Here is a 128687-nt window from a genome sequence, read left to right as displayed (position 1 = left end):
TACTGTCATGCCTGGCCAGGGTGAACGGGCAGTCAGTGGCTGCCTAGAACATATCCTCTCCCCACCGTGCACCCACTCCATCATGACCAACTTCTGGTCCCTGTCCCTGCCCCCAGGGAGAGCAGTGGCCCCTCACGGCTTCCAGCTTCCACTCTTGCCCCTAAGTCTGCTCCCAACACAGCACCAGAGGGACCTTTAAAACCTGAGTCCTATCCCTCCTCCGCTCCCAGCCCCCCAGGCTCCTGACACGAGTCTTCAGGGAGGACCGGGACCCCCCCACTCCTCCAGACCTCAACCTCGTACACCTCTTATGACAGGGGGCGACTCTGGCCTAGGGCCATTGCACTGGCCGTGTCCCATCCGCAGCGCCCTGCCCGGCTCTCCCCAAGACCCTGGCATCTGCTCAAAGGCCAGCTTCTCAGGGGGGCCTTCCCTGATGCCCCCACCACTCACAGGCCCACGGCCTCTGCCCCATGTGCTCCTCGCTGGCGTCTAGGCAGCCACTTCTCTTGTCCCTGCCACCCTCTCTTTGCCTCCAGGCATCCAACTGGCTTCCCAGTGGACGGTGCCATGGCCCTGACTGGGCCACAGGACAGTCCTGGTGCTGCTGGAACAGGAGTCCTGGAGCTCTCCCTGTACACGCCGGCCCGTACGGCCGCAGTGAGGCTGGACCTCCCCAGGGCAGCCTCCTGCCCACTGACCCAGCCTGACCCTTGGCCTGTCCCCAGGGATCATTGGGGTGGGCACCTGGGTGGGGACCCCTGGGGGGCACCAAGGCTCCTGGGAGGTTTCCTGCAGCCCATGCAAGAGCACCTTGGGGTTATCCCTACCTTCCACCTCCTGGGAAGGGGCTGAGCCAGGCACCGGGCCCCCTCTGGAGCAGTCAGAGCCGGCCAGCCGGCCCCCCGAGGCCCTTATCCCCAGCCCCCACTCTCGCTCCACACTTCGCTCCTTCTGTGACCCTGAGGCTTTAGCTGTACCTCGTCTCCCCAAACTGACACCTGCCACTGGCCTCACGCAGCCACCGGCTGGGTTTGCGTTAGAGCGTCCATGTAGTGATACAGCACCTGTGGGTTTTCCAGGCTCCAGAGGCCCCCTTCCTGAGCCACACCAGCACCCTAAGGTCATGGGGTCGGTGGAGGGGGGCGTCAGCCATCACTCCTCACCATCTTCACAGCCACCCCCTTGCTCCTGGCCTCCTGCGGGGCACACTCTCGGTCCAGGCCTGGCACTGCCGGCCTTCCAGCGAGAGTTCGGACCCGCAGAGCAGCCCGAGCCCAACATACGTGGGAATCGAGGCTCTCAGTGCCCCTGGGATGCATCCGGTGACTGGCAGTGTTGGTAGTGATTTGGGGGTTTTAATGGCAAAGCCGGTAATCATGGAGGATGAGGGAAGCTGTGGATGGTGTTTCAGGTTTGCACACAGATGCATCCCACCTTCTCTGATTCAGTGCATGGTAAACACCAGCCAGGGTGCAGTTCCCTGGACATCACAGCCCTCCACATTAGTGTCAATGAAAAAATTAATCAATAGTCAATCTAAGAATGACATAGAAAAAGAAACTGTTTGAGCCAATCTGAGGATTATAACCCAGGACACAGTCTTTCAGAAAGCTCTGAGGACTGTTCCGCCCATTAAAGGTCAAAGCACAGTTAGACCTCTTGAAACTTGAAACTTGAAACTTGAAACTTTGGCTCAAGTTTTTGAAAAAAGGGTTACATGATGTGTTGACAGTTTACACAACCCAGATCTGCAAGGATAAAGCGTACGGAGCAAGTAATGGGTCATGGGTGACCCTTTACAGGGTTAAGAAGGAATGTGGTCTCCTGAGGAGGTCTGGTTAATGCAAAGGCACAATGCACCTTAAAGGGGAGGGAGGAGCCCGAGCAGGTGGAGAAGAGTTTTATCTTTAAAGTTTCTTGTCCTGCCATAAAATATAAATTGTATTTCATCACAAGGTTGGAAGGAACTTCTGGTGTTCCCTGAGTCATCACGGTGTCAGGGGCCAGGTTCCTCGGCACCTCCCTCCTGGCCCGGGTCCCGCAGCGCCTGGAAGTGACCATGGCCCCGGGAGTCCCGGCCTGGCCAGACCCCCTCCCCCTGCCTGGCCCAGCTACTCGTCTGCACCTCTGGGAAATGGGCCACCATCAACTGAGATTCAGCCCACAGAGATCTGAATTGTGCTGAGGACCTGGCTGAGGCCGAGGAGTCTCCCCTTTCCCCGCTCCCCTGGGTGGGGCCCATGTGGGAAAAAGGCAGAGAGAGGGACCCCTGGAGAGACGTCCCGCCAGGCAACTGCCCGGCAGACTCTGCCCCACATCTTTGCAACCTTCCACCCCAGGATGTCTTGTATTGGGAACCAGCAGATGCCAGGCAGGTGTTGTTTCCGAGGGTCTGTATTTTGTTGTGTTTTGTTCCTTGTCTACTCTGAGTGACCACTGCCCTTTAAATATACAGAGCTGAGGTTCTCAGACCCTGGCCTGCACCAGCATCAGCAAGGCCTTGCGGGCGGCCGGAAAACAGACTTTTCAGACAGTTCCCAGGGGGAGGTGGTGCTGGTGGCCCTGCCTCACTCCGAAACCTCGACTGGAGAACACTCGCACCACCCCAGGAAACTCCCTGGTCCCCCTTCTGAAACCAAGCAGGACCCTGCGGGGCCCTCCCGGGTACAAAAGCCCCTCTGTGTCCCTCATTTCTTGTTTGTAGAAAAAGGCTCTAGCCTCCCAAGCCCTTCCTGAGTTCAAAGAGCAGGGATAGGCAGTTACTAATTAGGGAAGTGAGGGAGAAGCAGGTAAACAAGAAAAGTAGAGACAACAGTCAGCTCAGGATAAAACTGAACCTTAGCTCCTCCTCAAGGGATTTTCACCACCATCTGATGGAATTCTTTGAGTTGTTCTTCAGGAACTAAGACTCTCGCAACCCGGGTGGATGGTGACTTACTTGCAGACCACAAGCTTGTAGACCCCAGACTGGTTGGAACCAGAAGGTTGATGACTGAGATTTCTGAAATGTCACCCTGTTACCTCATCACCAACCAATCAGAAGAAAGTCCACGCGCTGATCTGGCCCCCGGAGAGTTGCGGTCTTTGAGCAGGAGCTGCCCGTTCCCTTTGCTTAGCCCTGCAATCAACGCTGTACTTTCCTCCATCAGAGCCCCGATCGGCTTTGCTGCTCAGCAGGAGGGCAGGCCCAAGTTCGGCCGGATAACGCTTTTGCTCCTTCTGTTCTGGCCTCCCCTGAGTCAGCCACTGTGGGGACTGGTATTACCATGAGCAGTCAGCCCGTTCTGGAACTTTACAGAAATGGAATCTTTAGTGTCTGGCTCCTTTCACTCACCAGAACACTTGTGGGATTTTTCTGAGTTGCTGCAGGGGTCACTAGCCCATTACTTTTCATGGTCAGGTAGCTCCCCGGCATGGAGCTTCTGCTGATGGACATTTGGGTTGTTTCCAGTTTGGAGCTTTAATCAGTGAAGCTGCTGTGATTATCTGTGTGCAAATCTTTGTGCAAATGTTTTTCACTGAGGAGTGAGAGGACTGGTTCACATGCTTAACTTTTTTTTTTTTTTCCTGACCATGCTGCGAGGCTTGTGGGATCCTAGTTCCCTGACCAGGGATAAAACCCGTGCCCCCTTCAGTGGAAGCGTGGCGTCCTGACCACTGGACTGCCAGGGAATTCCCAGTACATGCTTAACTTTATGAGAAAACACCCAATTGTTCTCCGAACAGTTCTTTTTGTGCCATTTTGCATCCCTAACAGCGGCATGTTCATTCCAGTTGCGCCACATCCTCACCAGCACTTGGTATTGTCAGCTTTTTAATTTTCACTATTTGAGGGAGAGAATGGAGACATCTCATTGTGGTTTTGATTTGCATTTCTCTGATGAATAGAATTTCTCTTCTTCTGTGAATTGTATTTCCCATTTTTGCATTTTAGTGGAGAAACGAAGGTCCTTTCAACGAGTGATAAGACAAGTGGGGAAAAATGACTCTTGACATCTACCTCATAACACAGACAAAACCAATTTGAGATTCATCAAAGACCCTGACATCAAAGCCAAAACTGAAACGTCTCTAGAAGAAACCATAGGGGGACTTCCCTGGTGGCGCAGTAGTTAAGAATCCGCCTGCCAATGCAGGAGACACGGATTCGAGCCCTGGTCCGGGAATATCCCACATGCCGCAGAGCAGCTAAGCCCACGCGCCACAACTATTGAGCCTGTACTCTAGAGCCCACGCGCCACAACTACTGAAACCTGCGCTCCTAGAGCCACTGCAATGAGAAGCCCATGCACCGCAACGAAAAGTAGCCCGTGCTCACCGCAACTAGGGAAAGCCCACAGGCAGCAACGAAGACCCAACACAGCCATAAATAAATAAATACATAAATAAATTTATTAAAAATAAAGAAACCAGGGGCTTCCCTGGTGGCACAGTGGTTGAGAGTCCGCCTGCTGATGTGGGGGACGTGGGTTCGTGCCCCGGTCCGGGAAGATCCCACATGCTGCGGAGCGGCTGGGCCCGTGAGCCATGGCCGCTGAGCCTGCGCCTCCGGAGCCTGTGCTCCGCAACGGGAGAGGCCACAACAGTGAGAGGCCCGCATACCGCAAAAAATAAATAAACCATAAGAACATATTTTTGTCCCTTTGGAGTACACAAAGACTTTTTTTTTTTAAGAGAAAATACAAAAAAAAGCACTAACCATAAAATTAAAAACTGATGCATTAAACTTCAGCAACATTAAAACTCATCAAAGACACTGTTAAGAAAATGAAAAGGTAAGCCACAGACTTGGAGGAACACATCTGACAAAAGACTTAATCGAGAATATACAGAGAACTCAATTCAGAGAAAGAAAGACAGCCAATCTCATAACAGCCAGCAGTTACATTTCCTATGACTGATTTCGTACTTAATTCTCTTGGGACACCTTCTGTTGATGAAAAATTAATCAGTTGATCTAAGAAAGAAATGGAAAATTTTATCTGAGCCAAATTGAGGATTATAACCTCAGGAATAGTCCCTCAGAAAGCTCCAAGAACTGTTCCACCCATTAGAAGTCCAGGCACAGTTTTACAAGTGTTTTGAGACAGAGGGCTGTATATTAAATGATGTATTATCGACAGTTTACACGATCCAGACCTAAGTGTCATTGTGGCCCCTTACAAGGTCAAGAAGAAATGTTATCTTTTAAGGAGTTGTCTTGCTGATGCTAGGAGAATGTTGTTCTTTATGGTTGAACAGGTATTTCTTTCTTTTTTTAAAAAAAATTAAATTTTTGGCTGCGCTGGGTCTTCGTTGCTGCGCACGGGCTTTCTCTAGTTATGGTGAGCAGGGGCTACTCTTCATTTTGCAGTGCACGGGCTTCTCATTGCAGTGGCTTCTCTTGCTGTGGAGCACGGGCTCTAGGCACGTGGGCTTCAGTAGTTGTGGCGCACAGGCTCAGTAGTTGTGGCGCAGAGGCTCAGTAGTTGTGGCTCATGGGCTTAGTTGCTCCGCAGCATGTCGGTCTTCCTGGACCAGGGATCGAACCTGGTGTCCCCTGCATTGGCAGGTGGATTCTTTCTTTCTTTATTTATTTTTGGCTGTGTTGAGTCTTCGTTGCTGCACGTGGGCTTTCTCCAGTTGCGGAGAGCAGGGGTTACTCTTTGTTGTGGTGCGCGGGCTTCTCATTGCGGTGGCTTCTTTTTTTTTTTTTTTTTTTTTGTGGTACGCGGGCCTTTCACCGCTGTGGCCTCTCCCATTGCAGAGCACAGGCTCCGGATGCGCAGGCTCAACGGGCCCAGCCGCTCCGCGGCATGTGGGATTTTCCCTGACCGGGGCACGAACCCGTGTCCCCTGCATTGGCAGGCGGACTCTCAACCACTGCGCCACCAGGGAAGCCCGCGGTGGCTTCTCTTGTTGTGGAGCACGGACTCTAGGCACGCAGGATTCAGTAGTTGTGGCTCGCGGGCTCTAGAGCGCAGGCTCAGTAGTTGTGGTACACAGGCTTAGTTGCTCCGCGGCATGTGGGATCTTCCCAGACCAGGGCTCGAACCCATGTCCCCTGCATTGGCAGGCAGATTCTTAACCACTGCGCCACCAGGGAAGTCCCTGAGCAGGTATTTCTGCCTATGGGGGAGGATGGTCCATGCATAATGCAGATACACAATGCACACTGAGGGGAGAGAGGGGGCCAAAGGGCAGAGAAAATTTTTCATGTTTTTTTTTTATTGTCTTGCCATAAAACGTGAATTTTATTTCACACTTCTGAAATTAGTACTACTTCTCTGGGGCAGATTCCCAGATGTGGGTTCCCAGAATCAAAGGCCCATCCTGGGGCTCTGGAAAATGAAACCACAGGCCCTGATTTCAGGCCACCTCACCTCTCCCAGCCCCTCCCCAGGCACCAGGCCCAGTTTGACCTAGGAGGGCTTGGAGGAGCAGCCAGGCCTGAAGGGAGGACGTGCACCCTGCGCGCCCCAGGCCTCAGGAGGGCTGGGAAACAGGGGGCAACCCAGACCCAGGCCCACACCCCCAGCGGCCCTCTTCATGGTCCCCGAAGGCCTCGGCCCAGATGCAGGGTCTGGGGCGTCTAGGTCTCCCTGTGACTCTGCTTAACCCTCAGCCTTAACTCCTCGCGGGGGGTGGGGGGCGAGGAGCATCCCTGGGGGTGCTTCGCTCCAGGGGGGGGCACCGCTCCGGAGGGGGCGCATCACTCCGGGTATCACTGCCCCGAGGGGAGCATCACTGGAGGGGTGAATCACTGGAAGGGGGCATCACTCCGGGGTCACAGCTGCGGGGGGCCGCATCCCTCCGAGGGAAACCAACGCTCTGAGGGCACCGCCCCGGGAGCGGGGCACCGTCTCCAGGACGCTTCTCCCAGCGGGACTAGTCGCTCCGGGGGCGCCGCCCTGGGGACACATCGCCCCGGGGAGCGTATCGCTCCGGGGTCACCGCCCTAGAGGGGCATCTTCCGGGAGACCTCAGCCGCACAAGTCAGGTACAGCTCCGGGGGGCGGGGGCGCCGTCTCGGGGGCGGGGCCTCGCCCGGGCGCAGGCGCGCAGGCCCGCCCTCCGGCGCCGCGCTCGGATTGGCCGCGCCCGCGGGGAGGGCCCGCGAGGCATTGTGGGCCGTCCGCTCCCGCCACAGCTCGCCATGTCCGGGTCCCCGGTGAAGCGGCAGAGGATGGAGAGCGTGCTAGACCAGCTCAAGCAGTTCACCACCGTGGTGGCCGACACGGGCGACTTCCACGGTGAGGCTGCGCTGGCCCCGAGCTCCGAGAGAGGGGCTTCGTGCGCGCTGAGCGCCGGCCGGCCCCGGGGTGAGGGCAGGCGGGGCGAGTTGCCGGGGGCGCGAGCTTGCAAGTGAGGGGCGGGCCGGGCCACCAGGCCTCCCCGGCCGCGAAGTTGGCCCCGGTTCTCCTCGGCGCCTCTTACCCGGTCCCTCCGCTCCCTTCTCCCTCGCCTCCCGCCCTCTTCACCCCGGCTCCCTTCTTCGCCCCCACTATTCCCGGTACCCCTTCTCTTTCGCCCCCCGCCCCCCTCTTCGCTCTCCCCCCCGTTCCCGGTGCCCCGACCCCTCTTCGCTCTCCCCCCCCCGCGTTTCCCGCCCCCTTTCTCCCTCGCTCCCCGCCCTCGGCACCCGTGCCCGGCTCCCTTTCGCCTTCGGCCCGGGGCCGCCGTCTCCTCCGCGCTGCTGGTAGCTCGCGGGAGCCCGCCGTGAGCCGCCAGTGCGTCAGGGGACAGTGTCCAAATGCTTTGATTTGGGGAGAGACTCCAGGTCCGCCTTGGAGCTGCGGACCGTTTGTGGTTACACGGGGTAGTTTTGTTGCGCGAATGTTGACCGCTGAGCAGGAACATGAGTTAGTTCTGGACCCAGAAAGACCAGAAACTAAGAATGACACCACCTGCTTTTGAAACCTCGCGTTGCACACACTCTCCACCCCTACCCAGGGGACAGCTGTGCACGCTGGTGCCTGCGGCCGCGTGCGGGCCAATTAGACGTTCACCACGTTGGGCCAAGGAGCTGCGGGGATAAAACCCCATGCGCCGAGGAAAGCAAAGCTTGTCCCAGATTCAGATTTTCCTGGCTTTGAATCACGTTCCTTGGAGGCAGCTGGAGGACTTAGCTTTTCCTCCCTCTGCAGTGGAAACCCAGACTAGGTGAACCTCCATTCTGTTAGGCTGTGAACAATTAAGATTTTCAGGAAAATAATGAAATTCTCTGGGTACGAGTGTTGTGGGGCACACAGTACGGAAGGGACTTCCTCTCTTTTCTGCTTTCTCATGGTGACTTGAGAAACAGGCTTTAATTCCTCTTTGGTAAGAGTAAGTCTTTATCTAGCAGAGTCTAGGAGAGTGAGTAAGCATGTTTAGCTGCTTCAGTATAAACGCTGGAAACAGTGATGGGCTTGAGTCCAACCTGTACTTTAAACCATCTGCCAGAAGGTCCCCGCCTGGTCAGAGCTGGGGGCCCTGGAGATTCCAGCTCCTGCCCTGCTCACTGGGAGGCCACGGTCTTCTTTCTACCCCCTCCCTCCCTGATTCAGGCCTCTGGCAATGACATCACTAGGATAGAGCGTGCTGGAAAAGTGGCGGCACGTATTTCTGTACCTTCTTAGCATGGAATATTTCCCATCTTTGTGAGTTGACAAAGCCCTGGTCTATATTGTTTCCTGTCGGGTCTCACCAGGCAGCAGCCGCAGGATGGCTGGTCTTGTTACACCTGTCAGTGTAGGGCCAACAAGGCAGGAGGGACCCTGAGGAATGCTTGCTTTTTTTTTTTCCCCCTCTTTCTTTTTAGAAATATCTAAGCCCAAGTGCTGACATTTAAGATTTCTAAGCGAGGGCTTCCCTGGTGGTGCAGTGGTTAAGAATCCGCCTGCCAGTGCAGGGGACACGGGTTCGAGCCCTGGTCCGGGAAGATTCCACGTGCCTCGGAGCAACTAAGTCCCTACACCACAACTACTGAGCCTGCGCTCTAGAGCTGGTGAGCCACAACTACTGAAGCCCACGCGCCTAGAGCCCGTGCACCACAACAAGAGAAGCCACCGCAATGAGAAGCCCACACACCGCAACAAAGACCCAACACAGCCAAAAATAAATAAATAAATAAATTTAGAAAAAAAGATTTCTAAGTGAATGTTAAGAACTTTATTAAAAAATACATTTGTTGATAATGTATATCCATAAATCTTACATAGTTGTGAATTTGTGGTTTTTTTGTTTTATTTTTATTTTTTGGCCGTGTCGCCTGGCATATGGGATCTTAGTTCCCCGACCAGGGATCAAATGCACGGCCTCCTACATTGGAAGTACAGAGTCTTAACCACTGGACCACCAGGGAAGCTCCTGTAAATTCGGTTTGTGGTCACTTTATGAACTGAAGGTTCTTACCTTCGGGGAGTCGTGGGCCTCTTTGAGAATACAGTCAAAGCTGTGGATGCTCTTCCCAGAACGACGCCCCACACCTGGTTGTGCGTTCATTTTAAGGGTCCGTGGAGTCTGAAGTCCATCTGTTGACCCCAGATAGGTCTTGGTTTTGTTTTGTTTTGTTTTTAATAAAACTATTTATTTTTGGCTGCATTGGGTCTTCGTTGCTGCACGTGGGCTTTCTCTAGTTGTGGCGAGTGGGGGCTACTGTCGGTTGCGGTGCGCGGGCTTCTCATCGCGGTGGCTTCTCTTATTGCAGAGCACGGGCTCTAGGCGTGCAGACTTCAGTAGTTGTGGCACATGGGCTCAGTAGTTGTGGCTCACAGGCTCTAGAGCGCAGGCTCAGTAGTTGTGGCGCACGGGCTTAGTTGCTCCGTGGCATGTGGGATCTTCCCGGACCAGGGCTGAACCCGTGTCCCCTGCATTGGCAGGCGGATTCTTAACCACTGTGCCACCAGGGAAGCCCCCTTGGTTTTGTTTTTAATTTTGCTAAAAGCTTTATCAAGGTATAATTTTATATGATGAAAGGGACCATTTTCAGTGCATTACTCTGGGTTTTAACACATCTGTGTAAGTTCTGCTCCAGAGTACTTTTTCTTAACTTGTCATTCTGAAATAATTACAGACTTTTAGGAAGTTGCAAAATTACCCCATAGAGTCCCATCGTCCCCCAGTGGTGACATCAGAACCAGGAACTTAGCACTAGCATGACACCGTGAACAGGCTTCAGGCCGGCTCCACGTCCACCGGTTTCCACCTGCATAGAGGAGGGGGCATCCCCTGTGGCGGTTTTATAGTTCAGAGGTTCTTGTAGCCACCAGGATGGGTAGGACACAGCTGTTCGCCGGCCACAGAGACCTCCCTCGGCCCTGAGAGCCGCCCCACTTCCCTGTTCCTGTTCTCCATCTCTGTAGTTTTGTCATCAGAAGATACTTTGACAATACTAACTTGCCCAGTCAACTTACTGAAGCAGCTAATCCTGGAAGCTGAGTTTGGTGAACGTGAACTCTGCTACCCCGAGAGCCTGGGCCACGAGACTCCTTGGACTTCCTGGTTACCAAGAAGGTGCTCGTGTGTTAGAGGAGAATACAGACCTGGGTGCCGACGACGCTGTCCTGTCGGGCAGCCACCGCCCTTCTTGCTCTGGGCCCTCGGCACATCTGCTTCCTGGCTTTAGTCTCTGTTGCTTTCTCATCGTGCACGCAGCTGCCTCTTGGCCAGCCTTCCGTGTGAAGTGCGGCCACACCCTGGCTCAGAAGACATGCTTGACTCTGTTTACACGTTTAGGGCTTACAGGGGTTGGCTCGGGTTGCCGGCTGGAAGCGAGCACTCCACTTACTTCCCTGCTTTCCACAATTATTTCCTTATAGCCATCGATGAGTACAAGCCCCAGGATGCCACCACCAACCCGTCCCTGATCCTAGCCGCGGCGCAGATGCCCACCTACCAGGAGCTGGTGGAGGAGGCCATCGCCCACGGCCGGAGGCTGGGCGGGTGAGTGCGGGTCTGGGCAGCAGCCCTCAGCTGGTCTGGTTGCTTCCTTCCCTCCCTGAGTTTAGTTCTCAGGTGTCTTAGACTCAGGGAGGGAATGCTGTCTGCTTTCCTGGTTTTTTTGTCAGGAAAGAAATAGCCGACATGTTATTTACACGTAGCAGGCAGTACCCATTGTGCGAATACAGTTCACTGAGTTTTGTTTGCAGGAACGTGTGGACACCACCCCAGAAGTCCCTCCCCGCTTTTGCAGTCAGTCTCCCCAGCCCTGGCAACCATGGACCTGCTTTCTGGCTTTTTGTCACATTTTAGCAGTTCTGCTGGAGTGAGATTCATTAAGCGCCCTGTCCGATTCATTCCGGCCAGTTTATGCAGTGCTGCAGCCACAGTCACGGCCCAGTCCTGGAGCATCTGCACCTCCTAGAAGGTTCCCTGGAGCCTCTGCCAGCGGCCACAGACTGGCTTTCCTCTCCGTAGACTGGCCTTTGCCGGACGTCATTTTAAATTTTCATCTGGGCGATACTGCTCAGATGAGAGTGAGCCGGCAGGGAACAGTGACCTCTGGGAGGAGCCACGCTGGGCTGGCCTGTCCCTTTCTGGTGCTCCTGTGTGCTGAGGTCAGGCGGTGTGCAGGTGTGTGTGTGATGGCTGCTCCTTGCACTGGGCCACCCTGCCCCCGCCATCCTGGCTGCTTCCCTGTCCCTTCTTGGTATTCCTGGAATCGGTGACAAGGTGGTGCCCACCAGCGATCACCAGGCCCTGCTCCCGTGTCCAGCCCGTGACACGCGGGCTGGAGATCTTTCTGGTCCGTTTTGGAACAGCATCAAGTACCTTACTCATCTGCCCAGGCAGCTTCAGAGAGATTGGAAAGACTGTTCCGTTCAAGTTCCCAAAGACGAAGGGGTTCAGTTTGGGAGGATGAAAACGTGGAGATGGAAGGCAGGGATGGTTGCACCACGATGTGAATGCGCTCAGTGCCCCTAACTAGTCACTTAAAAATGGTTAATTAAGCTAGGGCTTCCCTGGTGGCGCAGTGGTTGAGAGTCCGCCTGCCAGTGCAGGGGACACGGGTTCGTGCCCCGGTCCTGGAAGATCCCACATGCCGGGGAGCAACTAAGCCTGTGTGCCACAACTACTGAGCCTGCACTCTAGAGCCCATGAGCCACAACTACTGAGCCCGCACGCCTAGAGCCTGTGCTCCGCAACAAGAGAAGCCACTGCAATGAGAAGCCCGCACACCGCAACGAACAGTAGCCCCGGCTCGCCTCAACTAGAGAAAGCCCGCACACAGCAACGGAGACCCAACACAGCCCAAAAATAAATTAGTTAAAAAAAAAACAAAAAACCAACAAACCTCATTAAAAAAAAAAAAAGGTTAAGATGGGGGCAGTTTCCTGGTGGCCTAGTGGTTAAGACTCTGCAGTCTCACTGCCGTGGCTCAGGTTCAGTCCCTCGTCAGGAAACTGAGATCCTGCAAGCTGTGTGGCATGGCCAAAGTTAAAAAAAAAAAGGTTAAGTTGGTAAGTTTTATGCTCTGTGTGTTTTACCACAATTAAAAAAAATTATTTTGAGAAAAAAGATGGAGGGAAAAGGATTTGGGAAATGAATAACAGAATTTGTTTTGTAGAACCCTGTGCATTTAAATATAACAAGCTTCTAACCTAATTTTTTCCCTGGAATTTCAGATCACAAGAGGAACAGATTACAAATGCTACTGATAAACTTTTTGTGCTGTTTGGAGTAGAAATACTGAAGAAAATTCCAGGCCGCGTATCCACAGAAGTGGATGCAAGGTAAGGACGCAGGGCTGACACAGGTGACGTGGGCAGAGGGCAGCAGCTGCTTTCAGTCCGTGGTTCCCCACGTGGCGCCCAGGTGCTGCCGTGGCTGCTGGTCCACGATGAGCTGCTCATGTCCGGCTCCTGCTTGAATATCAGTCCTGCTAAGCTGCTCTGAGCCGGGCACGCCACGCACCCCCTGGCTGGCTGCTGGGCACCCCTGTCACGGCCCTGCCCCCGCAGGCTCTCCTTCGATAAGGATGCTATGGTGGCCCGCGCCCAGCGCCTCATCGACCTGTACAAGGAGGCTGGGATCAGCAAGGACCGGATTCTGATAAAGCTGTCGTCTACCTGGGAAGGAATCCAGGCTGGAAAGTAAGTGTCCCCGTGAGGAGGGAGCTGGTGGGGACCGCCCGTCCCGGGTGGGCCTCGGGGAGCAGGCCCCGTGCGATGCCACACGTTGTCCTCACGTCGTCTTCCGTGTACAGAACGTAAGTCGTTTCCCAGCAGCTGTGCTCAGTGCGGAGGAGCTAGAAGCAGGTACAGACAGGGAGCTGCTCTGGCGCCGGCCCCGCAGGGCCATGCACGGCTGTCCTGGAAGTGCCCCTTGTGCACCAGCAGGGTCCCTGTGTTATCTGTCCCCCTCCTGCGACCTTCTGCCTCTGGACACACCTGTCTGGACTCTTGTGCGTGATGGAATCGTGCAGCATGTGGCCTGCGTGTCCGGCTGCCCGTGCTGGGCATGTGTTCAAGGTTCACACGTGTGTGCGTGTGCTGGGGCTGCATTCCTCTTACAGCTGTTGCTCGCTCGTGTGTATACGCTGCATCTTCTGAGTCCATCCTTCACGGGACGCGTGGTTGTCCTGCCTTTGGTGCTGTCTCTGGTGGGCGCACACTGGAGGGCGGAGTTGCTGGTGCTGTGGTCATGGTGTCGGCTGGCGAGGCTGCCTTGTGCCCCCCTCAGATGCTCTTCTTGACCACCTTTCTGCAGCCAGGCAGCAGAGGTGCCTCTGAAACTGTCCATTGGGACAGGGACTCAGTTGTCACAGTCCACGTCCCGGCATGTTGCAGAGTGGGGCCGGGACCCTGTTCTCACAGTCGACCCCAGGACGTCACGTGGGTGACTGACTTTCTGTAGGGTGACCCAGAAGGGCGAGGGGGAGCGGTGGGGCCGGGGAGGCCGCGGGCTCTGGGCGGGACTGAGGCAGGATGGCGCTGTGGTCGGAGCTGATTCTGTGACGAGGTGAGGGACCTGGCCTGTGGCTCTCAGGGAACCTCTTGCCTTTGTCCCTGTTTTGAATTGCTGGTTTGATGAAGGAAGTTCTGGTCACCCGCAACTCACTAGCCAGAGAGAGCCCTGGTGAATGTTCCAGAGTTTTGTTTTGTTTTGTTTTGTTTTTAGTAAAACGAACTAATTTCAACTCCACACATATTTGTTTTTAAATATCTATTTATTTATTTTTGGCTATGCCGGGTCTTTGTTGAGGCCTGCGGACTTCTTAGTTGAAGCATGCGTGCAGGATCTAGTTTCCCGACCAGGGATCGAGCCCGGGCCCCCTGCATTGAGAGCGTGGAGTCTTACCCACTGGACCACCAGGGAAGTTCCTCCAGAGTTTTTTTGGGGGTTTTTTGTTTTGTTTTTTCTTTAAATAAATTTATTTTATTTATTTTTGGCTGAATGGGGTCTTTGTTGCGCGTGGGCTTTCTCTAATCGCGGCAAGTGGGGGCTGCCCTTTTTTGCGGTGCGCGGGCTTCTCATTGCGGTGGCTTCTCTTGTAGACGAGCACAGGCTCTAGGCTCATGAGCTTCAGTAGTTGTGGCACACGGGCTCTGTAGTTGTGGCTCGCGGGCTCTAGAGCGCAGGCTCAGTAGTTGTGGCGCACGGGGCTTAGTTGGTCCGCGGCATGTGGGATCTTCCCGGACCAGGGCTCGAACCCGTGTCCCCTCCGTTGGCAGGTGGATTCTTAACCACTGAGCCATCAGGGAAGCCCCAGAGTTGCTCTTGACGAGGATGGGGCGACCCTGTTCCTGCCTTTGCAGTTACTGAATCGCGAGCGTTTCTCGCTGTGTCCCCGCTGTTCACGCCGCCCTCCCCCGCCCACAGGCAGCTGGAGGAGCAGCACGGCATCCACTGCAACATGACGCTGCTCTTCTCCTTCGCCCAGGCCGTGGCCTGCGCTGAGGCGGGGGTGACGCTCATCTCCCCCTTCGTGGGCCGCATCCTCGACTGGCACGTGGCCAACACGGACAAGAAGTCCTTTGAGCCCCTGGAGGACCCCGGTGAGGAGCACTGGGAGGCAGGGGCGGAGGAGTGCTGCGCTGTCTGCTGCTGGCGGCCGGCGTGGCAGCTCCGGGCATGTCCCCCCAGGAGTGAAGAGCGTCACCAAGATCTACAACTATTACAAGAAGTTCGGCTACGAGACCGTCGTCATGGGCGCCTCCTTCCGCAACACGGGCGAGATCAAGGCCCTGGCGGGCTGCGACTTCCTCACCATCTCACCCCAGCTCCTGGGGGAGCTGCTCAAGGACCACAGCAAGCTGGCGCCCACGCTCTCGGTCAAGGCAGGTAAGAAGCCCCCCGCCCCGCTCAAGGCCCCCACGGGGACACCGGTGCCTCCGTCACCTGAGGGTGTGGAGCCTAGAGCCGCAGGGCCAGCCTGCACTCACCTGCTGTCCAGCCCACCTGCCGTGGGGGCCGCGCCAGGCAGGGGCCCTAGGGCGGCTCTGAGCCCAAGGCCCCGGCGCGTGCCCTCCCCCAGCCCAGGCCAGTGACCTGGAGAAGGTCCACCTGGACGAGAAGGCCTTCCGCTGGCTGCACAACGAGGACCGCATGGCCGTGGAGAAGCTCTCGGACGGGATCCGCAGGTTCGCCGCGGACGCTGTGAAGCTGGAGCGGATGCTGACGGTGAGAGCCCGGGGTTACGGTTGGGCGGGGCGGGGGGGGGGGGGGTGGGGGCGGACAGCGCAGCAGCTCACACTGCCCGTCTCTAGGAACGAATGTTCAGCGCGGAGAACGGAAAATAGCTTGGCACCTGAGGCTGGACCACAGATATGCCGCCGACTTTGAATTGGGGCCTAATTGCACATATGCCTTGCGACGAATCTTGGATTTTTTTTACTAATCGGAGCGGGGGTTAATCACAGATTTCCAATTTTATGTAAAATTCTGCTCAGCGCATTAAAGGTGTCACTTTTCGTTCCGTGTGTGCGTCCTTTCTCCGCTGGCTGCAGCCTGGCCCGATGGAGGCGGGGTTGGGTCAAGAGCCCCCTGGGGGCCTCCAGGCAGGGGTGACAGCCCCTCACCTGCTTCTGGGAGCCTGGACACACAAAGCAGGGACTGCCTGAGCACTTCCTCTGTGTCTGGAGCCAGACGGCCCCGGGGCTTGTAGGCTGTGCTTGCAGAGTTGGGTGGGAGGGTGCCAGGGGCCTGCTGGAGCTGTGCGGGTGCCGAGCCCGCAGAGAGGAGCCTCTGCGTCAGAGCTTCCGGCTGTCCGGACCTGTTGGCACGGCCCCCATGCCTCTGAGCCTCTCCTCGCCGCCCTGGGGCGGAGGCACAGGTGGGGCGATGGCGCCACCTTGTGGGGACAGCGTAGCGTGCGCTGAGCAGGGCTTCCAAACCTCAAACCCGAGCAGAGGCAGGGCACAGCTTGTGAAGAGACACTTTACTTGCACCCTCTGGATTTTTCTGGGAAGGGGTTGGTGGGGGGCGGTGATGGGTGGTCCACAGGGGAGCCCCTTCCTCTACCCTGGGACCAGCTTCTGTTCTTGGAACAGCGAAGCTGGGGGTGGGGGGGGACACAGGGTCTGGGTGAGACTGCCTGGGAGCACGAGGTAGGTGGAAGGGGCCCCGACGGACCCTCCAGGCCTGCGCCAGTGGAGCCAGGTGTCAAGACAGTCCTGTGGGACGCTGCCCTGGGTCTGGCTGAGGGTCAACGGGGAGACCCTGTGCCCCCCACCCCCGCCCTGGGGGCACCTGCTGGGCTGGGCTTGTTCCCCACGGCTCCCTGCAAGTGAGTGGGGCTCCTGGAACCCCCGTCTGCTGGGGTTGGAGCAGGTAGCTGGGACTTGCGGTTCTGCAGCTGCCACCCTCCCCAAACGCAGGGGCACTGCTGAGCAGGCAGGGCTCCGGGGACAGGTGCCACCCTGGGCCACGCCCCTCGGGCCACCTAGCCTGCCCAGGCCGCCCCACCCATCCTGGTGCTGAGGGGGTGGCCTTGGGTTGGGTGCCATAGCACAGGGACCTGCTGAGGTGGGCAGGGCTTCTCGCCCCCAGCCCCCCAGCTGCCTGGCCAGGTCGGGTCAGGGGGCTAAGGCTTCCTGCAGCCCCCTCCCCCTGAGCTGATCAAAGGGCTGTGTCCTAGGAGGACGTGGAGGTCTCAGCTCCCCATCTTGCCTGGCCTGGGGCCTCAGGATGGAGACCGTGGATGCCAGTGACAGACATGAAGCCCACCTGCTCACGGGTACAACCCTGTGCAGCCAGCACCCTAGAAGATGCTCGTCCCCCGATCTGCCCGTTCCCAGCCACAAATGACCGATCCACACTGAGGTTTTGGATTTTTCGTATCTGTCTGGTTTCCTTTGCTGAGCACGTTTCCAAGGCTCCAGCGCATGGACTGGATCTGCCCCCGTTCCCAGCCACAAACGACCGATCCACCCTGAGGTTTTGGATTTTTCGTATCTGTCTGGTTTCCTTTGCTGAGCACGTTTCCAAGGCTCCACCGCATGGACGTTAATATTGTCCAGTAGTAAGAATGCTCCTTTCATGGAAGCTACAGCTTACCGCGAAAAACACCACAGACGTTCACGCACTGTTTTTGTGGAGTTGTAGGTCTTTCTTGGATAAACCTCAGGGTCCATTTTAAACACCCCGGGAATGTGGGGAACCCCCAGGGGCACAGGCACCCGCACCCACCCAGTGGCCACCCCAGTGCCCTGGACCTGGCATACCCAGGACCAGCCAGTGGGGCAGACTCAGAAAGCATCAGCGACCAGGGAGCAGGGCTGTGGAGGGGCCCCCGCAGAGCCCGCCTGGGTCTTGGTCTGCACAGTCAGAAGGCGTCATCATTTGAAAAAAGCTTTTTGTCCAGAGACGTCCATGACTCCGTGATGTGGCGACTGCAAACACGGGATGAACGATGGGGCTGCCCAGGCCCCATGTGTGCACAGAGCAGGCCAGCAGGTGGCAGGGGCCCTGACGCCGGGAGATGCCGGACAGAAAGGAGCACGTGGGAGCATCGCCTCCGACTCGGGCGCCCTGCTTCCTCCTCCTTTGTTCTGAGGGATTGGATGCGGCAGAGCTAGTCAGGCTGAGACAAGGATGGTGACACACACGGGGCCAGAGCGGCTCCAGGAGGCCCCAGCCAAGGGCCACAGGCCAGGACAGGTGCCCTGGGGAAGCTGGAGAGCCACCAGGCTGCACTGGGACTCGGCTGGCTGGACAGCCACCTGGCATCCCCAGGACTGTCCGCCGCCCCTGCCAACCCAGCCCAGCCAGCCCCACTCAAGGCCTCCTTCCAAGTGGAACTCGGCTCCATCAGGTCCACCTTGAAACAGGCAGAGCAGCTGCAAAACCAGGCTCGGCCGTCAGGACCCGAGGCCACCTGGGCAGGGCCGTGTGTTGTATCCACAATTAAGAGTGTTTCTCAACGTCAGAAGGGACGTGGTGACACTGCCGCATCCACCCCAAGGTCCATCCTGGCCTTAACACGGGGTCGCCATCACATTTGAAACTGTGCACTGGGCAAGGGTTAGGGTGAGAGCAGGTCCTTCAGCAGCAGCCAGCGGGCCCCTCCCCACCCAGCCCCCAGCAACGCCCAAAGCCCTGGGGAGACCCCAGGGAGGCCTGGGAGGAGCCTCAGCACAGAAGCGGGACCCTGGGATCCCAGCCGGCAGCCACCCAGCTTCCAGGAAGGCTCAGCCTCTGCCCCCCTCCCCCCCCCCCCCCCGCCACCAGGGTGAACAGGGACGGGCAGAGGAGCCAAGACCCCAGCCCGGACCCCACAGCCGACCCTCTGCGGGGCACTCAGAATGCTCCAGGGCCACCCGGCCGCCAGCGGGCCCTCGGCACTCCCCACCCCTCCCTGAGGAGACTCTGCAGGGTGGGGGGGCTCAGCCCCTCCCCCAGAGCCTTCACCCCTCAGGGAGGATCCTCAGAGCCCCCAGCAAGCCAGGATGGGGTGTCGTGCAGACGGGGTTCCCGGAAGCCTGAGAGTCCAGCTGCCTCTGGGGACACCCGGGACATCTGGAGGTGGTGGCATCCGCTGGCGGGCTCAGTTCGGGGCCACCTCACTTCCTGCGGGACGGAGGCCAGGTCAAGGCAAAGGGGCCAGTCACAAGCCAGCGTCCCACCGCCACCCAGGCCAAGGCCCCTCACCGGCTGCCGCAGAGGAAGAGCAGGTTCTGCACGGCCGGGACGGTGGAGCTGGCGTTCTGGCCAGTGACCAGGTGGCGGTCCAGCACCACGTGCACGGCGTCAGGCTCGCTGGCTGCAGGAGACCCCCGGGGGCCCAGGCCTCAGGCCACGTGCTGGGCCAGCTCCCGAGACCCTCCCGCACCTGCCCTCCCGGGCCGGGGACTCGTGGTCAAGGGCTGGCCCCCCGAGGTCCTTTGGACACTCAGCCCCTGCAGGCGGGCCTGGCCAGGGCCCCCACTCACCACTGAAGCAGGCCCCCGCGTCCTTCACGAAGTCCTCCACGACCAGGGGCAGGTGGGCGAAGCCGGGCGCCCGGACGAGCTCGTACACGGAAGGCTGCGGGGAAAGGGCACCCAGGCTCAGGGGGCCACGCCCGCCACGTGGGGGCTGCTGAGGGTGGAGGGGCCCGCAGCAGGGGTCGGGGCTGAGGCTCTCCCGCCGTGGGGTGGCCTGAGGTGACAAGGCCACCGTAGGGCGGGAGCTGCCTGTCACCACCTCGCCCAGCATCGGGCACACGGGTGACCAGAATGAGCCAGGCAGGTGACCTCAGGGCGGAGCCCTTCAACGAGCAGAAGGGCTGGGGGTCGAGCACAGAGCCACGCAAGGGGTGGTGACCGAGGTCCCCCAGGGAGGAGAGCCCCTGGCCCTCTCCTCCTGTCCTCTCCCAGCCACCGGCCAGGCCGGCCCCGTGCAGCCCCCACACCTAGGCCTCAGTCCTCGCCCGGCAGATCCCCCCAGACCTGCCCCAGGACGCGGACTCTGGCTCCACGTCCAGCCAGGCCCTCTGCCCAAGTGGCGGCACCGCTTCCTGGACCCGAAAGGAGCGACATACTCAACAGGCATGAAACAAGGCCCCGAAGGGCCCCTGCTCCCCACCCCTGCCCCACGCTGGTAACCAAGAGCCCCAGCTGGGCAATGACTGCTGCCCCCACCGGAGGGGACCCTGGGCCCCCCAGCAGGCCCCCAGCCAGTCCCCCTGCTCTCGGATGCATCTTCCAGCCCAGCACCCCTGCAGCACTCACCCCCGTGACGCTGTAGCCTTGGAACACCCAGGACCTGTCCTCATTGGTGGCACAGCAGAGGGCGGCAACGCCGTGGCCCACAGCACAGATGGGCTCTGGAAGCAGGGCCAAGGCCAGAGTGAGGCACTGGAAGCCGCCCAGGCCCCTGCCAACATTTCCACTTCCCTGGCTCCCCTCCCCAGATACAACTCAGAACTAGGATTTGTTTAGAACCCAGATCCCCTCAAGTCGTTCCCGTGGCCAAGAAACAGGTACAACAAGGAGGAAGTCGGGTGCCAGGCCACCTGTCACACCGGAGCGCCACCACCCTCTGCCCCGCAGAACCACCCGCCTGGCTCCAGGCCCCGACCTGGCCTCTAGGCACCGCGGGGCAGCCCGCCTGGGAGACCCCCCCTCTGAATGCGGCGGGGGGAGGCTCCCGGCCCTCCTCTTGCCCCGCAGGCCCCTGGCTCCGAGGCTCCCTCTCAGGGCAGCCTGGCATGAGTGCGTTCCCACGGCTGAGGCGGCCCAGACAATCACTGCCTGGGGACAGGAGGCCCCGTTCCCACCAGCAGAGGACACGCCCTAACGAGCGTCCCAGCCCCATCGCAGCCACTGGCCCATCACCGCCAATGCCAGGCCAGGGCAGCGCGCCATGTCTCCACAGAACAGAAGTCCTGCCAGCCTCCGAGCCCAAACCCCACCGGGAACAAAGCCAGCATCCTGCCTGCCCATCTGCGGGGGGTAAGCATCCCCAGCCATGAGCCCCCGAGGGAGCCAGGCAGAGGGACCACAAGGGCAGCGGCCTGATGGGCACAAAGTCGGGGAAGGAGGGATGGGGAAGGGAATGCCCCCCCGAATGTGTGTGTGTGTGTGTGTGTGTGTGTGTGTGTGTACACATGCCGTCTAAACTTGTCCGCTCACTGGTCAGAATCATGGCTCTTCACACCTGCCCTATCTGGCTCCTGAAATGACCGGGCATCTCCAGCAACAAAACCTGAACCCCGCAGTCCATGGCCATCACGTCCCACGCCCCTCACTGGGCATCTCCCCGCCTCTCCTCCCTGTTGGTGGAGCCCCATTTCCCACGAGTCTGCATACACACCCCAACCCCAGTCCTGGGGGCCACCTACTGCTGTCGGAGCGGAAGTGCTGCAGGATACGAGCCAGGGACCCGCTGCTGGCCAGGTCAGCCGGGGCCCCAGGACAGCTGGGGATCAGGAGGGCGTGGTACCGGGCACCTGGCGGGAGACCACAGCCCAGTCAGTCGCAGACAGCGAGGTCGCCAGCTGGGACCAGGCCCTACACGGCCACCAGCCCAGCTCCTCCCTGCTCCTGCCAGCCACTGTGTCACAAGGATTGTGTCACTTACCCCCACGTGGGCTAGGGCTCCCGAGGCTCACAAACCACCTCTGTGTGCCTGCCAACTCCCTCCCCCAGACCGCGCTGGAGAACTCTGGCCACAGGACGCAGGACTGGACACGGCCCCGGATGGCCACAGTGCTTCGTGACAAGCCCCTGGATGCTCCAGGAACAGAGTGAGCGAGCACTTTGGGGCCATGACCCCAGCTGGAACCACCCCCCACCCAGACCCCCCAGGCCCCGCACCGTCGATGGACTCGAGCTTGGCGGGGCTGGCGTAGGCCTTGAGGCGGAAGTCCTGCACCCAGCGCGCGTTGCTCTCGTTCACGTCCACGAAGTCCATGGTCTTCCCCTGCAGGAGCCCAGCATGAGACGCCCCCGCTATTGGCTCAAGAAAATGCTGACAAGGGCTGGGACTGACAGCAGTGCCTCGGGACAAAGGCACCCGACCACCCAGCCCCTCGGCAAGCCTCGCCACACCCAACCCCCTCCTGCCCCTGAGTGGCCTCAGTCTCCTGCCTATGAAGTGGAAGCAAGTGTCCCACCCGCCTCAGGGGTGACTCTTGGTGCACTGAGAAACACCTGATGGGTCACTTCTGTGACCCTGAGTTCCACACCATCGAGGGCCGAGAAGTCCTCCCAATGGTAGGTCTGTGCCACCCTCACTCACACGTGACCAAAGGTCTCAGAAAATGGGGAACAGAACTAGCTGGTGCCACCGGGGTCCCGGACCCTCAGCCCAAGCTGGCTCCCGGCTCCTCCCAGGGGGTGGAACACTGTCCTGGAGAAGAGGGTGGCTGGACTTACCCCGGGGGTGGCCACCTGCAGATTGAAGGCGGCGCTGGCCAGTGTGAAGCAGTGGAGGAAGGACTGGGCTGACACGCCTGCGAGGAGATGCAGCCCGGTGGGTGCAGGGCTCCTCCCGGCCCCGGACCACCCTGGGGAGCAGCCCCACACCCCATCTCACCCCGGGGCCCACCCCTCCCGTGGCTGAGGTAGCAGCCCTAGCCCCCTTGGCCCCCCCGAGGGGAGCTGTCTCCCCAGCCTGACCACTAAAGGCCTTTCCAGAAGGCAAACCCGTGCATGAGGTTCCCTGACACTCTGCTTGTCTACGCACCGAACCACAGGGGCTGAGCACCAGCCCCACCCCCGATCGCAGCCACAGAGGAGCGGCAGCGAGCGAGGCCTGTGGCCGTGGAGGTGGGCCGCAGCACGTGTCAGCAGGAAGCGCGGTGCACAGGCCGGGGAGACGCTGGCTCCTTTCCTCACCGAGCTCGCGGATCCCGCCTACCGCCCCGGCCCCGGGGCTGCGTGCAGCCTCTTCTGTGCATGCCCAGTCCGAAGGCTCCCGGCCGCTGGGAGCTGAGGCCCCCCCCACCAGAGACGCCTGCTTCTAAAGGGACTCGATCTGCGTCCCTCCACCTTTACTTAGTCGAGGGACCCAATCCCGAAACCTCGCCTTCACCTTTATTCACTCTTACAAATTAATACACATTCATCGTAAAGAGTCCACAAATTGGGCAAAGACGGTCTCCCCAGTTCTGCCCAGTTCCTCCAGCCCTCCCACCCCCACCTGCTCCACCCCAGGGTCCCCTGAAGGGACTCTGGAGGGCCCGCTCGTCCTGCCCACGGAGCGCAGGAGCCTTGTGAGAGCCGTGCCCCCCACCCCATGTCCTCAACATCCCTTCCCCGTGGCACAGCCAAGCCAGTGCGACCCCTCCTCACCCTTACTGCACTCCGACCAGCCACCTACGTCTTCAGGACTGAACCCCACTCTGGATGGCTCACCCTTGAACTCCCCATGCGGGGGGGGGGGGCGTCCCTCAGTTCCTCCATCCCTCATTCTGGGGACAGCTCAGGGGCCCTGGGGCTCAGCACACTGTGATCCCATGACCCGCAGTCCTCACTCCCTCGCCCACTTGGGCAGCTACAGAAGTCAAGGCGGCAACAGACTCCAGAGTCGGACCCTGGGTCCCAACCCTGGTTCTCCACCTCCCGCCATTCGACCTTGGGCTCATCACTCCTCTGCGATGCAGGCAGCAAGGGGAGCACCCAGGAAGTGCGCCAGCCACCCTCACCGGCTCGTTCCTCCCCTGCTGCCCCTGAGCACCCGGGGGCCTTGGGCGAGAACCGGGCCCCACCAGCCACAGCGCCCGCGAGCCCACCGGACTCGTCCCTTCCCCACCCTCGTCCTCCGGGCCGTGTGCCGGGCCGGCGGGCAGCGGGGAGGGTGCGGGGAGGAGACACCACTGCCCTCGCCGCCCCGCCTCCCCGGCTCCCCCAGAGCGGCGGCCAGGCGGACTGACCAGACCCGCGGCGGGCCGCCATCCCCGGTCCTCGTCTCCACAGAACCCCGGCCCGGGCGGAAGCACTCGCGGCGGACGGCCCCCGGCCCCGCCCGCCCCGCCCTCTCGAGCCTCACCTTCGGCGGCGCCGCTGGCCACGAGGAGGCAGGCCGGCCGGCTCGGGAGCCGCTCGGACGCCATGGGCCCGGCCACGGCCTGTGCGGCCTGCGCGTGCGCGGAGCGTGCCAGGGGCAAGGTCAAGGGCCGCGGCGGCCTGGGGGCTGGGCTGAGCTGCGCCGGGCGCATGCGCCATCCCGCCTCCCGCCCCGCCTCTCCCTCCCAGCCCTGGTCCGGGTCGGAGTCCAGGTCAAGGTCCGCCCGGGCCAGTCCTCCGACGCCGTCCGCCTCGTGGCCCAGGCGGGCCCGCAGAGAGGTCTGAGCTTGGGCGCGGGGCCGCAGGAGAGGCCTCCGAGGGTCTTCTCGGGCCAGATCCCTCAGCAGCCCTGAGCAGACCCCTGGCCCGACTCCTAACCGCGGTCAGGAGCACAGTTCATTCCCCTTCCCAAGCCCGGTCCAGGGCCGCGCAGGCCAGCCTGCGAGGGTGCGGGTCCCACGTGGCATGTGGAGTTGGGAGGGGCATCCTGCACAGAGGCAGCGGCGGTGGCATGGGGCCTCACGAGCCAGAAGCCTCGTTCTGGGTCTGGCAGTGGCCTGCCTCTCCGTGTCTGCCCCCGGGTCCAGTGGGGAGGACACACACAAGATGACCTGTCATGGTGACTGGGGTGCCCCCCAGGTGGGGTTGCAGTCTCGCTGCCCCTTCCTGAGTGGGTTCCCATCCCAGGGGGCGGCCCCTGTCCCTCACACCCCACCCCCTGCGGTTGAGGTGGGGCCTGTTACTCAGGCCTGGCCTCAGGGCCCACATCTGGGCCAGGTGGCCGTGCACACCTGGGGGTGATGGCGGCTGCTGCAGGGGAGCGACTGGCAGGTGACTCCTCCTCTCGGAGCAGATGCAGGAGGGCCTGGGGACCCTGCAGCAGCCCAGGCCTGGTGACTGTCTCCTGGGAAGGATCTAGACCTGAGAGGTTGGGACTCCCCCTTCAGAGCCCCCACCCGTCCTGCTGAGCCTCATCCCACAGCTCTTGCCCTGGGTCACACCTGAGGTGTAGGCTCACCCACCTCCCCCCGCCCCCCCGCCCCCCCCCCCCCCCGCATCATCTACATGCTATTCAGGTACCTCCTTGTCCAATAGCGAGTGCCTGGGTGGGGCAGGTGAAGGTGGGGGAGGCCTGGGGGCTGGGCACAGGGGCTCTGCTGTTGGGGGTTGTGACACCCTTGAACCTGGGCTCTTGTACTTGTTTGGGACCCTGAGGCACAAGGTACGTGGTGATCACAAGGTCCTGTTGTCCTGCACCAGCATTTCATTCCTGTCTCTGGAACTTGCTCACCCTGGAAGCCAAGGCTGGGTGAGGGGGGGGCCATTCCTGGGGGGCTTGCTGACCAGTGCTTCAGGTCACCCCTGCTTTTGCTCCCCTGGCAACTTCCTCTTTTCAGAGCACGCCTGAGCCTTTCCCTGGGGGCCTTTGCACTTCCTATTCCTACCTCTGGAATGCTGGAGTGCCTCTCTGCCCATCAAACTCCTAACCATCCGTCAAAGCCCATGGGCACTAAGGCACTGTCTACCCAGTTCTCCCGTTCTGAGAACACCCCATGCAAGGACTGCCCTGAGTGCCCCTTTGTTAGCTCAGCCTGACTGCCCAGTGGGCCTCCCATATAAGGACTTGGGATTGGGGCTCTCTCAGGGTGGGTGTGTCACGGGCAGGCCAGCTACCCAGGCAGCGGGCAGAGTGGCCCTTGTCCCAGGCCCAGGATGCATCCCTCTTCCCAGCAGGGCTAAGACCCCTCAGTTCCAGGTTCTCTTTTGGCCGAGGCTGGGCAGGGTGGATCCAGAGACTTAGACCTCAAGCACCTGTGGGTTATGCAGACCCTGCACCAGCCCCTAAAGTCTGGGGCGGCTGAGGCCAGGGCAGCGGGCTGGGCACAGGGTCCCTCTGCCTCGGGTGGGACTTCCGTAGTACTGTTGAGAGGACAGATCAGCTGGTTCCACTGTCTGACCCCAGGCTGCCAGGGCCTGGCTGGAGGACATCAGGCAGTTGGACAGGCAGTGGCGATCGGTGGCCTGGAGTGGGATGATGTGACAGGGAGGCGGGTTCTGTCTCAAGCTGGCCCATCCCAATGCCCAGGACATCAGGACAGGAAGCAGCGGTCACCTGGGAGGATCCAGAGGAGGGTCTGCATGGGGTTCCCCTCAGACACACCTCCTGGTACCACTGGGCTGAAGGCGGGGCTGACTTACACCCAGGCTTTTTGTTCCCATATGCCGGGGTGGATCCCAGGGACGTTCCCTCAGCGCCCTCTGCAACACGCAGGCGTGCACTTCTCTCCCGCCAGGACAGGTGCCTGACGCCGGGGCCGGGGGGCGGGGGCCGTGGCACGTGGAGGTGGTGCGGCTTTCGCTCTGCTCAGCAGCCCTCGGACAGCCAGCACCAGCTCCGGGGGCCGAAGGCACCAGACAGGAAGCCCAGGCACGGCGGGACCAGTCACTGGGGTGCAGGGAGTCTCTGCCTGCCCGGCCCTGGGACCTCCCTGAGGTCAGGGAGCCTCGGGGCCAGGGGTGCGCTAAAGGCCCAGGAATCAGAGAGGCCCGATGCAGCAGCCAGTGGGAGGGTCCGCAGCAGCGAGCCGCCCGCACCTCTGCCCTCCCCAGGCCTCGGTTGTTCTGCCCTGCTGGAGGAAGAGCATTTCCAGAGGCCCCTACCTGGCCATGCCCATGTCTGCGGAGGGCAGGATCCTGAGGCATTGGCATCCCCACCCTCGGGCACACCGAGGATGCGTGCCATGGTGGGGTCCCCAAAGGGAAGTTACTCTCGGGAGAGGAGAGGGTGCTAGAGAGGAAAGCAAACTGGACCCCTACACCTTTTGCGTCCCTATACGGTGACCCCACGTGTGACACAGCTTATCCTAGCAGCCCCTCCCTCAGTGCCCAGCCCACTGGGGCCTCCGTCCCTGGAGACACTGCTGCCATCTGAGTTCTCCTGGTTTTCAGGTGTCCTTGTAAGTTCGAGTGGGATTTACAGTGTGTACTCTTTATACACTAAATACTTTTTATAGCTGGTATGTTGTTTAGATCTTAAAAGTAGTTCTGGGATTTCCCTGGTGGTCCAGTGGTTAAGCATCTGCCTTCCAATGCAGGGGATTCGGGTTCGATCCCTCGTCAGGGAACTAAGATCCCACGTGCCGCGGGGCAACTAAGCCCGCACATCACAACCACCAAGCCCGTGGCCTCTGGAGCCTGCACGCTGCAACTAAGACCCGATGCAGCCAAATAAACAAACAAATAAATAAACAAAAATAAAAGCAGTTCTGTAACAAAAGTAACTTAAGTTAGCCTGGGCATCCCCAAGAGGTTGTTTTTGTTTGTTTGTTTGTTTTGTTTTTCTCATTTTGGAAGCATGCCTACATTCCTCAAGCTTAGCGATGCTATGAACAAGAAGCTGAGCCTCAGAAGAAACAGGAGATGGTTACAAAGTGATATCACAAAGCTACAGTGTGGCCTTGTGGCAGGTGCAGGCAGACCCAGGCTCAGGATAGGCCCTGGCTGTGTGGGAAGTGACAGCTGGAGACAGTCACCGTGGGGCTAGGGGGACCGTCCACTGCCTGTTGCTGGCTCATCACACCTGCTGGGGAGAAAGAAAGACCACAAGCTCTCCAGCTTACTCCACACAAAACCTAAGGTCCAGATGCATTAAAGGCCTAAACGTGAGTAAATGCCAAGAGTATTAGACTACAGCAAGGGAGAACATCGTTCTAACCGAGATTCCAAAAGCTTGCATGGTAAAGACAGCAACAGTTCCGTGTGGTAAACTGAGATTTTGGAACTTCTAGATGCAGGAAACAGAGTGAGGTGTAAGCCAGCCACTGAATGCAGGTACTGCCATTTGATGAAGGCTTGCAGTATAAAACACATGAAGAGGACTTCCCTGGTGGCGCAGTGGTTAAGAATCCGCCTGCCAATGCAGGGGACACGGGTTCGAGCCCTGGTCCGGAAAGATCCCACATGTCACAGAGCAGCTAAGCCCGTGAGCCACAACTACTGAATCTGAGAGCCACAACTACCGAGCCCGCATGCCTAGAGCCCGTGCTCCACAATAAAGAGAAGCCACTGCAATGAGAAGCCCGCGCACCACAGCGAAGAGTAGCCCCTGCTCGCCGCAACTAGAGGAAGCCCGCGCGCAGCAACCAAGACCCAATACAGCCAAAAATAAATAGATAAAATAAAAATCTTAAAAAAAAAAAAAGTCAGAAAAGGCAAGGCCCAGATGGCCAAGAACCTGGTGAAAAGTAGCAGTTGGATCAGTGCAAACAGAAACAACCAGAAGTGGCCAGCTTCCCCTGTTCAGACGGACTTTATTTTTATTTATTTATTTAATTTATTTATATTTGGCTGTGTTGGGTCTTTGTTGCTGCGCGCGGACTTTCTCTAGTTGCAGCGAGGGGTGGCTACTCTTCGTTGCGGTGCGCGGGCTTCTCACTGCGGTGGCTTCTTGTGTTGCAGAGCGTGGGCTCTAGACGCATGGGCTTCAGTAGTTGTGGCACGCGGGCTCAGTAGTTGTGGCTCGCGGGCTTAGTTGCTCCGCGGCATGTGGGATCTTCCCGGACCAGGGCGCGAACCCGTGTCCCCTGCACTGGCAGGCAGATAATTAACCACTGCGCCACCAGGGAAGTCCCCAGATGGGCTTTAAAACCTTGAGTGCTTCACCTGCTCCTGTGTCACCAAGGGAGGGGAGCTCTGCTCTCGTGGCCGACCCATGGGCACGAGACAGGGCAGCCGAGTTTAAGGTGCATACACAATGTGGCCTACCTCTGGGCGAGTCCCAGGAGAACCGCAGGGAGGGCCTCAGGTGTGCACACACCCGTGTTCACAGCAGCCTTACAGGAAGAGGCAGCCCAGTGCCCATCAGCGAATGACGGACACGCAAACGGTGGTCCATGCATATAATGGGATAGTCAGCCTTAAAAGGAAGGAGATCCTGACACAGGCTACAACATGGATGAAGCTTGGGGACATTATGCTCAGTGAATAAGCCAGACACAGAAGGACAAATCCTGTCTGATTCCACTCACATGACGTCCCCAGAGTCGTCATTCATAGAGACAGAAGGTAGATGGTGGGGGGGGGGGGAGGGGATGAGGAGTGAGTGTTTAATGGGGGCAGACTGTCAGTTTGGGACGATGAATGATTTCCAGAGGCGGATGGTGTGATGCTAGCACAGCAGTGTGGGTGGGATTAATGCTAAAGTCCTGTGCACCGAAAAGTTTAAGACAAAATGGTAAATTTTATATAATGTACATTTTACCACAATAAAATAAAGGTCAGATGTGCACGCAGGATGCCCAGAGACACAGGGCACCGGGGCAGGACAAGGATTTCCATTACTGCTTTGTCTAAAGTTGCAAAAATTCTGAAACAATCTAAATATCCTTTAATAGAGAATGGAGAGGGCTTCCCTGATGGTGCAGTGGTTGAGAGTCCGCCTGCCGATGCAGGGGACACGGGTTCGTGCCCCGGTCCGGGAGGATCCCACATGCCACGGAGCAGCTGGGCCCGTGAGCCATGGCCGCTGAGCCTGCGCGTCTGGAGCCTGTGCTCCGCAACGGGAGAGGCCACAACGGTGAGAGGCCCGCGTACCGCAAACAAACAAACAAACAAACAGAGAATGGAGAAGTAAAATGAGGCAGCAACACGGGGAGAACATCACCACATCGGGAGGACCGAGCCCTGGGTGTCCAGCTGAAGGTGACAGATCTCACCTTCACAGGCACCTCCGTCCCGCCCCAAGTCCCCTAAAATGGCAGAAGGATTTTCGTTTGTTTGCATTTTAGGTGCAAGCAGAACACAGAGAAGGGGAGAGGGGGCTAGCTGGCCGGAGAAGGTAGGCAAGTGGCAGCCCCGGCGCCTGTGGGGCCGGCGGGCTGGAGGCTGCGGGTGTGGGCACCGTCCGCCTGCTCTCTGTGGCCAAGCTCAGGCCAGATGGCTCAGGGCAAGGGTGTTAGGTCTGTTTGGAGTGTGTTCACTCCAAGGAAGGGCTCTGGACTTGTCTGGGCCTGAGGTATGGGTGCACCAATGGGGGATGAGTACCTGGAAAAGAAGGGAGAGACGTGCCCCCAACCAGCTTGAGGAAGTCCGTGGGGCCCAGGGTGACAAAGCCTGCAGAGCACTTCTGGGGCCCGGGGGGCCTTCCTCCCCACGAGCCCACGCCCACGCAACTCCCCCAGTTGGACACCCGGCCAGGGTGGGCAGCGAGCTGCGGGTGGAAGGTGATGAGAGGAGGGACCCCCCTCCCTGCAGCGACCTCCCCACCCCCCTGGAGCGGTGAGCTCACTGCAGAGAGGGGTCGAGAAAGCGTCCCCAGCTGGAGAGGACGACTGAGGGCCAAGGTCCCCATTCCCCTCCCAACGTGGCTCCAGTACAGCTCGACCCCATGCTGTGGCCGGCAGCCTGGGCCTGGCGGTGGGTCCTGCAGCCCCTGGGTGTCCATCTAGCGTCAGGGCCTGCAGGAAGGCCTGGCTGTGGCTGTCTGGGAGGGGCCAGGCCCTGGGCGGGGCTGTGGGTAGAGCTCACCAGGATCAAGGGCACGGAGGTGGCAGGAAGGGCTGGTGAGGGGCACCTGGGGGTCCCTGTCCCTCCCTGGAAGGCCCTCGGTGTGGATACATGACACCCCACACACCCGGACAGGCAGCCCCAGCCTGTCCCGGCCGCATGCAGGTGAGGACGCCAGCCCAGCCTTTAGATAATTAGAGTTTATTTCAGACTCGGCCTCCACTCAGGCCTGGGGTTCCAGTGGCCAGCTGGCCAGGCAAGGGCACATCGGGCTCCCACAGTGCCCACTGCCACCGTGCCATGGGCCCAGCAACGCATGGTCTCCCTGCAGGCACAATGAGGCAGCGGACGTGGGTGATGGTCACCCGCCAAGCGGTTCTACTCTACCTGTGTTATTGCATGTATACGCTTGTTAGACCCCGAGGACGCTGGGTGAGGCAGGAGGCGCCGTCTGTGGGGGGCTAGGCCGGCACAGCTGCCTCCCTGCCAAGCTCTCAGCTGCCCGCAGGACAACTGCCGCACGGTGGGATGGGGGTCAGGGCAGGAAATGTGGGGGCCCAGCTAGAAGGTAAACTTGGGGAACCCCCTCCTGACACCAGCCTTCGGGCTGTCTCTCCACCCAGCCAGGGCTCAGGTGACCGGGCAAGTGGCTCGGAAACTCCGCCCTGTGGCCGCCCGCCTGAGGTCAGCCCCCCGGAGTCAGCCCACCCAGATGAACGTCCCACCCCAAGTTGCAAGCAAAGAGCAGAAATGGGGAGAGTGAAACAGCCACACCCTTTAATGTCCCCACGCGGGCTGGACCCAGGTCAGAACCCATCCCAGACCCCTGCCCAGCCCTGGGGGCACCCACCCTGGGGGCTCATTGGGAAGTTGCTGCCAGGAAGCCCACGGAACCACTGGGGCCCTTGGGACAGGCTGGCACGCTTGGGCAGGCGGGCCACACTCAGCCCACTCCTTCCTCCGCCCTCAGGTGCCCTGGTCCAGCCTAAGCCGCCACCCTGTCAGGGCTCCACCCGTGCTGCTCTGTAACCCACAGAGCCGGGGCTCCTTCTGCCCCCAGGTTCAGAGGGGAAAGTGCTGGGGACTGACCGACCGAGGGGGCTTGGTTTCCACTGCTGGCAGGGGGCCTGTCCCTCTCTCTCTTCCTCTGCGTGTATATGGGGGGTACACAAGTATATGTATTACGTATGTATAGATAGCTGTGTGTGAGCTTGGCATGCACTAGATTCCCGAGGTCTGTACAGGAAGTGGCTGTGCCCCCACCTGGGCACCAGCCATCATTTTTTTCGGACCAGGAAGGCCACACCAAGAATCAGGGCTGCAGCTGCTACAGCCATGCCCCCAGCCACAAACAGGGGGGTCAAGTTCTCGAAAGGGCAGGGGCCTTGGCCCCGTGGGCCCCCGTCGGGGGCCTCGCCCTCCTCAGCCCCATCCCCAGGGCCCTTGGGCTCGGGGGCTGCATCGGGGCTGCTGGGGGCTGCGGGGGTCGGCTTCAGGTTGCTGTGGTTGTTGAGGAGGGCAGGGTCTGCCTTGGCCGGGGTCTTCTTGGCAGGCGGCAGGGTGGGGGCCGCTGGAGGCTCCTGCTTCTCCACTTGGGCCTCCTTCTTCCCTGGCTTAGCCGAGGGGGCTTTCCCGTCTGCGGCGGTGGGTGCTCGGGCCTCAGCAGCAGCCTTGGTGTCGGCCTTGGGGCTGCTGGTCGACTTCCCTCTGGACTCCATGGTGGGTGTGCTGGCGGGCTGCACGGGGCGTGCGTGGACAGGCAGGTGTCTAGACCGCAGCAGCTCAGGACAGCTCACCTCTGGGCATCCTATGAGCCTGGGGGGTGGGGGAGACCCAACGAGGCTGGGACAAGAGACTTGGCGTCCTGTCCAGCTCCCAGCTCCTTGTCCCTATAGAGACCCTGCTCAGTTCTCTGGACCCTCTTCTTCCAGGGCTCAGCCTCCTTCCGGCTTCACCCACCTTCTGAGAAGCCCCTCCAAGCACACAAGCAGGGGCTGTGGGCCCCCTCTGGGCTGGGGTGTTGGGATGAGACCAGCCAGAGGCTTCAGTTTCCTCATCTGTGACACAGTCTTGCCCACACGTGTGCCGTGTCCATCACGCTCACCCAGGGTGGGAAAGAGAGCCCACCCAGGCCTGAGAAGGGTTTGCGGTCACGGGAGGTGGACAGCAGCCCCGTGGGCCTGGGCAGAACTGACTGCATACCCTTCTCAGGGCTGGGTGGGCTGGGGGGAAGGCAGGGCAGGGTGGGAGCCCAGAGTCTGGGCTCTCGGGCCTTGGTGGGGTAGGAATGGGCCCCAGGCCGCCAGGACCTGGATGTGACAAAACCAGGGTGTCTTCTCAGAAGGCTGGAGAAGGCAGGGTGGCAGTGACAGGCCTGTGCCTCCCAGCCAGCCATCTACTCCCCCCAGCGCCGGGCACCCCCCCCACCCCATGACCAGCCTTGCCTGCTCCGGCCTAAGAGCAGGGAGTCCTCCGTGACCCTGAGGCCGCGCCTGCCTCTGGGAGTGGAGGGAATCCCTGGTGTGAGTCTGGGGTCGGCAGGCGCCCTGTCATCAGCCTCAGCACCCCCGAATCTGGGCCAGGCAGAGGACGGGGGCTCTGGGCTGTAGGGAAGGCCTGGCCCAGATCCTCAGTGTTTGGGGAGGGCAGGGGGACTGGGGGCCTTGTCACTCTGGACCTGAGTCTTCCCTCCCCGGACACCGGCGGTCCGCCGCTTCTCCAGGAGGTTGAGAACTCCCACCTCAACCCTCAGGGAGAGGGAGCCTGCGTTGGGGGTGGCAGCCCCGGGTCCCCACCCTGGTAATGCACACTAACTACAGTGAAGGTCGCCTGAAGGTCACGGCGTGATGTGGGTGTCCTGATGAAAGGCCCAGCTGCTGTCCTACTTCCCGGGGAACCCCAGCAGCCCCTCACCCCTGCCACTCTGGAGGGGGACCCAGCTGCTGGGTATCAAGTTTGCAAAGGGCAGGGGGTCCACTCTCCACCTCCCCCAGACCCTTGGTTATTTCTGGCTCATACTAACGTCACCCGGCTACCCCTCCCCCTCCAGGCCGCTGTGCCCAAGAGAGCAAGGGCCTCGGAGGGCCCCCGGTGACCTTCATAGCGGAGAACCGCTGCTGCTTCCTGCGGGGCCCAACGCCCCCACCCCACCCCAGACCCCAGGCCGTGGAGTCGCCGCCGCCTTACGCTGCTGCTCCCGGCGCTCCCACCTCGGCGCAGCGCGCTCTCCGCGGGACCTCGGCGGGCGGCGGGCGGCGGGCGGCGGGCGGCGGGCGGCGGCTGCGGAGGAAGGACTGGGAGTTTCCCACAATGCACTGCTTCCGGCGCAAGAAGCGGAGCGGGACCGCATCAGCGCTGGCCCCGCCCACCTGCTCTCGGCCGCCACAGCGCCCCGAGCTGGCTGAGACCTCTGGGTCCCCCAAACCCAGCTCCGCTTTTGATCCCAAGGGCAGCTTAGAGTCAGGGAGGTGAGGGGCTGAGGCTGGCTTTTCCGCAACCCCATCCCAGACTGTGAGGGAGTCAGGAGGCCACTCCAGCCAGGACCCCCTCCAGCCAGTGTGCCCGTCAGTGGGTGGGCAGACGGACCCAGGACTGCCAGGTGAGGGGAGCCAGTTACCAGAAAAGGAGGGCGCCCTTCCCCTTCTCACCGCTACCAGAGTCTCAGAGAAGAGGCATCTACTTAGAATATTTATTTATCTTCTTACATGACAAGACACAAAAAGTTACAACTTCTTAAAACTCTTGAATTCGAAAGAAAAAATATATAATTCTGTAAGCAGCAGCAGCAGCAGCAGCTTCCAAGGTACAGATGTGACGGGAGAGGGCAGCTCCCAGGAGCAACCGCAAACTGCGGGGCCCAGGCCTGAGCCCCAGGTAGTGTCACTGGGAGGGGCCTCCAGAGAGGGGGCCCGGGGGGTGGGGGAACACAGCACCGGCACGTCAGACCAATCACCAACACGATCACGTGGCTGGGGACGGGGCAGGGCAGGTGAGCCTCTGCCGCAATTCACATCAGTGGGGTGCGGGGTGGGGGTGGGGGCGCTGGGAGGGCGGAGCTTTACTAATTGTTGCGGGGCCGTACGCAGAGGCCCAGAGAGCAGTGTGGGCACTGGGAAGGCTGGAGGGGCAGCTCCTGGCACCCCTGCAAGAGGAGCACACGCTCCCAGGCTCCAGACTGGTCCTCGTGCCTGCCCTCCCCTATGGCCAATCCTGCACCAGGGTGGTGGTCTCAGAAGAGGGGTCTACTAAAGGTGCAGCAGGAGGGGGCAGGCCGGAGAAATGAATTTCTGGACGGGGGCAGTGGGGAGTCTAGGGCACACACAGCACACGTGCGCGCACGCACGCACACGCACGCGCCTGGCCATGTGGGGAAAGGCAGCAGTCTCCCCAGCAGCCCCATCCCTGAGGGGCCAGGCCAGCAAAGGGCTGCCACTAGCTACTCCCCACAACATTCGTACATGCGCCCCGAGTTCACACCCCTGGGTCCCCAGCCTGGGCTGGAGGCCAAGGGGCCTACCAGGAGGGAGGCTGGGTCCCACGGTGGGGGCGGGGAACCTGTCCTGGGAGTCAGAACGCAGGGTGACCCCCAGCCTAGGATTCCTGGCTCAATATGGGGGGCAGGAGAGCCCAATCCTCCCGCAAGGCTGGCCAAGGCGAGAACAGCGGCAGGGGAGGCTGGACGGACAGACGGAGGGATGGACAAAGCCACTTGTGCTCAGCAAGTTAATAAATAGGTTTGTGCAGGGTCCCCTCTGTGGACTAGGGGCCAAGCCTCGGGGACGGGAGCTGGTAGACTGGAGGGGAGGGTCCAGCTTGCCCAGCCCAGGCCTGGGGGCCCCCAGTCCAGAGACCAGCTCTGTCCCTGGGGGTGTTCAGAGGGGGGCCAAGGTGGGCAGGGCTGGCTCCAGGAATGTAAAGATTTCTGAGTTTTCTACATAAGACGTTGATCCCAGCGGTTGTGCAGGCAGAACCCCACCAGGCCCACGTGTGCACACTGTGTGGACCCTGCACCCCTTCCTCTCCCCCCACCCCCACGTCCATGTGGGGAGAGATTCTCGCATCATCCGGGTGCGTTGCCTGGCTCTGGCCCCACTCTGGTCCCGCTCAGCTGGAGGGCGTGGGGTGGCTGCCGGGCTCAGGGCTGGACTCACGGCAGCCCCAGCAGGGTCTCGGCGATGCCCAGGAAGTAGACCACCTGAGCAATGCCGAACAGCGGGGCGATGACCAGGGCGCGGCAGTAAGCACCCTTCAGGAAGGCTGTGGGGCCCTCGTTCCACAAGATCTTCCTGTCGGGGGAGGGGAGTCAGAGCTGCAGGGCTGGGGCCGCCCTACCCCCGCCCCGCACCCCCCGGGGGCTCACCAACCTGGCGCAGTCCAGGAACCCCGAGTAGGTGTCCTCGTTGACGCCGCGCTGGAGCGTCTGGAGCCGGGTCTTCACCACTGCAGGGGGCGTGCGGGTCAGTGTGGGCCCCTTACCGCCGACCCCACTCCTCAGCCCCGTCCCCAACCCGGGCCCAGGCCTGGGCACTGACCATCACAGGGGTTGACAGCCACGGCAGCCGCGCTCCCAGCCACACAGCCGGCCAGGAAGGACACGTAGAAAGGAGACTTCTCCCCAGATGCCGGCCGGCCCAGCTGGTTCAGGTTGGCAAAGAGGGGGAAGTAGACGATGGAGAAGGGGACATCCCTGCGGAGGGAGGGAGGTGGTGACTGGCTGGGAGGTGAGGGGCAGGTGGGCGGGCCGCCCCCAACCCTCCCTGCCCCCCTACCTGAGCAGCGTGGCCCCCAGTCCCTTGTAGAGGCCGGCGATGCCGTGGCTCCGCAGCAGGTCCCGGGTCAGCTGAGTGGCTGTGGGCCGGGGTGCAGCTGGAGGCTCCACGGGGGGCTGGGCACCCCCCCGGCCGGAAAGCTGGGCCTGGCCAGATAGGGTCTTCCTCTGGGCGGCTGGGGAGAAAGGGGACGGCCTGCTGGTCTCCCTCTCGGCACGAGGCACGCGGTGGCGGCAGGGCAGGGGCCCGGCTAGTTCCCCCGCCCAGCTGCCCTGCCGCCCCGCGCCCTCACCAATGCGGCCTGCGTCCTGGAGCTGGATCTTCAGCATCTCCATGGGCGTGGTCACGATCACCTGGCAGGTGCCGGCCCCGCAGCCCGCCAGCATCTCCTTGAACAGGGTCAACTTCTGCCTGCAGTAAAGAAGGTGGGGCTGCAAGGAAGAGTCAGAGGCCCCGGGGGCCTCCCAGTGCACCCAGGAGTGAGGGGGCGTGGGAGGGGTGGAGGCGGAGGCAGCCCTGTGGGGTACAGACCTCCGCAGCCTCAGACACCCTCCAGGCTCTCCAGCAACAGGCGCTGAGCCCAATTGACAGATGGCTCCTGGCAGGGCCAGGGAAGGGCCAAGGGGCCGTTGTAGAGCAAAGAGAAATGCAGTGGGGGGGGCGGCTCAAGTGCTCCAAGGGACTACTGGCCTTTCAGCCCCACCCTTGGGTGATGGGGAAAACTGGTCAGTGCCCCCGAAATCCCAACCTACAAGGGGCAGCAGGCAGTGGCTGGGGGCCAAGGACCCCTGGGGGCCTGGGCACCACTGACTCAGCATCTGGGGACAGAGGAGGAGGAGGAGGAGGAGGGGGAGGAGGAGGGGGAGGGGGAGGGGAGGACGGGGAGGAGGGAAAGGAGGAGGAGGGGAGGAGGAGGGGGAGGATGAGGAGGGGAGGGGAAGGATGAGGAGGGGAGGGGAAGGAGGAGGAGAGGGAGGAGGAGGAGGAGGGGGAGGAGGAGGAGAAGGAGGAGAGGGAGGGGAAGGAGGAGGAGGGGGCCCTGCAAGGTCAGGGTGAGGGGCCCCCAGGAGGACAGAGCCTTCGTCCTTTGTCTGGAAGCACAGACTCCTCCCCCTCACGACCCTGGCCCCCAGCAGCCGGCCGAGCCCCTCACCCGTCCTTGGAGAGCTGGTATCGGAAGAAGTCATTGGCTGCCAGCTTGATGGCCTTCTCGGGGGTGACGAGGGTCAGGTTCACGGCAGCTCCTGTGTGGCACACGGGGGAGCACAGACAGGTCAGTGGCCTGGGCTGGGGAGGCTCTCCGCCAGCACTCGCCTCCCAGTTGACAAAGCCCGCCCCCGGTCACTCCTGGGCTGCGTCCTGCCCTCTCGCCCACATCTGTGCCTGGCAGGGGCGGGACCGGCGGGCCAGGCAGTGCCTTCTCCAGGCTTTCTGCTCAGCCTCCCCCGTAACCCTCCCAGTCCAGTGGGCGGCCTCCCTGAGGGACACCTCCCCTGGGCTACAGACGTGCTCGCGTTGGGGTTCTGGGTAAGGCCACAGTCCGGCCTGGCGCGGGTCAGAGATGGGGAGGCAGTGGCGAGCGCCTCTCAGCGGCGAGGACTCAGGGCTGCACAGCATCTGGGCAAATCCAGGCTTGGAGATTGTCTCCTAAGCTGCTTTGCAGTAACAACCCCATCCCTCCCAATCTCCTGGCACAGACAGGGTCCCACCCGTCCCGGGAGGCAGGGGAAGGGCTGCAGCCACTGTGGTAGAGACAGTGTCCTGCCATGCTGTGCACTGGTAGTGAGTGGGGGACGGGGCTGAGAACTGCCGTGCCCCAGAGGTCCCACCCCCCGTCCCCCCAGCACCCAGGGCCCGGCTGATGACCCCCGGTGCAAGTGCAGCCAGCCCCCATGGGACAGGTCCACACCGTCACACCCGGCACAGGTACGCCGCCCTGCCCTGGCTTCCCACCTGCCTCCCCGCCGCTACGGTAGGACCCCTCTGGGGCTGCAGGAGGGTGCTACCCAGGCCTGCCCCGTCCCCAGCCTCACCGCGGTACATCCCGAAGTAGCCCTCTGAGCGGATGGTCTTGATGAGGCAGTCAGACCTACAGCCCAGGGGGTGGGAGCGAGCAGGGGATCAGTCTGGCATCCAGCAACGGCCCCAGCCCTGACCCAGGGAGGCGCTCCCCCAGGCCTGCCCCCCCTCAGTTTCCCCTTTGGTTTAACGGGATGGGGGGGACCCAGGAGCCGAGCGCAGAAGTCTGCCCCACACCCATGGCTCCACGCCTGCTACCCGCCCCCCTGCAGACTCACATGCTGGTGTACAGGCGCTGGCCATTCTGCTGGTTCTGCAGCCTCGTCTTGGCCAGGTCGATGGGGAACACGCAGGTGACCCCGATCAGCCCAGCGATGCCGCCATTGATGAGCTTGGCTGGCAGACTGTGTGGGCAGAGGGAGTGTCAGGACGACCTCCTGGGCCATAGGTCGGCGGGGAGGGGAGGGCAGGGGTGGGGTGGGGCTGGGTGGGGTTCTGACCTGATCTGCTTATCGGCCATTTAACTCGGGAGCACTCAGGTAGGAGGCGCAGAGGTGGATGCCAGACAGCGGAGGTGGTGCTGGGGGAGGGGGAGGGGCGGTCCTCTACTTCCAGGGGAGCTTGAAAACCAACACTTCTGTCCTAGAAGAAAGAGGGAACTGGGATCAGCGCGGGTGGGCAGACCCACGGCTCAGAGGCACCCCAGAGGAGTAAGCCTCCCCAGCCTCCCTCTCAGGTCTCCTGAAGGGGCACCGAGCCCTCCCCCCAGCGCCCCCTCCCAGGCTGGGGCCCTCCGCACGTCCTGGGCGCGCAGTGTGCGGCGAAGCGTTGCCCCTTGGCCCCATCCCTGGGCCACCCGGCTTCCCCTCAAGGCGCCCCCACCGGCTGCGTGCTCCCAGCTGGCCTCGCTCGCTCACGTGCGCGGAGCCCTTTAAAGGGCCAGGCGCCTCTGGGGAGGCAGCAGCAGGGGACGGGGCCAACACGCCGGTCAGGGCGCCCCTGGACTGGGCTGTGACGGCCCCCATCCTTGAGCAGAGGCAGCGGGCACCTGCCCTCTTCAGGAGGGGGGTGAGAGTGCCCCAGGATCCACACTAGGGCTCAGCTCACAGCTGCCCGGTAGATGCTGCCCCCACTCCCGTGGCAACTCCACGCTGGACCCCCAGACCATCCGCTCCCCTGGTGACCGGAGAAGCGCCAACACAGCCACAGCCAGCCCTGTGCCCACACTCCCAGGAATTTCACCCCCAGACTCACACCCAACACACCCACACACACGGAGGAACCCAGCGACCAGGACCTCTGGGAGGGGGATGGCTGACCTTCCGAGGCTCCCTGGGGCCAGTCCCCCAGCTGCTCCAGGGGTGCAGAGACAAGAGGCCCCTCTCTCTAGGGGCAGGGTTGGGGAGCCAGAGCCAGCCTCGGGGGCCTCCTATTCAGGGGTACAGCCATAAAAACTGGGCTGTGGGGTCCTCCCCCCGCACTGTGGTCCCCTCAGAGGCCAGCTGTCACAGGCTCCCAGCCGAAGCGCTGCCACCCAGGGTCACACGGCTGGCTCACACCTGTCGCCCCCCGAGAACTGGTGACCTTCACCTCAGCTTTCCTGGGCCGGGATGTCCCCTGCCTCCTCATCAGCCCCTCCGCCCCCCGCCGCGGTCCCGCTCACCCCAAGGTGCACCGGACCGGCTCCTCCTCCGCGACTACAGCCCGCGGGCGGGCGGAGGAGATCCAGCGGCCGAGGGCGGTGCCGGCTGCGGGGATTGGCTGCGGGGCGGGGCGGGGCGGGGCGGGGCGGGGCGGGCCTGAGGGGGGTGGTGACTTTCTCTTTCACTTTGGGCGGGATGAGGCTCCCTGCCCCTGTGGGAGAATGGACGAGAAGAGGGTGTGACAGCTTCTGGGAGGCAGGGACTGGCCTCGGAGCCCCCGCCAGCCCGTGGGGCAGTGGGTCAGACTCGGGCTGACCCGGCCAAGCCACGCAACCGGTTCACAGGGACCCCAGCCCCCGACCACCGTGCCCCCAGCTGCCCCATGGGTTTCTGTTTGCAGCCTGCAGGCTGGATCTGCCTAGGGCCCTGGGACCCCAAGGATAGGGCTCTCTCTGTGCCCAGGCATGGGGGATCTGGTGCCACGGGGTGGAGATGGGTCTGTGTCCACTCGTGCCTGTGGGACTTGTGGGTCTTTTGGGGGAAGGTGAACTTCAGGGAAAACTCACGCTGGAGCAGAGAAAGACATGCTTGTCTGCTAGAAAGGGCCAGGGAGGGGGTGGCTGGGCCTCAGAGGCTACTGGTTGCCACCCATAGGCCTGTTCACCTGGCAGGTCCAGAGGGCATGGGAACCAGTACTCCCAGAGCCCTCTGCCCTGCCAAGCTGCACCCCCCGACTCGCCCAGGGCCTCAGTGCCAGGACCTGCTTCTCCGTGCCCCAGCCTGCAGAGAGGAGTCTGACCTCTGCACTTCAACCTGACCCTCTCTTCCCACCCCCACCCTCCCCCACCCTCCAGGTGTAGACTGGCCACAGCCGTCTCTCTCCGCTGTCCCAGACCCTTGGGGGCAAGGTCCACATCCTGCCCTATGGGGACTGAATGAGCCCTGCCTCCCGTCTGGGGTAAGGGACATCTGGGTGATGGGGGCCCCGGAAGTCAGACTATCCAAGGTGGGGAGGGGAGCAGCTGCCCCAGGAAGACAGGCAGCCCTGGGGTCCCCCATCACACCCTGCCAGCTGGAGTGGGGAAGACGGGTGCAGAACTGAGAACAGTGGGGGCGGTGGGCTCTGCCGGGAGACGACTGGCAAGGGGTCCTCCGGACCCTGGATGCTCCTTTTTCTGTCCTCACTCAGTGTTCCCACACCCTGCTCATGAGACAGCTTGGAGGGCCCTCCCCTTGCGCCCCCATGTTGCCATAGAAACCTGGCAGCCCCAGCCAGGCCTGAGGCCCCAGGGCTGTCAGCCCTCCCTGTACCCCCTCCGGTTCCCCGCAGCCTGGTAAACTGGGATTGCAGGGAAGGCTGTGGACACCGCAGCTCACAGAGACCACCCACAGGACGATGCTGCTGCTTCCAGGCCCTCCAGAGGTAAAATCTCCCACAAATGAAGCCGCTGAGCTCCCCACCCCCAAAAAAGGCAATGGGGGTGAGGCTCAGAGCCCGGGACCGGCCATTTGCTCCCCATTCAATCTTCCCCAGCGCCTTCCCCCCGGGGAGGTGCTTTCTGTCCAGCCGTCTGGAGGGGCGCCAAGCCGGTGACAAAGGAGGCGCGGGGTGGGAGTTCAGAGCTCCGCTTGGAGGCTGGCTCAACTCCCCGTCTCGCTGGAGGGGGTCCGGACGGGGCCCGGACCGCCACGCTGTCCCCCTCCAGGCGATGGCGACTCCAGCCAAGCACGTGTCCCCATACGTCCAGCAGGGCCCCACGTGTGTCCCCCCTACGGCCGGGCTTCCGTTCCTTGGCCACCGGCCCCCGTCTCCTACCCCGCGGGGACACGTGTGCGCGGGGAGCGCGCCCGGCACCGCCCGGGGCCGAGCACGGCCTCCCACACTCCAGCGGCAGCGGGTCGCGGGCCCCGCAGGAGCCGCCTCGTCCGGGCAGATGTCACCTCCCACAGCCGTCGTGGTGCCCCTCGCCCCCGCAGCCGGGCTGCACTCGGGTGGGCGCCGCGGATGGGAGCCGCCCCGCGGGCACTCACCGCGCGCTCTGCCGCCGCCGCCGCCGCCGCTCTCGCCTCCCCGCCGCGCCGCGCGCCCGGCTTCACCTAAGCGCGGGGGCGCGTCCGCTCGGCGCCGCGCGCGCTCCGCCCCCGGTCCTCGGCCCGCTCGCGGCCTCCGGCTCCCTCTCCTGGCCGCCGCGGCCACTGCGCCCGGCGGGCCACAGCCCAGCGCCAAGCCCTCACCCTAGGTCCCCAAGGGTCTTCCCTGCGTGTCCGGCCTCGCGCCCGTGCATGGGCCGGTGACCAGGGTCTACTCCCGTCGGGCCAGCGGATGGCGAGGTGCGCTGGGACGAGGTGTCCTAGGGGAGGAGCGGTGCTGGGAGGGGACTGAACTGGCCAAGCCCCCGCCCCTCACTGCCACCAAAGGGCAGATATGCAATCCCGCACAGGGTGACTTTGTATCCATCGGGGCTGCGGCCCTTACTTTGTAGCTGGGGCCCCCTGTCTCCCAGAGATCAGGACCAAGAGGAGGCGCTGGGCCGGAGACAGGCAGGAGCGAGGGCTGTGGGGAAGCCTGTGCACAGGCCCCCTCGCAGCAGGGGCCAGGCCTCTGATCTGGCCTCCCCGTGCCTTCCACCTGCCTCTCCACCCAGCAAATAAACTGAGCTCTGAGACAGCAGCCAGGATGGTGCACGTTTGTTACACAAGGAGGAGAGGGTCACTGGCCCCATACCCAGGGAAAGTTTGAAAGTGGGAGCCTCTAACCATTGGCCAGAGGATGTCAGGGACCAGCCCAAAGTCGGTAGGTTCTAGGTCTGGGCAGGCTCGGGGGATTGTGATGCTGAAGAGCCAGGTGGGCCGAGGTCCCCGGGGGCCAGGCTTGTGCGCTGGATGCCCTCCTGGTACTTGCGGCGGCCAAGCTCCAAGACAGCCCGTACCTCTTCGGCCACGTCCCGCCGGTCACTCTGCTCCAGGGCCTCCACGAGGAGCCCCACAGCCCCTGGCTGCCCGGCCTGGCGCTCAGCCCAGGAGAAGAGCATATGGCGGATCTGCCCATCTAGGTCGTCCCTGGGGGGACAGGGAACGGTGAGGGAGGGGCCAGGCCCAGGACCACCCTCCCAAGATGGGTTCCTTCCTCCCTGGGCCAGGGGCGGTCAGACCCTCCCTTTCCTGACTGTTTGCCCTGCCCCCACCTCCCCTGGACAGAACTTCAGCCAGCCTCCAGTAGGCAGGCCAGCAGCGGGAAGGGAGGCTCAAAAGAACTCACCGGAACTCATGCCGGATGCGCTGCAGCTCCCGGTAGGGCAAACCCAGGTGCAGGGCCACGGCTGGCCAGTCAGGGCCCAGGCGCCCGGCCACATTTAGCAGGTTGCTCTGTGTCAGGAACCCAGTCTCGGCGTCACCCAGGTTCAGAGGTGCCAGGGAGAGGCCAGCCCCCTGCCCTGGGCCCTTGGATCCCCGCAGTCTCTGTGGGGAGGACGCAGTGGCAGTGAGCCCTGGCCCCGCCCCTGGCTCCAGCCCATACCCCTGGCCATCCCCTTCCCCCTCCACACACGCTCCCCCCGCCAGGCCGCACCGGCAGCTTGAGGGGCAGAGTGGCCATCCACGGGGCGTCTGCACCCCTCTTCTGCCGAGCAGCCTCCGCCTCCTCAGGCACCTCCTCTGGCACCTCTCCTCGGTAGAAGGACACCTGTGGGTGGGATGAGGTGGGCTTCAGTGCTCTGGCCACGGCCCAGGCGGCCCGGGGGGCCCTACCCCGTTGGCCCACCTGGCCCCTCACGGCCTGAGCCCGCCGGTCCAGCGCTGTGGTCACGTACACCTCCTTCAGGTTCTTCAGGTGTGAGTAGAAGACGAAGCACACCCTGCCCTCCACACAGTCTGGACGGTCTGGGGGCAGAGGGTGGGCTCAGCAGGGACTGTAGGGGCAGACCCCAGGGTCCCTTCTCTGGGTGCAGGGGGCCTACCGGCATCCACGTTGATGCCCCTCTCGAAGGCAGCGAAGAATTTCTCCCCCTCAAACATCTCCACGGTGTCTGAGGGCTCCGGGCCACGGTAGCGCTCCAGCAGCCGCCGCAGGGTGCTGTCCACCTGCAGGGGCGACCCACTGGCTGGGAGCCCAATGCCCTGCCCTGGCCCCCTGGCCCCCACCCCGCCCTCCCAGCCCTCTGCCCCCGCCCCCACCTTGTTGCGGGGCAGGCACTGCAGCAGGACCTGCTCGGGGTCCCGGCGCCTCTGCAGCGCGATGAGGCTCACGCGGTACAGCCGCAGCCGCTCCCAGGCCTTCCGCGCCAGGCCCCCCACGCAGGTCTTGGTGGTGTACCAGAGCCAGTACCTGGGAAGGCTGGGGGTGAGCGGGGTGCACAGGCCAGGGCAGGGGTGGGGGACCGAAGAGGCAGAGGGAGGGGCCACTGACCAGGAGAAGCGCGTGACCTGGAAGCGAGCATACAGGTGGGTGAGCTCCAGCGCCACCTGCGCCGTGATGTCGTCCCAGGTGGCCGCGGGAGGGGCCCGGTACAGCAGGTGCAGGTGCGAGCGGTCCAGACTCAGGCCTGTGGGTGGCAGGGGGCCACAGGCTGAGGCCTCCCTGCCCGGGGCCCCCCTTCTGAGCACTGTCCCCCCCACCCCGTGGCTACAAGTCCAGGAGGCCACACAGCCGCCTCTCACCTGTGACGCCGGGGGGCAGAGGCAGTTGCACGGTGACTGGCCGAAGGAAGCTTGGGGGGCCGCTCTGGGAGAGGTAGAGCAGGGGGCTGGCGGCCGCCTCAGGCTCTCCCAGCATTGCCGGCAGTTCTCTGCTGCCCACGCGCACCACCTGGAGCAGAGGGCACCCGAGCGATCACCTCTGTGCCCAGGCACCACCCGCCACCCGTGGCAGCTGCCCTGCCCGTACCTGCATGCGGGCATGACGGGGCTCCTCAGTGGCCCCAGGGGGGAATGTGACCTTGACCCCAGGATGTCCTGAGGAGCACAGCAACGTCCCCTCTGGTGGCACCAGGCAGGCGTCAGACACAGGGCGCGAAACCACGAAGAACCAGGAGAAGTGAGGCACCTGGCAGCGAGCCCAGAGCCGCTGGGCGTGTGGGGGGCAGAGGGACAGGGTCAGGGGCCTCGCCGGGCATGGGGGGGCAGAGGGACAGGGTCGGGGGCCTCGCCGGGCATGGGGGGGCAGCGGGACAGGGTCAGGGGCCTTGCCGGGCATGGGGGGGCAGAGGGACAGGGTCGGGGCTTCGCCGGGCATTGGGGGGGGACAGTTGGGCAAGGGCAGAGATGCTCCCTTCCGAGATGGGCCTGGACAGCCCTCACCTTGGGCGCCTCTTCCTCCAGGTGGGTCTCCAGGTCACTCCAGCTATTGTCACTCAGGGTCCTGACCACCACCTCACGGCAACGCCGGGCCCGTGGGGGCACAAAGAGCAGCCACAGGCCCACGTCCTGCCAGGCAAGGGTGCTGTGAGTGCCAGGGCCACGGTGGGGCCCTCCTCACCTGCCCCGACCCGCCCCGGCCGTACCTTCTGGAAGGCCACCCCGTGGGGCTGCAGCTCCAGGACACCACTGAGCAGAGAGTCATGGGGACCCAGAGGGACGAGGCGGGGCTCTGGCAGCCACAGTCGATAGCGGATGGTAACAGGGGTAGCAGTGGCTCCCACAGGGAACTGCAGGCGGACACCGCAGGCCAGGGTCACAGAGCAGCCTAGGGAGGTCACGGCGAAGCTGAGGGAGACAGGGTGGACATCGGGTCAGATGCAGCAGGGTCCCACATGTCTGAGTCTGGCGCCCTGGGCAACTCTAGGAGACCCCCAAGGCACAGGCAGGTGGACAGGGTGACAGGGTGGACAGACGCTTTTGCAGCCCGGCCCCTCCTCCACACCATACCTGTCCAGATCTGAAGTCAGCAACAGTCTGGGCATTTCTGGGACCACGGGTGTCCCTGTGGAAGGACAGATGGGCTGTTAGGATGGTGACGACACCTGCGTCCTGTCTGTGGTCTGCCCCCGTCCCCACCAGTGAGCCTACCTGGAGGACTGTGGGGGTCGGGGCTAGGCCCACCCAGGGGGTTTCCTTGCAGTCGCACGAAGGGGGCATCCAGTAGCTCGGGGGGGACGTCCCGGAGCTGGTTGTCCCTCAGGTCGAGCCGGGCGAGCAGCGGGAGACGGGCCAGGCCGGCAGGTACCGAAGCCAGAAGGTTGCTGTGCAGAACGAGGAACCGTAGGGACCGCAGGCCCGCTGCAGGGGCGCCAGCTTAGGGCCCGCGGAGGCCACACAGGGCCACCCCAGCCCTGCAGCGCCAGGCCAGGCCGCTCACGCTGGGGCCTCCCAGAGAAGCCCTTTCAGTCTCCGCCCTTTGGCTGGACGAGAGAGCTCGGGCAGGCCTGCACAGGGAGCCTCAACAGCCAGGGAAGTGGGGGGCAAGCAAGGGCTGCCGAGGAGGGCGAAGGCTCGAGGTGGGCCAGCCTGTGCGCGCGAGGCCCTGCACAGGAGAGAGGGCTGTGGGACAGGGCAGGCTGGGCAGTGGCCGACGGCCCATTAGGCCCGGGGAGCCAAGGCTGCGACTCACCAAGGGAGGCAGGGAGGCCCTGCAGCCGGTTGGAGGCGAGGTTGAGCTCGGCCAGGCTGCTCAGGCCTCCGATCTCAGGGGGCAGAGCATCCAGAAGGTTCTCAGAGAGATCGAGGCGCTGCAGGCTGGACAAGGACCCCAGGGCTGCGGGCAGCGTTCGCAGGCGGTTGTGGGTGGCAGCGAGGAAGGTGAGGGCGGCGAGGGCCCCCAGGGCCTCAGGCAGCTCTGAGAGGCAGTTATGAGAGAGCAGGAGGGCATCCAGGCCACACAACTGTGGGACACAGGCTGGCAATGTCTCCAGGCTGTTGAAGCTCAGGTCCAGGTGGGCCAAGTGGGCTAGGCCACTCAGGCTGGCGGGCAGCGTGGCGAGGGATCCCCGGAGGCAGGCACCCAGAGCGTCCCGATGTTGCCCACCTGGGTGGGGGAAAGGCAGACATGGCTCTCAGAGCCAGAGTCCCAGGTCCCAGCTCAGCCCTGCCAGCCAGGGAAATAGGTGCATGGAAACACAGACCTCCACCCCAACCCCACTTAGACAGCGAGAGATGGACACAGATACTGGAGAGTCACCAGCAAATGAAAGAGGCAGCGACAGACAACACAGCCTCGTCTCGGCTGACAGTCACCACCCGTGACCCACCCCAGGAGAAATACCCACACTGGGGTCTGCTGGAGACCCCACTGGCAGCTGCCAGGTCCAGGAGCCCAGGCTCAGCCAGCTTCCTCTCGGGGTAAAAGGGGTCGGGTAGTGCTGTGCAGAGAACAGCGATGAGGCTGGGGCCGGGGTTTGCCTTTCAGGACCAAGAAGCAGAGGCAGGAGCCAGCGATGCGGCTGGGACCAGGTGGGGCTCACCTTTGAGGACCAGGGAGCGGAGGCGTGGCAGGCTCCAGGGCAGACGGGCCAGGGTGGCCTGCAGCAGCTGAGGGTCCTCGTGGCCACTCAGCTGCAGGAACTCCACCTCCAGCAACTGACGGACCTGCTTGGCACACAGGTGCAGCAGCCGATGGCAGCCCCTGGGGTGTAGGTCCAGGCTCAGCCGGTTCCCAGCCAGGAGAGGGGGCGCCCCCAGCCTCGCATCCACAGCATCTGTAACGGCTCCTGCCGCATCTTCTACAGCCGCTGTCTCGGGCTCCAGCCCCTCCGCCACTGCAGCCATCGCCCACCGGCTGTCCTCGGGGGCCAGACATGTCCCAGCTCGCCAGGCAGGCCTGCTCAGGCAGGGCCCAGGGAGGCTGCAGAGTCAGGGGGAGGAGCGGGTAGGAGGGGGCTGGGCGTCCTCTAGCCAGAGGAAGGGGGACTCTGGCTGGGGAGAGCTCTTGAGCCAGGCCAGCTGGTCCAGAGCCCAAAGCCTAGGCTGCTGGACAGATAATCGCTGAAATGGGGCCGGGGAATAGGACTCCCCAAGGCTGGGAAGGCAGCAGGCAGGGAGACCTCTGTGTGCAGAGGGGCTTGGGGACATGCTTGAGGGAGAGGGGAAAAGTGAGGCCTCACGTCCCAAATCTGGAAACTTGACAAGGGACTCCTGGAGGTGTCAGGTCCTATTCCACCCCCCACCCCCTCTGGGTCCAGCCCCACCTCCAACCTTCACATTCCTCGGCTTTGACCAGAGGTCCCGGCTCTCATCTACCACGTGGGGCCGGTGTTCCAGGCAAGGGCCGGGTGATCGTGCCTGCGTATGTCAGAGCAGCGAGTGTGAGGGGGTTCCTAAGGACCGGACCCCACTTCCTGGCGCCTGGAGGTGGGCTCCCCGCCACTTCCAGCTCGCACCTCGGTCCGCGGAGAAGGTCGGTGCACCGCGCAGTCGCGGCCCCCACCGCTCGGGTAGGGTCCTGGGCGGAAGAGCGCGCCCTCCCCGAGCCGCCCTCCCCACGGCGCGCCCGCGGCCCGCGCGTCACCTGCTCCCGGCGGCGCGTTTCCGGGTCCTGCCGCATCGGAAGCTCGCCTCATGTCCGGCGAGGGTCCGCAGGCCGGGATCTCAGTGTCCCTCCCGCCCCGCCCACCCGCCCTCCGCCGGTCGCCGCCCTGCTGCACTCAGCTTCCTGTAGGCCTGCGTGCCTCTGCCGTCCAGCCTTCCGTGGGAGGGCCCGCGTTGCGCGCCACCAAACCCAACCTTTCAGAGGTTCTCTCGGGCCCTGGGCCCGCTCAGCTCTAGGGCTGTGCATTCCCGGCCCCATGCTGAAATGAGCTAGTGCGATCTCTGGCTGCAGGGGGTATTGGGTGCTGATCAAAGCTGCTGCCCCACACCACCTCCTGCCAGAGGACAGCTCTGAGAATGTCCCCAGCCAGCCCCAAAGGCCTCCTCTCAAGCCCTGCAGAGCCTGGGCCCCAGCTGCAATGGCCCTCCTTTTAGGGTGATCACTGTGGGTCACATGCCCCCAGCAGTGGACTTCCTTACATGCTGCCTCCTATCTTTCCGCATCTCACAAGGAAGGAAAAGGCGGCTCCGAGAGATCAGATGTTGCCCAAGGCCACTAGCTGGTGAGTGCCAAAGCCAAGGACCTCAAACCAGGTCTGTCTGACTCTCGAGAACCTTCCCCACTCCCGCTTCCTCACCCCGCACAGTCGGTGCCTATAAACGGACACATGAACGCATCTGCTTCTGCCTGTTCTGCCCCAAATGATACCGTGTGCACCCTCTTTCCTCCACCCTCGCCAGCTACCGCCATCCCTCCTACCCGGATGGGCAGTTTCCACCAGGCCTCCATTCTCCCCAGCTCCTATGCCCCCTTCAAGTTTCCACATAGCTGCCAGAAGAATTTAAAACAAACAAACAAAAAACCAATCACAGGAACATTATTCAGTCTTAAAAAGAAATGAAATCCTGACACATGCTATAATGTGGATGAACCTTGAGAGCATTACTCGAAAGAAACAAGCCAGACACAAAAGGACAAATGCTGTATGACTCCACTTCTGTAAAGTCTCTAGAGCAGTCAAATACATAGAAACGGAATGTAAAATGGTGGGGGCCAGGGGCTGGGGGAGGGGACTGGGGAGCTATTGTTTAATGTGTATGGAGTTCAGTTTGAGAAGTTCTGGAGCTAGATGGGGGTGATGATTGCACAACAATGTCAATGCACCTAGTGCCCCTAAATTGCATGGTTAAAATGGTAAGTTTTACGTTATGTATTATTTTACCATTTAAAAATTTAAATAAAAACAATCACAACACTTGCTTGTGTGATTGCAGTAAAGTCCCATCCTTCCCAAATGGTTTCCCCACTTTACCGCAGCTGTGTGACCCTGAGCAAGAAAACCTTTCTACGCCTGACTTCGTCTATACGATAAGCGTACCGTGTGGCTTGCGTTAACAAACCAGTGCTTGGCGCTAACATGCGGGTTCACCTGCTGTCAGACCCCGCATGGGCTGGCTGCTGCCTCTGAACCCATCTCCGGCCACCTTAGTTGGGCCTTTGCATCTGACCCCTGGGGGCTGATGCTCGCCCCACGTCTTCGCAGGGCCGGCTCCTACTCATCCTTCAGCCCCGTGACAGTGTCAGCCTGGGACTACCTCGTTTATTTACTTTGTGTGTCCGCGCACTAGAACCTGAGTTCTGCGGAGGCAGAACCGGGCCTGTTCCCTCTCAGGACTGACGCCAGCCTGCAGCAGGGTTCCTGACACGGAGAATGAATGAGTGACGTGTGCTACGTGTGCTACGTCCGTGTGGACCCTGAGGTCTGTCCCGAGCCGACAAGGCCAGGGCGGGGGGGGGGGGGGGGGTCACGTGGGCTTCGGCACTCTTGGCTCCGCTCCTCGGGGCGGCGGTTACAGGGCCTCCCAGCTTCGGCCGGAGCTCCCACCAAGGCGCTGGGGGGAAGCAGCAGCTCAGGTCGGCGGTGTGAGCGCGCGGAGCAGCTCGCCCACCCCACTGGGCGGGCCGGACAGCGAACTCCTGTTCCCGCGGCTGGGGACCACCTGAGACCCGAAAGGGCAGCGGTCTGGACCAGTGCAATAGCGCCCGGGCCACGTGCGGCCCGCGCAGGCAGCAGCGTAACCGCGCTTCCGGTAGCCATGCACCATGGGACTTGTAGTTTGCCGGCCGCGTCAGCCTCTCCCGCAGAGATGCGTCCTGGGCGTGAAGGCTGCGCTGCATGGTGGGAGCTGTAGGCGCCGCGTGGCATCCTGGGAGCCCTAAAGGGAAAAACGCTGCACTTCGGACTCGCGTCTCGCTCTGCCCCGCTTCCCCCAGGGATCTCGGGGGCACTCACCCCACTGTATACAAGAAGGTGTCCCGGAACTGCCTTTCGCCTTTGCGGCGGTGGCCGCGGGACAAGACGGGATAATGGCGTCACCTACGTCCTCCTGGGCTAGGCACCGTCTGACATCACTAGGAGGCGCCCTCAAGGGGCGCTGCGCGCTGGTTCCGGAGGCTTCTGGGTAGCGAATTATCCCCGCCCCCCGCACCGGCGCCTTCCTTTCCGTGCCTAACGCCGCCGAAGCCGCACGCGCGAGGCTTCTCCGCCGCCGCCAAGTTAGTGGGGCGGGCAGGCCGGGGCGCGGGCCGGGCCGGGAGTGCCGCGGAGGGAGGGCGGGCGGGGCAGGGCGCGAGCCGAGCCTCTGCGGGGTCCCCGGACCGAGCCACGCGCGGCCGCGCACGGGCCGGGGTGGGGGCGGGAGGCCTTCCCATAACGCCGCCGCCCTCTCCTCGCGCCGCAGGATGCGCTACGTTGCCTCCTACCTGCTGGCCGCCCTCGGGGGCAATGCCTCCCCCAACGCCAAGGACATCAAGAAGATCCTGGACAGCGTGGGCATCGAGGCGGACGACGACCGGCTCAACAAGGTAGCCGCCTCGCTGGGGCCCGAAGTCCCCGGTCTGCTCTGTACTCTGTACAGGGGGACCCCTCCCTTACCCGACCCGGCGTTTCCCTTTGGGAAAGTGTAGGTTCCTGCTGATTTCTGCCAGCCCATATGGTTTTGGGGTTGCTTTGATGTACTGGTATAGCCCGAAGGAAGAAAAAGTGGGGGTGAAACCAGATCTCAGCTCAGAAACACAAGTCACGTGTAATTGAAGGTTTCTTAGTAATTTTTTTTTTTTTAACGAGAGCGGTGATGTTCATCTTGATCTGGTTTTCTTTCACCCAACTTGGTGAAAGTTATTTTGACACGTGTTGAGTGTAAAGTGAGATATTTTGCATCCTTTCTCAGCAGTAAGTTTTGGTGTTAGTTTTTACACGCAGGGCGTCTTAGTTCACCTGTCCTGCGTCGGTCGTGACGGCTGTGCTGGGTCCAGGGGTGTGATGGTAGGCCTCGTAAACTAGGCCACTCCTCTCTTTTAGGTCATCAGTGAGCTGAACGGAAAGAACATCGAGGACGTCATTGCCCAGGGTGAGGTTCTGTCCGGGGCTTTCGTTTTCATGGTCCATTCTAATTCCTGCCGGTCAGCCTGTGACCTGCCAGGTTTCGCTTGTGGACCAGAGCACCTTAGAAGCCTTACCCAGAGGAGTGAGCAGGGTTTCAGTGGGCTCAAGCCGCGGGCGCTTCTAGACAGTTCCGGGACAGGGCGCCCGTGCTCTCACTGGGCTTTTGTAAACAAGTCTTTCCACTCCTTCTTGGGGTGCTAGGGCTGACCACAGGCCCCTGCCCTGTGGTATCAGACTGGAGTATGTGGGACTTGTCTGGAAGTTGAGCTCTTGGGGAGCTGTTTCTGTCCTTGGGTCCGTGACGGGGCAAAACCAGTTCAGCAAACAGTCTGGTCTGTGAGCTCGCTGCTGGACACTGGAGCAGCGGACTTTACCTGCCTGATTGTAAACATGTTTGTCTAGCTTACCTCCAGGGTAGGGCGCTGTGGTCTTGTAGCCCTGCTGGAGGGACTCCTAGAAGCCGGTTTCTGGCAGTGGCAACAGACTCTCCTGTGTCGGAGAACAGGAACGTATGACGTGGATCCTAATACGTTGGGCTAAGTGTCTGGTTACTTTTTTTTTTTTTTTTTTTTTTTTTGTGGTACGCGGGACTCTCACTGTTGTGGCGTCTCCCGTTGCGGAGCACAGGCTCCGGACGCGCAGGCTCAGCGGCCACGGCTCACGGGCCCAGCCGCTCTGCGGCATGTGGGATCTTCCCGGACCGGGGCACGAACCCGTGTCCCCTGCATCTGCAGGCCGACTCTCAGCCACTGCGCCACCAGGGAAGCCCTCGTTACTCTTGAGTAACATTGAGGCCGGGCTCCTGCTGTGGTTTCACCTCTCCCTTCTGATTTCTGTAGGTATTGGCAAGCTGGCCAGCGTGCCAGCTGGCAGGGCTGTGGTCGTCTCTGCTGCCCCAGGAGCTGCAGCTCCTGCTGTGGGTTCTGCCCCAGCCGCAGGTAAGTGGAGGCTCAGGCAGCTGTCTCTGCAGACACACTGGGGTCTTTGCTGGGAGTGTGGCCTGCACCGCGGGCATTTCTCACCACGCTCTTTCTCCCTGCAGCAGAGGAGAAGAAGGAGGAGAAGAAGGAGGAGTCAGAAGAGTCAGATGACGACATGGGGTTTGGCTTGTTTGACTAGAGCCCACTCCCCTGCAAATAAAAATCTGTTGACGTATTTCTTGAGCTGCCTGTGAGCCCTTCGTCAGAGTGTGGTGTCTGCATCCTAGTCTCATCCCGGGATGAACCAAGGCCCTTGCGCGATGAGGTGGAGCGGGTTGCCTGAAGAGCCAGGAGTGGAGTGCCTGGACGGGGAGCACTTTCTGTGTGTCTTGAGTGTGGCCAAGCCTTGAGTCCCCTTCTTGGGCATGGTCCTGGCTCCTGGACTGCCAGGGCCTTCCTAGGAAATGAGGCCTTCAGGGGGACACCCACGAACACTTGAAAAGCAGGGGTGGGTGGTCTCTGCCCTGTGAGGTGGGTCAGGCTAGTTGAGGTCAGCAGCTCCCGCAAGGCTGAGAGAGCCTCAGTTACGCACAGGAGATGTGCTGGTGGGTGTGTGGTCCCCAGATGTCAGTGTGGGGGTCAGTGCCCCGGCTCTACCTCTCCCCTGAGCAACTTGGACTTACTTCCTCTGAGCCTGTGTCCCCAGCTGTCTGGTGGGCCAGTACCTTGGCTGGGTAGATCCAGAAGTGGTTTGTGGGCAGCAGTGTTGGGCTGCGTGCTTGTCGGGCCCGCCCATGCTCTTCCTGCCAGGCTCTGGCCTAGAATGTGGGGCATAGGGGAGAGGCCCTCCCACTGCCCACCCAAGCACCATCCTGGCCCTGCAGTGCAGCTATTGGCAGTCGCCCAGCAGTGCCAGGCCACCCAGTAGATGCTCAGCTTTGCTTTCTGAAGGCTGTGGTGTGCCAGTGGTAGGCCAGTGTGAAGGACTTGCTTCTATGGGCTTGTAGTTCTGGAGGAGAGTAATGAGTGTGGCACGAGACAGCAGGGCTGGGTGCGTGGGGGGCCCTCCCTCAGGAAGAGGCCCCAGGGCAGGGGTGTTCATGGGTGGAGGGAGAGGGCTGAGGGCCTTTTTGCTACCCAGAGAAGTGGGGATTAGAAGAGGGCCTCGGGGGAGGGGGTGTGGGACATGGGGCTAAGGGGGAATGAGGAGTCCTAGCAGTGTGGGGTGCAAGGGGAAAGTATGAGTGGGGTGAGAGGTGGGGCTGTGGATACCCAGAGACACAGGTGGCAAGGGGCCGTGGTTCCAAGGTTAGGGTAGAGACGGCCCACCAGAGGAGTGACGCAGGGTCCAGGAGCAGAGCTCACAATCCCAGCCTTGGAGGCTGAGGAGAAGGGCCTTATGTGGGCCAGAGGACACCGTGGGCGTAGGGGCATGACACCTCCCTGGCAGTCAGTAGATACCAGGGCTTCTCCTCTGTGCAGACAGGGAGAGGGGCAGGTCCACTCCCACCCCAAGCCAGGATTCTAGGAAGATCCACCCTGTTCCTGGCTGCAGAGCTCCTGGGGCCTGGTGGGAGGGAGGGATATGTACCCAAAACAAGTCAGACAGGGTGTGGAAATGGGAGCAGAGGTCTCCCGGCACTGGGGTAGTGCCACCCTCCAAGCCCCACAGTCCCTTGGAAACGGGGAGGGCATGGGCTCTGGCCTCTCCTTGGAGCAGGTTGCAGGGATGGCCTGCTTAGGTTCCTGGCTCAGCTTGCACCGTCCCGGTCCTCTTTGGCACCCTGGTGAACCCCTGAACTTCGCAGGCTGGCCCTGGGGGTCTGTTCCATCCCCACTGTGTCACACCCCTTGTCCCCTGCTGCATCCAGCAGCATCCCCAAGGGCTCAGCCACCCTTATGGGGCCACATCCTCTGCCCTGCCTCCATCCCACCCAAGCATTTGGGGTTCTAAGTCAAATTCCCTCATCCCCCTGCCTTCCCCATTCCCAGCACCCACAGCACCCAGACCTGGGCTCCCCTCTCCTAATTCCCCCACCCAGGGCCTTTGAACGTCCTGTAGGTGGGTGGCCCTTTGCTTTCCCATGTTAATAGTGTCCACACACCTCTTCGCCCTTCTCAGTCCTTATCTGAACTTAATAGAAACCATCTCTCCCACTCCCTCCCCCAAGTGGGGCAGGGTTTGTGTAGACTTTGCTCACTGCTCACGGGCACCCGTGCTGGCCCCCATGCCAGGCGCACATGGTGCTAAGCATGGGTGGCTTGGAGCACAGAGGCTGAGGACTGGGTGGCATGACGCCAGAAGGCCCTGTCCTGGGGAGGCCCTGCTCTGGCTTCATCTGGGCCTCGGGGCTGGGGGTTGTGCAGCCCCAAGCTGGGTCCTGAGCCAAGCTCCAGCCAGAGGAGCTAGTGTTCCTGGGGAGACGGATGCACACTGGCTGCCCACTGCCCAGCACAGACAAGCCCCTCGTTTGGGAGGTGTGGTGAGGTGCAGGGCTGGCCCCTGGATCCAAGCCAGTTTAGGCCTGCCCTACAGTCCAGGAGAAAAATGCGGAAGCTGGCAGGAGGTGACATCACCAGGAACGTTCCACCTGTTGGGGCAATTAGTGAGGCGGGACAGGGCTTGAGTCATACCCACGTAGACCCCACAGCCTGAGGAGCTGGGGCAGGACGCAGGTCGAACCTAGGTTAGTGCCAAGGTGGAGCTGGGCGCGTGGCGGGCAGGTTTGGGTCGGGATGTGCGGTGTGGGTCTGCCACGCCGGTGTTATCTCTAGAAGTCTGTGTGTGATTCGCGTGCGCCCTGTATGTTCATGGGTAAGTCTGTGGATAAGTCGGTGGGTCCTTCAGGTCCCTGACCCTCGGCGAGCTCCGCAGTGTCCCGGGTTGGTGGTGTAGGCCGACCCCCGAGGGAGGGGGCGGATGCTGCCCAGACAGCAGGGCCCTCCCCTCGTGGGTATCCAGCTCAGACTGCGGTCGTCCCGGACCTGAGCTCGACCATCTCCACACCTCTGGGCCACTTGGTGTCCCCTCCCGCCGTCGACGATGGCGGGGTGGGGAGGTGGGGAGGCAGCGGGAGGTCAAGGTTGTGGACTCTCGTCCGGGCCTGGCCAGTGTCTTTGGCGGGGCCGCAGGTGTCGCGTCTCAGGGCCCAGTGGCCTGGACAGCGGGCGGCGAGGTGGTGGTGGTGGGGCGGCGGGGACGGGGTCTCAGAGCCTGGGCCGGGGCTCCAGGCGGGGTCTCTGGGTCGAGACGGGCTTCCGGAGAGGGGCGTGGTCTCGGGGCCGGGCTTCGGCCTGGGTGGGCCCTCGGGGCCAGAGACGGGGCTCCAGGGCCCGCCCCGAGGGCGCGGCCGTTCCCCGCGCGTCCCAATTGGGCCGCGCGTGCCTGCTCCGCCCCGCCCCCCGCTAAAATCACCGCCTCCGCCTCCTCCCCCGGCAGCTTCTCCAACTCCGCCGGCTGAGACCGCGAGCCACAGCGACTGCGGGGCCGGCCGGCCGGCTCTGGCCCCGGCTCCAGAGCGAGCGGCGAGCGCGCGGCGCACAGCGAGGCCGGCCGCCCGCGGAGCCCGGAAGCCCGGCGGGCCGCCGCGATGTTCCCCAGGGAGACGACATGGAACATCTCGTTCGCAGGCTGCGGCTTCCTCGGTGTCTACCACATCGGCGTGGCCTCCTGCCTCCGCGAGCACGCGTCCTTCCTGGTGGCCAACGCCACGCACATCTACGGCGCCTCGGCCGGGGCGCTCACGGCCACGGCGCTGGTCACCGGGGCCTGCCTGGGTGAGCGGGCCGGCGGGGGCTGGCGTGTGGTCTTCGTGAGCGCGGAGCGCCCCGCTCCGTCCGCACAGAGCAGCGGGCCGGGCCGCGGGGACCGTGGGGGCCTTGGGGTCTCTGCCCGAGACCCCGACCGAGGCTCCAATGCCGGACGCCGACGAGGGGCGGGGCCTGCCTTGTTTTCTTCCGAGGGTGCCCGGGGATTGGGGTAGGGCCCTGCGCGCCTCTGAGCGGAGGCTGCCGCCTAGGGCCCGCCCCTCGGGCACAAAGGTTGGGGGGCGGGCAGGTGCAGCACGAGCTCTTTCGTTGGAAAGAGAAAGTAGTTCGTGGGCGGGACCGCGAGAGTCGGGGGAGAGGCCTAGGCCGTCCTCCTGCCCCGGGCACCCGGCCGGGTGGCAGCGGTCACTGTCTCCTGGGGCTACGGCATTCCGGACTGCCATGGCCCCGGGGCTGGGAAAGGGTTGGCCTCTGAGGAGCGCGTCCGGGCACTGTGGCCTGGTGCCTCCCGAGGGCGCCTAGAGGAGGAGCCGGCAGGTCAGACCTGGGCCCGGCCAGCGCAAGCTCTCTGCCGCCTTCGCCTTCCTGGCGCACGGCCCACTGTGGGCCTGGGGCCCTCTGTGGACTGCGGCCAGACGTTTTTGCCCACCCCGTGGGGTGAGAGGTGCTTTAGGACTCTGCAGCCCCGGAGTCGGCTTCCTCCACCCACACGCTTCCGGCGGCCAGCGCGAGTGATGTTTACAGCACACGGAGTCCTCGGAGTGCTGCCCGGCCCCCAGCCGACTAGGGCAGCCAAAGTAACAGAGGGGTCATGAGCTTCTGGAATGCCCTGCCCATCAGGAGCCTGTCCAGTGTTCTCCTCTGCACCCTGCCGGTGGCCTTTCCCCTGAGGAGGGTGGGGTGGAGGGAGCACAGCTCTACATTCTTGGGACCTGGGAATTCACCACTGTGGCCCTGCCCCTCCTCCTCACGGAGGCTTTCAGGCCAGTGCTTCCCAGACCGCCGTGCTGGTCTCAGGTCCGTGGTACCTCGTAGAGGACATGGTCCCATGGCGCCTCCCCCTCCCCACTCCCAAGAATCCTCTTTCTCACGGGCGGGAGTGATCTTGGGCAGCTGGAGTCCCCACAACTTGGCGGGTGTTGGCTCCACACTGCCCCCCTTCCTGACCTGGGGGATGGTCCTCAGCTCCTCCCCGAGGCCTTGCTACTCCCTGACTAGCCCTGGGCCTGCTCCCACCCTGGCTTTGTCCCAGGCCAGTGCCCATGGGCCCCCAGGAGGAATGTCGGGGGGTTGCTTGCTCTTGGCTGCAGTGGGATGCGAGTGTGCTTCCCCAGGAGTGATGCGGCCCCGCTACGTCCCACCTCAGGCCCCTGGGCCTGTGGGGCCCCTGGGCTGCGCTGGGGTCGGTGCATCTGGATCCGGCCCAGCGGGTGAAGGCTGAGCCTGGTCAGAGCTGAGCCTCTGCCTTCTACCCTTCCCCGGGGTGGGGGCTGGGTGCCATGTCATGCCAGGCCCAGTGACTCACAGATCAGGGTGGGCAGTTGGGAAATACGGGCAGAGGGTAAGTCGTGGCCCCAGCTGTCTGCTCTCCCAGCAGCCCCTCTCTCCCCAGGAGCAGGTGGCAGAAGCCCCAGCTGTGGGCCAGGCTCCACGGTGGACACTGAGACTCCTCTAGGGTAGAAAGGGGTGCCGAGAGTCTGTGCCGTAGACCCTGGGTCTGGAGGCCTGGGGAGTGTGCGAAGCCCAGGAGTGCTGGCCCCTGACCCTTGCCCCTGCTGCTCCAGGGGAGGCTGGTGCCAACATCATTGAGGTGTCGAAAGAGGCCCGGAAGCGGTTCTTGGGCCCACTGCACCCCTCCTTCAACCTGGTGAAGATCATTCGAGGCTGCCTGCTAAAGACCCTGCCTGCTGACGGCCACGAGCGCGCCAGCGGCCGCCTGGGCATCTCCCTGACCCGCGTCTCCGATGGCGAGAACGTCATTATAACCCACTTCAACTCCAAGGAGGAGCTCATCCAGGTGGGCCCTGGGGGCCACACTGGGGGTTCAGTAGGGACCCCAAGGCCCCTGCTCACTGTCTCCCTCTGTCTCTGCCCCACAGGCCAACGTCTGCAGCACTTTCATCCCTGTGTACTGTGGCCTCATTCCTCCTTCCCTCCAGGGGGTGGTGAGTATCTCCTGGGCACCTTCCCTGGGTGACAAGAGCCGGCTCCTCTGTGGGCTGTGGGACAGGGAGGCGGGGAGGAAGCCATCTGTGCCTCCCCACGCCGGCCCCTCACTCCTGCCTCTGCCCGTTGCCTCACTTCCCCCAGAGTTACTCAAGAGCCAGGCCAGCCCTGCGCAGATGCACCTTTCCTGTGGCTGTTCCCCACCCCCCACCGTCTGGCCATCTGCTCGGTGGCCAGTGCCCAGTGGGTGAAACGCCCAAATGAAATAGCCACGGGGGGGCATCCCAGCTGTCCCCGTGTGACCCCGTGTCCCTGCCACAGCGCTACGTGGATGGCGGCATCTCAGACAACCTGCCGCTCTACGAGCTCAAGAACACCATCACAGTGTCCCCGTTCTCGGGCGAGAGTGACATCTGCCCACAGGACAGCTCTACCAACATCCACGAGCTGCGCATCACCAACACCAGCATCCAGTTCAACCTGCGCAACCTCTACCGTCTCTCCAAGGCCCTGTTCCCGCCCGAGCCCCTGGTGAGGCCAGACCTCCCCGCCGGGCACCGGGGGCGCCGGCTACGGCCCGCACAGCCTCTCCACTGGGGCAACCCGTCCAGCCTCTGTCCACCCTGGACCTGGTCCTGAATCCAAGTTAGCTTGCAGTGGGGCAGGGTGGGGTGGTGGTTCAGGGACACCGGGGACTCTATCAGGCATGTCTGGCTCCCCTGCCCCAGGTTATGCATCCCTCTGCCTCAGGTGCTTCGAGAGATGTGCAAGCAGGGCTACAGGGATGGCCTGCGCTTCCTGCGGCGGAATGGTGCGTGGGGGTTGCCTGGGCAGCCGGGTGGGCTCTGCGTGGCTGTCCTCTGTGGGCCAGCCAGCCTCAGCCGTGCTGATGGCCTATCGCCCCCCACCCCCGCCCCACCCCAGGCCTCCTGAACCGGCCCAACCCCTTGCTGGCGCTGCCTCCCGCCCGCCCTCCTGCCCCCGAGGATGAGGACGCACAGGAGGCCGAGGTGGCCACGGAGAGGACCGGAGTGAAGGACCACTTGCAGCCACCTGGGGAGGATCACATCCTCGAGCACCTGCCCTCGAGGCTCAACGAGGGCATGTGGGGTTGGCGGGAGCGGGGGGACCTGGGGGGATGGGGGGCAGAGGGGTCCTGGGCTCCACCTCCCTCCCCTACCGACCTCGCACCAACCTCCCTCCTGCACCCACAGCCCTGCTGGACGCCTGCATGGAACCCACGGACCTGCTGACCACGCTCTCCAACATGCTGCCCGTGCGTCTGGCCACGGCCATGATGGTGCCCTACACTCTGCCGCTGGAGAGCGCCGTGTCCTTTACCATCCGGTGCGGGGCAGGGGGAAGGGGTGCAGGGACGAACTCTGGATCATCCCCGGGTGGTGGGCACTCGAGGGAAGAAAAAGGCGGCCGGTTTAAGGGGCTGCAGAGATGCCACGTCGGGGTCCCAGAAGCCAGGCACAGACGGAGGTGGGGTGGGGCGGGTGTGAGGTTTGGGCCACAGCCCCTGAGGCTATGCCTTGTGCCCCGCGCCAGCTTGCTGGAGTGGCTGCCCGACGTTCCCGAGGACATCCGCTGGATGAAGGAGCAGACGGGCAGCATCTGTCAGTACCTGGTGATGCGCGCCAAGAGGAAGCTGGGCAGCCACCTGCCCTCCAGGTGAGCTCCTTGCTTCCCTGTCCACCCCGCCTGCAGCTTCAGGGGCCCCCACGAAAGCCCTCCTCCCTCCCTCGGTCCTTTCCCCGCCCGCAGGCTGTCGGAGCAGGTGGAGCTGCGCCGCACCCGGTCGCTGCCCTCCGTGCCGCTGTCCTGTGCCGTCTACAGCGAGGCGCTGCCCAGCTGGATGCGCAACAGCCTGTCGCTGGGGGACGTGCTGGCGAAGTGGGAGGAGTGCCAGCGGCAGCTGCTGCTGGGCCTCTTCTGCACCAACGTGGCCTTCCCGCAGGACGCCCTGCGCATGCGCACCCCTGCCGGCGCGGCCCTCGTGCCCCCGCAGCACCCGCCCGGCTCGCCCCCTTGCTGAGAGCCGCCCGCTCCGGCCTTCCCCGCCCCCGGTGCCGAGGGCCGGGCCCCCCCGGCTTCCCTGCCCCGTGAGGCGGGGCCCCGGGGCCAGCAGAGAGAGGAGATGGGGGTCCCTCACGCTGCCCGAGGGGGCTTTGCTGTCAACCAACCACTAACTCGCTACACTGAGGAGGGAGGGGAGTGGAGTAGCCCTCCCCTCGCAGAGGGCCCCCTGTCTGTGCCTTAACCTCCCCTTCCAGGCCCCGCCCTGGGGCTGGGGACTCCTGCACCTGCGGCCCCTGCCCAACACCCACACCCGCGAGTGCAGTATTACTCCTGAGAACTTTGCACCTGTTCCTCCCTCTACATTTTTCTCATTTGGCTGAAGAATGTGTGTGAATTATTTATTTTTGCCAAAGCAGATGTAATAAATGCCGCCGCTCAGCCTTACCTCCTTCACTCGTTGGTGACGCCTCCCCACCCCCGCCGCCCCCAGCTGACCCCCACAGCGTCCAGCCTCAGGCCAGTACTTCCTGGGCTCCCGCTCTCCTGGAGCCTGGCACTCCGGCCCTGCCAGCCGGGCCTGGGGCTCCCCCCTCAAAGCACTGCGGGCTTCCTAGGCTTCAACCTGCTCCTCTGGCTGGGACCCTTGGGCACAGCTTTCTAAGGGCCAGTGGAAGTATTGGGGACCAAGATCCTTGCAAGATACAAACAGAACTGTTCAGTTTCTTACCGAGGTGGTGTCTGCACCTCTGCCCCATGGTGCCCTGGGGGCGTGGCGCTGATTTCCCAAACTGAGCTCTGGGGGCCTGCTCCACTGGGGGTGTTTGGCCCAAGGCTCTGTGGGTGGTGCGGGTCTTGCGCGTGTCACCCATGAGCCTCACTGCGAGGTGCACACACCTCGTTCCCCTGTTTCCCCCCCCCCCCCCCCCCCCCCCCGCCCCCGCTGTGTCCCCAGTCTCCTGCTGGTATACAGGAGGGATCTGGAATGTTGGGCGGGGCGAGGTCTGTGCCAAAGGGGGCTGGATCCTGTTCTGGGGGGGGATGAGGTTTTCTGAAGGCCTTCTCTGCCCTGCCTGGGCAGTCTGAGGGGATGTAACCAGCCCTCCTTGGTGATCACAAGGGCCCATGGGGTGACGGGCGCCTGAGCAGAGCTGGGCACTTGGCTGGGGGTCCAGAGCGCTTAGTCCTGCCGGGTTCAGCCGGCACCTGCCCTCCTGCCCTTTCTCCTCGAGGCACGGGGCAGCGGCAGTAGCCCCCAGCCAACAATAACGGTCGGTAGCGCGACTGCAGGACTGGGAGAGCCGGCTCAGCAAGTCCCCGTGCACCTGTGCCAGGGGCCACCCCCACCTTGGTCTCAAGGTCCTGTCCTATAGGCCCAACCTGTTCTAGTTCAGCAGGATCCCAGGCCCCTGAAGAGGCAGAGGCCTCCAGCCCCCCAGCGCTGTCCGGACAGCTCTGCGAGGCCAGCCCCTCCAGGTGGGTGCCAGGCTGGGGCCGGGGAGGAGGACCCCTGGGAAGATGACGGGATTTTTCTCCCCCCCACCTCAGGAAGGTCACACACAGGCCCCACCCAGAACCTTCTGGCAGCCCTCCCCCAACAGGAACCTGAGTCAGGGCTATGCCCCCAAAGGAGTGCTTGGGGCGCCTGCTGAGACGAGGACCTCCCTCTGCTTCCCCCACGCCCAGCCACTCACCCTCACACGCACAGGCATCTATGCCGCTGATTTAAGTACCATTTTCTTGTATAGTACGCGTTTATTGTTTAAAAATGGAAAAAGAAAATTGGAGAAGTATAGGGAAGAAAGGAAAGTCACCCCACTTCTAGAGAAAAGCGTTGAAAATATTTTGGTCTATTTCCTGCCTTCTTCGTGCACACACTTTGGCGCCTTAAATCGGGATCCTGAGGACTGACCCCCCAACTTCGGCCCTGTGCAGGAAGGGTCCCCAGGGTCATCCCCCCACTATGCGCTCGGACTCTGCCAGGACAGACACTCGGGGTTCGGGCCGTATGCAGGGGCGGGGCGGGCTATGAGGCGAGCGCTGGGCCACCGGGGCAATGCCGAGAGGCGGGGACACGGTGGGGACGCGGCGGTGGCTCCGCCAGGGCCGTCGCTGCCGGGGTCCCGGTGGCCGCAGGAGAACAGCCTGGTGTGCAGCAGGTGCGGTGACAAAGCTCGCAGGTAGCCGCCCGGCCCGTCCCCCCGCCCGCGTTGGCCCCGCACCCCCCGTCACCGCCAGGCGCGCCGATCCCCGCGTGTCGAGGTCAGGGGCTCCGGGGCCCCTTGGGACACGCACTGCGGGGGCAGAGTGGGCTAGGCCCCAGGGTGCGGGCGCTCAGGCAGCCCTTCCCCCCCGCTCCCCGGCCCGGCCACAGCGCAGCTTCCGGCTGGGATGGTCCCCCGGTCCCGTGGAGCCCGCCCGGGGAAGGCGACGGCGTGAGGCGGAGACGTCTCCGCCCCTGTGTCCCCTCCTCTCCGCCTTTCTCAGCCCTGCCCTCTTTGGAGGTCGCCTCCCGCATCCCCCAGGAATGGGTGGGGAGAGAGAATCACAGTCCTGGGCTGGGGGGCGAGGACCAGAGGGTCCCAGGTGGGGGGCTGTCGCCACGCTGGGGGTTAGCTTTGGGAACTCTGGGGTCCAGGTGTCGTGGGAACGACAGGTGGTCTGATTAGGGGGCAGGGCGCCTCCATGGGGAGGGAGGCCAGTCTGGTGGAGAGCATAGTGCCAGCAGGAGAGCCTGTTAAGCTAGACTCTGAGCTTGTTTCTGACAAGGGCCACAGAAGGCATCGTGGCCCAGGCTGGACCCTGCACCTGCACCCCTTGGGGCCTGGTGCCGGTGGGCGGGGCTGCAGGCAGGGAGGGAGGAGCTTCCCCGCCTGCCAGCTGGCTGGAAGCAAGGCCCAGAGGCCCAGACTCAGAGGCTAAGGACTCTATCAGCCGGGATAGGCTGACACTCCAACTGGCCCAGCCCGGCCCGCCCGGTCTCCAGGTCCCGACTCCAGGACCTGTTCAGCTTCTCTGCGGCTGACCATTCTCTCACCCAAGCCCCCACCTCCTCATTTTCCATCACAAGATCTATAGCTGCCCCCCCCCCCGCCCCCGCCCCCCAGCACATCCTCTCGTGCACCGGCTGGCTCCCCGGGTGGCCCTGAGCCTGCAGGCTCCACTCATGCCACCTTGTGCCAGCCCCACCACCTGCAATTGGGCCACACCTCCCCCAGCTGCCCCTCCTCTCTGGGCCTCCACCTTCCCATCCCCACCGCTCCAGCTTAGCCCTCAGCCACCTTTGCCCCTCACCCTCTCTGCCTACACTTCTCCTCTCCCCTCATTTCTCAGCTCTGCTCAGGCCCTGACTTCCCCTTGGCTTCACAGCGCCCAAGGCTGAGACCCCCGCCATGGCCAGCCCCGGGAAGCCTGGGGCTGGGGAGAACCAGGAGGAGGAGGGGTGGGACAAGGGGCACGCCCCAGGGCCACTGGCAGCGACACTGGAGCAGGCCCAGGAGCTGTTTCTGCTGTGCGACAAGGAGGCCAAGGGCTTCATCACCCGGCACGACCTGCAGGTGAGCCCCCAGCTCCAAGAGGCCTCCCACCCCAGGGCTGACCTTGGCTACTCAGCCTTGCCATCCTTGCCCGGCCAGGGCCTGCAGAGCGACCTGCCCCTCACGCCCGAACAGCTGGAGGCTGTGTTCGAAAGTCTGGACCAGGCGCACACCGGCTTCCTCACCGCTCGAGAGTTCTGCCTTGGCCTAGGTGAGCCCGGCCCCTGAGCCCCACCCCCTACCCCGCTGCTCAGACACCCTCCGCTGGCACATATGGGACTCTCTGGGGCCCACAGCCCACATGGGTGGCAGGCCGTGCTTCTCCCTGGCCTCCCTCCGGAGCACAGGCTGGTGTCTGTACACTCAGGCACCACGGGAAGCCCCCCAGATGCTGTGGCATATGTGGAGATGACCTGCTCCCTGACCCAAACCCAGGTGGGACTGGGAGCCAGGCATGCCTCATTTTGGCCCGAGCCCAGCTGTCACCTCCCATTCCCAGGACAAGAATCGGACCAGAATAAGGAAGAAAAACAGGAAACTGGGCTCAGAGAAAGGGCAGGATATGCGGGGGGCGGGGGTGGGCTGGGCTGGGGGTGGTGACCCAAAGCCGGGTGATCTCTCCCTCCCATGCCCGCAGGGAAGTTGGTGGGGGTGGAGCCTGCCCCGGGTGCTCTGCCCTCCCAGGCTCCTCAGGCTCCAGAGGAAACCTTCGAGGCGGGCTGGTCGGATGTGCGAGGCCCCGGGGACTCCCTGGAGGAGGAGGACGAGGAGAGATTCTGCTCTGCGCTGGAGCAGCTGGGGGTGGCCCGGGTCCTGGGCGAGTGAGTCGGCACTGGCCCGGCTCCCGTCACCCTCACCTGCTCTCTGTCCGCCTGCATGCTGCCTCTCCGCGTCGCCTGCATGTCTGTTCCCAGGCAGGGTCCCTAGATCGGGTCTGGGCCGCTCCTTCTCTCCCAGCTGCAACTACTGAGTGCCGGGCCTGATTTCCCACAGAATTTGCATTTCAGGAGGCAGCAGCCAGGGCTGCGCCCAGCACAGGCACAGCCCTGTGTACACAAGGACACAACCCCACGCACACACTCCTCCTGGCCACACAAGCCCCGCACAGGCACGGACCCCCACAGGGGTGAAAGCACCCAGGAGAGGGATGCCCAGTTTGTGCAAGACTACGAGTGCCTCTGGGGGCTTCTTACCCTGCAGGGTGGGGTGGGGAGTCCCCGCTTCAGCTTCAGCCTCTGCCCTCCCACCCCCCACCCCCACGCCCACCTCCACCCCCACCCCCAGGCAGCGGGCAATTCGGACGCTCTGGACCCAGCTGCAGCGTGAGCGACCCGAACTGCTGGGCTCCTTCGAGGACGTTCTGATGCAGGCGTCGGCCTGCCTGGAGGAAGCGGCCCGAGAGCGGGAGGGCCTGGTGCAGGCGCTGCGGCGGTGAGGGCTGGGGGGCTGGGGGCGGCCTGAGGGCCAGGCGGAGGGGCTCTGCGAGGTGGTAGGGGCGGGGCCGAGGGCTGTACCGCTAGCAGGTTCTAAGCAGCTGTCTTAACCCTGGTTTCCCGAAGGCGGGAGAGCGAGCACGAGAGGACGGTGCGATGTCTGTACGAAGATATGGAGCGGCAGCTTGGCGAGCAGCGCCGGCGCCTGCGGAGTCAGGTGGGCCCGCAGCGCCGCCCCGCGCCCAGCCCAACCCCGGACGCGCGGGTCTCCCCGGCCCCGCCTTCTCCGAAGTGGTCCCACCCGCGCCCCTGCCGCTCCGCCGCCGCGGGGGCTCAGGTGTCCCCGCGCGTCCTAGGACGTCCCCCGGGAGGAGCGGAGAGGCCGCCTAGAGCTGGAGCTGCAGAGTCGCGAGCAGGAGCTGGAACGCGCGGGGCTGCGGCAGCGAGAGGTGAGCGGCTGCCCGGCGGTCCCGGCCGGGAGGCGTGCACAGCGGTCCAGCCCAGGCCTCATCCTCACCGTCCCCCATGCTACTCCCCGGCGTCCTTGAGGCCCTTGGGCCTCTGTTCCCAGCCCCGGAATTGTTGGGAGTCAGGGGCAAACGCAGCATCCCGGGGACGTGCGGGGGTTCTCTCCAGCCTCGATCCCCCCCACACCCCAGTTGGAACAGCAGCTGCAGGCCCGGACCACCGAGCAGCTGGAGGCGCAGGCGCAGAACGCCCAGCTGTGGCTGGCCAACGAGGCGCTGCGGGCGCAACTGGAAGGGGTGCAAGAGCAGCTCCGCAGACTAGAGAGCGACTTGCTGGGCCGTCGGGAGCAAACCCAACGGTGCTGGGGGGCGGGGATGGGGTTGGGCCCTCAGGGGCGGACTCCGAGAAGGGTCGCGAGAAGGGTCGCATTTGGAGCCCAGGGCTCCCATCCCACCCCGTCCCAACCCCACCTCCAGGGTCTCCGTGGGGCAGGGTCCTCCAGGGGGTCGTGGGGCACCCCGAGGAGCCTCCCTGCACCCAAATCACCACCTCCGTCCTGCAGAGACGTGGTCGCGGTCTCGAGGAACATGCAGAAAGAGAAGCTCAGCCTCCTGCGGCAACTGGAACTGCTCAGGTGCGTCAGGAAGGGGTCAGCCCAGCTCCTAGCTCCCAAACAGTCCCTCTCACTGCCCCATCCCACTGCGAGGAAGTCCTTCCTTGTGTCTGCCCTCCATCCATCATGCTGCAGCTCCAGGCAGACACCTCTCTTCTGGTCTGAGGGAGCGCCAGAGCCCGTGCCTGCATTCCCCACCTAGGAATGCTGCCTCTTGAGACCTCTCAGAACCCCTGGACTCCTATTCCCCAGGGAGCTGAACACGAGGCTACGAGACGAGAGGGACGTCTGTGAGGCCGAGCGGCTGGTCAGTGGCCACAGGAAGGCTCTGACCACGGCCCCCCTGCTGGGGCCCCCCCGCTGCTGTTCCTGCTGTTGTAGTAGCTGGGCTCGCCCCCCCAGACGCGGCTCTGGCCACCTTCCCAGTGCTCGCTGACCAGCCCAAGTGACTCACTGGGCGTTACTTGGTTACTCGGAGAAGCTGCCCCTTGAAGGCGACTCCTCGTGGTTGGGGGCTGCCCATCCTGGCTGGGGGTTCTACCCAGTAGGCTGCCTGGCCTGCCTGACTTGCTGACGTGAAGGAACTAATCCTGGGTGGGCAGGGTCTCACCGTGCCTCCCTGCCGGTCCTCACCCTACCCCCATCCCACCAAAACCAGCAGAAAACTCCCTCTTCCAAATAAAGTCCACTGACTTCGACCTCCTCGGCCTCCTGTGTGTGTGTGGGAGCCACAACATTTGAGAGGTACACGCGTGAGATTTCCATCGTCCACGCGTGTCCCTGGTCATGTCCCCAAGCCCTCACTGTCCGTCATAGCTGTAGGAACCAAGGGACTGAGGCCGCTGACTCCCAGGAAGCAGCAGGCGGGGTTCCCTGCCCACCCCCAGCCTCAGTCAGCCACCCCCTCCCCAAGCCAGTCCTCACACAGTCCTGGGTGGGCTAGCTCAGCCCACTGGAGTCCTGAGTGGAGGCGCCGGGGGTAGGCCTGAGCTGTCCCCCTGCCCCTCCGCCCTGCCAGCGCGAGCCTCGGGCAGGGAGCTGGGGATGAGTGCTGCCACCGTCCACGCAGAGCGGCTCCCAGCGACTGTGCCGCCTCAGGGCCCACCTGGACTCCCCTTCCCCTTCTACTCCCGCTCTCAGCTCCCCAGCGCAGCGGGTGGGCAGCCTCTGCCCTCTCTCCTTCACCTCCCCCCACCACTCCCAGGCGATACCCTCCAAACTGGACTCTCACACTGACCCCAGGCCTCCCCTCCAGGCCGTCCTCCCAACGGCGCCCAGAGAGGCTCCGGTCTGCATCTGACCGCACCTCCAGAGACTCCCCCCAGGCCCGCATCTGTTCCGTCGACTCCTGCAGCCTCCCGCCCCTCCCCCAGCGCAGCTCCTCCCGAAGGCATGGGCCGGCGGGGCTGTGGGCGCCCCCGGGCCGCAGCCCGCCCGGCCCCCGCCGCCTCGGGCGGACCCCCGGGGCCCGGCCCCGCTGGTGTTCCGCCCGCTCGCGCCGAGCGCTGTTCGGACCTGCCCGGCGTCGCGGCCGTGGGCGGGGCCTCCGGGCCCGGGGCGGGACCTGAGCGGTCCGGCGCGTCGCGCTCGCCAGCACCCGGTCGGCCGCACATTCTCCGCGCTCCGAACCGCCGCCGCCTGCGCCGCCGCCACCGCCGCCGCCGCCGCCGCCGGCCCGACTCGGACGCGTGGCCGGTGAGTGCACCGCCCGGCCCGGCCGGCCGGGAGAAGCCGCGCGCCTGGCGGCCGTGCAGGCCGCTTCCGGAGGGAGACGGGCGCCCGGAGGCCGGGCGGAAAGAGGGTCCGCCGGGCGGCGAGGGCGAGGCGCCTCCCGGGTCTCCGGACGGGCCTGGCGGCCCCTTCCGGCCAGGGGCTCCTCCCGAGCACCCCGCTCACTGTGCGCAGACACCGGTGCCCTCCCCTCCGCCCGGTGCGAGTGGGCGGGCCGTTCGCCTCGCCCCGGCGTGGGGGAGGCGGCGGCGGTGACTTCATCGCGAATTCCTCACCCGGCCTGGCTGGAGCCGAGTCGGGGTCCCCCACCTTGCGGGGCGGGGCGCCGAAGGGCTGGTTGGGCCGCGGGGGACGTGGGTGGGGCGGCTCTGTCCCGGGCCGCGGGAGCTATTTCTGGCCGGCCCTTTCCCTTGGGGATCATCTCCGCCAGGCACTCCCGGAAAGAGGGGCCCCTCCTCAGCCGGTCGCCCGCGGGCGGGCCGTGGGGGCCGGATCTGTGTCTGGAAGCAGCCTCCCCGGGACCCCAGGGCAGGCCCAGGTCTGCGGCACGTGGGGCTTCCACACCCCGGCTGTGCTAGTGGTCTGCGCCTTTTTCTTTCCAGGCTGCAGCTACTGCTGCTTGGTGGGGCAAGGGGCAGTGACAGGTCTGGTACCAAGGCTCAGAGTGGGGGCCTGGAGAAGGCGCGCGGTCCCTCCCTGGATCGGACTGTCCAGAAATGTCCTCTGCCCTGCCCCGCCCTGGCCCAGACCAAAATACCGGGCCTGGCCGCTCCCCTCTCAGCCACCGGCAGGGGGTGGACGCTGCCTGCTCTGGAAGGCTAGCTCGGGTCCAGTGCCTGGGTCGGCCAGAAAAAGGGGTGGCGGGATCCTGACCATCCAGGTTGAGCCAGACCTGTGACCTGTCCCTGCCCTTCTAGCGGAGGCTCCTCGGGCGGGAACTTCCGTCCACCTGCCTTACAGAGGAGAGAGAGATCCCCACCAGCCAGGTGAGTGCTGGGCGGGGTAGATATAAATTTGGCTGTGGGCGCTGCGTCTGTCTGGAAACATGGCCCCGGGCGCTCAGCTGCCATCTGTGTCCCACAGCCACTCCCCGCCAGTGCGGACACCCCAGAACAGAGTGGGTGGGGTGGCCCTGGGGTGCCTCTGGGGAGGAGCACAGCCGGTAGCTCCACTTTTCCCTGGGGTCGGTGTGGCTGTCCCCATTCCAGCAATGAGGACCGGCACAGGAAGAACCCCCCAGGTCTGGGCGGGTGTGTGTCTGCCAGCTCCACTTGCCCCCGCTGAGAAGAAGGCAGGCCTGTCCTTTCACAGAGCCCTGAGGGGCTTTCCTAAGTCCGTGGGACTAGGCTAGTGAGGGCCAGGTCGGTCTGTCTTGGAGCAGCCTCCTCCCCCCAGCAGCTGGTGGGTTCCTGCCAACCTGTGGCGTGGGGCCCGGGGAATGCTTGGGACGGGGTGGGGAGCCTGCATGAGCTCACCCCGAGGTGCCTGCTGGGGCTTCCTACCCTGGCTGCCAGAGGGGTGAGTCAGCCCGTGATGGCTGGGGGTCCTCCAGGCCCCCTCTCACCGTGCCCTGGGCTCTGGTCAGGGAAGCCTGGCCCCCCGGCCTTCAGCTAGGCTGTGGGCACCCCCTCTGCCCTCGCTGCCATGGGGGTGGAGGCTCCTGGGCGGCCTTCGCAGGAAGCATCCTGGTTGCCATGGACATTCTCCCAGAGCCTTCACCCTGGCAGGCAGTTGGCTTGGCCCCCAGCCTGGGGCTGGTCTGGACATCTGTGTCCCCTCCTCCTGTCCCCACTGGTGTCTGGCCATCCTCCCAGTCAGGCCCTCCCCTGCCTCCCTGCCGCAGGATGGGCGAGTTTGGCGAGAAGACGACGACGTGTGGCACCGTCTGCCTCAAGTACTTGCTCTTCACCTTCAACTGCTGCTTCTGGGTGAGGCACCCCCTTCCCCAGCCTTGAAAGGAGCCTGGCCTGGGGCTCAGACCTGGGGCCAGGTGTGGTGACCGGTGTGCACTGCCCACAGCTGGCTGGTCTGGCCGTCATGGCCGTGGGCATCTGGACACTGGCTCTCAAGAGCGACTACATCAGCCTGCTGGCCTCGGGCACTTACCTGGCCACAGCCTACATCCTGGTGGTGGCGGGCGCTGTCGTCATGGTGACCGGGGTTCTGGGCTGCTGCGCCACCTTCAAGGAGCGGAGGGACCTGCTGCGTCTGGTCAGCAGGGTGTGGCTGTCACTGGGGGCGGGGGTGGGGCTGCGGGTACCTGCCAGGGCTCCCTGCCAGGCTGCCGGGGGCTGGCTCTGGGTCCTTGAGGGAGTTAGAAGGGACTGACGGGGGTCGAGTGGGACACCGCAGGATGGACTCTGCTGTGCTCATCTGGGGGGGTGTCCCTTCCCACCTGCCCAGTCCTGTGAGTGCCCACATCCCAGCTGGGCCTACAGAGGGAAGACACCTGGGAGTGAGCACTGGGGGTCCTGGCGGCCCCCCAGCGCTCGCCTGCTGCCTGGAGCCCTCACCGTGTGGCTGCTTGGGAGCTGAGGGCAGTGGCTGTGCTCTGTTGTGCCTGGGCCTGGGGAGTCCTCACGGACTGGGAGTGTCCGTGTCCCGCCCCGTCTCACGGAGCCCCTGCACCGCCCCCCAGTACTTCACCCTGCTCCTCGTCATCTTCCTGCTGGAGATCATCGCGGGAGCCCTGGCCTACGTCTACTACCAGCAGGTGAGGGGCACAGACAGGCCGTGGGCGACGTGGACGGGCACGGGCACACACGGGGACACACACGTGCGAGATGGATGCGCACACGCAGGCGACGTGTACATACACACTGGGACACACACATACACAGGCAGGGCGCACACACGCACACAGGACCCCACGGGCTCCAGCGCTGAGCATCGTGGCATCAGGCCCAGGAGGTGGGGACTGGGTCCCAGGGGGAGGGTGGATCACGGGGATGGACAGCCTGCCTGCAGCACCCAAGTTGCCTGCTTGGGGGCCCTGGCGGGGGAGGCAGGTGTCCGCAGGATCTGGAGCGCCCTCCCTGCCCGTGGCCCTCCCCGTGGCCATCTGAGCCATGCGTCTGACCCCAGCCCTGACCCTGCGCCTCTCTCCCGCCTGTGCCCATTGCCATTCTGCCCCACCTTGGAGAGTCTTAGATTTTGTGGCTGAAGCTGTCACCCCCTCACCCCAGCTGAACGCAGAGCTCAAGGAGAACCTGAAGGACACCATGACCAAGCGGTACCATCAGCTGGGCCACGAGGGCGTGACCAGCGCTGTGGACAAGCTGCAGCAGGAGGTGCGTGGGTGGCGCAGGGAGGCACCTCCCCAGACTCGTGCGGGAGCCCCAGCCGCAGGGGTGGGCGGTCAGGGCTCAGCCTGGGCCGTGTCCTCGCTGCAGTTCCACTGCTGTGGCAGCAACAACTCGCAGGACTGGCGGGACAGCGAGTGGATCCGCTCGGGCGAGGCAGGCGGCCGCGTGGTCCCCGACAGCTGCTGCAAGACCGTGGTGGCCGGCTGCGGGCAGCGCGACCACGCCTCCAACATCTACAAGGTGGAGGTAGGCCGGCTGGGGCTTGCTGAGACGCCCAGGGCCCTGAGGGCAGTGGCTCTGCCCCGTCGTGCCTGGGCCCGGGGAGTCCCGGGATGCTGGGGGCTGGTGCGGCCCGACACCCGAGGGGGCCCACGCCTCGCTGCCTTCAGCGCGCACCCCTGGCCCGCTCCTGCAGGGCGGCTGCATCACTAAGCTGGAGACGTTCATCCAGGAGCACCTGAGGATCATCGGGGCCGTGGGCCTCGGCATCGCCTGCGTGCAGGTGCGGGCACGGCGGGGCGGGCCGGCGGGTGCTGGGACGCAGGCGCTGGCGGCCACGTCGGCTCACGCTGGCCCCGTGCTCAGGTGTTTGGCGTGATCTTCACGTGCTGCCTCTACAAGAGCCTGAAGCTGGAGCACTACTGATCCTGCCCGCGGGCCGGCCCTCCGGTGCACTGCAGCTTCTTGCCACGCGTTGACTACTGACGGCCAGGGAGCTGCGGTCCAGCACGGGGCCCCACCCTTTGCCTGCCAGGGTCTGCCCCTGGTGTTCTCATGCCTGGGCCCCCCTGCCCCCCGCACCGTGCCATCACCGTGACCTCTGGGGAGCCCCAAACCCCGGAGGCGGCTTCAAGTGCCTTTAGCTGCACACCAAAGTCCCAAGGCCTGGGGTCGGCCCCACCCGTCTGCCTGTCTGCTGGGCTGGGTGGGTGGGTGGGGGCCGGGGCTGTGGCCTCGGGTTGCTCCCTGAGGCCTGGGTTCAGTCAGAGGGGCCGAGTTGGGCAGCAATGGGCTGGCCCAGCGGGGAGCCGGGCGGCAGCAGGTGAGGAGCCCCGTGTGCCTGCCCTCAGGCCCCTCACGTACTGGGGGCTTCTCCTTAAGCAAGCCACCTCCAGCCCCTGGGGAAAACCAAGCAAGAGTTCTCCCAGGGCCAAGCCTCTGCCGCTCCCCCCGCTGTGTTCCCGCTGCTCTCACCACCATCTAGAGGCCTTGCGTCACTAGTTCACTGCTGTCACCTCTTCCCTGGAGACAGGCGTCCTGCAGGGTTTATTCACTGCCGCCTGACGATGCCTAGGACTGCTCCTGCTGTGTGGTAGGTGCTCAATAAACGTCTGTGGAGTGGATGGCTGAACTTTCTATGTTGGTGACATGGACAGTCCTGGTCCCCAGGGCCGTCACGACCAGCAGAGTGGACAGATCCCCCCCACCCAGGGCCACAACAGAGGACGGGGCCGGCTGTGGGCCAAGGGGACTCGAGGGAGAGGTGGCTGGGGACAGGCCCTGATGCAGCGCCTCAGCCGTTCTCTGACGCAAAGCTGGTGGTGTGGCCAGAGCCCCAGAGGAAGTGAGGCTAGACCTTGGGGAGTAGCCGGGACTGCCTGTGCTTTCCAGGGGCCCTTCTGGCCACGGCGCAGGAATCAGGAACGGGAGAAGGTGCTGGGGCTGGTGTCTCAGGAGCGAGTCCGGGGCGTGTCTGGAAGGATGTGTGCTGGCAGCGGGAGCTGGGGCTGGAAGGGGTGCTGGGCCTGGAGGGGCAGCCAGGGCGTGGCCATCGTGCCCTGTCGCCCAGGGGCCGCCCAGCTCCTCACACCGCTGCACAGACCCCATCTCCCTCCCGTGGTCCCCTCACATGCGTTCAGGGAACCCCACTTCAGGCGTCCGGGCAGCCGGGCCAGCCCTGAGGAAGGTGCCCGGGGAAGGGTGCCTCCCTCGCTAACTGCACGGCCCTGCCCTCTGCCTGCTGCAGGGCACCAGGGCCCGCCTGACCCCGGCCAAGGTGGCAGCTTCCCGTTCTGAGCCTCAGCCTGAGCCACACAGGACAGAGGCCTCCGAGAGGCAGCTCTCCGGCTGGTTCACAGGGTGGCATGTCAGTGCCTGGGGCACCGAGAACCCATCCGGCCCAGACAGCCGGCAGGGCCCCTCCCGCCCACCGTGGGGATCTCAGAGTTGTCTGTGGAGGGGAGCGGGCTGCTGGCCTTGGGTGCAGCCTGGAAGCTGCTGGCAGCAGTACTGTCAAGACGGGCATCTTTAACCACAGCGGGCACTACTGAGGGCTCAGAAAACCTCGAGGTTCTTTAGACACCGGGGAGGAAGAGGTAAGGGCGTCTGTCCTGAGCCTAAAGGGCGCCCGGAACACCGCTGTGGGGACACCAGCGCCCCCGTGCCCCCAACCCAAGCACTCCCGACATCTGTGCCTTGTGTGGAGCCGAGTGCAAGCCCTGGAGGAAAGCAGCCCCAGGCCGAGCGCTTCCCTGGGGTGGCCCTCCCTCCTCCCTGGCCGTGAGGGCCGCACCCACCCCCAAGCGGCCTCATGCTCGAGGCAGGACACAGGAGCGGGCAGCGGGGAGCCTCACGGAGCCAGGCCGACTGTCAGGACCTCCTCGTGGTCCTCAAAAACATTTACTGAACGGTTCTTTCCAGAGAGGGAGACCCATGCCGACAGGGCCGCGGGTGCGCGGGCCTTGCTTCCGGCTCCCCACACCTCCCGGAACGAGCCGTGGGCGAGGCGCGGCCTGCCGGGCAGGGCTCACTTCTCCAGGGGTGCGTAGTTGAGGAGCTTCTCGATCAGGTCCACGTGGGCCAGCAGCATGCGGCGGCAGCAGTAGCGCTTCAGGCCCAGCGCGTCCAGAGCGTCCCTGAGGGCGAGGAGAAAGCTGGCTGCGGCCCGTTCGTCCTGGCAGATGGAGGGCCTTGCCCCGGCTGGAGCAAGCCCTGCTCAGCTGCCACGGGCTCTGCTCCCCATGTCGGGGAGGGAGACACCTCTCTCATTTCCCAGAGACGCCGCCCGTCACCCTCAAGGCCTCTGGTGTGCAGACAATGCGGTGGCTTGGGAAAGGGGAGGCCAGGTCGGGTGGCCCCTGCTTGGGGCATCCTGGGGAGGGGTCCCGTGCAGGCTGCCAGCATTCACTTGCACTGCGGTCATCTCAGCGGCCTCCTTGGAACTTGGCGCAGATACTAAGGCCATCTATCGCTTCCCCGTTCATCCGACACACTTGCACTAAGAGCCTACGCCTCCCTGGCACATCCCGGGACCCAGAGATTCAAATGTGATGAGGATGGGGCTGTCCACACAGGGGCCCAAGGTCAGGCTCTAGTCCAGGGTAGAGACTCCGACAGGCACGGTGGTAACTGCAGCGCTAAGGGGTAAGTAAGCACAGAAGAGGGACCCCCACGATACCCTGATGATGAGGCCTATGTGGTCAGGAAGCTTGTCCTATGTCCTAAAAAAGCCAGTGAGTCTGCAGTACACGGGGGTGGGCCTAACAGCGGGGAGAAGTTAGGGAGCAGGTGGACAGAGGCGGCTGAGGGCTTATTTGCCGTGGAGGTGGCGAGACTCGCCAGGATACCTAGGAGTCCCCAGACGGCAGCAGCTTGACGCCCGACTCCCTCCCCTCCCCAAACTAAGAGGTCGGGGGTGGGGGCGCTTTCCTGAGAGCGGGTCCGGAGAACAGGGATGGAAAAGACTCCGAGACTGAAAGCTCCCCCGCCCAGGGTCACCTGGAATCTGATGTGAGTAGCCCCCGCCCTGCAGACTGGGACCTCCCGACACCGGCCCGACACACCGACCCCGCGGGCCGGGACCCACCCCCCATGCCCCGCAGGCTGGCGGCCCGGGGAGCGCTTCCCGACCACGCTGGAGGCCCTCCCAGGCCGGCCCGGCGCCTCACCCCTCGGTGTACTCGGCCTGCAGCAGCCCCAGGTAGGCCTCCCACTTGTTACCGACGATCTTGCCGCACGTGAAGCAGCGCACAGGGATGATCATGGCGGCACCGGAGCAGCCAGCTGCCAAACTCCTTGATCCTGCGGCGCTTCCGCCCTCGGCTCCGGCCCCGCCCTGGGCGCGCCCATGGCGCGGGGGGTGCCCGGCCGTCCGCCCGCCCTGGTGCCGTTGCCGTCCGCTTCCCTCCGCGACGAGTTTCCGAGGCCCGTGCGGCCGCTGCAGGAGCAGGCGGCGCCCCCCGCCTGCCACTTTGGTACATCCCGGCCTACGGCGTCCGGGCGGGGCCGTAAGGGCCCGGCGGCGGCGTTCGCGTTTCTCGTGTCCGCATGACTGACAGCTGCGCGACGAGCTGACTGCCCGCAGGTATAGCGCCCCCGGCGGGGATGCAGTCCGGGTGCCGCGGCCCGCGCGCCCGAGCCGGGCCCAGGCCCAAGCCGAGCCGGCGCGAATTTCAGGCCCCGAGCGCAGAGCACGAGCCGAGTCTCAGCAACAAGTTGCGGGCCGGGCCGGGGCGCGGCGACCCCGCTGCGGGCGAGGAGAGCGGCTGACCGGCGGCCAGTGGGGACCAGGAAGGGGGGAGGGTCTCTCCACCTGGAGCCGCTGCCCGTGGACACCCGGGGGTCTTTGCGCTGAGTTTGGAGGACCCTCGGAGTCGCCGCCCAGCCCGATCGCCCGCACAGTAACGGTCCCGGCCCGGTAGTTGCCCGTATCCCAGACGGCGGGAGGGCGCGGTGCGAGTGACCCGGCGGGTGGCGGGCTCAGCCGGCCGCTCCAACCCCCAGTGCCGCTTCGGTCCGCTTCGTCCCTGTCCCTCCTGCCTTCTTCCCGGGGGAGGGGCTGCGAGGGGGTGCGGGATGGGGCTGGCTGCACCCGTCCCAGGCCAGGCTCTCATGAGTCGGGCGCCTGCGATCTGGGAGCGTCGGATCTCTGAGGACCGGAGGGTGGTCAGGGGGTCGTCGTGGAAGTGGTGTCCTTTGAGCTGAGCCTTGACAAGGGATCCCGAGTGTGTGTGAGGGAGCAGGACAGATACCGGCAAAGGGGACCCATGGGCTGAGGCCTGGAGGCTGTACCTGTGGGACAGAGTAGGTGTCGGAGCTGGAGGTGATGGAGCAGGGACCATGAAGGATTTAAAGGGAGGGGAGGCTGTGTCTCTGGAGATGGCCTGGGGTGAGCCCCCTGATCCTGTGGCTGTGTGCCGTGAGAAGCAGGGAAGTCTCGCTGGAGGAGGTGAGCTTTGGGCTGAGGAAGGTGGATGTGTCTCACAGTGGCCCCTGTAACTTAGGCACCTATGCAGAGTCTGGGCACATTTGCTGGTCTGGGGTGTCTGGATTTCTGGTTGGGGTGGGTGGGGCCTGACAGTCCTCTCAGGGTGGGTGACGGAGTCTGGATTTAGTTGAGGGGCAGGGAGATGGGGGTCCCCGGTGTCCTGAAGAGGTTGATCAGAGCTTCTGCCCGCCTGAAGTCTGGGCCCTGACAGCCTCCCCAGTGACGTTTGCCATCCCCCACCCTGCCACGTGCGGAGCCACGAGCAGAGGCCACCTCCCTGCCCAATGCCCCCCCTTCCCAGGCTGACAGGACACATCCTGTCCCCGGCGGGGGCAGGGGCCTTGAGTCACAGTGGCCTGGGGTTGGAGCTGGGCTCAGCTGTAGAGGCTGCCGCACCTGTGGAGGTGAGGGAAACAGGGGAGGGATCTGGGATGCCATCTGGGTAGCTCTTCAGGAACGGGAGCGGGTGTGGGCAGAAGGCTTCCTGGAGGAGGGGCCCATGGTCCTCCTCATCCTGCTCTGGCCCCAGAAGTTGTTTACTCCCAGAGACTGAGGGGCCCGAGAGCCAAGTTGACATTCCTGGAATTCTGAGAGCTGTGTGTAGATTGGGGGAGTCTCCTCCCTCCAGCTCCCTGATTTCCCAGGAGAGGCCGTGGGGAGCAGTGTGGCTGCCTGTGTGCAGGTACCCTACACACGTGTGCACAGAGGCCCCTTGGGGCACTTGACCCTCCGTCTCCACTCTGCCCTGGCTCAGGCCTGCAAAGGGGCCTGCAAAGGAGGCGAGGTCAGCCCTGCCCCCTGCTCAGCTGGCCCCCTCGTGTGTGTGTTGGGGGGGCAGGCTGGGGCGTGGGCCTGGCTCTCCTCAGGGTGGGCAGGGGCAGGAGGGGGCCCCGGGAGCCCACCACACAGGGTCAGGGGGAGCAGGGCCAGGCCTGCCTGCAGGGGCAGTGGGGTGTGAGCACAGATGTGGCCCAGACCTTTGGGAAGGGCCGGAGGTGGGGCAGGGAGAGTGAGGCGCTGGTTTTCCGAGAATGGGGTGTCCTGCCCCCGGGGGCGGGGGCACAGGGAGGGAGGGCTGTGCTCACATGTGGTTTGGAACCCAAGAGCCCTGTTTCCTGCTAGAGGAGGGTCACTTCAGGGCAGGCAGGGGACAAGGGGAAATCAGCGATTGAAGTTTTAGCTGCAGACAGCCTCTGGCCCTGAGTGTTGTCCTGGAAACAGGCTGGGAGTCAGCTGACCCTGGCCCCTGGTCCTGGATCACAGCCTCCGCTTCCCCATCTGTGAAGCGTGGGTGGAACCAGACGCTGCCCAGCTGGAGGGTCCCCATACTGGCTGTGTGGGCCTGGGGGTCCCAGGCTCAGCCCGGAGCCCCGGCTGCGGTGGGGTGAGTGGGGTGCTCGGACGCTTCCCCAGGGCCCGGCGAGGTCGCCCGCCTGCAGCATCTACGGTAACCCTCTGGGCCCCAGCCCCCGGGGTGGTATTCGAGAGTGGTGGTATTTGCAGGCATGCTTGAGGCTGAGCTGGCCCAGCCTAATGACCCTGTGGACAGGCCGGGCCCGTGGCCTTTGGGAACGTGGTCATGTGATTTTCTGCCAGCCTGGCCCCACATGGGGCTCCCCGAGGGCACCGCTCAGGAGGGGGCGGGTGGGGTGTCGGTGCTGAGGTGGGGCACGTACACTGTGGGCACTGGAGAAGGGTGCTCCCCGGGGCCTGGGGGCGGTGGGAGCAGCAGGCTGGCAGGGGAGGGCCCTGAGCTTGGGGTTGGCCTCGGTGGGCCCAGGGAAAGCCTGGTGCCCCTCCGCGGCCTCTTCCTCGGGGACCCCTCCCCTGGAGGGTGTGTCTCCCAGCCCCAGGGGCTGCAGCTTGGGTGGGGGGAGGCGGGAGGGGGTGCGGGCCTGGGTGGGCTCTGGGGCCTACGGGGGTCGGAGTGGCAGCAGGAAGGCCGACACCGCACGGCTTGTGCTGCCCCCTGGGGTGTGTGCTCCGGGCCGGGCCCTGCTGCCGTCCACCCCCGGCCTCCAAGGCCTCCGGGGCAAGCTCTGTTTTGGCGTTCGGGGAGGTCCTTCTCTGAGTTAGACCCTGGTCTGGCCAGATAGGCACCACGACCTCTGTGTGGCTCGCGCTCCCCCAGGTCCCTGCCTGTCCCCGCCCTGGGGCCCCGGGGAATTCAGAAGGCCCAGCCTAGGGCTGGACGGCTGCGGGAGTGTCTGTCACGGGCTTCTCATTCAGCCCGCATCCTGACTGCCGGCTGCACGTGCCATTCCGGGGGACGCAGGCATGCCGGAACCTGTGCTCAAAGGAAGCCCAGAGCAGGGTGTGGGGCAAGGAGGCTTCCTGGAGGAGGAGGCTGGGCCTGGGTGAGGGAGAGGGCCAGCCCGGTGCTGTCGGGCCCTGCACCCATACCCTGACCACAGGCTTGTGGCTGGGCTGCCCAGGATGGGGCTGGGGGCCCCGGACGCGTGGAGGGGCATTGTGGGGGCCAGGAGGTGGGGAGGTTATTCATGGAGGGTCCAGGGGTGCCTCTGGGGTGGGGGCCAGTGGGGGTGCTGGTGGAGCTGCCCAGTAGGGCCTGACGCCCGGGTCTGGGGGTGCGGGGTGTGCAGACGCAGCCTTAGGCCTGGAGGGGTGGTGGTCTGTAATGCATGGTCTTTTGCTTCTGCGGTGTGGCTACGGGCTTTGGGCCCCTCAGCTCCTGGGCAGGGGGTTCATCAAAGAACACGGGAGGGGCGCGTCCCTCCCACTCATTGCCCTCGATGTGTCACTGGGCCTGAAACCCCTCCACGGACGCGTCTTCCCCGGGCACAGCGGTTGCTCGGGGGGTGGTCCTGGGCCCTGGGCCCACGTGCCTCCTCGCCCCACCGTGGTGGGTGCTGTTCGTCCCCGTAAATGAAGGGACAGGTCTCACGTTGCCGGGGCCTCCATCCGCTCAGTGGCTTCATGTCTGCCCCAGGTGTGGGTTTGAGTGGACCGGCTGGCAGTGGGCTGCCCACGAGGACATGGCTGTGACGGGGTGGGCATGTGCCAGTGTGGCTGTCCCCTCCTGCCCCTGGGCCGCTGGAAAGACATCTGCTCCACCCTCAGGCTGCAAGGAGCCTCTGGTCTGAGGGGTGAGGTGTGATGGGCGGGGCATGTGAGCTTGCCCCCGTCCCCGTGCCGCAATCCCTGGCTGGTAGGGGAGGACAGAATCCCCCTTCGAGCGCCAACCGCAGATTCACAGCCCCGTGTGAGTCATCGCCTGTTGGCTCCCTGGGGAGAGCGTAAGGCTGGTGGCTCATGGCATCTGTCTGCTGGGAACCCAGGAGGGCGTGGGGTGCAGGGCACCTCAGAATGAGTGGACAATGCCAGCGGGTCTCAGGGCTCCAGGACCGCTGGGGGCTGGACGGCCCTCAGTCCGTGTGTGTGTCCCCAACTCTGAACATGTGTCTTCTCTGTGTGCATGTCCGCATGTGGGTACTCTTGTGTCTGCCAGGGCATCTCAGAAGACTGAGTGACCAGAGGGTGGGGATGCAGCCCCCTGGTCTGGGCCACTGGTTGGTGCTCTGGCCCCCTGAGTCTGAGTGCACCACCACCCAGCCCCCAGCTGCCCCTGCAGGGACCCGGTCCTGAGTGGAGAGCCCCACAGAGGCTGGGAATGAGGTGCAGCACGGCCTCCATTCTGCCCGTCTTCCTTCCACAGAGCTCCGGCTTTGGCCTTGCTGACTGCTCACCTGCCGCCTGGCCAGCCTTCAGGGGCGCCGGGCACCGCCTACCTTCTTCCCTGCCACAAGCCCAGGTACGTCGCGGCCCGTGGGGCAGCGGGGACAGCGCTGGGTGGCCTCCTGGTCTCCCCCACGCCTGGCCCAAGGGCCTTGCTGGCTGGATACTCTCCTAGTCCCGGGACAGACCGAGGCTGAGCCAGCCAGCTGTCACCCTCTCAGCATGTCTCACCGGGGTCCCCTTGCTGGAGGAACGGCTGGACTTTGAGGACAGGGTCCCTGGGAGCTGGGAAGCACCCCACTGGTGGCCTTGATGTGCTCACGTCCTCACTGCCATTTTCCCTGGCATCCTTGGTGGTTTTCTGGTTTAATCTCAGCTCAGACTCACAGGCTCACCTGGGGTGATGGGTGCAGGTTTTAGAAACAGGAGAGGGCTTGGCAGGAGTTCTGGGGGCGTTGGCATGGTGTTGGCTGAGTGAGGCTGGGGAGAGGGCAGCCTGGGTGCTGGGCCCCATCGTGGGAACCCAGGCCACCCTTCCACCCCCGCCCTGAGCTGCAGTGTGATGAAGTGGAGGATGGGCAACGGGGGGAGGACCCCACCCTTGTCCTCAGAGGCCCTGCCCTGTGACCAGGCTGGGGAGACAGACGTGTCCTTCAGCCCTCGTCAGCTCTGTGTCCAGTGTGCATAGTGACGCAGGCCCTCTCATGCGTTGCGACTCTCAGGGCCCTGAGTGTCCATCCCTGGCTTGGGTGTGTGGGGCTGGCTGAGCTGGGCCAAGGGAAAGATAGCAAGAGGTTGCTGGAGTTCCCCAGGATCTCCAGGGGTCACCGGCTGCCACTTGCTCTCTGGGCAGAGCTGTGGCCAGTGGTCTCTACAGGGCCCAGATGGGGGCCCTGCAAGGCTCACTTCTCCCCTGGGCCCCTGGTGCGTGGTCACCGTTGTATCCCTTTCCAGGGGTCCAGACACGCCAAAGAATCCTTGGCGGAGGACAGGGTGGAGGGACTGTGGGAAGCCCCAGGCTGACTGGCACGTGGGCAGGGCAGGGATGCTGGGGCTCTCCTGTCCCCACTCCCTACCAGGGCCAGCTGGGCTCAGGGAGGATCTTGCAAGGACACTGCCCTGGGGGCTTGAGCTGCAGCTCTCCTCAGAGCCCGCCAGGGCAGCGCAGGGCTGGTGCAGTGGTCCTCAGGGCCCCGCAGGGCTGCCAGACCTCACTGGGCCCCCAGCCCAGCAGACGTCCCCCAGACATGCTACCTCGGGCACCTCTCACTCTCTCAGTCTGTCACTTTGTCACTGACGGGCCTCCCCCCACCCCCACCTTCCTCCTCCTTCTTATTCCCCGACTTCTTTTCCTCTCTTCTCCCATCTGAGTTCTGCTGACCTTGGGCGAGTCCTTCCCTCTTTGGACTTTAGTTTTTGGGACCATCCGATGGTGTGGATGCCACCAGTGGGCGGCCTCAGTGACTGGCAAGACCCAGTCCAGGGTGCGGGCTGCATCCAGGCCTGTGGCCACTCTCCCCCAAGCCTGGCTCCCCTGCTGAGCTGAGAGGCCCAGGGCAGATGGGGAGGAGGCATCTGGGCCCCATGCTGAGGTCCTCCCCACACAGCCTGGGGCCTCCACCAATGGGTGGGCTGTGGAGGCACAGCTGAGGGGAGTCTCCCCACCTCTGACTTCTAGGCTGCGCCTGGTGTGTGTCTGTCTAAACGGCAGCACGTGTGCACACCACACCGCCGGTGCAAGGGGCCTTGGAGCATCATGGCTTGTGTGGATGTGTCTGGGAGGGCCTGGTGCCAAATGAAGTTCAGGGCCTCTTGGTCAGAAATCACGGAGAGGGCTTCCCTGGTGGCGCAGTGGTTGAGGGTCTGCCTGCCGATGCAGGGGACACGGGTTCATGCCCCGGTCCGGGAAGATCCCACGTGCCACGGAGCGGCTGGGCCCGTGGGCCATGGCCGCTGAGCCTGCGCATCCGGAACCTGTGCTCCGCAACGGGAGAGGCCACGACAGTAAGAAGCTCCCGTACCACAAAAAAAAAAAAAAAAAAAAACATGGAGAATTTCGACAGTGGCAGCAGAGCGTCCAACCAGAGAGGGGTCCTGTGTGACATGTGTCACGGACACATGTCACATGCCGGTGAGGCCAGGCCTGCTCCCTGCCCAGGGAGATGGGACCATGGCAGGACAGGGGGGCCTGCGTGAGCTCTGGGCCTGGAGTGGGCCGCCAGCCTTGCATGCGGCCTGTCTCTGGGTGCCCAGTGATGACTCCTGCACTCCTGTGTGTCCGGCCCCTCCCTTTAAGTCTGAAAACCTCCCCTCATGCCTTACAGAGTGACCTACCCTCTGGGCACCCAGGGTGCCCCAGAGCACCCTCCCCACTTGTTCTCCCTCGCCCTGGCCCCTCTGAGGGGCTTGTCCTTCAAACCGCAACTCTGCTCCCTCTCCCAGGACCGCCCACCAGGTTGGATCCCCCAGGCTGACCCCTGTCCTATGTGAGCTGCGGGAGCTTTGGGGTCCCCGCGCAGCGCTCAGCCCAGGGTGGGCCGCTGGAGAGTGTGCACCCCCGGTGGGTTCCAGCTGCATTCCCCGCGCTACTTCGATCTGGGCCAGGGGCCCGGGCCGGAGATGCCGCTAGTCGCCACCAGACAGCAACTGGGTCACCCCTCATTTGTATAGCGCTTTGCGTTTCGCTTGCGGTCGGAGGCCTCAGAGCCCGGCCGGCATTGGGGTCCTGGCGCGCTGCGGCTTCTGGGCAAGGCCCGGGCCGTCGCACCCGGGACTGAGAGCTGCTTGGACGCCCGCCCCCAGTTCCCTACCGCGCTTCCCGGGCCGGACGGGGAAGGGGAGGGGAGCGAGGGACGCAGGCGCGGGCCGAGGGCCGAGGGCGGCGCGGGGGCACCGTCCCGGGGCTGCGATTGGCCGGCGCGGGGCGGAGCGGTCGGACCTGAGGGGCGGGGCGGCGAGGCGGGGAGGGGGCTGGTGGTGGTCCGCGCGGGGGCGGGGCCTTCGAGGATTGGCGGGCAGGCGGGCGGGCGGGCGAACGCGGGGCGGGGCCGGGGCCGGGGCTGCGGCGGGCCGGCCGGTGTCCCGGGCCCGCCGCGGGTCCGAGCGGAGCGGCGCGCCCGGTGCCACCGCGGGCCGGGGCGCGGAGCGTGGGGCGGCCCCGGCGGCTCCGCGCGATGCGCCGCTCGAGCACGGACGAGTCCACGTACCGGCGCAGCCCGTCGCCGCCGGGCAAGGAGCCGGGCTTCGCGCGCGGCGGCCCCTTCTTTGGCCTGCACGCCAACCCTGGCCCCAAGGCGGCCCAGGCGCGCTACACGTCGCCCAAGGGCAGCAAGTACGTGGTCTTCTACTTGGACCTGTCCTTCATCTTCCTCCTAGAGCTGAAGCGCTGCAGCATGGCGCGCGGCTGCCTGCAGGGCGTCAAGTACCTCATGTTCGCCTTCAACCTGCTCTTCTGGGTGAGTGGCGGCGGGGCCCCGGGGTCGCTGCTCGCGCTGGACGGGGGGGGGGACACCCGCGACGCGGACTGGGGGGTGTGCCTGGGGTCGCCGGGGGCCAGGGCTGGACCGGCCCCTGGGGAGTGTTTCCGGTGCCGCTGGGGTCCGCCGGGCCTCTGCCCTGTGGGCGGCCGCCCCGCGTCCTCTCCCCTCTCTGTCTTCCTGAGACCGGCCGTGTTCCGCACCTGCCGCAGGTCGGCGTGGGGCCCTGCGCCTGGCCTCTACCGGGTGTGAGCTCCTGTCCATGCGCTGAGCCGCTGGTGCCTTCCCCTCTCGCCCCTTCCCTCCCTCTTCGTGGGCGCAGACCATGTCCTTTCTGCACTCGCCTCCCCTGCAGACCGGCCTTCCTGGCTCCAGGGACCGCACTTGGGGAGGGGGGAGGGGAGACGGTCCCCAGCCTCCCGAAGCAGGGAAGGGAGAGGGTGTATGTGGGTGAGCCCTCCGGCTGGACCAGATCCTGGGCGGGGTGAGGAGTCGGCGGGAGACCGGGGCTTTCATAACTTTCGCTGAGGTGGGTTGGGTTTGCTCAGAGGAGGTGCCTGTGTCCAGGGTAGAGGTATTGGTGCTACAGGGTGGCCCCCGTCCCCCCAAACTGGAGGACACAGTTGCCACCCAGACCCGAAGGGCAGGGAGGGTGTTGGGCTCGGGCTGTGGCAGGTGTCACACCTGAGCAACTAGAGCATGCCTGGCCAGGCCTGGGCCCCACTGGCTGGGTTGGGGGAGGGTTGGTGGAGAGCTGATGCCAAGGTCACTTTCTGCTCCCACCCTTCTGCCACAACTGGGAATGAGGGGGCGTGGCTTTCTCTCCTGCCTGGGCTCTGGACCCCAGAAGGAGGCTGTCAATTGTAAGCTCATTTGCATGAGGTCCAGTTAAGGCGAAATGCTCAGAAACCGGGGCTGCATTTCTGCACATCCCTTCTCTCCTGGACTCTGGCCTGGGAAGTGGGAGGGTTGCTGGGAGGCGTGGCCAGCCTGGGGGGCTCCTGCCCCAGTTGCCCCCTCCCGAGGCAGTCACCTGAAGAGTTGTTCTCTGCAAGGGGCTCCTGGGAGGGGCAAGGCCCCGGTCCAGAGCGGAGGAGCCCCCTGAGAGACCAGGAGCCAGAGGCAGAGGTGGGTACAGCTGGAGCTGTGTCCAGGCATGTGCAGAGGTGACTGTTTTCTCTTGGCGGGGGACATTGACCAGATGCAGTGGGCACAGGCGTAGTGAGCAGTGAGCTGCTGGCAGGGTCAGTGTGCCTTAGGCAGTGTGACAGAAGGCTGCAGGTGACAGTGGGACCAGAGCTGGCAGCCGTAGGTGTGATGGTGGTGAGCAGTGAGGGTGGTGGACTGACTGCGGGATGGGCAGTGGGTGTGGGGGATGGTGCCAGGTGGTGGGCAGGACCTGCTTCTCCCCTTCCCTGACCTCCCCAGTGACCCGGGTACCTGTTTGCCCGGTAAACGAGAGGGGGCCCCTCGAGGGGGCCTGTGCTCTGAGAGCAGCCCACCCTTATGGGCCCCCAGGCTGAACTCTATCTGCCCTGTGTGAACCCTGAAGGAGCCTCTGTACCAGCTGCAGGGCGGACACACTCCACTGATTCCTGCCGTGGATGAACGTCCTCATCGTGGATGAACGTCCTCATCGCAGGAAAGAACAATTCAGGAACCCCCTGGGATCCCCTCCTGGGCTAGAAAATCCAGTTCCCTTTTATTATCCAATTACACTCCCCAGCCAAGCAAACTGGGCCCCTGCCAGCGTGCTGTCTTGGCCTCTCCACACCCCACCTTGGTGCCCAGAGGGGTTCGAGGCCTGGGGGTCAGAGAGGGGGCCCATGGGAAACACGCCGAGGCCGGGGTGGTGAGCATTGTCAGGGGGCTGGCGGGACATCCATCCTCCGGGCCCTGCGCAGCTGTCAACTAGGCCCTTGCTGCTGGTGACAGAGGCTGTAGGTGGGTGGGGTGGGGCTAGAGCACCCCTTCCCCCAGAGCCTGGCTCGTTTGCTGTCTGGGGGTGCAGAGTCCCCACAGGAGGGGTAGGTTTCCCGCCCCCCCCATTTCCCACTTGGGAGGAACTAAGGGGAAGTGGGAGTGAGGATTGCGGCCCATGGACCTGCTTGGAGGTCAAGATGCAGTGACCTCCCCGTGGCTTCCTCCTGCCCCCCAGCCCGTGCTGGGCACCCCTTTCTTTCAGGAGTCACCTCAGAGCCCCCATTGTCCATAGGCAGGTCCCCCGCAAGGCCCTGTCACCCACACCTGGCCCCATTGGGCACCTGCGCGCCTGGCAGGTCTCTCTTCCCAGGCCTAAGCTCGCCTCCTCCAGCAATGCCAGCCCGCCCCTCCCCCTCCGTCCCCAGTGCGGGGCAGCGCCCCCGGCTGAGGATGGGGGAGGGGCGAGCTCTGAAGTTAGTTGACTCTGTGCGCCCTGTTTGCGGGGTTTTCCCTGGGGGCTTCTGGATGGGGACTGGAAGGGCAGGGTTGAGGCCTCCAGCCTCAGGTACCACTGGCGCTGTAAAGCATCACCTATCTGTACTGGGGTGGATCGGCCTGGTCCTGCGTGGCCTGTGGGTCATTGGCCCATCTCGGGAGAGGAAACACGCCTGCCCGTTGTCACCAGGGATTGCAGCTCGGGTGCCCTGAGACAGGGAGCCAAGAAGGTGCCGGTGGGCAGTAGGGGGCGCCCAGGGGAGGAGAGGACCCGGTGCCGACGGACCCCCAGACCTCCACCTGCCCTCCTGCGGCATCCAGGCCCTCCCAGGGCAGGGACAGCTCCACTGGGGACACAGCTGCCCTCCTGCAGGCATGCACAGGTGGTGGGCAGCTTAGGGCCAGGGTCCTTGAGTCAGGGGTGTCTCCTGGTGAGTAGGGCTGTGTGCGGGGGTGGGGGCTGAGCAGCCCCCTGGGGCGCTCTCCCTCCCCGTCTCCAGCTCTGGGTGGGTGCTCAGGGCTCCCCCAGGGGCAGTTTCTGTGGCCCCGGGGCGGTCTTGTTGGTCTGGGGGCGGTCCTGGGCAGAGGCAGGACTGGCTCTGAAAGGGGAAGGTGCTTCTGGGCCCCCCTGGCCGGGGGGCCGCACCCAGGCCTCAGCCGTGCAGCCCAACCCGCACCTGCCCAACTGAGGGCCCGGCTCCCTGCTTCCCTGGCAGGCGCGCCTCCTGGTCTTGCATCTGGGCCCCTCCCTGCTCCGCCTCCCCCTGCAGTGTGGCCAGGGTCTGTCTATGTGGCTGGGCTGGGGGTTGAGCCCTGCCTGCCGCCCAGGCTTCTGGGCAAGTCCTGCCCTCCTGGGGTCCTCAGTTTCCCCAGCAGCACCACAGGGGGGCCTTGGTTTCCCCCTTTGATGAGCTACAGACCGAGGCCTGGTCTGCTGTCGCTGGCCTCTGGGCAAGACGCCCCGAGACTGGTGGAAGATGCTGGCAAAGGGCTGTGCAGGGCTGTGGGAACACCTCCCCCAGCCCCGCCGCAGTCAGAGAAACAGGCACGTGCAGGGTGCCCTGCCGGAGGTCCCGGCGCAGGGCCGGGGGCCTGCAGACCTCAGACCCGTGACTCCCTTGGCCCCAGCCTTCTGGAGGTGCTGAGGGCGTCTGTGTGTTCTGGCTCCGGTTTCTTCCTGCAAGAGGCTGGGGCAGGGCAGTGGGGGTCCTGCTGCCTGGGGACCCCGAGCCGGGGTGGGTGGGCAGCCCGAAGCGGGGGTCCTTGGCTGTCCTGGTCAAGTCAGGGGTTAGTACGCCACAAGATGTCGGTCCTGCGTGAGCATCTGCTTCTGAATCGTCCCGCTCCCATTAGGGAGTTGGTGGCAGCAGGCGGTCGGGGGCCCTGGGAGTTCTGTCTGGGGCAGAGAGGTGTGGCCTCAGCCACTAAGCAGGGCCGGGGGCAGGGGAGAGGCCTGGGGGCCCGGTCGCACCTCGCCATCGTAGGCCCTGCCCCCTGTCTGCTCCCCGGCTGCCCTGAGGCACCGCTCCTCCTCCTTGGACACCAGCCTCAGGGGGTCCCCGGTCCGTGGGGCCACCTCCCTGATGGGCTGGAGCCTGGGGGGATGTGGGGCTTGCTGGAGCTTAAGGAAACTGATGACAGTCAGTTGCATAGATGTCAGTGGGCAGCTTGAGGAGATGTCACCTGGGGAATGGCATCCAGCCAGGATGGTGCCTGAGCCCTTGCATTCAGTCCCCCCAGCCCCGGCCTTGGGCACTTGCAGACCTCACTTCTGGCACAGGGGATACATTTTGCCATTCTTGAACTTCGTAGAGAGGTGTTCTCCCCGTCTCCTGTGGCTGTTCTTGGCTGGGAGGGGCATGTCACCCCACCATGCCCGGCCCCCACCCCAAGATTGTGCAGGCTGCCGGGGGAGGGGCTTCTGGACACAGGCTTGGCCCCTGTGGGCACCCAGCCCTCCACCCCGTTCCAAGGACCTGGCCAGCTGCCCGGCCATCTGCCACCCTGAGCCATGTGGCTGGAGGGGCAGCAGTGGAGGGCCGGCTGGCACCCTCCCCACATGGGCCTCACCAAGTGGCCCCACCTGTCAAGACCTAGGCCAGCCCCCAGAATGTGTGGACAAGAAGAGAGACAGCAGGAAGTGGGGAGGATATGCCAGGCAATGGGCTGGGTTCCAGTGGGGACAGGTGGGCAGGGTGTGCGCCCCAGGTGTGTGCGAGGGAGACAGGGAGGCCCCGGCGACCGCAGGGCTGGGACGGGGGACCCCGGTGGGCGGGCTGGGCTCGTCTCCCAGGCTGTCGTGGGCTTGGGGTCTGCTCCTGGGCCCCGCCTGGGCCTCTGTCTGGCCCAGGCAGCGATGAGCGGGGCTGGGGATGTGCAGCGTGGGACACGGGGAGGGTGGGGGTGGCCCCACTGCTGACGTCCTGGCCACCGTGTCCTGGGAGGGACCTGGAGCGCCCAGCCTTCCCGGGACTTCAGCCCCACTTGTCCTGAGTTTGATGTCCTGTCTGGGTCCAACAGGGCCCATCTTCTCCTGTACTGTAATCTTCCTGCCAAAATGTTTTAAAAGCTGCCTACGCATATTTCAAAATTACAGGTAGTTTTATTAGCCACGTGCATGCGTCCCGTGAGTGCTGGGCTTCTGATGACTGTGGATGTACTGGAACAAGGGGGCGCCTGGGGCTTCGGGGCAGCGTGTCGGTGATGTGTGTGCGTGTTGTGGGTGAAACTGTGTGATGGTGAGGGACGTGGGCTGTGTGTCCACGTCACAGTGCGTGTGACAGCAGCACCTGGGTGACAGCCGGCGGGTGTCTCTCCTGCCACCTCGGAGCTGGAGGTGAGGATGCTTTGTGGAGTCTTAATTGAAGAAATCTTGTTTCCACCAAGGCTGGGGGCAGCGCCCAGCCCCTCCAGGATACCCGCGACCCGGATGCCCCCCCCCCACCTCCACAGCAACTTTGCTGTGGTATCCTCCCCGTGCCCTTCCACGCGTCCCCACGGGACCAGGGAGCTCGGAGGGGCTCATTTTCCTGCTGACAGGAGCCATCCGCGCTGCCCTTGAAGGCAGAGCCAGCTGGGCAGCCCTTTGGTTTTAAATAACAATTCTCCTCTCTGCTCAGAGGCAGCCCCACCCACCCCGCTGGGGCCCTGGCCTGGGGGCTCAGCCCGGAGACGTGACCCTCCCAGGGGGGCGCTGCTGGGCTCTGCAGGGGACGGACGTGTGTGGGCTGGGCGAGGGCCCAGGACAGCCTGGCCGGTCGCTGTTTCCTGCAGCCAGAGTGGCCCGACTTCAGCTCCCTCCAAGGGGAGGCTGCCCCCACGCTCGCCCTCCCTGGCCTCTGCCCCAGGGTCCCTCCCCTGCCCCAGTCCCGGCCAGAGGCCAGGGGAGCCCTCTGCCTGCGCAGGTCTGCAAGGGCCCCACTGGCTGCTCCCAGCTCAGCCTTTCCCCCAGCGTCCTTGGAGAGCTCCCCGTTCCTCACCTGCAGGTCGGGTGGGAGGGTTGAGGGAGCCAGCACGTGTCCTAGCCTCTCTGTGTCCCATCACGGCACCCCCTGGGCAGGTGTGGGTGCCCAGAGGCGCTGGTGGCCAGCCTTGCTCCCTCATGGTGGCCTTGCCAGCGGTCAGCACCGTGGACAGCTCTGTCCCCGCACCGCTGGCCGGGGCCTGCCACACGGGGGTCATCCCCATCCCACAGGTGGGGGCACACACATCTCTGAACAGCCAGCAGACCCCACCATACCTGGGGCTGTGCCCAAGCCCAGCTCTGCCGTGAGGCTGGATCCTCTGGGCCGTCACCCGCTGCCAGTGCCCCCAGCCCGGCTGCTGGCCCCCCCAACGCCCCCCACCCCACCCTCAGGCACACGCCTGGAGCTGCAGCCCCCACCCCACCCCGAGGAGGGCTCAGATGGGATGCAGGCCAGGGCACGAGAGCCCTGTCCTGTCTGGGATGCTTAGCGCTGCCACCCAGGCCCCACCCTCAGCCAGGAGCATTCAGAGTGGGTGGTTTATAATTTTTAGACAGAAGCTCTTGTTTTTGGTGGAAGGTGCAAAGAGGGATGGGGTGGGGGTCAGAGAGGAGCCCTGTGTTTGCCCTAAGCTGACCGGACCCCCACTGGGGCTCTCCTGGCCTGCTTAGCCAGTTCCGGGCGAGGCCCAGAGGGACCTTACACGCCAGTGGGAGGCCTGGGCCAGAGCCCCGGGTGCGCCCACCCCTCGGGGACCCCGCAGCTGCTGCTGCTATTGGGCTGGGAGCTGCACCACCGTCCCCCGCCCCATAATTGCGGTCTCTTGCCGGCCCGGCTTCACGCACGGTGTGTGCTCCCCGGTGGGTGAGAGTGGAGCAGTGTCCCCCATCCCCACCCCTGTAGCCAGGGCTGCCTGCTGGTGGGGGTGGGGTGAGTACACGAGGGGAGGCCCACGGGGAGGCGGAAGCCTCCTCAGGCAGGGGTCTCAGGGCTCATCCGGCCTGAGTCTGGGGTGGGGGGTCCCTGCCAGGGTCCAGGCCAGATGTCGAGGAGGCTTCTGGGCCCGGGGGGTGCGGGGCCCCATGTGATGCCCAGTTTTGAGTGGGGCAGGGCCCCCAGGGCTGCCAGCCCGTAGGCATCAGTCCCCAGGTGGTCTCCCAAAGCCCGGGTTGCTGTAGGACCAGGGGTTGGTCAGCCATGTGTGGGGGCCGCCCGCCCGCGGCCCAGCCCTGGACACGTGCTCCCGTTTCATCTGGAGACGACCCAGAGGCTCAAGAGTCCCGAGGGCTGGAGCCACAGCGCCCTCGGCGGCTGCGCTGGCTCGCCCCTGCGCCCCCCCCGCCCCCAGGCCAAGAGCCGTCCCCGGATTCATCACCGCCTGCCCTTCTCTGCCTCTTCCTCCTGTCTCAATCGAGTTTTGTAATAATGAGCAATTACGGAGTTCAATAAAAGCGCCAGTGGTCGAGGGGAGGGGGCCAGGGAGCGGGCCGGCAGGAGCTCCAGGGACTGCATCTCCTAGGGAAGAGCTGGGGCCGAGGGTGTGTGTGGGGGGGATCCAGCCCCTGTAACAGGACGAGACTGGGAGGTCAGCAGGGCAGCAAGGGTGCCCAGGCTCGGCCACAGGAATCTGGTGGGCTGCTCACCTCCTGCCCCCCTGTCCCTCTCGCCCTGTCCTGGGCCCAGCTGGGAGGCTGCGGCATCCTCGGCGTCGGCATCTGGCTGGCGGCCACGCAGGGGAACTTCGCCACCCTGTCCTCCTCCTTCCCGTCCCTGTCAGCCGCCAACCTGCTTATTGTCACCGGCACCTTTGTGATGGCCATCGGCTTTGTGGGCTGCATCGGGGCCATCAAGGAGAACAAATGCCTTCTGCTCACTGTGAGTCCGGGGGGAGGGGCATGCCGGGCGGGACGCGGTGGGGGCGGGGGGCGGTGCTCAGGGGAGGTCTCCCCTGAGGGACACAGACACAGACACACACACACACACACACACACACACACACACACACACCCACACACACACACACACACACACGTGTGCCGGGCAGGGCCCCTCCAGCTGATACTGGGCCTGTTTCCTCCAAGACCCCCTCTCCCACAACTCCCTCTCCAGCTCCTGTCCCAGCCCTCTTGGCCCCCCAGGACCCTCAGCTTTGGAGATGGATTTGGAGGCGGGAATGTTAATCACAGATAATGGAGGAAAATGATCCCTGGGCCGGGCTCCCTACCTATCAGTGTGCCCAGCACAGAGGCCTCTGGCTGCCACCCAGGTCCTAAATCACCTGCTTCAAATGGGGCTTTCGTCACGGGTGGGGCCTCCAGAGGGTCTCAGAGGGCACGTCCCCCATCTGTGCAGCTTCCGCAAGTGTCCAGCACGTGCCAGATGTTCCCGTTGGGGCTTGGACCCCTCGGAGCAGTGGGTAGGGTGTGGCTTCGGCCCCTTGGATGGAGGAGGAAGCTGGGGCGCGGGCGGGGCCCTGACCCTGGCCTTTCCCACGGGGTGACTTGGAGTTCGGAGGCTAGTGCCTGCTGGGGCAGCGTGGGCCCAGGTGGAGGGGGGATAAGATCGGGCACCCCAGGAGAGGACCGGGCCCGCTCCCCTGGCCCTGTCCCTTCTCCCCACTCTGTCCAGGGGCCCCATGGGGCCAGTGGGGCTTCAAAGAGCGGTGTGGCCCACTTATCCTGGCTTCTGGCCCTGCCCCCCGCCCTCCTTTCTGGGGGAGCAACGTGGCGGGAAAGGAGGTGCCGGCAGGCTCCACTGCTCAGCCTGGTTGTGGCGTCAGGGCTGTGCCTGTGGGTGCCCGAGTGGAGTCTGCCACTCTGAGCGGTCTGAGCAGTCAGGGGTCGTGGCTCCTCCAGCTTGGTCCTCCCTGAGTGGGCACTGCCCCCCCGACTGCCCTTGGGGACGTGACCTGGGGGCTGGGGGGGTCACTGCAGTTGGACCCACTCCCTGGATGGGGCCTCCCGGGGAGTCCCTCCACCCGGCTGCCCATCACAAGGACACAGACGCGGGCCACACACGTGTGCTTCAAGGTCGAGCGAGAGACGACGGCCCCTGGGATGGAGACGGGAGGGTTCCGAGGGAGGTGGGGCAGGCGCCAGGGGCCTGGCGGTCCCCAGGCTGCAGACCCGGCTGGGGGCGCCTGTCTCAGGTTGGGGGCTGGCCCGTTGAGCCTGTGGCCTCCCAACCCTCAGTTCTTCGTGCTGCTGCTGCTGGTGTTCCTGCTGGAGGCCTCCCTCGCCATCCTCTTCTTCGCCTACACCGACAAGGTACGGCTGTCTCCGCTTCGGGTGTGGGTGTGGGTGCTCCCCCCACCTCCCCCAGCGAGGCCCAGGCGCCGTGGGCGCCAAGGAGGCAGGAGGGGCCGAGAACCCACGCCAGGGACGCCCAGCTCTGCGTGGACAGACACTGGGAGCCGGGCCGTGGGTTTGCTTCTAACTGCAGCCCCAGGAGGCCGGGCCTGGAGGCTCCAGAAAGGTGTCTGAGCTCCCAGGAGGCCCAGGCTGGGTCCCCCACTGTCTCAGCTGCGTGTCAGCTGGAGGGGAAAAAGCTCCCATCCCCCACTCCCCTTCAGTTGCTCACTTACACAAGTGAGGGCTCATTTACGTGTGTTTTATCCTCTGGGTTATACTCCAAGACTGTTATTTTTTGCTCATCCGGTTTGGCTTTGGCGGCTGGAGCTCTCTGTCGGCTCCCACGTCCCTTACGTGCCTCTCAGAGCACCTCCCTTCTTTCTGGTGCTAGAAGACGCTCCAGGCCCATCTTGGGGATTCCCCGCCCCAGCCCTGGAATCGGCCATTTCTCCAGGGAGCCTGGTTCCTTTATTGGAGAACGAATGCTCTTAGGAACCAAGATCTGGGCCCTCTCGGCTGGCGCACGGAGCCGTGTGGGTTGTAACCGGTGTGCGTAGACACAGCCCCGAGGGTTTCTGTGCCCGTCCGTCTCCATCTGTACGTTAACTAACGTGTCTGACTTGGATCCCGTGCTCGGCACCACGGGAGGCCCAGGGAGACCTTGGGGCAAAGGCCAGAGCCTGGTGGCACTTCTGGGAGGAGGTGACCGCAGGGAGGGGGACAAAAGGCACAGGGGGCCAGGGCGGGCCGGGGTCTGGACGAGGCAGGTGGAGCTGGCCACAGGGTGGCCCTGCTGTCCTGCAGATCGACAGGTATGCACAGCGGGACCTGAAAAAGGGCCTACACCTGTATGGCACCCCGGGTAACGTGGGCCTCACCAACGCCTGGAGCATCATCCAGACAGACGTGAGTCGGGGTGTGGCCGGGCGTGTAGGCGGGGGGCGTGGCCGGGGCAGGGACGTGTCCCCCTCCGGCGCACAGTCCCTGCTCACCTCTCCCACAGTTCCGCTGCTGCGGGGTCTCCAACTACACTGACTGGTTCGAGGTCTACAACGCCACGCGCGTGCCTGACTCCTGCTGCCTGGAGTTCAGTGAGAGCTGCGGGTTGCACGCGCCCGGCACCTGGTGGAAGGCGGTGAGCCTGGCCCCGGGACTGGGGGTGGAGGGCCGGCCTCGCGCCCCCGTGACGCCTGCTCTTCCCGCAGCCGTGTTACGAGACGGTGAAGGTGTGGCTCCAAGAGAACCTGCTGGCCGTGGGTGTCTTCGGGCTGTGCACAGCACTGGTTCAGGTGCGCGGGGACCCGCCCGGCCCGGGCCCCGGCCCCCCAGCATGTGTGTGAAGGCCCTGAGCCCAGGGGACAAAGCAGCAGAGTGTGGGTCCCCAGGCAGAGGTGGGGCTCACAGGGGGACAGTCAGGGACGACGTCCACGGGGAGGTGACCTTGGACGCCTCAGAGGACAGGCTGCCCCGGACTCCTGAGCAGAGGGCCCTGCCGTCTCCGCGTGGACGGAAGCACAGACCGGACGCCTCTACTAAGGGCCCACATGCCAGCCCCATTCCTGCAGGCCCTACCCAGTGGCCGTGGTGGGTGGTGGTCACAGGACTGCCCAGTGCAGAGTGAAGTGGGCAGCCCAGGCCCTGGTGTGAAGTCTGGCCAGCCCGCCTCTGCTCCCCAACCCCCATGCAAGACCCGAGTGCCAGGACCCTGGGGGAGCTCCTGTTTGTGGGGTGCAGACAGGGGTCCCAGACAGACACTCCCTAAGGGGTGAGGGGCAGAGGGCAGCTGCGGGGGGCTTAGCCTGGAACCCGTAGGCCCTGAGACCACCAGCGGAGCCCAGGGTGGCCAAGCCCAACCCAAAGGGAAGGCGGGTCCGGGGCTGAGCCCAAGGGGCCCGTGGGCCCGTGGGGGGCAGGCTCTACCCGAGGCTTCCCCAGGGAAGGGGGCTCCAGGCCACCTGGGAAGCTGTGGTTTGGGGTTGGGGTGCCTGCCACGGGCTGTCGTCCCTGGAGCAGCCCTGCCCAGCCCCTGCCTCTCCCCACAGATCTTGGGCCTGACCTTTGCCATGACGATGTACTGCCAGGTGGTGAAGGCTGACACCTACTGTGCGTAGGCTGCCAGCTGCCCGCCACCCCTGCTTCGCTGCCGAAGGACGTCGCCCCTGGGGAGATGACCGTGTCCCCACCTGCATCTCCCGTTACAGGACCTCTCACCAGCCCAGGCATGGGGGCGGGAGGACCGGGCAGCCAGAGCCCCCAGGGCTGCCAGCCAGGCCTGTGAGCGCCGCCGCACGGCCGGGGCTGCAGTCGGGAGGGGCTTCTGGCGCTTCTTACACCCAGGTACCCTCCAGAGCAGTGTGCTCCCCCGCAGCCCTGTGCAGGGCGGGGGGCTGGGGTGGGAGGTGAGGGACTGACCACTGGTCCTGGTGCTCGAGGCGGGTCTGCAGCCCCGTCCACCCACATTCCACAGCGGGGCCGCGGCCGGCTCTGCGTGCGTCTTAATAAAGTGTGTGGGCAGCAGCCCCCGAGCCATGTCTCTCACTGCCCTGACCCCGGGGGGGCCACACCAGACAGGCCCTGTGTGGCCGTGTATCCTCCGGCCACCGATACCGGCCTGGTGCCTGGAGTGGGGCTCCAGGATGTGCATGGGCCCAGCGGGGGGAGCTCCCTGGCCAGGCAGACGGTGGCCCCTGCGCCCGCAGAGGATGGCAAGAGAACCTCAGTGAGGCTGGCTCCAAGCCGTGGCAGAGAACAGCCCTGAGCCTCACTGACCTGCCCACGGCCCGTGCTGTGGACACCCCTCTCCCAACGTGGGGTGGCCCCCATCCAGCCTCAGGGCCTTCCCGCCCCCCCAGGGGTGTCCTCCCAAAATGGAGCTCAGCTCCATCTTTCCTGTTCTCTTTCTATTCCTGTTTCGTTCCTGGGAACTTTGTCCCTTAAGTATCACTCACGGATTTTGCAAGTAAGTAGGCTGTTGGCAGTGAAGCAGTTGTCATACATAAGACCCAGAATCAGAGAAACGGTCAAACTGTGTCAAATCACCTCAAAGGTGGGGTGGGGCTTCCTGAGGACAGAACTGACGGGGAGTGAGGAGGGTGGTGGGTCTGGGGGTCCAGGCTGGGGGGTGGTCCCCTCCCAAGGGCCTCACAAGCTGTGGGGCATCTGACCCACTAAATGGCACCCCATACTCTCAGTTTCCAGCCCATACTCCTGCCGGCCCCGCGGCCCCACCCCCTCTGCATCCTTGCTGTGTGGCAGACCTGCCTGGTGATGCCTAGCCAGGCACTGACCCCGGCACAACCCAGACCACCAGGGTGCCCGGCCCCTCCTGGCCCTTGGACCCCCACCCCACGCCCCACCGGCCTCCCCTGTCCTCACTCAGAATGCCGGGGACCGTTCCAGCAGAAGTAACAGAGTTAGTGGTTCACGCACCAAAACCAAACTGTCCTCAGGCACCACAGCAAACAAGCAGAAGGAAGTGAGCACAGTCCAGCCAAGCTGTCCCCCCAGCCCTGCCAGCGCCCTCTGCCCAGGTCCCCGTTCGCACCTCTCCAGCTCTGCTCGGTGAAAGCCGCTGCTCGCCTGTGCCCGGTCATCCCCGCGCGTCTCAGGCGCAGCCTTGCAGGCACCAGACCCTCACGCCCAGCCCTGGCTCAGCTTCTCTCATGGCCCCCAAGCTGCCTTGGCAGCCCCGGCTCCACTGAGGTCCCACTGGGACACGCGGGGCCAGCCCTGCCTGCTGCCACGTGCTGGCCTGTGCGTCCGTGGGGTTTCCAGGCCCACCCCCCTCGCTGGTTTCCCCGTCCTCCAAGCTTAGGCCGAGGAGCCTCCCAGGCACCCGGCATCCGGTCACCCAGCTGGCTCCACATCCGCAGACACCGAGCACGCTGCGGGCCCACAACTGGCCTTGCCCCCTTATGCCCCAACTCCTGCAGACTGCCCCGCACCACAGCCCAGCGCCCACTCCCAGTGCGACGGCCTCCTGCTCCCCTCCCGACCAGGCCTTTGAAGCTGTGGGGACCGGCCTACAGCCCCGCCCTTGGGACCACAGCCAGGGGTGCGGCAGGCAGCGTGGGGCTGAGGGCCTTGGGGAGATGGGCTGGCACAGGCAGGTGGGGGGCATCTGACCTACCATCCCAAGTGCGCACCTGAAGCCCACGCTGGTATAAGTGGGGTGTCCAGGTGGGCTGCCGCCAGCCAGCCTAGTTTCTGCTAGGGGGCCACGGGGCCAGACCTCCAGCCCCACCACGAGCAGCAGGGTTCTTCCTTGGGACAGGTGCCGAGGGCCCAGCCAGGCCCTGACCCCGAGGACAGATACATGTCCCTTAGGAGCCTCCCCCAGTCACGTCCCACAGCCGCCGCACCCTGGGCTCACGCAGTGTCTGGCCGGCGGGTCCAGCCAGCAGCACCACCACGTGTAGATTCATCTGCTTGGAGCCAGCGGCCCACCGAAGGGGCGAGGGCTGGGGGTCCGCTGTCCTTCAACGCCTGGCAACTCAGGGCTTCTCCCACTGCTCCCTCCTGGGAGCATGGCCGTTCCCAGCGGGCAGTGGGCCTGCGGCAAGCTGTCGTTCCACAGTGACCACACAGCCCACGGCACCACTGTGGGACACGGCCAGCCTCTCGGAGCCCCAGTCTCCGCCGTGGTGCCCCCACCCTCGCTGTGTGGTGCCCATCGGGCTCCCAGGCAGGCAAGCTGAGCCAGCACCTGCAGGGGGAGGCCCGGGCCCCTCTGCACGGCCCTGGGGTGACGCCCGCCTGAGTGTCCAAGTGTCGGGGAGCCTGGGGCTGTCCCGGAGCCTCCAAACCAACAGCGATCTGCAGGCCGTGCAGGACTCCCTGCCAGCCTGTGGGGTGGGGACTGTGGGTCTCGCCGTCACCGGCCACCAGCGGGCAGACAGCCAGGGCTGGGCCAGAGGGGCCTGCATCCTCAGAGCCTGCTGCCCCCCACCCCCCGGACTGCCCGCCCCATCACTGATGAGGAGCCTGGGGTCCCAGGCCGCCCTGACCCCGCCCGAGGCCGCAGCGCACACAGCACGGAAAATGGAAGAGTCTGTATTTTGCCTGTCACTCCCTCTGTCTCTTGGAAAAGCTCAGGCCGGCTCCAGGCCAGGCCTACAGCAGGTCGTAGAAGTAGTCCAGGCCCTGGCCCAGCTCCCAGATGGACAGCCCGACGCCCAGCTCCCTGGCCAGCTCTAGCCGCACCTGCAAGGACTGAAGCAGTGGGAGTGTCGGCCCCGCCCTGCCCGCCTGCCCCACCGTGGGCCACCTGCCGACCCCTGCCCACCACAACCAAGCTGAGGGCCAGGGTTGCTCGGGAAGGGCTTGTGTCTGCTGCCCCCATGACCAGCGTCAGGACCCACACGCACCTTCAGCGTCGGGTAGAAGACGACGTGCCTCCCACCGCGGCTTCTGCAAGACAGCAGAACCCTCAGTCCGCCAGCCCGACTCCCACCGCCTCTGCTCCTCCCAGCCCCACCCCGCTCCAGCCAAAGCCTCAGGTGCCCCTCCTCGGGCCAGGCCGGCCCTCAGGGGCAGAGGCCAAGCTCGAGGCCCGCATCACCTGGGGCTGCCCCCGGACACTCACTTCTTGTACTCGAAGAAGTGCTCTGCGGCCTGGCTGTCCCACACCATCTGGGGCCGGTGGTCCTTCAGCGTCTGGATGTACCTGGGGGAGGCCGGGTGTGGGTGCGGGGGCCCTCCCCTGCCCACCCGAGCACCTGGACAGGGTGGAGGTGGCCTCTGCCATCACGGAAGGGGTGAGGCCACCAGAGGGCAGCAGGATGCGGGGTGTCATCCCATCCCCCGATGGTCTGCGGAGTGCCTGCAGCACACTGGGCCAGGTGGGAGGGCCACGCGTGTGGCCCAGACACGAAGAAAAGTCAGGAAGCAGGACCATGGGACGGGGTCTGGAACATTCGGGCCAGGGCTGCAGCAGCCGGGTCCTCACTGGGGGTAGGAGGGGGACAGAGACCCCGAGAGGCTGCTGAGATGTGAGCAGAGGCCGTGGCCGTGCTTCAGAGCTCACGCCGCGCCCTGAGCTGGCGGCATGGTGTGCGGGTGGAGCGCGGGCGCCCGCGCTGTGGGCGCAGCGCCTGCTGGGCCGGTGGTGCAGGCAGGCGCTCCCGGGGTCGGCCTGAGGGAGACTGCACCTGCTGCAGGAGAAGCAGCAACTTCTGCAGTTGCGGGGGAGGTTTGGGGCCAGCTGCAGGCCTGAGGATGAACGAGAACTGGGGGCAGCCTCGGCACTGCCCCCCCTGCCCCCGGGGGTGGGCGGACAACAGTCCAGGGCAGTGGTTTCCGGGCCCTTTCAGAGGCCAAGTTGTCCTCGGCCTGCCTCCTTGCTGTGGACACAGCTGCCCTAAGCCCACGGCAGGCCCCACCTCACTGCCAGGAGCAGGGCTTGAGAACCCCTCCCCGCCCAACAGAGGACACACAGAGGACAGGCCGGTGCCTAAGGTGCCGCATGGCCAGGACAACTGGGGTCTCCAGCTCACCCCGTGTCTTCCTGGCACGCAGCCGATGCCCAGACAGGCCGGAGACCTGCAGCCTGGGCCCAGGAAGGGGGCTGCGGTGCTCCAGGCTGCACCTTGCACGTCGGCAGTGGGTCGGGGCTGGACAGAGCCCCCCATTAACCAGCTCGAATCGTCCAAGATTATTGCGTCATACTTCATTAGCGCAACGCTCTTGGGATGCTTGATGTCATCTGCAGCTTCTGATCCAGCGTCGGCCACGTGGCTGAGACAGGTGTGGGATGTGCGGGGATGGGATGTGTGGGGAAGGGTGAGGCATCCCGACCCAGCCTGTCCCTGAGCCCCCGAGGCCCAGGGCAGATGCTGGCGGGCAGGTGGCTCTGGGCCCTCACGTCTGGGGAGCTCTGGCTGTGCACTCCTCCTCCGGGGCTTCACCTCAAAATCTGCTACCTGCTGGAGGTGGTGAGGCTGCGGGGGCGGCTGAGGCTGGGGGTTCAGCCAGACCCCTGAGAGCACCTGGTCCCTCCCCTCTGAAGGCCAAGGCTTGGCAGTGCCAGGGCGGGGACCACACAGGCCCTCACACTCGCCTGGATGCAGCCCCGGGAACGTGGAGCAGCAGAGCGGGGTGTGAGCCAGGGTGGGGGCGGAGGGACAGCTGTGCAGGCGGCTCCCAGGCAGGCGGTCCAGGAGGAAGAGCAGGGCCACGGGGGCTGAGGGTCGGGGTGGCAGGGGCCTGCCTGAGAGGAGGAGGAAGCCGGGGCGGGGTGGGGATGAACGGAGGGAATCGGTACCAATGGGCCCTGAGCGTTTCCCTGAACTAAAGCGGAAGGCCTTGGCCACACGCCGGGTGACTCTGTTTCCACGAAATGTCCGGACGAGACGAGTCCACAGGCAACGCAGATTAGTGCCCCAGGGGTGGGGTGGGGTGGGGGGCTGCTACCAAGCGTTCTGGAATTGGAGGTGGCGGCTGCACAACCCTGAGAACGGACTAAATGCCGCACAGGTGTGCGCTTTGCAGTGGGGGGTGTACGGCGCGTGACTCACACCGCCCCCACTCAAAAAAGTTCTCGGGCTTTGGAGTGAAGGGTTCAAGGAATGGCAGACAGAATTGTAGACGAAGACACACCAAACGGGTGGGTGGAGGATTCAGGGCCCCGAGACGAGGTGCACATCCCCCAGTTTCCAGAGGAGCGAGCAGAGACCAGCCGAAGAGAGGTGATCAGGCTGTGTGGGTGAGGTGTGGGTGATGGGGAAGAAGGGAGATGGGGGGGCGGAGGAGGAAGGGGACACCCCACCCCAGGAAGAAAGCCTAGCGAGGCCTCTGCCTTGGCTGGCGGGGCCTGCGGTGCCCTGTGCTCTCTGCTGTGACCCCACGAGAACTGAAGGGCCTGACCTCATCTGGCCAAGTCTAAGCCACCTGTGTGCCCTGGGTGGAGAGGCCGCTGGCACTGTGACCCACGGCTGGAACCTGCCCCGGATGGCACCGCTTCCAAGCCGGCCTGAGGACCTGGGTTGGGCATGCCCCGGGGGGGCACCTGACTTGCTGGCCCACCTTTTGGGCAGGTGACCTTCCTGGGCACCGAGAAGGGCCGTCCGCTCTGACCCGGTTTCCCCTGCAGCCCCTGCAGCATGCGGCCAGGACTCCACGGCCCCTGGTGATGGCCTTCCCGGGCTGGGCCGGAAAGGGGCGCTTGGAAGGGGTAGGGCCCCCCGCCGGAGGCCCACACGGGGGTCCAGTGGGCGCCGCTGCGGGTGACGTAAGAAGGTGCCCCCCGCCCCTGCCCCTGGGTCCCAGGCCCCCACCTGCAGGCAGTGGGACCGTTCCCAGCTGTGCCTCCGACGCAAGGGCTGGCAGATACCCTGAGCAGAGGCACTGTGAAAGCGGGCAGGGTCAAAAGAGCGTGGGGAGACCCCGGCTGGGAAGCAGGAGCAGGATGCTTGGAGAGGACCAGGACAGGCTCCGAGATCACACAAGCCAGAGGAGAAGCCAAGGACCTCAGCAAAGAGCGCAGCGCAGGGGCGGAGAAGGCCCAGAGCCACGGGGGAGTGGCGACAGGCAGCCCTGGGACCAGGCACCACCAGTCGCCCCTAGGCAGAGCAAGACCCCGGCGCAGGACACACAGGGAGAGCTTCCCCGAGCCTCTGTGCCCTTGACCTCTGGTGCCCTGGCCCAAAAAGAGGCCTCTAAGCAGGGGCAGGGGTTCTGCCAGACATGGCCTGCCCTCGGGGATCCGTCTGGCCGTGTTCTGCTGGGGCTGGCTCTTCTTGAGGTCCCTGGGAGGCAGGGGCAGGAGAGACTAGGCAGGGTGGGGCTGTAGGTCCCAAAGATGCAGGAGTATGGGTGCCCACTTGGCTTGAGGGCGCTCACGGGACTAGCCGGGCACCCTGGCCGCCAGGGCAGTGGGAGGGCCTCCCAGAATGGGGGCTCGGCAGCCGTTGGGACCCACGGATCAGCATGCAGAACTGCACGTGGGGTGACGTGAGCCTGCAGGCGGGGGAGCCCTGGCCCCTCCTGGGGTGTTTCACAGTTGCCCAGACTCCTCAAAGTTGGGGAGTGACGAGGCCACGCACACAAGAGCCCGGCCGTGGTCGTGATGGGGTCTGCTGTCACCCAGGGAAGGCCGACAGAGGCTTGGGGGTCAGTGGAGAACCCAGAACCTGCACACACAGCCTGCCCTCCGCCCCTCCCCCTGCGGCAGGCACAGAAGGCGGGCCTGGCTGATGGAGGCTAGAAGGCCAAGCCCCCGCCTGACAGAGCTGCCGGCCTCCCGCCCCTGCTCCGCGGGTGAGGGAGCAGATGGTACGGCTGCTAATCCCCCACTGCCTGAGGGGGCCAGGGACACCTGCCACAGAAGGCCAGGGTCTCAGCGCTGGAGACACTGAGACGGGAGGGCAGATAATCCTGGGCCAGGCTGGCCTGAGCTTCTGTCAGCGGAAGAGATGGAGAGACTCCGGCGGCCATGGGACTCACCTGCCCCTCACACCTGGCCTGTCATCTGCTCAGGGAACAGAGGCTGTTGTAGTGAGCTCCAGGGTGGAGACCGGCTGGGGGGCGCATGCTGGTGAGCTGTGTTTCTGGGGGGGCCGGACCCGGGTGAACACGCTCACCCCCTGCAGAGGCAGCCCTCCCCTCTCCTCCCTCCCCTGAACAGGCATTCACCCGCAGGCGGCCTCGTTAAGCCTGCCCATCTGGTTCCCCAGATCCGAACTACCTGGCCCTGGGAGGGGGAGGGCTGCTGACCAGCCCTGGGAGAGGCCTCTCCCCATGACCCCCAGAGCCCCAAGGCCCTGAGCCCAGGGGTCAACCCTGCCCTGCCCACCGGGAAAGGGCTGGAAGAAATCAGGCTGTGGACAAAGGAGGTCAAGTGCAACCCCAGGGGCCAGCTGGGGGCCCCACCCCCTGTCCAAGGCTCACCCAGGGTGCGGGCAGCAGGCGGCAGATGGCCGGCCAGGGCCCTGGGAGGGAGGAGGAAGCGGTGGGGTGGGGGCACTCGGGTCGCGGGAGGGTGAAGCCTCGGTGCGGGCGCCGGGTGTGGGGGGTCCTGCAGGCCCACCCACCATGGGATGAGGAGCGTCCGGGAGCCGCCAGACCTGGTCTCACTGCACCCGCCCGACCTTGGCCCCATCCCGTGGGAGGGCTGAGGCCTGGGGAAGGAGAGGAGCTCGGCGACGTGCCAGTTCCCCAGCTCAGGCGGGGAGCAGCCCCACCACCCACGCATGGGGGGGGACTCCGGGCATCCCCACACCACGGCACCCCCCAGACGCCGACGCGACCCCTGGAGACAGCAGTCAGCCCTTCACAGGCCTGTCGACTCCACCCGGGCCCCCCTCAGCCCCTCCACAGGACAAATTCACCGGGTAGGACCCAAGCAGGCGCCACTGCCTGACCTCCATGTGCCCCTGAGGGGGGGAGCTGCAGCCCTGCCGCCCGGCACTCAGCCTGCTTGGCCCCTTGGGCGGCCCTGCTGAGCCGGCACCTGCTTGGTCCAGGTGAGGTGGGTGGCGGCCTCCAGGAGGTCTGGGCTGGGCGGTCCCTGACACACAGCCCAGCCATGCCCCCGGGCCTGGGGGAAGCCTCTCCACCGCCCCGGCACAGGCCCACCTCCCTCCTCTGCCTCCAGGCCTGGCCGTCATCAGTGGGGGCACGTCTGGTGGGAGGACACGCCCAGCTGGGGTGGGGCCCGGATGGGGCGATGCAGCCTTCCATCCCTGGCTGGGGGCAGCCTGTATGCGTGTGTGTACGTGCGCACCTGTGCTCTCGCTAAACACACACCTTCGTAACCAGACTCCCCCCTCTGCCTCCCAGCCCCTCCTCAGAACTGGCAAGGGCCGCGTGGTGCCTTTGTCGCCGGGCCCCACGAGCTGGGTTAATGGCTGCAAAGACTCCACCTCGTGAGCTACACATTTAGTAAGGAAATTACAGCTCTTCACTCCTCAGGCGGTGTTAGAGATGAACCGTGTCCCCCCAATTCATATGTTGCGTCCTAACCCCCAGAACCTCAGAATGTGACTATAATTGGAGGTAGGGCCTTTAAAGAAATGTTTAATGTAAGATGACTGAGGTACCCTGGGGTGGCCCTAACCCCACAGGACTGTGTGCTTATAAGAGGAAGTCAGGAGACAGACATACACAGAGCAACGACCCCGTGAGGACACAGGGAGGAGACGGCCGTCTACACGCCGAGGAGAGAGGCCTCAGGAGCACCAGCCCTGCCCACACCTGGGTCTGAGACTCCAGCCTCCAGGGCTGGAGACGACACTTCTGTGGCTCAAGCCCGGCCGTGGTACCTGTGTGGCGGCCTGAGCAGAGGTGGGTGGCACCTCCTGCCCTGCCTGTAGGCCCCAACACCTCCTGCCCTGCCCGTAGGCCCGGGCCAGCAAAGCCGGGGGCTGGAGCAGAGGTGGGGCGCCGGGTCCCTCTGGCTCTGCCTCACGTGGGCGACCCTGGCTACTGACCCCACCTCTGCAGCAGGAGAAAATGCCCTCCTACTCCAGCTCCTGAAGCCCTAGGGCCTGGTGCTGGGAGCCCAAGCTCCAGACGCAGCTCTGCCCGATGCCCCCCGAGCCGGGCACCCTGTCAGGGACGCTGCCAGGAGCCCCACGTTTGGAAAGGCTGTGGTGGGGACGGGGCAGCACACAAGGAACAGACAGCAGCAATGACAGGGAGGACAGATGGGCGGAGCAGATCCAAGGCACAGGCGCCGGGGGCCGAGAGCCCCTCTGCTGCGGGGACGTGGGGTAGGCTTGGGCTGCTCCAGGGCAGCGCCCGCCAGCCCGGCTCCTGCCGTCCACAGGGCTCCCCCAGCAGAGGGGCAGGCCCCAGGGAGGAGGGGCTCCCAGGCCTGCGCTGGAGCCCAGGCCCTAGCACCAGCTGTGCGCACCGGGCAGGGTCGGGGGGCACGGCTGACTCTGACGTCCCACCCCTGGAGGGGCCCAATCCGCTTCTCCTCGTCCTGGAGGCCCTGCCTCCAGCACAAAAGGGACCCAGGAAACGGGAGCCCCGCCCCACTGCGGGGGCAGGCCGGGAGCAGCCCTCCAGGACCCACGAGTCCAGGCACGGGCCGACCCAGCAGCCTCTGTCTCTCCCCCAGGGCAGACCTGAGGGAGTCACTGTGGACGACGGGCACGGACAGCCCGGCAGGCAGCTGGCATTCGGCGCCTGACCCCTGCCTGGGCTGACACGCGTGTCCCTGCGGCAAGCAAGCCTGCAGGTGACCCTGCAAACAGTGGGGAGCAGTGGGCACACGCGCTCAGGTCACAGCCTCGGGACCATCTCCGCTGACGGAACCAGGTCCCTCAGAGAAGCGTACAACTCTTGGTGTCCAGGGGACGTGACGGCACCCAGAGTGAAAGCAGAGGGTCAGGAACCCCAGATGCCCAACACCTAGCCAAGGGAACGAAACTCACAGCGTCCAGCCCGGGGCAGAGGCCCACGGAGAGCTGGCTCGACGGGACCACGGGAAGGGGACAGTGCTGACTGGACCCCAGGCGGGCCCAACGCCAGGCAACCGTCCTCACGCAGTGCTGAGAGGACACGCAAAGGCTAAGCCCCAAACGCACTGCCTGACAAGAGAGCTACTACGACACATGGGAAGGAAAAGGCCCGGACGAGACGCGACCAAGAAACGGTCTGTGGGCTTGAAGACAGCAAGGAAAACTGAACAGAAGAAAACAGAGGCCAAAAAAATAAAATGAGTGTCAGCGAATGGGGGGGACAAACAGACTGGCCTAACACATGAGTACTCACGGGCCCGGAAGAAGAGAAGAGAAAGGGAGGGACAAGAATTATACTAGAAAAAATAGATTATAACCTTCCCACGTATGATGAAAAGGATAAATACACAAATCTAAAAAGTCAACGGAAACCAGGTGGAAAAAATGTAAAGAAGCCTACGTGGAGGCACCTGGTAATCAGAGCGCAGGGGTGCTTGGTGGTGATACGTGTGGAGTAACCGGGTGACGCGTGTCTCGTGGGACAGAATGCACGGGAAGATGGCGAAGCAACACCACCGAGGTCCTGGAACAAGCTGGCAACCCAGAACCCCACATCCGGCACAAACATCTCCCCAAAACCCAGCAAGATAAAACGGAAGAGAATTCAACACTGGTAGAAATGCATAGCAAGCAACACAAAGGGCGTCCTTCAGGCTAACGGAGAGGAGGCCGGGGGGCCGTGTGCTGCTCGGGCCAGGTGGGGGCCACACCCCCGCCGACCCAGGGGAAGAGAGGGCACTGGGACAGCACCCTGCAGGCGCCTGGTACGTGGTCAGACCCTGCCAGGCCTCCTCCTCACCGCACCCCCACTTCTGGGAGACACACACCTGACACGAGGGTGCCGTGGCAGACAGCGCAGGAAGCCACCTGGCATGGGGCAGCCGCCGGCTCACCTGGCCCCGATGACAGGCTCGCGGATGTCCTTGGAGGCCGAGTAGTCCATGCCGTAGAAGTTGAGTCCCAGCAGGATCTTGCTCCGCCACTTGGACTTGGGGTCCAGGACCTGGACGCAGGCTCGCACCCAGGACAGCGGTGCGCTGGGGCCGGCCCTGCGGGGCCAAGGAGAAGTGGGTTCAGCGGCAGGCAGAGGCCTCAGGGCGCCCCAGGTTGGGGTGGGGCCCACACACGGAGTGGGAAGGACGGCAGCAGACAGGCGGGCCCCTGCAGTCAGCTGAGAGGCTCAGGTGAAGCCTGAGTCGGACAGAGGCAGCAGCACGGCGCCCCGGCCACGGGAGCACCTTCTCCTGGGCAGCGAGGCAGGCCCAGCACCACAGCCACCAAGTGGTGGCCAGGACCGCACAGGCGTGGATGGACACCCGGGGTGGCACTCCCATGGGGGTGCCCGCTGCCCTGTGTCACGTGGCTCCAAAAAGGAGAAGGTCGCCCAATGCAAGGCCAATCGCGGGCTTTGGGACGACGAGACCGGGCCCTTCATGTGCCTGGAACCGAGAGCTGACAAAGCGTGGCCCTGAGCAGGCTCGTGGGAAGCTGGACTTTGCCTGAGCGTCCAGGCCCCCGGTCGTGGGAGCATTTCTGCGCCAAGCCAGAGCGCACGTGGCCCCGGGGTGCCCCCACTCACTGCTGTGCCGTGGAGTAGTCATAGGTCATGAGGCTGAAGCCATCCAGCACGGGGGCCAGCTGCTCAAGCTCCTTGTGTGTGAACATGCCCAGCTTGTTGGTCCTGCAGTGAGACGGCGCGGTCACCACACCCAGCTCGCACAGCCCGTCCAGCCCCGCCCCAGCTGACACCTGGGCTCAGCAGACGGCATGGCAAGCCGGCCATGTGGGCTCCCAGCTCACGCGCCTTCCTCCCCCACGCCAGGAAGACACCTCAGGTCACTTTCCCTGCAGAGTGGCCCAGCGCTCGGTTACAGGGGACGGCCCGCAGCTGGGTCCTGACGGGCAGAGCCTGCTGCTGGAGGTCCAGCAGAGACCCGGCTCCCCTCCTGCCCAGTGCACTGGAGACTGCGATTAGCCCAGCCCCGGGAGGGCCCATCCATACGTGGGCACAGGTGCCCCAGGCCCGCCCCACTTCATCTCAGCTGCGAGCACGGTGCTATGAGCAGAGCGCCCTCCCTCCCAAGGCCTCAGGCCTGGGGCAGGCGGGAGCCCAGGTGGCCTGTCTGCTGGACACACCTGGTCTGCTAGCCCACCCGCTGTGCCTGCAGCAGCCCCTAGGACTGCAGCCTTGTCCCAGGGGGTCGGGGCCCTCTGCTCCCCCCAACATGTGAGCAGAAAGAGAATCCCTCTTCTCAGCCAGCACCTCCAATCCCTGGGCAGGGGCAGGGGTGGCCCACCGTGTGGACCTCAGCCATGGTCACTGGTTCCACAGGGTCCAGGCAGCCCGGCCCAGGCCCCCCCAAGACATGAGGCACCTGTGGGACCTGAGGACCAGCAGCACCAGCCAACGACCCCAGGACCCCAAAGCGACACTCAGTGGTGGGCACCTGCCGCGGCAGGGAGCTCGGGGACACACCTGGGGCGCAGATGCTCCACCGGGCGGTGACAGCCATGCTCCCTGTGGCCACACTCCAGACTGGCCCTCTAAAGTCAGCTAGAAGGCGCCAGGCCCGGCAGGCGGCGTTTTCCTCCCGGCTCAGCCCCAGAGATGGAGACGGGCCTGTGTGAGGAGGGCCTGGGACCTCGGGGCCTGGCGCACCCCACAAAGAGCGGATGCCATCAGCTCCAGGAAGATGTTTCCACAATTCAAAAGCTCACCCGTCCCCAGGTGGACGTTCGCTCAGGAACCCACGGACACCCAGCCCTACCGTTTCTGGATTCGATGGCTCACAAGGGGAGGCAGGGTTGCGAGCGGAGCAGTTCAGTGGCCCAGCAGGGAGTATGCCCCTGTGTCTCACGTCCTGGTCACTGCAGCACCGGGGCCTTCCAGGAGACATTCCCTGCTCAACTGGGAGAGGGGATCCCACCCCCAGGGGTCCTGGAAGCGCTGGTACCAGGTGTGAAGGGGAGGCCGGCGAGGGACAGGACTAAGGCAGGCAGAGGGGCAGAAGCAACGAACTCAGCGGGGGGGTGGGCACCAGGAGGCCTGCTACCCTGTTGGCCTCACTCACCCCATATAAAGAAACCCTTCTGCTCAAACCTGCTCAGCACAGCAAACAGCCTCACTTTCACTGGCCGATTATTTCTTAGACAAACACTCTCAACAACGGCCACGGGGGTCAGGGAGAATGGAGTTTTCCAAGCCCCTTCTCCCAGTCACACTGTTCCAAGAAGTCCGCTGCTCGGGGAGGAGCCTGGTGCAGGCTCCCATCCCACATGACTCCCCGAGCCGTCACCTTTGCTGGTTTCAGCTGCAGCCCCGTCAGAGGCAGGCTCTGCTCTGTGCAGCCTGCGCCCACTGTGCTGGGGGCCGCGGCTCCCGCCGACATCAAGTGCGCAGTCCAAAGGGCTGCAGGGGCCGCCCTGGCCCACCAGCTCCTCTGCTTCCCAAGGCTCTGACCACCTCATGGCCTCTGGCCACGCCTCGTGTCTGGGCACCCGGGGCTGCCAGGTGCTTCTCGCTGAGTTACTACCCGTCTGACTGCAGGCACCCCTCCCCTCCAGAAGGCCCGCCTGCCCCACGGGATCCTGTCCCCCGAGACCCTGAAGCTGCCAGAGGCGGGGCTAGGGCAGCACCCGTGTCTCCTCGGGGCGTTGCAGGATGAGGTGGCCCTGGTAGACGTCGTGTGGCCTGGCCTCCCCTCTCCACGTGGTCACGGACAATGGACACGGCGTGGCCTATAGACCAGGGGTCCTCAACCCCCGGTCCTCGGAGTGCCACTGGTCCGCGGCCTGTCAGGATTGGGCCACACAGCAGGAGGCGAGCAGTGGGCAAGTAAGCGGAGCTTCATCCGCCACTCCCCGTCGCTCCCACTACCGCCTGAGCCACCCCCGCCCCCTGCCCGTGCAAAAACTGTCTTCCACGAAACCGGTCCCTGGTGCCAAGAAGGTTGGGGACCGCTGCTCTAGACAGTTTCCCCCCAGACACGAGGAGGCTCGCCCAGAGAAGGACCCCACCCATCTCCTTCCTGACTGTGGGGAGATGGCCTGCCCGAAACCATGGGAAACTACGGGGGTGGCTGCAGCACCCGTCAAGGTGGGCACCTGCCCGTGAGGATGCGAGCTCACCGCAGGGCAGGTCCTGGGAAGGAAGCCAGCCCTCCATGCCTGAGGCCAGTACTTTCCTGAGGGTTCCAGGAGTGCTGGATTCTCAGAAGATACAGCCTGAGAAGCCGGGGTGAGAACTAACTCAGAGCCCCCTCCAGAGCGAGGACGGCCCAGGGCTCTGATTAAACCAGCTGACTGGTGCTGGAACGTCAATAGGGGCCGAGCCGCGACCTCGGGAGCAGGGCTCAAGGTCAGAATGGCCGCTGTGCCAGCAGCCCCTGGAGGGAGGCCCCAGACCAAGGCGCACAGCAGCAAAGGCACGCCGGCCCTGGCGCCGCACACAGAGCCCCTCCTGGGGCGGCTGTTCCCGTGGAGGGCAGCGCAGCCTTTGTGAGGCGACTGATGCTGCAGAAAACCCCAGAAAGACTGTTTACGGCTCCCAGGCTCCTCTGCTGGGGCTGCTATCCAGAAGCATGGCAGAACAAGTCAACGATGAGACAAATTCCGAGGCCGCCAGAGCCTCTGGAGAGAGCAGGGCTTGCTCGTCAGCTGGGGGCGTGCAGCCCAGGCCCGAGCCCCCCCAGACACACCCCTGGCTGCCAGCAGGGGCAGGCCAGACTAGGCCACAGCTCAGCGGCAGTGCCCAGGACCCATGCCTCCAGCCCTGGCCACGGTCTCCTCCCTCCGGTCACCTCCTCGGCTGCCAGGTGGAGGGCACTTCCTCTCCTGGTCACCGCAGGGTGAGAGAGCGGCCCTGGCTCACACCATCTACTTCCTGCCTAGGGGACAGGAGCTCAGGCTAGACGCCTGGGCAGAGAGGGCGCCAGTCGGAAAGCTGCTCCCCACCCTGCCCCAAGCCCTCCCGCCCTTCCAGGCCAAGCCCAGAGACCAGCCCCTCCATGGGCGTCTGGCCCAGTCACCCCCCTCAACACACACACACACTCTCCATCCAGCACATGGTCTGGGAGTCTGCTCTCTGCACCCGTCAGAAGCTGCGAGGCCCGAGGCTCTGGGGAGTGGCGGGGTGTCAGCAGGGAGGGGCTGCAAGCAAGGCCCCTGGGTCCCACCCCCAGCCAGGCAACCAACCTCTCCCCAGCCGAGACTGAAGGGCTGCCCCAGCTTCCGAGGAGCTTGTCTCTGCCGACGGCCCCTGACTACAAAGGGCAACCGGGGCTCCACCGGCCACAGCACCCCACCCCGAACCATCACAGAAACCAGCAGACCCCGGAAACGGGTGCCCACACCTGCAGCCGAGCCCACAGGCTCTGTGAGTGTCTGCCACCCCTGGCTCTTCCAGAACGGGGCCCCCATCCTAGGAGGACCGGCGGCCCCTGCTGCCGCCAGCCTATCACACGCGCGTGTTGCACTCGGGAGCACACACGAGGCTGAGGGCCCCGGAAAGATGGGGAGAAGAGTCGGGAGGGAGGCCGAGGCCCTTGGGCTTGGGTGGGACCACCGCCCAGGCCTCTGGGGGCACGAGGGCCAAGCAAAGGGCGGGCAGCCAACCTGGGAGCGGCAGGTGCCTGCTGTGGTGGCCGCGGCCTTGGCCTTGGCGCGCCCACAGGCTCCTGTGTGGGGCTATCGGCCTGTGAGCGTCAGGGTCGCCAGGTAGCTCGGGTCCCAGAGCTGCCCACCTGCTCCTGTTAACCGGCCTGCGCTGCAGAGTGAGCCGACAGCCGGGGTGACAAGATGCACGGACAGCGGTCCTTCCAGAGCAGCGCGCTGAGGGCCCAGGCTGCCCTGGGAGCCAGCGGAGACCAGGCAGAGCGCAGGCAGCACCCCTGCGCCTCTGTGCGCCATCGATCTGCCACTTGGCTCTGAGCAGCCCTCAGTCCTCACTGTGCGATCTGGCCTCCGCGCCCAGCACAGGCTGGACGTGGGAGCCAGGCCACCTGACTTGGCACTCGGGCCCCGCACCTCCCTGTCCCGGGGGTTCTGGAAGAGCTGCCTCACCGGGCTCTGCGTCCCCGTGTGTGCAGGGCCGGGGGTGCCTGTGCGAGGGGGCCGGGCCGGCTGCCGCCCTGGGGTGGGAGGTCAGGGCCCCCTGGGCACAAGGCCTCATCGGTGGAGCCGCCCCCAAGCCCTCATCTCAAGGCAGGATATGAGCAGCTGGGCTCAGCGGTGGGAGCCGTGACCTCCTGGGGCCTAAAGCGGCACAGGCCCTGCACCGCAGTGCCCGGGGCCTCGCCAGGGACCAGCAGGGGCGGGGAGCGAGTCTAAACGACACGGTTTCAGGCGCTCAGGTGTAAGGATGCAGCCTTGACCCGCTGACATGAGGGCGCTGAGGCCACCGAGGTGTCCGAGTGTACTGAGGGTCCCTGTCTGCACATGCGGTGGCCAGCGTGTACCTGGACGGGGCTGGGCAGTGACCAGGAAGGGCCTCCCCTGGCCAAGCAAGCACGGCACTTACCCAGGGGCAACAGCCGGCGGGATGACCAAGAAGGCTAGCAGCCGGGCCTGGTGCAGTGCCTCGGCCATGTGGGTGAGCAGGTGAATGAGGCCCCTGCAAAGAAAGAGGACAGGTCAGGGGCAGCTGGGCCAAGACCCGCTGCAGGCAGACGCCCCTCACGGCCACGTTCTACCTTGGAGATATGGGCTCCTGGGTGGATGCACCGGGGGGCCTGGAAGACACCTCGGGGATCGGCCTCCACCTAAACTGCCTGCCCAGCCCCCATCCTTCCTCACACTCAAGCCCCCTCCGTCCCCCCAAGAGTAGGGTGGAGAGCAGAGAGGGATCGGTGTGGTGCCCCATCACCTCTGGACCCTCCCAGACACACAGCCGGGCAGGGAGTCAGGAAGGACCCATGTGGACCTGGCATGCTAGCCTGCTGGTGGCCAGGTCAGCCTGGGCCATGAAACGCCTCAGGCCGTGCTGAGAGCCCTGCTGCACCCGGGAGGTGCCTTGAGATGAGGACTTTGGGGCGGCTCCACCGATGAGGCCTTGTGCCCAGGGGGCCCTGACCTCCCACCCCAGGGTGGCGGCTGGCCCAGCCTCCTCGTACAGCCCCCCCCGGCCCTGCACACACCGGGATGCAGAACTCTGTGTGCCTTGGCCCCAGGGGGAAATAAGGAGGGGGCGCTGGCGTGTGCTCGACCGGGAGTGCCTGGAGGCGGGGGAGCATCTATGCGGGCAGCGGGCCACCAGGCAGGGGGCAGAGGAGACAGCAGTGTCACGGGGTCGCCTGGACCCTAGGCGTGTGGTAGGTGGCAGTATCTCAGAGCTGGCGGGCAGCATGTCCGGCAGGACAGTGGCTCTGGCACAGCCTGGGAGCACTTGTCAGGACACCCCAGTCCCGGAGGCCACCGTCACCGTGCCTGGGAGGCTGTGGGTCCAGTGACCGACCTGGGTCCTTCGCTGCAGCCCCTCAGGAGCCACCTCCGTCTGGAGAACAGGCAGCAAGTGCCCCCCGCCACCACCAAGTGCAGGAAGGTCAGAGGGGCTGCCCCGGCCCCCAGCCCCAGAGCAAGTCTGCAAAGAGCAAGGGGGGTGGGGCAAGCACAGCTGCCGGTCATGCTGCCAAGGCTGCCATGGGGCCTGGTGCGCACTGACCACTGGACTGTGGCAGCCTCTCAGAGCCTCCCAGGTGGCCCCTACTCAGCGGGAGCGATCCCGGTCACTCCACCCTGGCTTTGACTGTAGGTGGTCAGGGGCGCCCTCGGGGGAGCACACGGGCTGGAGGGGGCCGGCACCTCCCTGAGGCCAGAAGCTGTCAGCACCTGTCACTGCTGGGTGCCTTCCTGGCTTCTGGGACCACCCAGGGGATTGCCTCTCTGTGAGAGGCGGGAGGTGGCTTCATGGCCCAGGGGAAGCACCTGCTCGGCGGGGACCGGGGGCAGTCTGCTGGGACAGAGTCCCTGGGGTTTCCCCTCGGCTGCCCGCCCGCCCGCTCGCCGGGTGTGAATGCAGGAGACGGGCCTCTCGCCAGCGCCGGGCAGCCCTGCACGCTCCTCCCCGGGAGGCTTTCACGGGAGGGCCTGGGGGACCCGTAGCCCAGGGTGGCACGTGGACAAGGTGCCATTGCCTCGCATCACACCAAACAGGCCTTCCCAGGGTGACCTGGCGCTTTGGGTAGGAAACAGAAGCCTAAAGAGGGTGACAGGTGGGCACAGGAGCATGGACGTCCCTGTCATGCCCGCCACGGCCAGGCCTGTCCTCGGAAGCAGCTCCCAGGCAGCAGTGTCCAAAGCCATCTACCAGGCTGGCCAGCCTCCGCCCTCCTCTGGGCCCCCCGCCAGGAGCCCCCCGGGTACGGAGGCGCTGCTGGCTGCTCCGGCACCTCCTTGCCCAGCTGCACCCCCTCCTCAGAAGGCGCCGTAAGGCCTCCTCAGCAGGGCCACCACCCAGCAAGGATGGAGGCAGAGCCGAGGGGGTGGGGGGATTGTCTCTCGGCCAAAAGCCAGGGCCCCCAACGTGCAGGTGCCGCGTCGGCTCCCAACAGACGTGGGTATCCCCCATGCTCTCAGCCTGGCTGTCTCCACCCATCCACCTCCTGAGCTCCAGCCTTGGGGCCCTCCCAGGGCAGAAGTGGACAGAGAGGGAGCCTTTCAGAAGCACCCACCGGGGCGGGGGTCTGAGCACCGAGAAGCAGGCACCGTGGCCGGGGGCCTGGGTCCAGGCCACCCCCGTTCCCGAGGCCAATAGTGGAGTCTCCCTACCCCCACCCAGGCAGAGAGGCCCCAGCACGACTGGCTCCACGTGCAGCTTCCTCTGGGCCTCGGGCAGGAGGCCTGTCCCCCTGCACAGACCCCTTGACAATGCGCCTCCCCCTGCACTGAGGCAGGAGACCCCACGGACGCTGTCCTCGAGCAGAGCACCGCCTGCAGCTGCGGGAGGGCAGAAGAGGAGCCCTGCCCAGGGCTACCCCCGGGGCTCGGCACACGTACAGAACCAGGGGCAGCGGCTCCTGCAGGGGACCTGCCCCTCTCCCGCCCTGCCGGGTCACTCCGGCCGTGAGCCTCATGCGCAGGGTGGATGCTGCTTCGAGGGGACCACGCGGCATCCTCCCAGGCCGGCTGAGGCAAAGCCTGTGGGCCTGGGCGGCAGGTCCCTTTCCCAGAGGACTCTGTGGCCACCTGCTCCAAGGGCCCCTGGCCCTGCACGGCCACCTCTTCTCAAAGTCCCCTGGAGGCTCCATCAGGCCAACCTTATGTGGGTGTCTCAGCTGGCCACCTGCCCGCAGCTGCCCCCGGGCCTCTTGGAGCCACTGTCCGACTTTCTCGGGGTGCCATCCCCACCCCCAGGTGCAGACTGTGGGAAGCAGGCCCTCCTCCCACACGAGGTCCCCCCACATCCTTCCTCCAGCCTCTTCCTGACACCCGGGGGCCCGCACGCTGCCCACAGCCCACTCACGCGTGCTTCTGGATCAGCAGCTGGTCCCAGACCTCCACCACCAGGCCGTCAAAGTGCTGGCTCTGAGAGGAATGGGTGCTGGTGAGGAGGGCCCCAGGAGGAAGGGTTGGGAGGGAGGCGCAGAGCCATCCCCGCTTCCTCCCACCCAACCAGGCCTCAGCCCGAGGGCCAGCTGCAGGCCTGGAAGCCCCTCTTTGAAGGTGGCGGTGTGGGCGTCCCCAGAGGAGCCAGGAGCAGAGGAGCTGGGGCTCTCGTGTGCCCTGTCCACTGGCGTGCCTCCCCCAAACCTGACCCCAGGGTCCTGAAGGGTTCTCCCCTCCCCGCAGCCCAGCACCAGCTACCAGGATGGGTTCCCTCCCAGGAGGGTAGCCAGCAGCTGGGCATTGCCCAGGGGAAGCCCCTGCCCCCGAGATGCACGGTGGCCAGAGGGAGCCCACGGCAGCCGGTGGTGGCTGTGCAGGCACCGGGCGTCACCTTGGCCACCTGGACGACGGTCCTGCTGAGCTCCTCTATCTCGTCCTCGCTGTCCAGGACATTCTGAAAGTCCTCGTATGTCCAGTCCTCGAACCGGAGCCGAGGCACTGGGGACAGACCCGCAGAGACTGTGACCCTCTGTGCCGGCCCTGCCCACAGGCTGGCCCTTGGCCTCCAGAGCGGAGTGACCACAGCCAGGCACCCAGTGAGGTCATCCCAGTGCAAGGTGGCTGGGTGAGGGAGGGGCACCAGGGGGCGCTGGGGAAGGACGGAGGTGCGCACCCTCTCCTCCCGGCACACCAGGCCCCCGAGTACCCGGATGCTGGCCCGCCCGCCGCCTCCTGCCTGCCTCCGGCTGGACCAGCCTCCGCTGGCTCCCCGCTGGCCCAGCTGCAGGCCCCCTTCCTCCTGCTCAGCTGTTATGTGCCCCTAGACCCCCAAGCCTCCCTCCCCAGCCCCACTGCACTTTGCAATGGGTCCCTTCCTCGCCAGCCACGAGCTCCAGGATGGGCAGGGCAGGGTGAGCGTCACCCTTGGGCGCAGCCCCCAGGTGCCCTCGATAAACACTCCTGGGTGAATGAAGCGATGGGAGGGCAGGACCAGAGGCGAAGGCGGGCTGGCCTTGGCGGGCTGAGCTGGGTGGGCGGGAGGGCCACAGGGCTCTGGCCGGACTGAGGGCCATGAATGCCGGGCTGAGGCGGCCTCACTTCTGAGCCATCAGGAGAGTGACCGACGTGCCAGGCAGCTCAGCCTGGGTTACCAGGCAGGCAGGTGTGAAGACCCCGGGGCCACTGACCCACCCACAGGGGGTTCCAGGACCTCCACCCGTGGTGTATGGCCTAAGGGCCCACAGCCCTGACCCCGCAGGCCCACTGGACTCACCCACACGCAGGCCCCTGGCCTGCTTCCTGACTGCCCGCATCCACCCTGTGGGACGTGGAGAAGCCAGTCAGTGTGGGGACACAGCCGCCTGCCCACATGAAGACTTGCCCTACCCACCAGGAGGAGAACAAAGGGAGGGGGGCAGGGGAGAGTCTGCGGGCCCTGCACTGCCCCTCCTCCCCCTGCAGGACCGCCAGGGCCAGGGGCAAGTGGCTGCTCCGGAGGCAACGACTCCGAGGTGTCTGGGACCATCTCTCAGAGCCGAGGGGAATCCAGGGGCCAGGCACCGACGCTGCCCGGCCGTGTCCTCCAACACACTGCCCTCCCAGCTCGGGGAGCCCCCCCCACCAGCTAACACCTCCTCCCTCTGAACCCAAAAGGGAGGACATCTGTGCAAACACAGGTGCAAAACAGGGCTGTCAGGACAGCCAGGCCTCGCGCCCTCCTGGACACTGTCTTGGACGCCTCCTCCCTGGACGCTGTGTACAAACCCCCAAGGGCAACAGGGATGTGGGTCGATGCCAGGTAGTCACCACGCTCGCACACTCACACCCTCCCAGACCCCTGGGGTGAACGCAGACGAGCAGCGGGGCGAGCACCTTGGTCCACGTCGTCAAGGCCCGTGACCTCAAACATCTCACGGCCGTGCCTCTTCAGCTGCAGCCACACGGGCGCGACGTGGGTGAACTTGCCCCCGAAGATCTTGGCGACATCGTAGCCGTGCCTGTTCCACTGGCAGAGAACGGAGAATGGGTGAGCCTGCTTGCAGCTGGGGCAGAGGGCCTGAGAGCCACGTTGGGATGGGGGCACCGCAAGGCTGCCCGCACCACGGGGAACAGGACGCTTGGCGCGATCCCGGCCACGTCTCTGGGAGGCATGGCTCCCGCCACACCCCTGTGGCGGCAGCGGCCAGGGGAGGTGAGAACGCAGACAGACCTGAGCAGCCACCTCGCCCTTGGGACCTCCCTGCCCACCCCAGGGCCCGGCTTACTGGCGTGACGTAGCCCAGGATGTCCCCAGCAAAATGCCTTCTGTGGGCCCTCGCTGGGCAGTAGCTGCGATGCTCGAGAACCACATCCTCGGCTCTGAGGTCTGTCACCACCAGACCCCGCTCGTGGACGGGCTTGCTGGAAAACTGAGTCTGAAACAGAAGGAGCAGGGAGAAAGCTGTGAGGGTTCGTCCCCAGGCAGAAGCCCAGGGACAGCAGCAGTCCTCTTGTTCAGCAGGGGTGTGTCCCAGGATCAACACGGAGCTGCTGAGCAGGAGACCGCAGGGAAAGGCCTGCCTTGAGGAGCTGACAGGCCCCGAAGACTCATTCTGCCTCCCCAGGGCTGCCCCAGAAAAAAGACACAGCCAAACCCGGCGTGGCTCCTGTCTGATCTGCTCAGTGAAGCAGGGAAGAGCGCAGGGGTCGAGGCAGGGTGAGGGCGGAAACGTGGCACGTCACAGAAGGTCGGCCCAGCGGGGGCAGGCGCACCCTCGGGCCCCAGCACCAGAAGCTGCTCCCGCCAAGGCCAGCCGGCCAGAGCCCTGGGGCAGCACAGCGCAGGCTGCCCAGAGGCCAAGCTCTCGGCTCACAGCCCCAGCGGGCAAGGAGGTGCGATGGCTCAGCCCTCTGGCCCATCTCCAGACTGCCCTTACCTTCTCCAGCAGCGTCTTCGAGGCAGCCTTTTTGGCATCTGACTTCGACAGGGTAGCGTGAACAGAGCCGCAGGCCAGGGCAAGCCAGAGTGTGCCGAGGAGCACCTGCATGGTGGGCGTGTCACAGCAGGGTCCAACCTCGGGGTCCAGGGGGCTGCAGAGAGAGCAGAGCCCGTGGAGACCCCCAGCAGGAAGGGTGTCCCCTCTGCCTACTGCAGCAATGGTCCTAATGGTGCCTGGGGCCTCCCAGCCCTAAGCTGGGCACTGAGCCAGCCCCAATGGCCAGAGTCCACCGCTGGGCCCTGGCATCCCTCACACACCCAGGAAGGGCCTTCCTTGCTGCAGGCCGGTGAGCCCTGCCCCACTGCCTCGGGGCCGCCCTAACCACAGCCGGCCAACTAGGAAAAGATTGGCTCTCCACCCTCCTCAAACCCCAAAATATTCTGGCTACGAGCTACTGGCTTAAGTGCAAAATAACAGAGCTATGGAAAGGACTAGAAGAAAACTTGGGAGCCTGTGTACGTAGACTCAGGGACAGGGGCTGGAGAGGGGAGGCTTTTCCACCTAGGTCAGCAACAGTAAAGGTTATGATAGGAAACATCAATAGAGTTTACTACGTAAAAACGTGAAGCTTTCACTTAGGAAACAAAAAGCAAATTTATTTATTTGCTTTAAAAAAATATTTATTTAGGTCGTGCATGGTCTTAGTTGCGGCACGTGGGACCTTCGTCGTGGCACGTGGGACCTTTTAGTGGCAGCATGTGGACTTCTTAGTTGAGGCATGTGGGATCTAGTTCCCTGACCAGCCATCGAACCCGGGCCGCGGCACAGGGAGCACGGAGTCTTACCCACTGGACCACTGGGGAAGTCCCAACGAAAAGCAAATTTAAAGAAATAATACGCAAAACAAGAAAATACTTGGAACGTACTTGACAATGAATTTCTATTCCTCATCTACACATGACACGCAAAGAACTCTTACAAACTGAAAATAAAACACTCCAATAAAAAATGCCCCACTATAAAATACAGAAAGGACGTGAAAAGGTGTCACACAGAGACACCCCATAATACAGACCCCCCCCATAACACACAGACCCCACCTCCACCATCACCAGCAACCAAAGGAACGGACGCTGAGGTAAGACAGCGAGCTGTGCGTTTTGGTCCCCCCCACCCCCAGGCACTGGCAAGGACTAACAGATTGATGCGACCTGAGGACCTGGGGCAGCTTCACTCTCAGAGCTGTTCCTGAGAATTCATGTTGATCAGACCTTTTTGGGTGACAACGTGGTCACAAATATTATACTTTCCAACATGTGTTTCTTTTTTTTCAAAAATCCCACTTTGGGGGACATCCCACTTATGTCGAAAACGCTCCAAGATGCTCACTGCAGCGCTGTTTAATACCCTGCACTCCCAGACGCCAGAATACAGAGGGCACCACGGTGCTCATGACCCCCTAGCACAAACGTCACAAAGTGCACACGCACAGCGGGGTCCTGTTTTATTATAAATTTATTTATTTATGGCTGCGTTGGGTCTTCGGTGCTGTGCGCAGGCTTTCTCTAGCTGCGGCGACTAGGGGCTGCTCTTTGTTGCGGTGTGCAGGCTTCTCATTGCGGTGGCTTCTCTTGTTGCGGAGAACGGGCTCTAGGCGCATGGGCTTCAGTAGTTGTGGCATGCAGGCTCAGTAGTTGTGGCTCGTGGGCTTCAGTAGTTGTGGCACGCGGGCTCAGTAGCTGTGGTGCACGGGCCCAGCTGCTCTGCAGCATGTGGGATCTTCCCGGACCAGGGCTCCAACCCGTGTCCCCTGCGTTGGCAAGCGGATTCTTAACCACTGCGCCACCAGGGAAGCCCTCCACTTCATTCTTAAGATACTGGTTTTAATCCATCAAACCTGTCTCTGCTCAGTGATGTGCAATTTGAGAAATGCTGACCACCGTGCCCTGAGCGACCATCACCAACACCTGGCAGGACCCCGAGCCGACTGTCCCGTGAACAGAATGCTGCCGTCCCCACAGCGCAGGTAAGGTCCGTCACAGATTCTCGCCCGTGAGCACAAATTTTGGAGCTAGCTGTGTTCCTGCGGGGAGGGCCGAGTGCACTTGGAAGTGAAGGCGTCGTAAGAGCAGGAAGACCCCAGCCCCGGCGGACGTTAACCTCGGGTTCTGTCCACACTGTGGGCCACCGTCTTGTTCCCTCAGCGGAGGAACCCTGAGGCAGCCTGCCCTGCGCAGGGGGAGCGGGGAGCGGAGGATACCAGCGGGTCGAGGTCAAGAAGGAGCCAGCCCGGTGCGGCCCATCGTGCCCCGGGTCCCGGCCCCACGCCGGCCACGCCACGTGCTGCCGCTCGCAACCGCAAGCTCCCGCCCCGCGTCCTTCGTCCACACCCGCTCTTACACGCACTCACTCACACCCGCTCTCACATCCCCTCTCGTCCACACCCGCTGTCACACCCACTGTCACACTCCCTCACACCCGCTCATACCACTCCCTCGTCCACACCGCTGTCACACCCGTTCTCCCTCGTGCCGCGCCTCCTGCTCTCACACGCACCCCCCGCGCGCTCACTCCGCGGAGAGGAACGGAGGCCGTAGGAGGCGGGGAAGCAGACGCCGGAACGCGGGACGCGGACACCACCCCGGCCAGCCGGCGCCGCGGCGCTCACCTTCATGTCCCGGAGACCGGACGCTCGCGAACGCCGTCGGAAGTCCCGCCTCAGAAAGCCCGCATGCCGCCGCCGCCGCGCCACGCCAGCTTCCGGGCCGCCGCCACGCAAGACACGCTGGGGGCGGGGCCGAGAGGGAGGGTGGGGGGGAGCCGAGGGGAGGAGCCTAGACGGGGAGGGCGGGGCCGAGGCAGAGGGGCGGGAATGGGGGCGGAGCGAGGTCGAGGGGCGGAACCGGGGCGCGGCGGAGCCTGGTGGACAGGGCGGGACTGATGATGTGGGCGGAAAGGGGCGGGGTGGGCCGGACTGGGCAGGGCGGGGAAGCGGGCGAAGAGGAGGAGACCCGCCCGGGGCGGGTGGGGTCCAGACTTGGGCGATGGGAGGATCTAGAGGCGGTCGCGCGCGCCGACCCCGGCCTTCCGCGGGACCCGGACTCGCCTGGGAGCCTAACGCCCTCGCTCGACAGCTGGCGCCGGGGTCTGGGTTCGGGGGAGCGCGCGGTCCCCACGCCCCGGCAGCGCACGCTCGGTGGAGGGCTGGGCTCCCGGTGCGACGTCCGCGTTGCGACCACGTGGGTGACCACGAGGGCGCGCCGTGGGTTCCAGGGCCGCAGGTGGCCCGGAGGGCGGCGCAGGTTAGACATCCGGAATTCCACGTTCTCTCTTGAACGCGGGAATCGCCTCTCCAGGCTTTCCTCCTACCGCCTGGTGGCCGCCCGCCAGCCTAGCCCTCCTCCGTCAGCCCCCGTGTCGCCCTGGGTGAGCTCTTCTCACTCTTTGGTTTTGGTCACCATCCAGGGGCCGGTGGTGCCCACAACGCTGTCTGGAGCAGGGACACGTGCTCCAGGCCCTCTGGATGGCCCCTGAACATCATAAATCCCACATATTCTAGAGTCAGTGCTCTCTCTGTCCTTGCCTCCAGGAACTGTGGCACTTCTCACATGCAAATCCCACAAATCTGGAACCCTCCAGAGGCTAACAGTAACCGCCCCCGTCCCCCAACCTTTCAGCCCCAGCAAGGGGAGTCAGTGCGCCTCTGGGACAGATTGAGGGCACAGTGGCCAGCGGTTTTAATCACAAGGCATTTTACACTTGATACATGCTGACAGATCCTCCACCCATCCCTAGCTGTTCCCGGCAGTTTCCTGCAGAAAACCGCATAGCCCGTCCCTGCTCGGCCAGCCCTGGGACTTGCTGCACGGCTGTTTCCCCATTTCTGCTCCTCAGGTTGGTTACTCCCCGAACTGAACTTCGTTCTCTTTCTTCCTACTCAGGTTTCCTTCTTTCTCTTCCCCCTATTTCTACCAGACGACCCCCACGGTCTTCCCAGGGGCTGGGGGCTGGTGGGTGTGATGAGGCATGTCACGTACCAACCGTCAAGTGTCACTGGGCATCTCTGCGTTCCTGGCACCCAGCTCAGCCCTGAGGCCTGACCTGTGGGTAGTGACCCCAGGTCAGGCAGAGCTCTGGAGAGAGCCCCAGGAGGCAATGCTGGATGCAGCCCTAGGAATGCCAAGGAGATCCCAGCAAGGGCAAAGTTCTCTTAGTGAGGAAGATATTTAGTTGCCTTAGGATCCCTTGAGAGCAGAGATATTTGGAGCTAAAGGACTGCAAAGTTGGACTTCCCTGGTGGTCCAGTGGTTAAGAATCCACCTGCCAATGCAGGGGACACGGGTTCGAGCCCTGGTCTGGGAAGATCCCACATGCCACGGAGCAACTAAGCCTATGCGCCACAACTACTGAAGCCCGCGCGCCCGGAGCCTGTGTTCCGCAACAAGAGAAGCCATCGCAATGAGAAGCCCGTGCACCTCAACGAACGGTAGCCTTCACTCGCCGCAACTGGAGAAAGCCCAAGTGCAGCTACGAAGACTCAGGGCAGTCAAAAATAAATAAATAAATAAAAATTTAAAAAAATAAAAAAAGAATTGCAAAATCCACTCAGGGTTCACTCTGGTCCTGCACGGCAGACCCCGAGAGCAGGCAGGAAGGAGGGACAGCGAACCTGGCGCCAGACCCCCTCTTCAGAGCCCCCATTGGGCAGGGTTTGGGGGTCTTTGGAATTGTGAGCACGGAGCTGTCAGCCTCCCAGCTGGCAGAGCTGGCGCCAAGGGGCCCCAGCACCTCGGTTGAAAGCTGACTTCTTTAAATGGGTCCAGCCACAGGAAGATTTAGAATGAGGCATAGGAAGGGTTAAGAGAATCCGAACCAAAGTGTTAGCATTTGCAGGTGAAGTGAAACTTGAACACATTTGGTAGTGCGTGTTCCTGGAACATTTGGGACAACTTGGGGTTCACCATTTTAAATATTTAATCTATTGAGTGTATGAGTTCTCGAAGCACCCGAGATTTTGTTGTCAGTTCAGACAAGCTAGAGTACGTAAATGGAAGTGAAAGATACTTAATTTATAAATTCGGTTTGAAATGCCGAAAATGCTTGAGTATGTCGATGGCACAAAATGTTATGCAGAGGCCCCTTAAAAACAACCATAAAATCTGCTAGGCTTATGAAGGGAATAAGGGCTTGTAAAACGGAACTTAGCAGGTTAAAAAATTAGGTTTTGAAATTATAACTTTAATAAGTCGAATCCTAATTATTTAAATTTAATGTAAATCTGAGTATAAACTCCTTGCTCAGGCCCGAAACCCTGACCCTCAGCCCCCATCCCTGGCCCTTCCTCAGGCCCTGGCAGCCTGAGGAGCTGCCTGCCCTGCCAGGTCCACGCTCTGCGCTGCGAGCCCAGGTCTGGCCCACGCTTGCTCCATCCTCCTCCTTGCCCCCCGCCTGTCGCAGTGGGCACCAGAGGACACGCAAGGGCAGATACAGGCCCCGTGGAGAGGCCTTCAGAGCCAAGCTCTCCTGCTGCCACTGGGTCCCTCCCCCATGTTCTGGGGACACCTGCAGGGCCAGAGCACCCCACTTCGGGGGCACCCGGCCAGCCGAGGATCCCCAGTCTGAGGCTGCCTCTCCAGGAGGGCCTGGAGGGCATCTCTGTCTTACTATGGGGAGCCCAGTACCTGGTCGACACCCCAAGAGCACTCATACCTTGTTGCTGGAGGTGCCCGGTGGCCATGGGGCTTCTGGGGTCAGGCCTGTGTCTTCCCTGGGGTGGCCAGTGCTCCCGGGTAGGGCGAGGACGGGGTCCCTGGCCCCGTGGGCAGCCCTGAGCCCCTCTTCATTTGCCAAGTCAGCACAAGGTAAGTTGTTTTCCTGGCAGGGGCCACCCGTGACTTGTCCTATTTTAATGGGGAAGGCTTGGCTGGGGGTCACGCCAAGGGCAGGGCCCAAGCCACTATCACTGTCCTATCACTCCTGGGCCAAGAAACATTCAGCTTTGAGGCCGGAGGGCCAGGAAGAGGGACGCATGCAAGGATTTCCTGCTGCCGAGCCCTTCTCCAGCTCGTGGATGGAGACACCCTCCCTTGGTGCTGGGATAAGCAAAGTCCAGAGCAAGAAGGGAGAGGGAGCAGGGCATGTCACGTGCAGCGGAAGCTTCCAGATATGGCTCCAGAGCCAGCACAGCAGATCTGCTGTGTCCCACCCCCACCAGCCCATCTGGCCGGGACCGGGGTGACTGCTGGGACTTGGGCATCTTGTGCTATCTGGCGTGTAGGTGTCCAGTCAGTGGCCGGGCAGGTGCTAAACTCCGAGGTAGGCTTCTGCGATGGGCAAGTGGCCATGCACAGGGCTGCGTGCTCTGTGGTGTCAGTCATGGGTTTTAATGCTTCTCGTCATCCCACACCCCACGTGCAAATGCCCCATAATGAAGGGGAGGGGTGGTACGTGTGTCAACGAAGCCAAATGGGCAGAGTTTCTCGGTGGCTGTCACGGGGCACGTGGAGTGGTGGACCCTGGGAGGCTGTCCACGTCCCTGCCACAGCACCTGTGATGGTGACCTTTTTTGGAAATAGAGTCTCTGCGGATGAGACTTAGGATCTCGGGAGGAGTTCGTCTTGGATTTAGGGTGAGACCTCAGTCCAACGACTGGGATCCTTATAAGAGGAGAGAGAGGAAGGTCCAAGATACAGGCGCAGGGGAGAAGGCCACGGGCTGAGTGGTCCCGCAGCCACCAGAAGCTAGACGAGGCGGGAAATGGAGTCCCCGTCAGAGCCTCCAGGGGCACCAACCCTGCACACATCTTGATCTTGGACTTCCGGCCTCTAGAACCGTGAGAGAATCCATTTCTGCTGTTCCTAAACCATCAGCTTCGTGGTTATCTCTTAGAGCAGCTGCAGGAAACTACTCTAGTGGTGCTGAAAGGCCTGAACTGATATATTTTAGGTATGTTTTCTTTCTTGAAGTTGTTTTTCTCAGGCTAATCTTAAAATTGGGTTATATTCCATCAGCCCACCCTGGCCGGGCCCTTAGAGGAAGGAGCTGCAGTGGGTGAATGTCGGCCTGAGATGCCACAGAACACCCTACAATATGAGGCCCATTCAGTGCTGGCTGGCTGGCTGCCAGCATGGCTGATCCGGCCTTTAAGGTCAAGGGGTACCTTAGGGAGACTGGAGGTCATGGTTCCCTGCTCTGGGGGTGAGCAGGATGCCTGAACTGGCAGCATCCTGGGGGGATGCTCCACCCCTCCCCTGGTTGGCGTCATCAGCTGCGTTGCTCCTGAGGCGGATGGCTGACAGGGGAATGGATGTGAAGTGGTCTTGATGACAAGCCACAGGACGGGATGGTGGGGTGCATCCCGACATGTCCTAGGCCCCCAGAGCACCAGAAACCCCAATGACACAGAACCCTCGGGCATGGGAATAGGTGTTAATTAGTATCTAGGTTCGGCCGGTGTAGCAGAGCCCCCAGCCACTGTGGCACAAACACGGGCAGCTTGCGAGCTAGCGCAGTGCAGGGTGTGGTCCAAAATGGAGCTCCAGCCATCAGAACCGTGCTCCAAGTAGGTAGGATGGAAAAGGAGGGGCAAGGGTTCAAAAGCATGTCACCAAACGTGTGTTTTGGGTTGAATTGTGTCCCCTGAAAGTTCACATGTTGAACTCAGAATGGGACCTTATTTGGGGTCGTTGCAATGTAATTAATTCAGATGAGTTCCTGCTGGGTAAGATGGGCCCCGGGTCCAACATGACTGGTGTCTTTGTTAAAAGGGGAAATTTGGACACAGAGAGAGACATGCATCGAGGGAAGATGGTGTGAAGAGACACAGGGCAAAGACGGCCGTCTACAAGCCGAGGACAGAGGTCTGGGTCAGATCCTCAGTTACAGCCTCAGAAGGAACCAGCCCTGAGGACACCTTGATCAACAACTTCCAGCCTCCAGAACTGGGAGATAATACATCTCTGAATTCCTTTCTCTACATCATAAGCAGGAATTTCTGGCATCTCAACCTTGTTTTAACACAGGGCCACTGAGTCCAGCTTCCAGGCAGTCGGCTGCCCAGGCAGACTCAGCTGACCCAGATCGCTGGGTGCCCTGTGGGACTGGTCCACTCTCTCAGAATCCATCCTACACACATTCTGCAGAGTTCGGTCAACAGAAACTCAACTTCCTGCAGTTCTCCTGGCAGCTAAGCCTTTCCAATCCGGGTCTGACTTTTTTTTATTTTAATAAATAAATAAATAAATTAATTTATTTATGTATGTACGTATGTATGTATTTTTGGCTGGGTTGGGTCTTCATTGCTGTGCGCAGGGGTTACTCTTTGACTCTTTGTTGCAGTGTGTGGGCTTCTCATTGCGGTGGCTTCTTTTGTTGCGGAGCACGGGCTTTAGGCATGCAGGCTTCAGTAGTTGTGGCACGTAGGCTCAGTAGTTGTGGCACATGGGCTCAGTAGTTGTGGCACACAAGCTTAGTTGCTCTGTGGCATGTGGGATCTTCCCAGACCAGGGCTTGAACCCATGTCACCTGCATTGGCAGGCGGATTCTTAACCATGGTGCCACCAGGGAAGTCCCCGGGTTTGACTTTGTGTTGGGACTTGACTCTCCCAGGTCGTAAGGGATGGAGCCGGGCCAGGGAGCTTTGCGGGGAGCTGACTTTTCTCTTACAAAGTAACCCCTTCAAGGGATGTCATGACGTGGTCTTCAAGTGTGGGGACAACTTTGCCCAGAGAGGGGAAAGGGGCTGTGAAGGGTGATGGGGGCTCCTGGAAAGTAGGGGTTAGGGTCCCCTCATCTGCCATATTCCCCCTACCCCCCTTCTCTGGGCCCCACTAGCGTGCCAGCTTTTACTGAGTGCAGCCGGGGAGGCCATAGATTCATCTTCTGTGTCTCTCTCTTTTTTTTAATAAATTTATTTACTTATTTATTTATTTTTGGTTGTGTTGGGTCTTTGTTGTGGTGTGCAGGCTTCTCATTGTGGTGGCTTCTCTTGATGCAGAGCATGGGCTCTAGGTGCATGGGCTTCAGTAGTTGCAGCACACGGGCTCAGTAGTTATGGCTCGTGGGCTTAGTTGCTCCGCAGCATGTGGGATCTTCCCGGACCAGGGCTCGAACCCGTGTGCCCTGCATTGGCAGGTGGATTCTTAACCACCGTGCCATCTGCGTCTCTTTTGTAACAATCCGAATCTGCCGTGTGTGGCTCTGGGCTCAGTTTTATGGCTGCGAGAGAGGAGACCCGCTGTCATAGGCAGGTTCCCACCTCCCTAAGGTGAGCGGTCAGGGGCTTGAGCCCGTCCCTGTCTGCCAGGTGGTTGGGCTTCCTTCGAAGTCCCCACCCACCACAGAGTTCGTATCATTGGCATATCATTCCTGGTCAACACAGGTAGCCACTGGGGCCCCAGGATGCCACATCCTGTCCCTGAACACGCATGGCTGCTCAGGGCCTCTAGCCACGCCTGGACCAGGCTGCCAACCCCAATTTTCTGGAAGGTTATTGTCTGCAACGCACTCCAGAGATTATGGGAAGGAAACTGGGTCACTCATAAAACTGACAGGCCCAGGTACAAGTAGAGACACAGCCAGCTAACGTCACAGGAGCCCCCTGGACACCGTGGCTCCGGGCTCTGGCCTCCCTGGCTTTCATTTCTTCTCCTTTACGATGCAAGTGTTGGGGCCCTCCCCTCCCGCTAGACACGGAAGGGGAGCCTGGGAACCAGCAATGGCTACAATGGGACACATGTCCAGTTCACACACCCCAAGAAACGAAGCACTGCATGCTGCCGAAAGTGACCTGTCCCTCGCTGAGGAGTGACCGTGGTCAGGGAGGGCCGCATCGACTCAGGCCCGAAGCCTGACGACTAAGTGATCTGCAGGGCAGTGAAGGCGGGGCAGGAGGCAGGAGGCTGGGGGCTTTCGCACAGCCAGCTGTGTGTCTCACCAGGCTCTGGGACCACCCCACAACATACACACATGCTGGTGGGAAGCAATCCCAGGAGGCTTGGGAAGCCCAGGGTCAGCAGTGAGAGGAGGTGGGATGCCTGCCCATCTCCAAGCCTCTCCTCCCAGAAGCCCCTGCACCCTGGGCTGAGCTTGCCCTCTGTCCATGCCCCGCATGAGCCCCTGCAGCCTCTCTGCATCGCCCTGCCCTGTGAGTGGCTGCCAGGGGTGGGTCACAGTCTCCTCCTCTGAGTCCCCTGGCCTGGCTGTGGTAGGATAATCTCCCGGCCTGGGGATGCCGGCCCTAGGGGTCTCTCCCTCAGGAAGCCCTCTGCTGGCCAGCCCTTTGGAGGGTCTTGGAAGGTGGTGAAGTTGCTGCCTTATAAGGATTCCGGTCCCCATGGCTTCTGGCTCCCCCCAGGGGTCCCAAAGGACCAGAGCCTGGGTGCTTCGTCCTCCTGGCCAGGGTCCACCCGGGCCTGGCCTCTCAGCGGGAGCTGAGGAAGTGAGCCAGGGTGGGTCTGGG

The 128687-nt window shown here is 64.0% G+C and overlaps 12 protein-coding genes, 1 long non-coding RNA gene and 1 other non-coding gene across 60 annotated transcripts in view; 7 read left to right on the top strand and 7 right to left on the bottom strand.

Moving 5' to 3' along the window:
* The window catches only part of LOC116758011, a 3341-nt gene extending 367 nt beyond the window's left edge, over window positions 1-2974 (bottom strand). Inside the window, exons 1-2 of the long non-coding RNA XR_004351126.1 lie at window positions 2942-2974; window positions 1-11 (exon numbers count right to left, since the gene is read on the bottom strand). The exon at window positions 1-11 is cut by the window's left edge and continues 367 nt beyond it. This is a non-coding gene — a long non-coding RNA (uncharacterized LOC116758011). The remainder of the gene's footprint in view (window positions 12-2941) is intronic.
* Window positions 2975-7076: 4102 nt separating this feature from the next.
* Window positions 7077-15879, top strand: TALDO1 (transaldolase 1). 6 transcript variants are annotated; one of them, XM_032642100.1, is made up of 9 exons: window positions 7146-7235; window positions 10329-10479; window positions 10785-10908; window positions 12591-12698; window positions 12927-13058; window positions 14788-14963; window positions 15052-15249; window positions 15443-15588; window positions 15675-15879. In XM_032642100.1, exons 3-9 carry the CDS (start codon window positions 10850-10852, stop codon window positions 15705-15707), a joined length of 852 nt encoding a protein of 283 aa, XP_032497991.1. In that variant the 5' UTR covers window positions 7146-7235; window positions 10329-10479; window positions 10785-10849; the 3' UTR covers window positions 15708-15879. The 6 variants fall into 6 exon arrangements, 3 of the variants coding, with proteins under 3 accessions (XP_032497990.1, XP_032497989.1, XP_032497991.1); XM_032642099.1 differs by lacking the exon at window positions 10329-10479 and having other exon boundaries at window positions 7077-7235; XM_032642098.1 differs by lacking the exon at window positions 10329-10479 and having other exon boundaries at window positions 7121-7304.
* Window positions 15880-17494: 1615 nt separating this feature from the next.
* On the bottom strand, window positions 17495-24005 carry GATD1 (glutamine amidotransferase like class 1 domain containing 1). Of its 3 annotated transcripts, none has more exons than XM_032642103.1 (8): window positions 23881-24005; window positions 22266-22342; window positions 21705-21810; window positions 21230-21337; window positions 20118-20212; window positions 19338-19431; window positions 19057-19168; window positions 17495-18975 (listed from the first exon to the last, which is right to left on the bottom strand). In XM_032642103.1, the coding sequence occupies exons 1-8, from the start codon at window positions 23942-23944 to the stop codon at window positions 18969-18971; spliced, it is 663 nt and encodes a 220-aa protein (XP_032497994.1). In that variant the 5' UTR covers window positions 23945-24005; the 3' UTR covers window positions 17495-18968. The 3 variants fall into 3 exon arrangements, with proteins under 3 accessions (XP_032497994.1, XP_032497997.1, XP_032497995.1); XM_032642106.1 differs by lacking the exon at window positions 23881-24005 and adding an exon at window positions 23765-23808; XM_032642104.1 differs by lacking the exon at window positions 17495-18975 and having other exon boundaries at window positions 19053-19168.
* Window positions 24006-31156: 7151 nt separating this feature from the next.
* Window positions 31157-33711, bottom strand: CEND1 (cell cycle exit and neuronal differentiation 1). 2 transcript variants are annotated; one of them, XM_032642107.1, is made up of 2 exons: window positions 33588-33711; window positions 31157-32216 (listed from the first exon to the last, which is right to left on the bottom strand). In XM_032642107.1, exon 2 carries the CDS (start codon window positions 32117-32119, stop codon window positions 31679-31681), a length of 441 nt encoding a protein of 146 aa, XP_032497998.1. In that variant the 5' UTR covers window positions 32120-32216; window positions 33588-33711; the 3' UTR covers window positions 31157-31678. The 2 variants fall into 2 exon arrangements, with proteins under 2 accessions (XP_032497998.1, XP_032497999.1); XM_032642108.1 differs by having other exon boundaries at window positions 33611-33675.
* Window positions 33712-34075: 364 nt separating this feature from the next.
* SLC25A22 (solute carrier family 25 member 22) lies at window positions 34076-41926 on the bottom strand. Of its 2 annotated transcripts, none has more exons than XM_032642101.1 (10): window positions 41863-41926; window positions 38689-38830; window positions 38467-38592; window positions 38203-38258; window positions 37323-37413; window positions 36462-36580; window positions 36170-36344; window positions 35933-36087; window positions 35765-35840; window positions 34076-35686 (listed from the first exon to the last, which is right to left on the bottom strand). In XM_032642101.1, exons 2-10 carry the CDS (start codon window positions 38706-38708, stop codon window positions 35548-35550), a joined length of 957 nt encoding a protein of 318 aa, XP_032497992.1. In that variant the 5' UTR covers window positions 38709-38830; window positions 41863-41926; the 3' UTR covers window positions 34076-35547. The 2 variants fall into 2 exon arrangements, with proteins under 2 accessions (XP_032497992.1, XP_032497993.1); XM_032642102.1 differs by lacking the exon at window positions 41863-41926 and adding an exon at window positions 39852-39971.
* Window positions 41927-42504: 578 nt separating this feature from the next.
* PIDD1 (p53-induced death domain protein 1) lies at window positions 42505-48364 on the bottom strand. Of its 5 annotated transcripts, XM_032642097.1 has the most exons (17): window positions 48269-48364; window positions 47949-48042; window positions 47226-47605; window positions 46376-46789; window positions 45835-46044; window positions 45694-45748; window positions 45330-45531; window positions 45127-45252; window positions 44714-44893; window positions 44488-44635; window positions 44237-44372; window positions 44005-44155; window positions 43788-43911; window positions 43592-43710; window positions 43400-43513; window positions 43091-43290; window positions 42505-42891 (listed from the first exon to the last, which is right to left on the bottom strand). In XM_032642097.1, exons 3-17 carry the CDS (start codon window positions 47527-47529, stop codon window positions 42633-42635), a joined length of 2742 nt encoding a protein of 913 aa, XP_032497988.1. In that variant the 5' UTR covers window positions 47530-47605; window positions 47949-48042; window positions 48269-48364; the 3' UTR covers window positions 42505-42632. The 5 variants fall into 5 exon arrangements, with proteins under 5 accessions (XP_032497988.1, XP_032497984.1, XP_032497986.1 ...); XM_032642093.1 differs by having other exon boundaries at window positions 44005-44372; XM_032642095.1 differs by having other exon boundaries at window positions 44005-44372; window positions 47956-48042.
* Window positions 48365-50415: 2051 nt separating this feature from the next.
* Window positions 50416-52897, top strand: RPLP2 (ribosomal protein lateral stalk subunit P2). Its single transcript, XM_032641967.1, has 5 exons — window positions 50416-50845; window positions 51031-51154; window positions 51651-51699; window positions 52574-52672; window positions 52777-52897. Exons 2-5 carry the CDS (start codon window positions 51032-51034, stop codon window positions 52851-52853), a joined length of 348 nt encoding a protein of 115 aa, XP_032497858.1. The 5' UTR covers window positions 50416-50845; window position 51031; the 3' UTR covers window positions 52854-52897.
* On the top strand, window positions 51730-51864 carry LOC116758879. Its single transcript, XR_004351267.1, has one exon. It is a non-coding gene; the product is annotated as a small nucleolar RNA SNORA52 (small nucleolar RNA).
* A 3196-nt stretch (window positions 52898-56093) lies between the features above and the next one.
* PNPLA2 (patatin like phospholipase domain containing 2) lies at window positions 56094-61057 on the top strand. 2 transcript variants are annotated; one of them, XM_032640994.1, is made up of 9 exons: window positions 56094-56431; window positions 58207-58439; window positions 58522-58587; window positions 58910-59119; window positions 59339-59399; window positions 59513-59689; window positions 59803-59935; window positions 60143-60265; window positions 60359-61057. In XM_032640994.1, exons 1-9 carry the CDS (start codon window positions 56245-56247, stop codon window positions 60627-60629), a joined length of 1461 nt encoding a protein of 486 aa, XP_032496885.1. In that variant the 5' UTR covers window positions 56094-56244; the 3' UTR covers window positions 60630-61057. The 2 variants fall into 2 exon arrangements, with proteins under 2 accessions (XP_032496885.1, XP_032496883.1); XM_032640992.1 differs by having other exon boundaries at window positions 59513-59698.
* Window positions 61058-63744: 2687 nt separating this feature from the next.
* Window positions 63745-67356, top strand: CRACR2B (calcium release activated channel regulator 2B). Of its 9 annotated transcripts, XM_032641959.1 has the most exons (9): window positions 63752-64167; window positions 64246-64357; window positions 64784-64967; window positions 65431-65577; window positions 65706-65796; window positions 65936-66028; window positions 66239-66405; window positions 66610-66681; window positions 66913-67356. In XM_032641959.1, the coding sequence occupies exons 1-9, from the start codon at window positions 64003-64005 to the stop codon at window positions 67094-67096; spliced, it is 1215 nt and encodes a 404-aa protein (XP_032497850.1). In that variant the 5' UTR covers window positions 63752-64002; the 3' UTR covers window positions 67097-67356. The 9 variants fall into 9 exon arrangements, with proteins under 9 accessions (XP_032497845.1, XP_032497847.1, XP_032497843.1 ...); XM_032641960.1 differs by having other exon boundaries at window positions 63751-64357; window positions 66796-67000; XM_032641958.1 differs by having other exon boundaries at window positions 63751-64357; window positions 66754-67000.
* An 843-nt stretch (window positions 67357-68199) lies between these two features.
* CD151 (CD151 molecule (Raph blood group)) lies at window positions 68200-73047 on the top strand. 8 transcript variants are annotated; one of them, XM_032641500.1, is made up of 9 exons: window positions 68202-68355; window positions 69309-69377; window positions 70206-70319; window positions 70411-70602; window positions 71030-71104; window positions 71577-71681; window positions 71784-71942; window positions 72112-72198; window positions 72282-73047. In XM_032641500.1, exons 3-9 carry the CDS (start codon window positions 70236-70238, stop codon window positions 72339-72341), a joined length of 762 nt encoding a protein of 253 aa, XP_032497391.1. In that variant the 5' UTR covers window positions 68202-68355; window positions 69309-69377; window positions 70206-70235; the 3' UTR covers window positions 72342-73047. The 8 variants fall into 8 exon arrangements, 6 of the variants coding, with proteins under 6 accessions (XP_032497391.1, XP_032497389.1, XP_032497387.1 ...); XM_032641496.1 differs by having other exon boundaries at window positions 68256-68355; window positions 70235-70319; XM_032641494.1 differs by lacking the exon at window positions 68202-68355 and adding an exon at window positions 68761-68929 and having other exon boundaries at window positions 70235-70319.
* Window positions 73048-74280: 1233 nt separating this feature from the next.
* On the bottom strand, window positions 74281-75827 carry POLR2L (RNA polymerase II subunit L). The gene is made up of 2 exons (XM_032639150.1): window positions 75584-75827; window positions 74281-74551 (listed from the first exon to the last, which is right to left on the bottom strand). Exons 1-2 carry the CDS (start codon window positions 75676-75678, stop codon window positions 74443-74445), a joined length of 204 nt encoding a protein of 67 aa, XP_032495041.1. The 5' UTR covers window positions 75679-75827; the 3' UTR covers window positions 74281-74442.
* A 40-nt stretch (window positions 75828-75867) lies between these two features.
* TSPAN4 (tetraspanin 4) lies at window positions 75868-95823 on the top strand. 13 transcript variants are annotated; one of them, XM_032639145.1, is made up of 9 exons: window positions 75868-75999; window positions 80579-80674; window positions 83974-84053; window positions 91640-91831; window positions 93148-93222; window positions 94111-94212; window positions 94310-94441; window positions 94512-94595; window positions 95349-95823. In XM_032639145.1, exons 3-9 carry the CDS (start codon window positions 83991-83993, stop codon window positions 95415-95417), a joined length of 717 nt encoding a protein of 238 aa, XP_032495036.1. In that variant the 5' UTR covers window positions 75868-75999; window positions 80579-80674; window positions 83974-83990; the 3' UTR covers window positions 95418-95823. The 13 variants fall into 13 exon arrangements, with proteins under 13 accessions (XP_032495036.1, XP_032495039.1, XP_032495030.1 ...); XM_032639147.1 differs by having other exon boundaries at window positions 75988-76332; XM_032639149.1 differs by lacking the exon at window positions 75868-75999 and adding an exon at window positions 78050-78349 and having other exon boundaries at window positions 91734-91831.
* Window positions 95824-98342: 2519 nt separating this feature from the next.
* On the bottom strand, window positions 98343-120998 carry CHID1 (chitinase domain containing 1). 6 transcript variants are annotated; one of them, XM_032639128.1, is made up of 13 exons: window positions 120897-120998; window positions 118226-118379; window positions 117575-117724; window positions 117183-117315; window positions 116584-116628; window positions 115702-115808; window positions 115228-115289; window positions 112288-112380; window positions 107350-107451; window positions 106664-106819; window positions 98891-98971; window positions 98673-98715; window positions 98343-98517 (listed from the first exon to the last, which is right to left on the bottom strand). In XM_032639128.1, exons 2-13 carry the CDS (start codon window positions 118334-118336, stop codon window positions 98419-98421), a joined length of 1182 nt encoding a protein of 393 aa, XP_032495019.1. In that variant the 5' UTR covers window positions 118337-118379; window positions 120897-120998; the 3' UTR covers window positions 98343-98418. The 6 variants fall into 6 exon arrangements, with proteins under 6 accessions (XP_032495019.1, XP_032495020.1, XP_032495022.1 ...); XM_032639129.1 differs by having other exon boundaries at window positions 120785-120909; XM_032639131.1 differs by having other exon boundaries at window positions 120717-120905.
* Window positions 120999-128687: the final 7689 nt, after the last annotated feature.

The sequence above is a fragment of the Phocoena sinus genome, chromosome 8 (assembly GCF_008692025.1).
Source record: "Phocoena sinus isolate mPhoSin1 chromosome 8, mPhoSin1.pri, whole genome shotgun sequence".
Classification (NCBI taxonomy): Eukaryota; Metazoa; Chordata; class Mammalia; order Artiodactyla; family Phocoenidae; genus Phocoena; species Phocoena sinus.
The sequence above is the reverse complement of the archived record's forward strand: the minus strand, read 5'-3'. Positions and strand labels throughout refer to the sequence as shown.

Bases quoted from the DNA above. Each gene is read 5' to 3' on its own strand.
- TALDO1 (XM_032642098.1), top strand. From the start codon at position 7,139: ATGTCCGGGTCCCCGGTGAAGCGGCAGAGGATGGAGAGCGTGCTAGAC. The intron at 7,305-10,784 runs GTGAGGGCAGGC...ATTTCCTTATAG, and splicing joins GAGCGCCGGCCGGCCCCGGG to CCATCGATGAGTACAAGCCC. The intron at 15,250-15,442 runs GTAAGAAGCCCC...GCCCTCCCCCAG, and splicing joins CACGCTCTCGGTCAAGGCAG to CCCAGGCCAGTGACCTGGAG.
- GATD1 (XM_032642103.1), bottom strand. From the start codon at position 23,944: ATGGCGTCCGAGCGGCTCCCGAGCCGGCCGGCCTGCCTCCTCGTGGCC. The intron at 21,811-22,265 runs GTAAGTCCAGCC...GGGCTCCTGCAG, and splicing joins TGCAGGTGGCCACCCCCGGG to GGGAAGACCATGGACTTCGT. The intron at 21,338-21,704 runs GTGCGGGGCCTG...GTCTCCCGCCAG, and splicing joins CAAGCTCGAGTCCATCGACG to GTGCCCGGTACCACGCCCTC.
- CEND1 (XM_032642107.1), bottom strand. From the start codon at position 32,119: ATGGAGTCCAGAGGGAAGTCGACCAGCAGCCCCAAGGCCGACACCAAG.
- SLC25A22 (XM_032642101.1), bottom strand. From the start codon at position 38,708: ATGGCCGATAAGCAGATCAG. The intron at 36,581-37,322 runs GTGAGGGGCTCG...TCTTTACTGCAG, and splicing joins TACCAGCTCTCCAAGGACGG to GCAGAAGTTGACCCTGTTCA. The intron at 35,687-35,764 runs GTTGGTGAGCCC...CTCCCCCGACAG, and splicing joins GGGTTCCTGGACTGCGCCAG to GAAGATCTTGTGGAACGAGG.
- PIDD1 (XM_032642093.1), bottom strand. From the start codon at position 47,529: ATGGCTGCAGTGGCGGAGGGGCTGGAGCCCGAGACAGCGGCTGTAGAA. The intron at 46,045-46,375 runs GTGAGTCGCAGC...GCGCCCCTGCAG, and splicing joins GGGCCTCCCTGCCTCCCTTG to CGGGCCTGCGGTCCCTACGG. The intron at 43,514-43,591 runs GTGGGCCAACGG...TCCCACCCACAG, and splicing joins CTCAGGCCGTGAGGGGCCAG to GTGTCCTTCTACCGAGGAGA.
- RPLP2 (XM_032641967.1), top strand. From the start codon at position 51,032: ATGCGCTACGTTGCCTCCTACCTGCTGGCCGCCCTCGGGGGCAATGCC. The intron at 51,700-52,573 runs GTGAGGTTCTGT...TGATTTCTGTAG, and splicing joins CGAGGACGTCATTGCCCAGG to GTATTGGCAAGCTGGCCAGC. The intron at 52,673-52,776 runs GTAAGTGGAGGC...TTCTCCCTGCAG, and splicing joins GGGTTCTGCCCCAGCCGCAG to CAGAGGAGAAGAAGGAGGAG.
- PNPLA2 (XM_032640992.1), top strand. From the start codon at position 56,245: ATGTTCCCCAGGGAGACGACATGGAACATCTCGTTCGCAGGCTGCGGC. The intron at 56,432-58,206 runs GTGAGCGGGCCG...CTGCTGCTCCAG, and splicing joins GGTCACCGGGGCCTGCCTGG to GGGAGGCTGGTGCCAACATC. The intron at 59,936-60,142 runs GTGCGGGGCAGG...GCCCCGCGCCAG, and splicing joins GCCGTGTCCTTTACCATCCG to CTTGCTGGAGTGGCTGCCCG.
- CRACR2B (XM_032641952.1), top strand. From the start codon at position 64,003: ATGGCCAGCCCCGGGAAGCCTGGGGCTGGGGAGAACCAGGAGGAGGAG. The intron at 64,358-64,783 runs GTGAGCCCGGCC...CCATGCCCGCAG, and splicing joins AGAGTTCTGCCTTGGCCTAG to GGAAGTTGGTGGGGGTGGAG. The intron at 65,578-65,705 runs GTGAGGGCTGGG...GGTTTCCCGAAG, and splicing joins CTGGTGCAGGCGCTGCGGCG to GCGGGAGAGCGAGCACGAGA.
- CD151 (XM_032641497.1), top strand. From the start codon at position 70,086: ATGGACATTCTCCCAGAGCCTTCACCCTGGCAGGCAGTTGGCTTGGCC. The intron at 70,603-71,029 runs GTCAGCAGGGTG...ACCGCCCCCCAG, and splicing joins GGAGGGACCTGCTGCGTCTG to TACTTCACCCTGCTCCTCGT. The intron at 71,105-71,576 runs GTGAGGGGCACA...CCCTCACCCCAG, and splicing joins CCTACGTCTACTACCAGCAG to CTGAACGCAGAGCTCAAGGA.
- POLR2L (XM_032639150.1), bottom strand. From the start codon at position 75,678: ATGATCATCCCTGTGCGCTGCTTCACGTGCGGCAAGATCGTCGGTAAC. The intron at 74,552-75,583 runs GTGAGGCGCCGG...CCTCGCCCTCAG, and splicing joins CAGGCCGAGTACACCGAGGG to GGACGCTCTGGACGCGCTGG.
- TSPAN4 (XM_032639136.1), top strand. From the start codon at position 83,772: ATGCGCCGCTCGAGCACGGACGAGTCCACGTACCGGCGCAGCCCGTCG. The intron at 84,054-91,639 runs GTGAGTGGCGGC...TCCTGGGCCCAG, and splicing joins CCTTCAACCTGCTCTTCTGG to CTGGGAGGCTGCGGCATCCT. The intron at 91,832-92,308 runs GTGAGTCCGGGG...CCATCTGTGCAG, and splicing joins ACAAATGCCTTCTGCTCACT to CTTCCGCAAGTGTCCAGCAC.
- CHID1 (XM_032639128.1), bottom strand. From the start codon at position 118,336: ATGCAGGTGCTCCTCGGCACACTCTGGCTTGCCCTGGCCTGCGGCTCT. The intron at 117,725-118,225 runs GTAAGGGCAGTC...CTTCTGTTTCAG, and splicing joins CGAAGACGCTGCTGGAGAAG to ACTCAGTTTTCCAGCAAGCC. The intron at 116,629-117,182 runs GTGCTCGCCCCG...CACGTCCCACAG, and splicing joins CCTTGACGACGTGGACCAAG to GGTGGATGCGGGCAGTCAGG.